We start from the raw sequence: 137,597 nt of genomic DNA on the forward strand, positions 1-137,597 counted from the left end.
AATAAAGGAGGCGTTACGTACTCCAAGTCGCTAACTCGAGTGGCTAGCCGAATTTTGGTTTGGTGCAAAAAGCTGCTCATTTCGGTTCAGGCAGTGTACTTACCCGGGCATCTTGGATTGCAGGATTGCAGGATTGCAGGATTGGAACAAGATTGCAGACGTGGAGTCACGATCATAACCGGATTGCAGTGATTGGTTATTGAATCGATCAATTTTCTTGAAACTTAGCGCAAGCTGGACTTGCGGCGTGGACCTTTTGGCGGCAGCCTGGAACTACAATCTGTGGAAGTTTTTTTCCTGGTGGCCACAACCAGAGGTATTGGGAGTTGACGCTTTAACCTTGAGCTGGAAGGGATTAGACGCCTACGCCTTCCATTCCTTCGGCCTGATTCCCAGGAGCCTCATAAACATCAGGAGAGAACAGGCATCCTTAGTGTTGGTGACTCCGTATTGGCCCAGTGTGGCGTGGTTCCCGCTTGTCTTGTAACTGGTGGTGGACGTGGCGCTAGTCATGAAGCCGGATGTCAATTTTTTGCGTCGCCTGCCGGGAGCCCTCATCTCCTGTCGCTATGGTAAGTCGCGTGGACACTTTCCGGAGACGCTTCACAGTTCAAAGTCTTTCGGATTCAGTGGTAGACTTATTGTTGGAGGGATCGAGACAGTCCACAAGATCTGCTTACCAGTCGGCCTGGAGCCATTGGCAACGTTTGTGCCTTGAACGGACTAGACATTCCTTGTCAGCTGATTAAAACCTGGTGCTAGAAAACCTGACGAATCTGCATACAGCTGGCTACTCCTACAGTCAGTTGAATTTACATCGCTCGATGTTAACCTGAACTCTTGAGCAGGTGGGTGCCATTCCGGTAGCCCAGTTACCATCGGTCAAGCAGTTACTAAAGGGTGATTTCAATCGCAACCCTCCCAGACCTATATATGACCAGACATGGGATGTTGGCAAGGTGATCGATCTGATCGCATCATGGGGCCCTAACAATGGTTTAGGTCTGGCGTGTTGGTCACGAAAATTTGCAGTTTTTTTTGTGCATTCGACGCTACTAAGAACAGCCAAGCTGAGCTCGATCCTGTTTAGTTCCGTCTGTTTACGGATGATGGGGCCCGCATTCACGCTAAGACTTCCCAGAAAGACACTGTGGAGTATTGCAAACTATTTCGGATAAGAAGCTTGACGATCAACTCGTGTGCCAAATCGATTTCCTGGGAATTCACAAGGCGCTGACGGATCCCAGCCGCAACGAGAAAAATAGCGAGCGTCTTCTCATAGGCCTGATAGCTCCGTTTAAGAACATATCCGCCAGCACGGTATGTAGATGGATGAAGTAGGTGCTGGAAAAGGCGGGAGTTGGAGCTTTTTTCTCCGCTCATTCGACCAGAGGATCGGCGATGTCGCGAGTGGTGGCTCAGTGTATGACGATAAACCTGGTTTGAAGATCGGGAAATTGGTTTGCCGAATCAACCTTAACGCGTTTTCACAGGCGCTCAATTCCTCAAACTACCGCACTATCAGATGCTGTTTTGCCGCAAACTTCATCGCTTAAAATCACTGTTAAAGTCGAGCTGTTGAGTTTTTTTGCTTTATAATTTCCATCCTTACCACCCAGATGTTAAAGTTTTGTTTGCTTGGTGTACCTAAAACAGGAGCAGAAGAGGAAAAAGAGGAGGTTATGGGTCATTAGGGGCCGGAAAGGCTGCAATACAAAAATAAGAAGGTGGAGGCACGGTTGGGAGTCGGAGTTCACTCTGTTTTACCCTGGTCTATGAAAAAAAAAATCTGTACTTACCTTTCTTACTTAATCCTTCTTGTTGGTTCAAAAGATCCGGTCAGATCTACCCATATCCCCCTCTAGTTCCCTCTTTTGGCCCGCACTCAGCAGCTGTTTAAAAAGTCTGAGGACAAGGGAAGCGACAATGTCGCAAATTAACTTAGAAATGCTGTTAAATAAAAGTTTCAACACTGTTCAAGTCTCTCTACGTTTTTTGTATCATAATTCAAATTGCTGTACGTGATCGCCAAGGTCATCCCCCCAGCATTTGTGGAAATTAAAAGTAGAAATTTCTAGCATCGAACAGGTCTGGCTAAACAAATGTGCCGCAAGAGGTTTCCCTGGTGACCATTAAGACGTCGACGGATTTCTCCAAGCATAACTCTCACTTCGTTCCTAAGTAAAACAATGGAGACAATCATCAGCAAGAGACTTATGTGGCACACAGAATCTTATAGACCTTTATCTGACGATCAAACCTGATTCTACAACGGGAGATGAACACTAGACCATATTCTGCACCTAGAGGCAACAATTAAACAAGGATAACTTCCACATGCCATGCGCCAAACAACTTTTCCGCCCGAGTACTTCTCAAACCACACCTGAACGCGATTACCAAATGGCCAATTAAATGGTGGCTTAAGTTCTCAACTACTAAATCCCCACTAATGGTCTTCCCTAGACCAATAAACCTACCTAAGAACCCCAATCTAAAGCTCCACACCCAACCACTCAAACAGGTCATAGCCTTCAAATACTTAGGCAACAACTGCAACCACAAACTCACATGGGATCTACAGGTTAAACATATGTGCACGAACGAGAAAAGAAAATGAATGAGTACTACGGCTCCTAAGTAAACGTAAAAGTAGCCGTCTCCTCCAAACGCTCGTACTCATCCATAAAGCCTTCGTCAGGAGTGTCCTCGATCACGCGGCTCCTGTCCTCCTCTCAGCAACTAAACCCCGGCTTAAAAACTCGACTCAACTCAGAATAAGTGGTTCTTAAGATGCATATTACAGGTGTTCCAATCTACCCCAATCAACCAATTACACCTGAAACTCGGGATCAAATCACTGAACTACAGAAGATACTACTTAGCAGCGGGGTATATGCCCCGAATACTAAATTGCAATGACCTCAACGAAATGAAAAAATTAATTATGTCACTGGAGAATAAACTTACACCATGTAAAATCAGAACAACTTCTAGTGTTCTATTAGCCAAGGACCAGTATAAACCCTACTTGGGAACCCTCCCCGACCCCGAAGAAAACGAAGCTCTCACGATACTCCCCTGGAAACGTACATCCTATCCGTTCGACAAATTCCCCATCTCTAAAAAAATTGCCACCAAAAGCACTGATCAGGCCAAATTCCTCTTCCTTGAAAAATTAGCAGCTTTATCAACAGACACCATCCCTTTCTACACTGAAGGGTAGTGTCACCCTCAGAAAAAAACTTCACGCTTCAGCATCTAGTGCCCTCGAAAACATATCGTAGAAGCGTGGAAACTTACAAAATTTTGTTGCCCTTCCTCAGCAGAGCTATATGCCATAGGAAGGACTCTTAGACATCATCAAGGATTTCCTGGATAACAACGTAATAATCATCAGCGGTTCATTATCAGTCTTACAGATGTCCTCCTGTTTCAACTCAACTTCCACTCTTCTAGCCACCAGAATCCCCCTAAAGCAGATGGAAATTCAAATACAAGTGAAAAATATAACTAAATTATGGATACCAAGCAACATCGATATTGAAGATAATGAAAGGGCAGACTCGTTGGCCTCTAAAGCAAATACGTTCTCTCTAACCACCGGCAAATCTTTCTATATAAAAACGGACATTAATAACATTCTTAAAATAAAAATAAAACCATATATCCCGTGGTTCCGGAATAGATTTCGTTCCGAAACATTGTTACAGTAAGAAAGTGGTAAAAGGCCGGACATGTTGGTTGATATTTTAATGTAAATAGATTTTTAAAGGTTAATCACTATGAATCCAATGCCAATGAATCACTTTTACTTAATACAAGTTAGGTATGGTATCCCTTAACTTGAAATAAATGTTCAATTACTATTCTAATACAGTATTTAAGACCAGACCGTTGTTTTGTACCAAACTGTAATGCTTGATTCCCTGGCTTCAAGTCAGATATCAAGATAACATTCTTTAAACCACCGAAGGATTATGAACTGCTCACCAAATGGAAGCAGTCCATTCCTCGTGAAGACACTGATTTTAAAATGTCTTGATGGATAAATAAAGAGGGGTGCGCTTGTCATTTTGAAGAAGATGACATATTGAAAGGACGTTGGTTAGAGAGACAAGATGGAAATAAAATTCTATGCATGGCATTATTGGATTCTGAAGGACGGTGCTATTCCCAGAACATATAAAGAGATTTCAATAGACAATAGAGCAAGAGTGAAGCGCGTACCCCCTACTGTTTTACGAACGCACCTTACTATTTTAAGACAGAAATTGCGGCTGGCGGCCATGTTTGTATCTCGATACAAACATGGCTTCTAGCCGTAAAAGCTATCTTAAAACCATATGGTGCGTTCGTAAAACAACGCGCCATTACGTACGCGCTTCGCTCTTGCTCTATTGTTTAACTTATTAGACAACAACTACTTATTAATTGATTTCATTTCGCATATTTTTATATAGAACGTCAAAGCTATCTGAATAAGCGAAAGCCAACAAAATAAAAGCAGCCATCAGTCAGAATGACGGTTTCCGCTAACAAGAGGAAAAGACAATCTACTGATTATAAATACGAAGTGAGAGAGCACGCTGATGATCTTCCTGATGAATGGAGAGCTGTTCTTGTCAAGGATTTGCCAATCGCAAACAGCTCATGGATAAATTTGGAACCAAAGAGATCAGCTGTCCTCTCTTCTGGGTACTGGATTGGAATTCAACAATGACGAAAAGGAACTGTCAAATTAATGATGCTATATCTAATTTGTTGTTTGGTTAAAAAAGCACTTATTGACCCCTTTCCGTGTGTCGTTCCACCTAATTGTCGGGAAAAACATTCAGTGAAAGTCAGTGCACTTGCACGAAGAATCAGTTTTTCTCTGTATTGATGGGAAAATTTGTTGTCAGACTCAGCTGAATCCAATAGATCCCAAAGAAAAGCTAGGGAATAAATTTGTCAGAATTCTGAGGGATTTTGACAATGATGAATACAAAATAGTATGGTCAATAAAAGTGCGAAACTAGATTTTTTAAATTCAATAATTTATCTTACTTACTTAATTATTCAAAAAAGAATGAATTTCTTTCTATTGCTAGGGCTTTCCCATAGAAAACTTTGCTGGGACCGGCTAGTCGGTGCCCCTAGCTATTCCCTAAGATTTGTCCGCGGAAATGGCATACGAAAAGACTAGAAGATGACAGTTTTTAGACAATGCTTAAACTAATAATATTTTAGCCTTGAAATATTTTTTTTATCGTAGTAAACGAAAGATGGCAAAAAAGTAGATGTGTTTTAAATTTAGCTCAAAAAATAACAAAAGGTAAAAAAAAAGTAGTTCAGGACAATTGGTCTACGGAAAAAACTACGATTTCAATTTTGCGGTATATCTTAAATTAATTGACAAAATTGAACGAAATTTTGAGAAACAGTGTTTCATGATTATGTGAATTCACTGTAAGATTTTCGTCCAATTTAGACACATCGAGTTGCGATAACGACTCTTGGAGTTGGGCTGGATCAATCCACCTCAATGCTTTGTGCGTCATGACACTTTTGCGAGTGCCGTCTAACGTCTAATGCCCACTCTAAAATATTAAAAAAACGAATTTTTGTTATATAAGACTTTTGCGGGGTGGGTTTTTTTTAATTTTTAGTAGAGAATTCTCAGAGATGCCTCAAGGCTACGGGTCGGGGGTAGTTTAGCACTGGCAATAACAACTCCAAGTTTGCTGAACTGATTTGGTATTGCCGTCCTCCTAATAATAATGACCTACTGGAATTTGACAAAAAATCAACTGCTGTAGTCGCCACCGAGAACATTATTCGTGATGGTCCCGGATCTGTCTTCATCGTTAGATCCACTTTTGACCGGGGAAATTCATTTTTCGGGGCGACTTGTTCTTCTAACTATATTTTATCTATCAAATTTGTGAATTTTTTCTGTTTCACGTTAGAGCTATACCTAGTAGAATACCTTATGTGTAAAGTATTTCTTATACTAAAAGTCTTTAATTGTGAAAGGGATAAAGAAGAAAGAGGCGAGAGAGCCACCCACTTTTTATGGAAAATAAAATTATGTGAATTTCAATTATAGCAGAAAAAGTCGTTATTTATTCGTCATTTGGGAGATTAGTTTTATTAAGGGTAATAAAATTGATAATAATTAATTTTTTTTTTATTTTTGTAGTTTTTGCGTGATTTCCTTGGAAAACGACCATATTTGCCATTCTTTCTCAAATTAAAATGGTTTAGTGGCGCTCAACTCAATTCTTCGTTTATTTCATACTGCCACCTAGCAGTCATTTTAGATCATGGATGCTAGAACGGCCCGTCAAACTATATAGATGTTGAGTATACTTAACAATTGGGGCCCATTTGATAAGTATAGTTGTGACCAATAACTGCTTCATGCGTCAATGAAACCAACATAGTTGGTGTGGTAACCAATGCGCAACCGGTTTGGTTCCATCCCATTTTACCCCATTTTTGAGGGGAAAACGTCTATTGTCAGACTACATTGTCCAGTGACTATCACATGTCAGGCTTTGCGTTTAAGAGAGCGATTTTATATATATTTTTTAGCTGTCTAAAATCTTCGGGAAATGCCTACTGTTGATCAAGAACAATTTACATGCGGAACAGTATTTTTTTTTAATATTGTAACGAGGGGGTGAGAGTAAACTGTGTATTTGTATACGACTTGCAGTAAAGGATTACAGAGACTGCCCCGAGTGGTTTGACTTGGATTCTCTTTATACCCTCTATGGCGGAACTAAATGATACTTTAATGTTTTGCCCTTTTTTCGAGCCCTAGTCTACAGGACGCTGTTGCTTCCGTTACATGTTATTCTACCCGGCTAAAGGCTATTGATCTAGCCGTTACATCCCCTTTTTTACTTCCTGATCGTCCCGATCAGCTAAACTAAGGTCTGATTAGTGGTTACGTGGTACTACTTTTAAGGAGGATTTAACCCTTCATTCAGTTTCATCTGGGAATGGCGACTCCGGTTCCCAACATGCATAATATCAGGATGCCTATCCCCTCGGGTTGTCTATGTTGAGTCTGGCGTGTTCTAGGTCGGACAGCTCGTTCATTTGGTGTTGACAACCATGCCGGTTGTCAAATCTTGCAGATGGTTGTTGGTGGAGCCCGTGTGGAATCCGGTCTGCTGTGTCAATATATCGTCTTTTGTGGTGATCAGTGGTCGTTGTGGCGGTCGTCCGGGTGCGTTTAGGACGGTGAGGTGTTGGGAGGTCCTTGTAATCCATTGTTGGTGGTTATCCTTTCTAAAACTGGCCTGGAAGATCCAGTTGTCTGATTGCGCTGTACAGGACATGGGTATCTCGAAGATGTACAGTACCCACGCCAGGTATTGGATCACCTCGGTCCAAAAAAGGCGTTTTAACCCGCGCGAGATAGGCCTAACGGTGTCTCGCGCGTGAATTTTTTTTACATACTAAGATTGCTCGTACGAGGTTAATTTTTTTAAATCAGAAAGATAAAGAACTAGTCTTCATCTTTCTGATTTTTAATTTGTAAAAAGTATAGTTGTTGTCTGGGAAAAAGGATCATTTTGAAATATTGGATCACCCCCGACATGTGCTGCATTCGTTGTCCCTACCCGCGGCTATGCCGTCGGGAAACTTGATTGTAATTTGGGTCCCTTTTTCACCATTCGACCCTCTCCCATACCCGACGGCATAAAAGATGAAAATTTGTTTTAAATATGAACGAGAATTCCTCGTAAGGTAACCACAATAATTCATCACTTCATCTGGAATCGAACATCGATCTCCAGCACCCCATTCAGAAAGGCTACACCTACGCCATTGACAACGACGTAAACATTCACAGGCAGCTGGAACATAAGTTAAATTGTTTCGGTAAGCAACATTACCAAGCCCAAGCCCTAAATTTCCAATAGTCCTTTAAAAAAACACACCACCCTGGGGGTTGCAAAAATGTCCTGACCTGTAACTTGCCTTAAAGCGTAAAAACTTAAGGCATTTTTTAAAATGTCTAGACTTACCCAACCCTGCACTGTCGTGTCCATCACCCCGTCTACCCTCCCCCTTTAAAAAAAACAAAAAACCCTTTACCCCGCCAATAGGTGGCTTTAAAAAATTAAATCGGTGTTCGGATTTTTGTGAAGGATACTGTAAAAGTGTTTTAACTGCATGCACATACGAATAACAATTCTGCCAACAGACCCGAACAGGCCCGGTTCTGGGACAGGTCTCTCCTCGTCCCAACTCTTGGTTCCTGTATAACAGCCGACCTGGTTTCTTGCTCTAAAATAGCGTCTTGCTGCCCCTAGTACTCTACCCTTTCGCTCATACCAGAGTGGGGCTCGTAGACTTTAGAACCCTTCGACAAGAGACCCCGAACAAGGTCGACCGTAAACCTCCACCTTATGACGCAAGACCCCTAACATTAAAAAAAAATTTAATTTTGAATAAGTCTCTCTTCCCCCTACTTTTTATGAAAAATAATCCCGACTTAAGAACCCGGGATTAAACACAAGTTAGTAATTTACTGACTTTAAGTCCTTGTCCGCCGAAGCAATACTTGCGACGACAACGACAGCTCCACATCGACAGCTCTACTGGCGCGATACAAAATTTGGTTTCGCTCAAGTATCTCCTGATAGTTACAAAATTTGGTATCGCGCCAGTATCTCCTGACAGTTACTCGGGTTGCAGGTAATCAGGGTAGAGCCCAAGTTGCAACCGATTTATATTCAAAATTACCAGGAATTTCACCAGCTGTTGTGATTTGCTAGTTTCTAACAACAGTAAAGAGACGCTGTTCTTCCTTTGCCGTGGTTTTTTCTTGGTCTTTCTTATCCTTCCTTATGCTTAATGTCTTGGGTTTCAGAATAACCATTTTCCTGTAGCCATGCTGCAACCTAATTGACGGAAAATTTGATTTTTTGAGTTCCAGGCTAGGCCTAACTAATTACAGTACCTCGTTCCGCAACAATTTGTTTGCGTCATTTTCGCAAAACATTTTAATGACCGGAATCAAGTGTTGGGTCGTTAACGATAACGAATAACGAAATTTTTCGTTAAAACGTCCAATTTTGGCCTAAATTAATATAACGAATAACGACAACGAAAGCAAATTTTTGTGGGCAAGTTTATCATTTTTTTCTCTCGTTATTTTGTTGAGATTCGACAGACACAGCCTTCACCGAGTAACCGCTAGATGGGTCTAGTTGCACTCGTTCTGTTCTTAATAGAGGCAAGTCCCCGGCCTTCGGGTTGTACCCTCTCTCCCCCTTCTCTTCTCCATTTTTCCTTCTTCTGCTTCTGACCACGTTACACGAAGTTTTCACTCTCTGCAGAATTATCTAATTTTTCCTCTTTATTTTGTGTGCTCCATTCAATCTTCAACACTGGTAATTAATGTAACTGCTATTTTGATAATTTGTCATGTCACATTATATATATGTGTATGTTTATTGTATGATGGGAAACGTTATCGTTTCATAATTCTCTTTACCTCTCTTGGTCATCACGCGTGGACGTTATCGTCACACCTTTCATTATTTTTCATTATCGTATGTATATATGTAAATGTGCCATGCTCTGTTCCAGATTCTTCTGTTCCCTTTCCTCAACTCGTTGGAGTGTTCATTTACCTGGTTATACCAGAAGCTCCACATGCTGGAATGTTTGATTTTTCTCATTTCCTGGTTTGACCAGAAGCTCCACGTGCTGGAATGTTTGATATTTCCGGTTTTCAAATACAGAAGCCTCTCATATTCATATTCCGCGTCACTGACGGAAACGTATCCAATAAGCCACTAACAATTTAGTAACAGATAGCTAGCTTACTGATAAGAATAATACGGGGTTTCCATATGCTACCCGATTACCCGACCCGATAATGACAATAACGAGTAATGGAAAGACTCTATTTTGTATTGCAAAAATAGTTCTACTTAGCCGGGGGGTAGGGGAGTCTACCGATGATACAGTCTACACTTTTCCAGACATTTAATACCTAGGGCAAAAAAAAAGGTGTCTGGACTGACATTACCCAACCCCCCTTATAATGATTTTGCGCCAAAACCGCCCTACCTCTCTTAAAAAAGGTAAACTGTTAATATTTTCTACCCACAGATGGCTTTTTCAAAACAAATCGGTGTTCACCTTTTTGTGCAGGATACTGTACATGAAATCATGAAATAACATAAGTTGGGGGATTTTTCCACTTTCAGTAAGTCAACCGCTCCCGCCATCGAAGAATTTCCATGAGTGTCTCTCGTCTCCACTAATTGGGTCTCCAGCTTGGCCAAGTCCTCCTCTCTGCTTCTCCTTCTTGGTCTCCAGCTGCTTTCACGCCGCTCTTTTTCTTCTCTACATTAATTCCTTCAACATTCTCTCGATTTTTCCCAACCTCGTTTCTACCGTTGCATCTTGCTGCGATGGGTCATACGTGGGTTTTTCCTCCCTTCCCTTAACTCCCAGCATTCTCTCGATTTTTCCCAACCTTGTTTCAACCGTTGCATCTTGCTGCGATGGGTCTTACGTGAGTCTTTGCTCCCTTCCCATAACCCCCAGAGCCCACTCGTCTTGCTTCCCTCGATCGGTCATCTCCTGGAAGCGCTTTACTTCCTGGAGGAACTCATCGCAGTTAGTGGGTTTTAAGCTCCATAATTGTTTTAGTACACTAGGTCTCAACCCCTGCCAGATATACGCTAGCTTCGTGGCTTCAGCCATACATGCGTTTACCCTCCTGCACAGATCAAGCACGTCGTAGTAGTACTCCAGGGTCGATTCTTCGATTCCCGGCTTCCTCTCACGCAATTTGGCCTCGTTATGCTGTACATAGTTTACGGGCGTAAACTGTGTCAACAGTGTCGATTTAACTCCCCTGACCACCGGGGGCCCTTGTACGTCCGACCACGCATTGGGAAGATTGTCCGTTGCCTCCATGCACGCATACCATTTGCCCGCAGCCCTCTCTAATGACAGCTCAATGTGATCCCGTAACTCGTTTTCGCCCCATCGGTTGTATCTACCCACCTTTTCGTAGCGATGGATCCAACTCACTACGTCATCCCCATCCCAACCGATGAATGTGGTTGGGGTCTGGAATTTTATTTGGGCTGCCATCCCTACGGGATTGAGGGGGGCGACTACCGCGACCACAACAGAATTTCTTGCTAACCTGCCGCGTAACAATCGAGCGCTTGCAACCGAAGATCTCCGTCGAAAAGCCTAAAAATCCCCCTCTAATCCGTCTTCACTGTCCTCAGAATCAGAGCTGTCCTCGCCGTCCGCCCACGCTAGAGTTTCCTCCTCGCTAATACTAGCTTGATGTTGCCCCAAATTACTTTCCCTCGTTATTACCCGTGTACGGTCTTCCCAACCGGATAATCCTCCTGGCTCACCTACACAGTCGTCCACTCGACTCCCGTTCCTTGTCATAAGGTTACTCGGGTTGATGGTTTCGACGATACCACCTACAATTGCTTGATCAACCCTTGGCGCAAATCGCCTAAACTCGTCGCGAGGGCGTTGTTTTTCCCTGGCTCTACCAGCACCCCCACTCATCTACCGCCTTCTGACTATTTATCTAAAACCCGATCCTCAGATCGCTTAAAACGGCCACTTACTGCCTCCCGACGAACGAATCTTCGTCTAAATCCGATCTTCCGATCACCCACAACGGTAACCCACCGCCTCCCGACGAACGACTCTTCGTCTAAATCCGATCTCCCGATCGCATACAACGGTAACCTACCGTATCCTAAGCCTCATTAGTCACTACTATGTCTCATGTTTCTCCCTAGAATCTCTTATGGTGTCCCTATGTAGTCACACACTAATCGCCCGTCACACGGCTGGTGTTTTGGCTTCGTACCCCAACAGTTTAGGGCGCGTAGGCCAGTTGGGTCGACGACTCTCGGAAGCCCCTAACTGCCCCCGCCTCCGCACAACCTGAGCAAAAAATTGACAACGCAAGGACTTACCACAAGTTCTGCATCTCCACCATGTAACGCGGGGCGTTACTTGAAGACCCGGGTAGTGACTAAGACACGTTTATTCATTGAAAACGTACACAGCACTACAACAGATATAAGTAGACTGGCCCTCCAGCAAGGGAAACGTACGAGTATTTATGCTTTTGGAAAACAGAAGCTATCGTGGGAAATCTCTACGAACAAGACTGCCGGACATCTCGAATAGGATTGCGGGAAATATCCGATAAAAGATCGTCGGACATGACGATCGAGTCCATAGTCTCAATAACCGCGACAATATATCGCTATTTTATAACAACAAATTACATATGATTTATAGTTTTAGGATGGCTTTCAAATAAGCAGAAGTGGCGTGTATCTCCACCTTCAACCGAGGAGCAGTGCAATTCACGAGGGAAAGCGCCACGCAATCACCATCCGGTGAAGCTGATTGGTGCCAAAAACGATGCCCATTCAAGGCACATTGATGGTCGATTCTGTGCTTAAAATATGAAGCGCCTGGAAGAGCGCAAGCGAAGTCATCCATTCTTGGGCCACAAGAGGTTTTTTATGTAAGCCAGGACGACAAATATAGAGTACGTATAAAAATATTAATAATTTAGTCGGGTATATTCATTAATTTATTCATTATTTTGAACTATTCCATCTAGGTGCCTATTGGTACTAACGCAGCCAACAAGCAGTCCCCATTATTAATGCACATGGAATACCGAGGTGTGTTACCGGATGATGACTTGGTGGTTGCTGCTGCCCATAAGCTCATTCCATCCAACTATGGAGCAGTCGAGATTCAAAAAGATGGCCTCGGAAAGCCAGAATCCGTCGGGTTTTCCGGTCCCACCTACATAGGCATTCGATCCGGCAAACATTCTTCCTCTACGGCCCTTTCTCGTGCTGTGGATTTTGAGAGTCTCATCAACCTCCCAGAATTTAGATCGTTTGCTAAGGTGGAAGTCGACAAACTACTCAAGCCCGTTCTCGTCTTCAGCGTAAAAAACCCTGGTTACCAAAAGGTTTCATATTTATAGAGCTCAATGTTCTATCTTTAATAACACAATGCATATTCTAATTTACCATATTTTTATATTAATTTAAAACAGGTAATTGATGTTTCCATTCACCACTTTCTCCGGCACAATCTGGATGCAATTTTTATTTCTTGCAATGCTCCTGGCAGGAGTGCGTTCAATCGAGTAGAGAGTAGAATGGCTCCTCTTAGCCGTGACCTATCTGGTTTGATCCTTCCTTACTAGCATGTCGGATCGCAGCTCAATAATCCCGGTCTCACGGTTGACGCCGAATTAGAGAAGCAGAATTTTCAGTATGCTGGAGAGACCTTGGCAGAGATTTGGTCGGGAAGCATCATCGACTCATTTTCGGTCATTGCTCACTACATCGTGCCTGAAAACTCTGAGATGAGAGTGGACCAACTGGAGACCAGAAGCATCGAATGGTTTTCTACTCATGTGCGGACAAGGCAATACTTTACTCAGATTGTAAAGTGTGAGGATAATGGATGCTGCTCGACGCCAAGAGGATCCCATTTCACTGTCATGCCTAGTCGTTTTTTCCCTCCTTTGATCCCTCTCTCTCAGTCACGCGACTTCGGCCTGATCGTTCCAGAAAGGGAAAACTTTGAGAGTCACAAGTTTCCTTCCCTTTTTCCTGGTCAGTTTTTCAAAATGGACATAATTTTACCACGCTCTACACATTCCTTCAAGGTCCTCCCTTACGACCTTTACTGTCCATCTATTCAATTCTTGCTTGTCGTCCGGTGTTGTAAAACTTGTCACCTGTATTTTGCATCAGTGGCCATCCTGAAGAAACATATGGCAATTCATCGTGAGCAAGTGGTTAGTTTGAACGCCCCCAAAACACGGCCGATGCGCGTAGCAGCTCGGCACCAAAGAGAGCTGATGGCCGTTATTGCGGTAGAGGAAAACGGGGAACATGTGGATTCGATGGAGGAGGAGGAACTCGACCTAGTCGGAATTCCGGTACCAAATGATGAAGCTATTCCACCTCGCCCTATTCCCGTCTAGTTGATCGATCAGCACCTATCCTGTCCGTGGATAAACACGGACCATTGAATGTCAGTGTCGATTTTGCATTTTTAAAATTCGGAATAAACAATACAATACAGATTTTCTTTATTATTACACCGCGCATGTATTTATATAGAGGTGGGGTTTGAGCATTTGTTACGTATTTTTAAGAGGGGGGTAGTAAACTTTGTTACGGACCGTTACAAGGGAGGAGGGGGGGGGTCAAAAATCGACCAAAAACGCGTTACGTATTTTGTGGACGGCCCCTTTGGGACGTTAATCTTACACGATGTGAGCGATGAACGGGCGTCCATCCAATGGCGGAACCCGTTGATCTAACTACCCAAACACCAGCCAAACGGTGTCTTGAAGGCGATAAGCCCAGTCGTACCAGCCGGCGGCTTGATTGAAGCTACGTGATCATTGGCCTCTGCGACGTCAATTACTATAAGTACGGTCACGTACTCTGGTTGAACGTTTCGGACATTGAAACAACGTATTTCTGTCCAGGACTCAAACTAAAGGGGTCAATGCGAAAATTCGGCGTCACCTTCAAATTATCCACTGCGTAAGCGTGCTTGATTTTAAACTTTCTTGTTCCGTCAAGGGACGAGAGGGAGGAGTTTACTACTGAAACTTGAATTAAGACGTAGCTTCATCGTACGAGACAACGTTGATGCATTTTGACTGTCCAACGAGTCCCAACTTCTTTACGACATCGCTCCTGATCAGCGGGGTATCGCTTCCGGTATCGAGGAATCCGAAAGTTTCGACTTATTTTTCACCAACTTTAATGCAAACCAGTAATATCTTTAGACGTGCACGTCGCTTTACCGTTTTAAGATGGGTTACTGTCCCAAGGAATGCTGTCGATGGTGGAGCTGATAGAGCTTGTGGATTCGCTAGCTTCCTCAGTGGGATGAATTTGGATCCGTGAAGCAAGGTGTGGTGTCTGGATCCAGTGCATCCACCAACACTAAATGTGTCTGTGACATTCCCAGCGTACGTGCTTGCCGGTGAGGCATAATTAACACCACCCGGATTTGAATACTTCCTTGCCCTTTTCGCGGGTGTGAGAGAGGTAAAGACGGTGCAACTTGTTAGCATGTGGACCCTGCCGTTGGATGCAAGACATCTCAAAATTTCTATAATTTCAGCTTCCTTCTTCTTCGATTTCGGTCGGCTTTCATGATGCGCGGTTGCCGGAGACGATGGCGCCGTTAACTCCAAACCTTCCATTGTCGAAACGTATCCGATGGTCGATGTAGGGATAACAATAGGTCGCTTGAAGGGCTTCCCTTCATCATAAATTAGATCTTTGGGCGTCGATGTTGGTAAGGACTCGAATACATATTTCCATGCTGTGTGCTAGAGGATTCTAACGTTACTGAAATGAAGTGAACGAGCTGAAGTCACGAGTGCAATTACACCATGCATTCTCCAGGCAACGTACTAGGTCCAACTGGCCCCAACCAGGACATCGAGGGGGTGGGGCGACGTTGTCAGGTTACAACAGTTACCTAGTCGTCTAAATCAAATATGTTTAGTTCTGCACCTGCTTTCTTCTTTTTTTTATTCCTGTTCTTGAGGTGCGATGTTAACTTCGCTTCAAGGCCATCAGAGTGGCACGGCTGTGCAGTTAGTGGACATACTTCAATTTTAAAAGGGTCACCACTGCACTATGGAGACGCTTGGCAAAGGTCTTGAGACTGGCAGCATCTTGGCTCCTCCGAGTTCGAATTTGTACTAAGTCCTTGAGATACCTTTGATCCATGATCTCGATGTGACCGTAAACCACGTCATGACGCACCCACACCACGGAGTACATGGTACCATATACATTCACAGATCTCGTTGCGTACTTCCTCCGATAAAACTTCTTCCAACATGAATAGAAGAACCGGAGAGTCCGAGGACTCTCCGGCTCGTTTTCATACAAGGCCCAAAATTTGGCCTAGAATCGAGCAAAATTTTTCGGATTACCGTCGAACGGCTAGATTGTAAAGTTTTGTGTACTTAAACGATTACAACCACTACCATGAGGATGATGGTGAGCAATCTTCTACGATATTTTGCGGAGTTTTCGATCGTCTTCAAAGAGGACAGCGTTGACACGTCGTGACGAGTAGGCAAGGTCTGCGATCGACCTGGAATGCGTTGGTCTTTCTCGACTACTAGATTCTGTGTCGTTCTCATGTGGAGCTTTTTTACTTCTTTCTCCGTTTCACGGCCCTCGATCTTAGCGTTTAAATCTAACTTCACCATGTGGATTTTCTATCCAAATCGTCCAACGTTCGATGTGAATCTTTACCTAAGTAGGTGTTGTAAGCGATTTCATTGGGCGTGATTCTGGAGTTGTCTATGAGTTTGCTTAGCTGCTCACCCATACTTTTCAAGGCCTTGTTTAGTGATTCCGTGACAGACATTGTTGTGGCTTCCAACTTCACTTCCCGCTGCAATATCTGAATTGTTTTCTGTAAATCACATTTCCTCATTTCCTCTGAGAAGCCGGTTGAAGTGGGATGGTTGGACTTTTTTTCTGATAATGTTGTACTAATCATGCTGGTTGAGGCTGACGTTCCGATTGAACTGACGGAAGGGTTTGCTGGGTCGACATACAAAATTGCAAACTTGATAATTTCAACATTTCGCATTCGTTCTCTAATTCTTCGAGAAACTTTCTCGAATAATCTTCAGCAGATATTTTTCGCACTTAACAATTTGCAGTGAAGGCACAACTAAGAAGTTCCAATTGAGTGATTGAAGCTGCTCAAATAGATACTTTTTCTAGAGTCCTGGTCGCTGATTCGGTAAAAGCATCTGTTTGAGCACTGATACCTGGCTGCAACCAAGGATGGTGCGATGATTTGATTTACTTTGGTACACAGAAGGGTTCCTCGCTTTATGGCCGTAACTGTAGAAGGCTATGCTTTCCACGACCTCCAAAACGGTCTATTGCTACGACATATTTTTTGTCAACAAAACAAAAATATTTGTCTATTACCACGATTACCAATTCTCTCTCATCGTAGCGGGAAGTTCAAATATGCCAAGACAGATTTCGTCGTTAATACCCAAGATTTTCCTATTGCCACGAAAGGTTTTCATTCACATGTGTCACGGCAACAATGGATTCGTGTTTTAATTTTCTTTAACACATAAAAAATTGCATTTGAAAATGCGTGTATTTCAAAACAGTTCCTGTATCTCTACAACGTACAGTTATAACTGTTTGTATCTTTTATTCCTGATGTGTCATTCAGCAGTAAATGCATCAAATGCAACTTCAGAAATGTTAAAAGGAAATAAATCCAATTAAAAAACGCTATAACGTAGAATTAGAACAAATTGCAAACAATTCTCTTCGCGACAATGATCAATAAGTCATATCTGAATCATTTGTGGCCACGACATAAGTGAATAAAACACCTTTCAATATTTAATGCAATTTAACAATATTTTATTTATTTAACAAATATTGATTGCAAATAGACAGTTGTTGGCTGTCATGAAACAAAATCTTTCGTGGCGTTAGATTTCATCGTTAACTTTTATTGTATTACCTACATTTATATATATTTATTATTTTTGTCCTATTTCTAGTTCCTGTGAATTATTATAATTTTATTATTTATCCTTAACCTCCATAATAAAATATTTTATTTTCCCTTTTTTTGCTGATTTCCGAGAATTAATAAAATAAATTGTGAAGAACAGCATAGTCTATGCTTTACATCTTAGTTGTTAAGTCTGGTAAACAAGGACAGACGTAGACTAATATACATACCGTACCCGTCATTCAGTTTGAACGCTTATGCGTTTTACCATACGTACCCGTGTTAAACGCACACGACTCAGACCCGCTTATTGGGGTCTAACATATAAGCTATTTCTTATACGTTTATATCCATTAATAGCTAAGAAAATTTTCTACTTAGCGGTGAGATTGAAAAAATTTTCTGATTGCTGGTTGTTCCGTCAAAATAAAACCCAGCTATCTTTGAACATGGTTTTTCTTATATACTAGCTTATGGGGAAAGGGTGTTTTTCTTTCTTTAATTGTATACAAAGAGCTTGAACCATTTGCATGCCGTTTGTTGGCATTGATGCAGATTTCATTCCTGTTTAGATGCTAGAAATCCCCTGGTACTAACTTATGATATGAATCCCCTGAATTAATTTTTTGTCGACGCATGTGTAATTTTAAGCGAATCGGTGCGGTGAACCCCCTCTGGCATACTCCCAGTACCATCCTCTGAACCTTTGTTCAGCGCGCGCTTGTAAGTACAAAGTAGACTTAGTTTTACTTCAAGCTTTTCCCTCGTGCATGAAGTTTGAAATTTCTTCATGACAGGGCAAATGAGATGTTGGAGCCGGAATCAGACTATCACCTTCTTTTCTCCTTGAAACTCTTTTCGACTTTGCTTCTTAGATAGATAGCTGGGGAAGCCCGGTGTTAATAGACAACCACGGAAGAATCAGTTATAACAGCTCAATATAATATATGAAAAAAAATTAATCATTTTACTACCGGGGTTAAAGTCTATTTTAGCAAAGCGTTTTTTACGTCATTTTGAAATTGTGTTATTTTTTACGGCAGTTAATAAGGTAATAGTGCAATATTGTCGCGGGTGAAAAGGGAGATTGGTTATCTCTTCGCAGAGATGAGTCACCCGCTTCTTGGACAACGCTGCGATCGTGGTGAAAAAGTTATTAGGAGAAGTCCACTCTAAAGTAGATACGGAGATACGCAGTTCGGAAGGTAAGTAATTTGCGCGGCGGTATAAAACGCTGCCCCGAATATGCGTTAGATGTGTCTCCATCGGGTGGGCTCCAGTAGAGGATTTCTCTGGTTCCCCTAGAGGTCTTCAGATGCTTCTCTGACTTTGGGTAAATGGTTATCCCCTTTGTTTAAATAAAAAAATTTGTTTAGATTTAAGTCATGACTTGTTTTATTCATTTGTGTTTGATCAAATACAAACTCGTGTTAGCTTAGGTTAGGTTAGGTAGGTTAAATTTGCCCAAATTGGCAAAATTAGGTTCAGTTAGATGTGTTAAATTTGGTTACGTTAGGATAATGTTAGACATGTTAAATTCAATCACACTACATCCTTTACAATACAATAAAACTTAACTACCTTATATCATATCCCAACCATAATTGATGAAATGAATTAAGTAATATTGTATTTTGGTGATGTAGTAAAGAAAAATAATAGTGTGACATTTAGATTAAATTTCGTAAAAAACGCTCTGCTGAAGTAGACTTTTACAACTACTGGAAGGCTCTAGTGCTTTGCCGTGTTCTTGCCTTACTTTGTTTAAATAGATTAGAAACTAATTTCGGAAATTCCCTTCAACTTAATGCATCCATTGGTTGACTTAGTTCTTAGACTTTCTAAAAGATATAGCAAGTGGAGGGAACAATCCTCGACACACCAGCTAGGAATAGAAACTTTTACAGTTCCTCAAAAGCCGCCCAAAACGGCCTAAACCTGCCGTCGTTAATATTGAATCATTATTAATGACTTTACTTTTATTTGAAACTTTACCCTTTTGTAGTTGAAGATATTATCTGCTTATGGTGTAAGTTTCAATGAAAAAAATGTTTTCTAGAATTTTTGTGATTTTTATAGTCGCCCTAATTTTACCCGTAGTCTTATGAGGGAAACTGAAGTGTTTCCATTCTTTTACCAGGGTTGTTACGGTTGCTCAACTCCATAAGAGGTAGTCCCATAAGAGGCTGTCCTGAAAATTAAAAACGTTCTCAGAGCCGCTAAGCGGAAATTTTTGAACTTTTTTCGCATGACAGATAAGTGTCAAATTTTTTCTCCAATTTTTTTATAATGGAAGAAGTTGTTCAATGTGTGTAATTTTTGTATACCGAAATTGGGAGCTTGAGATTTCCAATTCCAACACGTAGAAATTACAGTATTAATAAAAGAGACTTAACATTTTATTTTAAGGAGGCTGTATTTACAAATGTTGATTTCTTTATGATAGTATGTACATTAGACTTTGATAATTGAGGTTTCTTCTGCGGGTTTCTTGCTTGTTTTCTGCTTTGGTCTGGTTGTTAGTCTGGGAGACGGATTTGGAATCACCTTTGCATCTCCTGTAGAAAAACACATTATATATAACAGTTGAATAGGTTTTCTGAGGAATAGTTGTTACTTACTGTGCTTTGTTTTACACCAGACAAATTTTCAGTTTTGTCGACTAGTGCTTATGCTTCATTGGTTTCTGTGATGCTGAAAACAAATTAGATCATTAATACATCGTAATTAAAATAAAAAACACGCTGTACACTTACTGAGGAAGTATTGTGGGATTCCAAGATTCCAAATTAGTTTGATTTACACCAAATGTGGAAACTTTCTGGTTTTCCTTGTCGTAAATAGCTTTGCAAATGAAACAAAATCCAACAAGTTTACCGACGCCGCCATGTTTTCTCAACTAGATTGATACTAACCGTCACTGAGCTAAACTTTGTTTTATTTCCGTTACCTAGATGGCGAAAAGAACGAGTTTAAGATCTATTCCCATTGGCTGCTGGCAATTGACGTCACATGAAGAAAGGCTCCTCCCCTTTGAAAAACTAGGACGTCTTCCAATGTAAAGAGCTCTTATGGCGTTGAGCAACCGTAACAACCCTGATTTTACACAAGCCTTTTCCGAAAAGACTAGAACAACCTGGGATTGAAAAAATTTGTGGGAATAGATTGTTCTTTTGCCACAAAAAATGTTTTTTAAAAAATTCGATGCGATTACTACTACATAAGTAATTGCGAAAAAACCGGGAGTACATTTTCCCGTAAGGAGCCATGGCAAACACGCGGAAAACCATCACGCGTTTCCGAAGTTTGTGCCGGTACTGTAAATACTTGTAGAAAACAAAAAAAATACGTGTTGCCAGTAATACTTATCATCTTATTGTTTTAATAAATAAGAAGAAAAACAAAATTTACTTATTTCAATATTTATTTCATTCTTTTTTTACTTGGGATCAACCTTTCTTGCACCGATAATTATTTATATTTTTTATGTATACCATATTTACTTGTGAAATTAATTACTTATTATAAGGGCAATGAACATTTTTTATTAAGAATATACATACGCAAGAACAACTTATTTTTTAACCATAATAACTTGGTAACATATATACTAGTGTGTAGCTGCCGAATACTTATGGCGCTAATTACTTGTTGCCAAAATTATAAAGGTGCAGCCAGCTGCAGGTCCCACTTGGTGTGGTGAGCTGGAATCAAAATATTGTTTCAAAATGGGAAGAGATCGATTTCTAAAGCTTCGATCTCAAAACTAATAATGAACACAACCATTTATTAACCATTAAAAATATTTTTTAAACTATAATTTATTATAGTTTTAAAATATTTTTTAAAAACCCAATAAAAATAGACTCAAAACTTTCTCCACAAATTAAGTCTAAAACTTACCACTCAAAAATTAAATCCCAAAGTTTTAAATTCAAAAAAGATCGATTGAAAACCCTTTATAAACAAATCGATCTTTTGCGTTCAGCGATAATTGGAAAATTTCATTGCGGCAGATGTTAAAATTCGTATTGATCAAGACGATTGACGCTTTCCACTCACCGCCCATAAAATACGCCTCTTTTTCGCCTTATTTTCAAAACGCGCATTCTTTCCAGGACAAAAAAAAAACATTTTAATAAATTATTTAGATAGAGATTTGACAGGCGGTCATCACCTGGGGGGCACGGTCACGGTTTTTTTTTTTAGCTTTTTGGACGGTATCGTACCGAATACCCAAAAACGACTCGTCAAGCTCCGCCCCTTTATCACATAAACTACTCCCGTGAACGATATTTAGGGATTTAAATAATGGTAAAAAATATTAACCTTTTAGGAATTTGAACGCCCACTTTTCCTTGTTTACGGCTTGAATTTAAGTTAAGTATTTTAGACGTAAATTGCAATTTAAAAAACAGGAAAAACGAAAAAGGAGGTTGGGAAATAAAGGGTGTCTAGACCCTTTTGGTAAACCAAGTGGGAATAAATAAACAACCTCCGGTTCAGCCATCGGACAGTACAGTATCCTGCACAAAAAGCTAAACACCGATTAATTTTGAAAAAGCCATTTGTGGGTAGAAAATATTAATAGTATACCTTTTTAAGGAGAGGTATGGTGGTTTTGGCGCAAAATCATCATAAGGAGGGTTGGGTAATGTCAGTCACGACACCTTTTTTTTGCCCTAGGTATATTTAATAAAGTGGCTCGCCCTTTTTAGCCGAAGAATTTCGTTTGCTGCCAGAAATTTGTCTGCTACAAGGGGATGAGCAACAAACCATGCACAAACAATAGTTAAATAAAAATAAACCAGATAGAACTGGGGCTAGAAAAAAAAATTTGGGAAATGAAAAAAGGAATAGGGTACCTACTGCTAGGAAGAAAAGTGGGAAAATCTTAATTATAGTTATGAACACTTATTTTTTTATGTGAAAAAGTTGGTTTCTCCATAAGACGCTGCAGCCGCAGCAGACCAACTTCAACACAAATGAGATTTTCGCACCTAAACAACGTGCAACGTAAAATGTTTAACTGCTCTGTTGAGATGGTGGATAAGGACTCCGTCTATAGATTTATGTATATGAGTATGTTAGTTCAAGTCTATATTATGTCATGTTATTACCGTGAGCAAAAATTTTAGAAATTTTTAATTTTATCTCTAAGTGAAAATGTTTAATCCGTTTATAGATTTTTTTCCTAAGTGATTAATTCAATTAACTACAAGAACAAGAAGAAAATTTTCATTAACATGATAATAAAACTTTATATTTTTAACCGACTACTTTTTTCTTTGTAACAACTCATTTGCCATATTGCTGTCGAACTAGCACACTTTTCATTTAAAAAATTTTATTTCCTTTTTGTTTTATCTTTATTCATGTGTTTATGTAACTATATCAAAAGTTAAAATTTTTGGGGGGTATTTTTCAAGGAGGCTATAATTGCGAGCGCCAAATGGTGTCGTCGTAACCCTTGTTTTTTTTTCTGATTGGCTCTTACTAGGGAACGCCTACCCGCCATAGGAGGTATTTGAGTTTACAGGCCTTAAGCATTAAGTAGGCCTTGTACAGAGTTCCCGTACCATCAGTCCTTATTTTGTTATACTAGTAACTTTGGGCCCGTCCAGGGCCGGGGTTTTACGTTAATTTTAATAACGTTAAATTTTTGCCCGTCTACTCTTAAACTTTCTGCGTTCCCATTTTTTGCCCGCCGACCCGTTCACTGTCTCTACCCGCCAAGATGTCCGCCTAGTTGCCCGTACTCTCCCTCATAGTCTGCACGTCAACCTATTTTGTCTGCCAAAACGACCACTGTAGGTGCCCGTCGTCCCAATCGGTGGCCCTGCCTGTTTAAACCCTCACAGTCTCAGCCCGTCAAATCGCTACCTGTATCTGCCCGTCTAATCCCTCACAGTCTCTGCCCATCGGCCCAATCTCTGTCCACTAAAACGCCCGCTGTAGTGGACCGTCTGCCCTGTCCTTGCCCCTGCCCACCCTCTCGATCACAGTTTCTGCTAGTCAACCCACTCGCTGCCCATAAAAAACCAGCTGTAGTTGCCCGTCAGCTCCCTAACAGTGTCTGGCCGTCAAGCTCCTTTCTGCCCGTTAATCAACAATGGATCCGCAAAAACGCCCAGTATAGTGTCCCGTCAATCCTTTTGTTGCCTCTGTTCATTTCTCCCTTCTGAGTATCTGCCCGTCGATCCACTTACTGCCCGCCAAATTGCCCGCTGTAGTTGTCCGTCAACCCTCTCTTTGCCTCTGCCCGTCGATCCACTTGCTGCCTTTGCCCGTCACATCACTCACAGCCTCTGTCTGTCAACACCCTCTCTGCCCGTCAACACACTCTCTGTCCACCAAAACGCCCGCTGTAGTTGCCCGTCGACCCTATCGTTGCCTTTGCCCGTCCGCCCCCTCATAGTCTGTGCCCGTCAACCCAATCCCTGTATCTGCCCGTCGACTCACTCACAGTCTCTGCCCGTTGACCCAATCACTGCCGGCCAAAATTTCCGCTGTATTTGCCCGTCGAATCACTCACAATCTCTGCCCGTCCTCCCACTCGCTGCCCACAAAAATGCCCAATGAAGTTGCCCGTCAACTGATATATTGCCTCTGGCTATCTAATCTCTAACAGTCTTTGCCCGTCGACCCCCTCCTCTGCCCGTCAACCCCCTCTTTGCCCGTCGATCAACAATCGATCAGCATAATAACCACTGTAGGGGGCCCGTCGACCATATCGTTGCCTCTGTTTACCATCCTCCTCACAGTCTCTGCCCGTCAACCCACTTACTGCCCACCAAAATGTCCGTTTTAGTTGGCCGTCAACCTATTTATGGCCCCTGTCCGTCGGCTCACAGGCTGTCTCGCCCACCCGTCCTCTCGTCCGATTTCGTCCACCTTTTACGCATCTAGTCTTCCAAAAGCCTCATCCCGCCATTTACCCTAGCCAGTAGCCGGCGGCAACTTACAGCCAATCACAGGATGCGCGCATTGCAAAAGACCCAAAACTCCTCCCACATTTTTCCTTAGATTTTTATAGAGTGGCTCGAAATTTTTGACTGATTTTTCGTGGACTTTGGGACAAAATGCGGATCGTTTCGTACACGGAGCGATTGAAAGTGCGGACCGGGCATGATAAATTGCGGACTAGTATCTGCGGACTCCATGCCCTTATCAAATTTTAAATTTCAAACTAAAAATAGTATTTAAAAGTCAACATATGTATTATTCAAACAGTTTATATCACATGGGCAAAATAAACATGTAATAAACTTAAAGGTATTTGGGGCATTTCCAAGGAGTTTTTAAAGACTCCTGAAAGGCATAATGCTGTTTTTTGGAAGACATTCCTTGTGGTACCGTTCTTTGCAAAGTTTGGTACCACACTGCTGCCTTCTGAAGGACGACTTACATTCGCTACGGTTGTCTAATTCAAATTCTTAGTTTTACTTTGTGCATCAAAGATTCAAAGAAAATAGAATATAATGGATTTGGCCTATAGGAAAAAATAAATAAAATTGTCAACTGCTAAGACCTGTGCGCATTTTTATTTTTTTTCATTGGAATTGTTGCATGCATACATATTTTTTAAAAGCAACAGTTATCGAACAAAAGCCAATGCATGACAAAAATGAGGTTGATCTGTCTTGTATGACTAGAGTAAATTCAATGCCTGTAAAAAACTAATGTCAAATTTTGATGCAATATATATTATGAAATTTTAGTGTTCAATACTATTATGAAATGAAGACTTTACTTACCGATTTTCGGCCTTACACACATGTCTGTATGGAATGCTGTATCCCCGTATAAAACGCGGACTGCGGACAGCTGCCCTGAGAAATTGCGGACTGCTGTAAAAAATTTCGGGCCAGTCCGCAGGTGAAAGTCCGCAGTTTCTCCTGTCCGCAGTCCGCGTCCGCATTTTATCCTGGCCCCCATGATGGGAACATTAGGAAAGTCGTCTTAACTAGTGTAGTACCACCTGTTGTTATGCTTAATTTTTAAAAAAAGATAAGCTTAAAATTAAAAGATTTTCAGTGTTATTGGGTTTTTCCAGTGTCAAAAAATTTTACAATGGCAAAGAAATCGCTTCCGGCCAGCCGATTGGACTACGATTATTTGTTAAAGTTTTTAGCTTTAGGTATGAAAGCTACAGATATGATGAAATTATAATTATAAAGAACCGTAACGAAGAAATTCAAACTTTGCCATTTAGGAAATGCTGGAGTTGGGAAGACAAGTACATACTTTTCTATTATTCATGCTACAGAAATCCTAACTTGGTCAGAACTTGATCTTTGAACAGGTTTCCTTTATCAGTATACAGATGGTATATTCCATTCAAAGTTTACAACAACTGTTGGAATAGATTTTAGAGAAAAGCGTGTAGTATACCGATCTAAAACTGTAGAAGGCATGCAAGGCAAAAGTCAGAGAATTCATTTGCAGTTATGGGTAATGAATAGTCTTTCCCTTTTAAGTGCTACAAAATAATTTTTTGTTTCTTCTAAAGGATACTGCTGGCCAAGAAAGGTACATAGATCTATATTTTCATTTCCCTTGTGGTTCTAACCTTTTTTTCTTTGGGGGTTGTGTTTGCATTCTGCAGGTTTAGAAGTCTTACAACAGCATTTTTTAGAGATTCCATGGGATTTTTATTGCTCTTTGATTTAACAAATGAACAATCATTTTTATCAATCCGTGGCTGGCTAGAACAGTTAAAGGTAATCATACTAAAAAATAGTTATAGTTTGAAGAAAATTTTGTCAGCAAAACTTATAAGTTATCAAATGGTAATTTTGTGTGGTGAGCATTTGTGTTGTTTAATATAATGGCAATTCTGTTACTTTCAAGACTCATGCTTATACAGACAATCCAGATATTGTACTTTGTGGGAACAAAGCAGATCTTGATGATCAACGAGAAGTATCTGAAGAAGAAGTAAAAGAAACGGCATCTCGATATGGGTTAGTAAATCGCCCGTGACAAATTTTATATGGAAAAAAAATCTAGTTTAGAAAAAGAAATAGTTCTTAGTTCACTTTCAAAGTTATACTAAATAAAAAAATCGGGTTAAGTTCGCAATATTCGTAACAACTTTAGCATTTACTTCTTACGTGCCTTTGTCTATTTTCCTGGAGATCAAACGATATATCAACTAGGCTGTCGAGCTGATCTACGTTAGTTGAAAACAAAATGGGTTAGACGGAGATCGCCCACACGGAGTCAGAATAAGTTTCTCCCATTTCATACATTAACTCCAGAAAAGCCCCGACACTTCGACCTTAGTATTCCGTAAAATAGGAAATAAGTCGAATTACGACATCAATTAACTAGTTAGCCTTTTTATTGTTAGTAAGTATATTTTACGTATTGATGTCGCCATATTATAACAAGTAGTTTCATCTCTGGTAATATTAAGCAAAGCCAAAACGAAATTGTTGTGTAACTTGCTGTTCAATTATATAGGTTGTCTTACCTGGAAACGTCTGCGGCAACTGGCCAAAATGTTAATGCTGCCGTAGAGCTTCTGTTAGACAAAGTTATGCTTAGAATGGATCAAGCTGTTGAAGATGCGTTTGGTACTAGTAAGAGAGGGCAAACCATACAATTGAAAGTAAGTGTCTTGTCTACTACAAAAGTAAATTTTAACTAATAACATTTTAATTGAACAGAGCTATCCTGGTGATAGCCAAGGATGTGCGTGCTAAGTCAGTTTTCGTAATTCATGTTGAATCGGTGTTCCTTGTGCTACGTGTCGAGTTAAGTGATTGATTGGGTTAAACTTTTATCTTGAACTTGTGTAACCGTTGTCAGATTCGCATCTCAGTTTAATATTACACGTGGGTTTTTTTTTCTTCAGTTACAATAAAATTTCTCGAAAAGATATTGATGGTGTTCATCTGTTCAAGGCGGAAATATCGTATATTTCATAATGGGCAGCTGTATACGTTGATGGATCTGTCATCAGAAACTGATGCGATGTGTTCCCCATCTCCATTGAAACAAACACTCCATACCTTAAGAAAAAAAATGTAAAGATTTTGCAATTTTACTAACAAAAGTAACACATAGAAACCTGATCAGTATGGTCAGTAAATGTATGAAGGCATTGCTTCGCCTTCATATCCCAAATTTTTACTGTTCGATCGGAACTTCCGGAGACAAAGCGTGTATTATCAGGAGAAACTGAAACACTGAGTACCCATGACCCATGACCAGAAACTGTTCCAGCTAGTTGTGCGTGTTGCCTGAAAAAATATACAGCTTAGAAAGTAAAAAAAAAATAAAAAGAGCCTAGATTTTTCACACATCCATTCTCACTAACACTTCGTACTTACACGTCATAAATCTTGATCTGTCCATCGTCTGAAGCTGTTAATAACAACTGAGAATTCTGGGAGAAGCACAAGGATCTCACTGGAAGTGCATGTCCTTTAAATAAGAAAGTTGCTAATTCATGATCGCGATCGATTCTACGTTCAGCAGAACTAAACATACCTTCCAGCGTGTGCACTAATTTCCCAGTAGCGATGTCAAACACATTTATTATGCCATCCATTGCTCCACTTGCAACAAACTTCATATCAGGACTCTGCATAGGTAGACAATTGGTAATTTAAGAAAAGGATTTTGTGTAACTGGAAGATTTTCACTTACACACGCTATACTTAAAGTAAATTTTCCACGTGTATCATATGACTGATGAAGTTTGCCAGTTTCTACATTAAACCAATTGATTTTGCCAGCATGACTACCAGAGATAATGTACTTTGAGTCAGGTGTGAACATTACACTCCAAACATCCACTGGACCAGCCTCTATAGTTTGCCTTTTTTCTCCACTTTGCAGTTCCCAAATACGAACAAAGGAATCCAAGGAACTTGTGGCTATTACTGTGAGTGGGGAAAAATTGCATATTTAGTACAATATTATGGTTGTAATTCTACAAGAATGGACAGTAGACTGATGGTGGTAAAAACTAGATAGACCACCAATTTCAGTTAGAAATGTTAAAAACTAATATTAAGAATGTTCAAACTCACATTTCCCATCAAAGCTTGTGTCAACAGAAACTACCCCTAATGCATGGCCCTCCAGTCTATGCCGGAGTTCTAGCTGATCATTTCTCCAAGCCCAAACTTTTACAGCATCATCAATTCCACCTGTAACTACATAATCAGATTCTTCTGGACCTCTAAAGATTTTAAAAAACTTTGAAAAAAGGAACAAAGATTTTATGATACTGATATTTTCAAAATGATTCATATTTACACTTCGGCTTTATTGGTCCAGGAACAACTCCAAATTCCTTCGTCATGTGCAGCCTCTTTCTTATGCACCAAAGCATACTAAGTAATAAAAAAAAACTTTGTTTGGAAATGAATTGCTATAACAGTGGTAAAACCTTCTAACCATTTCATTAGCGGTATCAATGTGACAACGATAGATGAAAATACGAAAACCCAACTCAAATTTCGAGATCACGCTCAATTCCACAATTGAGGCCGGGAAAGCTAAAATCAAAGTCATAGAGGGGATGGGTTCGTTCACTGCGTCGACTTTGGCCATAAGACTTGGTCGTCAAAATTCTCCTTAACGATGGTGATGGCACCTAGTGTGTTTTAAGTAAACTACATGTCAATCCTAGGCTAGGTTATATCAAGATATTTAAAAAGGAGTGAAAACATAAGATATTCTTTAAATGTTGCAACGGTTTTGTTTCATACATTTTCAATTCCAAGCTAAAGTTACGTTCATAAGCTAAATTCTAGCTATCTAAGCCTTTCTTTTAGCGTTTTTCCTTAACTACTGTGCTGTCCTCTGTTATATCAGTTAAAAACTGAAAAAAAAATCCTTAAAAAACCCTCGAAAACTGACGACCAGTGTTCTATCGAATAAGAAAAAACTTGATTCGTTTTGTAAACAAATACAAATAAGTAGTACAAACGAATACGAATAACGAATAACGAATAAAAATGATGTTTTATTCGCAAATACGAATAATATTCGAATAACGAATAAATTTTCAATTAAAATATCCAGAGTCATAGACGCCTGGTTGCTCCACCATGGCTATGTTCCCCAACTTAGTCTCCGCGAGACGGTCTCGAAGGGTCGAGACCGTCACCCGTACATCCCAGTGGGACTATCCCGGCCCTCTGATTGGCTCTCTTCACCCTTACATCCTTCTATGTCTTTCTGCTTTCCGCTCCCACATTTTCCTGATGTACACAGTGTGGTTTTCCGTGGGGCTGCCGCTTTGATTTGTTTGTTTCTTTCGTGTATTTTTGTTATTTACATTTATTGTTTGTTCTTTATTAAGTTTTACAAATACAATATTTTTACTTACATTAATTGTTTTTTTCATTTTATATAATAGATTGAATTAATTACCGGTGTGTTTTCTTAAATTAGTGTAAATTGTCATCCCATGGGCCTTGGGTTGGCGGTTCCAAAACCCGATCTTGTAATGATCGGGGAAACTATAAGTCCAAAACTTAAAAAACTTATAGGAGTGGATATATCTGGATAAGATCTGTCCATTTCTGCAAAAATATTGCTTAAAAACTACTTATTGGAAGAGTAACCCGATTTGCCATTTTTCCGGTAGGTCGGTGCGGTTTAGCGAATATCTTGTAATCCCCACCCCCGAATAATACTTAATATTTAAATAATTTTTTGCGGGAAAATTATAAGACGAAAATTAATAAATTTTACAGAAATGGATAGCTCTTATCAAGAGCTATCCATTTACAAACAACGTCTTGTCCAAAATTTGTTTGTTTATGAAAATTATGTTAATTATTTTACAGAAATGGATAGCGCTTACTAAGAGCTATCCATTTCTGAAAAATGTATTAATTTTTTCCTTATAGTTTTCCCGCAATAAATTATTGAAATAGAGCAAGTGATTGACGCGTACCCCCTCCCTATTTGTGAACGCACTCTTGCGGATTTCGCCATGTTTGTTACGAGTCCGTTTTTCCTCTGAGCAATCCTTATAGGGAAAAAAGGGGATCGCAAAAAAAAATTTGTGAAACCTTCCCAATTTACCAAAGTATACTAGCAATAATTTTGTGTTAAAGGTAAATGAACTAGCTACATTTTAATATTAAATTAACGGTATTTAATTCTAGAAAACAGCTAAATTTTAATGTTTAACGGTATTGTTTACATTATGTGTAAGAAAAATGAGCTGCGTTGTAAAAGGGTGTCATCATACCCAGGGCCTAAGACAATGAAAATTGTAAACAATACCGTTAAACATTAAAATTTAGCTGTTTTCTAGAATTAAATACCCTTAATTTAATATTAAAATGTAGCTAGTTCATTTACCTTTAACACAAAATTATTGCTAATATCCAGTGTATTGGATTTGGAAAATTTGGTCGGATTTGACAAATCCAAATCATTTCAACAATTTCCAAATCCAAATCAAATCATTTTGTAAAAAATCTGAAAATTTCAAATCAAATCAAATGAAAAAAGAGTCAAATCCAAATCAATTCGGAATTGATTTGATTTTTGTCAAATCCAAATCAAATCCAAATCAAATCCTCTTCAAAATAATGAAACCAATAGACCAGTTTCGGATGCTGCGTTGCAAAATTAAAAAAAATCCAGGGGGGTTTCGATTGTAGGGGGAGATAGGAAAAAAGGGGGTTCTTGATTTATTTACCCTAGTAATACTTTTCCAATTCAGGAAATGTTCTAGAATACTACATTTTAAGACATTCTGCGTTTTCTCCAGTCTTTTTAAATAATTAATCATCCCTAGTTTATCCATTATCCCCATATCCACATTTGAATCACCCATGTTTACATATTTTCTTGACACTAGAAACGCAAAAAATACTAAACAGCATCCCTAGCCTTTTACTTGAATTAATTTTCATGGATAAACTAGGGATGATTAATTATTTATAAAGACTGGAGAAGACGCAGAATGTCTTACAGTGTAGTATTCTAGAACATTTCCTGAATTGGAAAAGTATTACTACCTAGCCTTTTAATTGAATTAATTTTCATGGATAAACTAGGGTTGATTAATTATTTATAAAGACTGGAGAAGACGCAGAATGTCTTAAAGTGTAGTTTTCTAGAACATTTCCTGAATTGGAAAAGTATTACTAGGGTAAATAAATCAAAAACCCCCTTTTTTCCTATCCCCCCCTGCAATCGAAACCCCCCTGGATTTTTTTAAATTTTGCAACGCAGCATCCGAAACTGGTCTATTAAGAAAAAAACTTGTTTATTCTGGGTTCTTCACTCAACTTGTCAGCTGTCACTGTACATAACTTATTGACTAAAAACTTAAGAAGAAAACATAAAAAAACTAAATTAAAATAACTAGATAAGCGACAGGTTGACAGCTATTAACTTATTAAGTGATGATGATGATTAAGTGAGGAAATGATTAAGAAAGGAAATGGCAGTTTTTTTAAATAAACAAAAGCATTTGAAAAAGGCTAGCTTTAATTCTATTTTTTTTTTTTGCTGATTTAATATCAACAACCGTGCTAAGGCCACGCTCAATATTACTTGATGACGCTGGAACGCCCATCACGTCTCTAGCAATGGCGTATAACATGGCGTATAAACAGGTCTTATACACTGATACCTTTATTAATTGTATTTGAATCTTTGATGTAATTGATAGATGTAGATTGCAAAGTTGGCACAATCACGAGGTCCTACAGTCACGTTAACTTAGTGGAATAGTGGTCTACTGAAAAGACCAAACCAAAAAGGAAAATGCCAAAATGGGAACATGTATAAAACCGAACAGAAAGTAAAAATATTAATTAAACATTTATACCTGCAGAAAATTCACTCAGAGTTACATTAAAATAAAAACACAGAATTCAAATACTAAACATGTGAAGGAATATGAGCTCAAATTAGGCCAGGAGTACGGGGAAACAACTGCCGAACGAAAAGCGTCAGCGAAGTCAGACCTCTGGTGGGCCATTGGTTAAGTTACTCTTAATGATTTGGATTTGGATTTGAAATTGATTTGATTTTTATGACATTTTGCGTCAAATCCAAATCAAATCACTGCCTTTTCCCACATTGGGAAATCGAATCCAAATCCTCAAATTTTTCGGATTTGATTTGGATTTGAGTGATTTGATGGCCCCAAATCCAACACACTGCTAGTATCCTTTGGTAAATTGGAAAGGTTTCACAAATTTTTTTTTGCGATCCGCTTTTTTCCCTATAAGGATTCCTCAGAGGAAAAATGGACTCGTAACAAACATGGCGAAATCCGCAAGAGTGCGTTCACAAATAGGGAGGGGGTACGCGTCAATCACTTGCTCTATATGACGTATTTTTATGAGGGCGGTTCCTTTGACCCGCTAAACCGCACCGACCTACCCGTAAAATGGCGAAGCGGTTTACTTTCCTAATTAGTACACACTAAGCAAAATTTTTGCAGAATTGGATAGACCTTATCAAGGTTTATCCATTCCTATAAGTATTAAAACTTTTGGACATATAGTTTTCCCGATTCTCCCAAAATCGGGTTTTGAACCTTTTTTCTCCCACCCGCACCAACCCAATTGCCCGTGGATGACAATTCACAATAGTTATAATGAAAACACACCAATATTTAATTTATTCCTGTGCTATAAAATTTAAAACGATATAATGAAGATACAAATAGTTTATTAACAAAATAGTAAGTTAGAAACAATAAACATAAATAATCATAAATAAATAAACATGAAAAACAAACAAATGAAGGCGGCAGCCCGACCACTCCACACACGCCACAGCCCCACAGGCCACACACCACAAGCAGAAGGGGTGGAGGGGCTATAGGGTGAGGAGAGGGAGAGAGCCAATCAGAGGGCCGGGATAGTCCCACTGGGATGTACGGGTGACGGTCTCGACCCTTTGAGACCGTCTCGCGGAGACCAAGTTGATGTTCCCTCTCAGAAAAGGGGTACCTTCTCGTGGGAACACTATACGAAAAAACGAGGATTTTAGGGCGGAGCGTAAGAGTAATTTTCCGCCTGGTGCGAGCGCCACCTGGCTATAAATGAGCCTGTGCGTGGAGTGAACACCAACACACCCGCAAGAGGCGCCCTCGTCTGGTGGAAAACGTCTAGTGTTTCCCGCAAAAGGGTACCCCTTTTCAGAGAGGGAAAATAGCCATAGTGGAGCAACCAGGGGTCTATGGCTCTGGAATATCGAATAAAAATGGAATTTAGGCCTTTAAAAATCGAAAATATATGTATTAAACAGCAATAAAAATGAAATTTTTTGCCGAAAAAAAAATAAAAATACTTATTCGAAATTGTATTCGAAATGATACAATTTGGAGTTACAACAAATAAAAATAAAGAATACGAATAAGTAACATTTTTATTCGACGAATAACGAATAAATATTCGAATTTTTGCATTATTCTATTCGAAATTTTATTCGAAAGTTTTATTTGACAGAACACTGCTGATGACCAAGCCTTATGGCCAAAGTCGACGCAATGAACGAACCATTCCTCTATGACTCTGGTAAAATCTATTGCCCCCCTTTAATTCTTGGGGCCTCTAGCGCCCAAGAATGCTATTGCCCCCCAGAATCCAGGGGGCACTAGTGTTTGCTGTTAATTTTCTTGTTTTTTGTTGTTGCTTTTTTTTTACATTTTCTTTCGTTCAGCTTCCTGATGCCTAAGTGTAGTTTTTAAAATAAAATTTTTTCGAGAAGGTTGAGACAACAAGGCAGATTGCAAAGATAGGAAAGATTGGGTAAATTGAAAACATTGCATTGTCCTGTAACAAATCGGTGTTCACCTTTTTGTGCAGGATACTGTACCTGCCAATCTTTTGCGAGTCAACATTCCGTACTTTGCTAATTGAACTGCTGAAATGCTTCTCACAATCATGCAGGTAAAAAAATGTTTAGCTATTTACCTGTAAATGTTTAAAATTAAATGTTAGCTTTCACAATGAACGTGCTATTTTGGCCGCTCAGTACACACGAAGCGTGCTGTCAGGATTGTTTATTTTTGTTTTAATTTACTTAATTTGTTTCTGTTTTTATTTAGGTATTTAAAATTGCGAAAACTAAGATTAACTATATACATAGGTTACGGCTGCGTTGAATTCTAGGGGGCAATAGCCAGAGTTTTCGCGATCGATTGAAATGATCGAGATCGATGATGGATCCATCACTTTTTTGCGATCGAGATCGAGATCATTGATCTCAACCCGAAATTTGGATCGAGATTGAGATCAAAATGGTCGTGATCGATGATCTTTGCGATCGTGGCACCATCTATGAGTTGTTTACGAAGCTCCAACACAAAGTTCTTTTCCTCCACACGATTTGGTTTTTCAGACGACATTATGCATTATTCACGTGTTTCATGTGGCCTAATGTCGTTATCCTTGTGTGTGAATATTTCTTATTCTGGTATTTCTATCATAATTTATTGTTATGTTAATATGGGTAGAAGAAGACTCGGTCAACGAATACATCAGCTTACTCAAAGGAGTAGTACGAAAAGTGAGGTCAAATTTGCCGCTCACTATCGTCTGTGTGATGCAGCACACTGGAAATACAATTTTAAAAAATGATCGAAAAGATCGATTTCGCCGATCGATTGATCAAATAAAAAAACTCGATCGATTTGGATTATTCGATCCCAAATTAGGGTAGGATCGAGATCGAGATCATCTATCGCAATTTCGTTATCGAACGGCAGCTCTGGCAATAGCATTAGCAAACACTGGAGACTCCCAGAATTCTGAGGGGTAATAGCATTTTAGGTCGCTAGAGGCCCCCAGAATTCTAGTGGGTAATAGGTGTGACCATGGAAAAAAAGTCTATTGCCTCTCAAAATTGAGGGGCAATAGGAGCGACCAAAACAAGCAAGGATGTATACAGCAACTTGGTCACCGCTACATCCCAGTGGGACTATCCCGGCCCTCTGATTGGCTCTCTCCCTCTCCTCACCCTATAGCCCCTCCACCCCTTCTGCTTGTGGTGTTTGGCCTGTGGCGTGTGTGGTGTAGTCAGGCTGCCACCTTCATTTGTTTGTTTCTCATGTGTATATATTATTATTTATGTTTACATTTATTGTGAGAAAAATTTAAGGCAAAAATTAATAAATTTTGCAGAAATGGATAGCTCTTAAGGGCTATCCATTTCTGTAAAATAAAAACATAATTTTCATAAACAAAAAATTTTGGCCAAGAAGTTGTTTAAAGTTTTTGCGCTCTAGATGTATACTAGATCCAATAGACTTAAGTAACAATATTCATTTTTTTTAAATTTATGTGTATGAATATTTTTTCATAAGTTATACAGAAATGGATAGCCCTTACGAAGAGCTATTCGTTTCTTTAAAGTTTATTCATTTTGGTCTTATAGTTTATCCGCAATAAATTATTGAAATTTTACTTATTATTGGGGGGTAAAAGGGATACCCGCTAAACCGCACCGACCTACCTGAAAAACAGAAAATCGGGTAACTCTTCCAATAAGTATTTTTAAAGCAATATTTTTGTAAAAATGGACAGATCTTATCAAGATATATCCGTTCCTATCATTTTTTTAATTTTTAGAATAGAGCAATTTACTGACGCTACCCCCTACTGTTTTACGAACGCACCTTACTATTTTAAGAGAGAAATTGCGGCTGGCGGCCATGTTTATCTCGATACAAACATGGCTTCTAGCCGCAAAAGCTAATCTTAAAGCACCAAGGTGTGTTCATAAAACAATGGGGGGTACGCGTCAGTCCCTTGCTCTATTATAGTTTTCCCGATCATTACCTGATCGGATTTTGGAACCGCCAACCCAAGTGCCTATGGCCCAATTTACACTAATTTAAGAAAACACACCGGTACTTAATTCAATCTATTATATAAAATGAAAAAAAAAGTAAATATAAGTAAAAATATTGTATTTGTAAAACTTAGCAAACAGCAAACAATAAATGTAAATAATATAAATACACAAAGAAACAAACAAATCAAAGCGCGAACTCCACTCCCACGAAAAACAACGCTGTTTGTTTCAGGAAAATGTGGGAGCGGAAAGCAGAAATACATGGAAGGGTGCAAGGGTTGAGAGAGCCAATCAGAGGGCCGGGATAGTCCCACTGGGATGTAGCGGTGACGGTCTCAACCCTTCGAGACCGTCTCTCGGAGACCAAGTTGGTATACAGTGTATACAGTATCCTGCAGAAAAATAACATCGATTCATTTTGAAAAAGCCATCTGTGGGTAAAAAATATTAACAGGGCAGTAAAACATCCAAGGTTGCGCGTTGTCCACAACTGCGAAAAATCTCATTTGTGTCCAATATGGTCTGCTGTGGCTGCAGCGTTTTATGGAGAACCAACCCTTCCACGTTAAAAAAAAAGTTTTAGTAACTAAAATTTTTATTATATGTAGTTAAAAAACCCGGATTTCAGAAACTGATGTCAAGTCTTGCCCCTAATTTGAAGCTAAGAAGCAGGACATTCTTCACTAAATTGCTTGAAGAGAAGTTCAGTGAAAGGCAACTACAGCCAAAGGAGGCATTTTTTGATTGCAGTGATGCAGCAACTACTATCGATGCCTGGACAGCCAGGCGACGATCGTACTTGGGCCAAACAATTCACAGGTATGACAAAAATATTCTAAAACGGAAAAGTGCGTGTCTTGCTGCACGTCGGATCATCGGACATCACACTTATAATGTTTCAGCAAAGCTCATAGAATCGATTCATGGTGAATATCATGTGAAGGACATGAAGATCTACAACTCATCGAAGACGAAGAGGAAGAGGACATGTTGTACATCGATATCGGGAAATATTAAATGAAATAACAACACATGTTCTTAGTAAAGATAATGCCACCATCCCTCTTCAAAGAAGGCGTGCTTGCCATATTCTGAATCTTATTGAATCTTATGGAACAAACAAAGTTCCAGTTCTTGGAGCTCAAACTTAATACTGCGTCACCTGGGATGGCTTTTTGTTCTTGAAATCGATACTCGCTGGAACTATTTTGCTATTTTCTGCTTTTATCGCTTGCCAAAGAAAAAAACTCGATAATTAAGAATTGGTTTGAAGAGTGAACATTGATTTTATTACCCCTTACCAAGAACAATTTTTAAAGGAATACCTCACTGTAATGAAGCCTATTTGTGAGGCACTGGATGTTCTTCAGGCCGACATCAATGTTGGTATGGGATTTTTACTGCCATCTTTAACTGTTTTGAAAAAAATAAATTAGATTCCTCACAAGACGATGCTGACAATCTGCCATCGTTCATTGCCAGCCTTTAATAACCAGGCTTCTGGATGCTCTGCATTTTAGGTATTACTTAATCAATAATCGTGACTAATTGTATGATTCATGTAATTAAATTTCTGATTTCCTCAGATTCGAAAAACTGTTTTCCGATAACGAATTAAGGTAAGCAACAATTTCTAACCCTATGTTCATATTTTCATGGCTGGACCACGAAGAACAAACCCATAGAACCAAGTTTTTATTTACTTGTTAATATAATCGTCTTCATGGAGTGCGACATAGCTCAGATTCGAAAGTCTGAATCAAAACAAATTATTGAGAAATCAGATGTTAGTTATCTCATTTCTCAGATCCAATGAATCAGCAAGGGGGCCGTCCATAAATGACGTCACGCGCCAGAGAGGGGGAGGGGGTTCATGATTCTGTGATGGTCTGTGACGGCAGGGGAGGGAGGAGATTCTTAAAATGTGATGTCACAAACAAAAACAAATTTTTAATTGAAATCGAAAAAAATCGCAGATTTTTTTTTTCCCAAGTGGTCTTCATTTCCGTTCCCACTACCAGAGCGAAGAACATCAAAATCCCTAAGGACTTAAATGATGCGAAGGGGTGTCGTAGTCGTGGTAATGTGACTAAATTTGGCCGACGGGCAATTCAGTTGAACGCAAATAAAAACCAAGAAGATTCAAAATATAATGCTTTTTTCTTTAATTAATTATAGCCTATAAATTTTTAGGGGGTAAAGTGATTTGTGACGTCATTTTGAGGGGGGGAGACACATTTTTGTGACAGTCCGTGACAGAAGGGGAGGGAGGGAGTCTAAAAAACTGGAAAAACGCGTGACGTCGTTTATGGACGGCCCCAAGAGATGGTACGTCATAATTGCGTTCGGATCCAAGTCCAGAAAAAAGAAAAAAAGGGACTTTTTCTTTTCAATAACGAAGAAAATAAGTAAACAGAACACCAACGATGAAATTGATAAATTCATCAAGTTCTGTCAGAGTTTAGATCAACTCAACGATTTTCCAACAATCACATTGCTTTACAAGTAAGCGATATTTTAATATATTATTAAATATTACAAATAACAAGTATTTTGGTATATTTTCGGCGCTACAACGTAACCCTTCCTTCTTCAGCGTCAGTTGAAAGATTATTCAGCCAAGGAGGCCTTATATTTTCATCAAGAAGACTTAAGCTCACTGAAACATTTCAAGATGCTTCTCTTTTTTAAGTAAACCACTCTGTCTTTAAATACTGGTGAACCATAACCTCTTCGCCTTACTTGTTTTCAACGTTTTAAGTCAATGTGAAAAGTTCTTTTTCTGGCCTAACCCTTCCTTCTTAGGCCTAACCCTAAGGAGAAATAGGACTGGCAAAAGGAGAAATAGAACTTCTTTAAAGAGTTTAAAAAATCAGTCCTATTTCTCCCAGTCCTATTTCTCCAGTCCTATTTCGTTTCGGTCCTATTTCACCGGCTACCGCTTAAGCGACAAAAGCAAAAAAATGTGTTTACTAATTAAAGAATGGACCATAGTCCGTTCTCGGATTGAGTTTGTGTTGAGCAGAAAGGTTGCGTGTGCAATTGAATTCACATCGGTTAAGGGAAACGTATTCTTTGGTAATGTAACGAAGGCCTACAAATGCATTTATTTATGATGCCCACATTTTTATAATATTATGTTTACTCAGCCTTGGCATATAATTATGTCTACATTTTACTCTCTCGCATTTACTCTTCTCTTGCATATTATTGGAGTATTGCAATCCGCATAGCAACCATTAGTTATCGACATCTTAACATTGTCCCAATTGAACACCTGCTGTCTGACTCACACGTGCGACGCGCATCACGCCTTTAAACAAACATCCGTGATTGGTCACACGTTCGACCCATATCACGTTATTAAATAAATATCCGTTTGATTGGTTGCACGCGCGACGCCAATCAAACAATTAAACAAACACCTTCTGATTGGCTGCACGCGCGACATGGCGACGCGTCAACAGCACCACGCCACTTTTTACTAGATGCGAGGTTTCATGGTGAACCTACAAATCTGGGAAAGATCAGACAACTAGCAGCTCGCTAAGCGTTGAGTTGCCTTCAGCGGAACTAGTTGACTTCTAGCCTGCCTTAGTGTTTTTCTCTTACAAGTTTTTCACCGCCTTCCTGCTTTCCGTAAGTGCTTACCCGAGTTGCATTTCCAATCGTGTCTTTTCGTCTATAATTTCGCCCGTATCACTCGCGCTACTACAGTAAGTAATTCCTCATATTCTTGTGCGCATAGTCTCCCTATAATTTATGGCCTTGTCTAGAAATACACTGTCGTCATTGTGGGCAAACGCCTCCGAGTTCCGTGTTAATATGCATTTGTCTTAATCCGTAAAGTCATTCACCCGAGAAGGAGGATGCTTTACAGTAACGACTCAAATTATCGGTTTTGAGCGACCAACGTAAACGGATCTGTTTCCAATCCCGGGTGAAGACTGTGTTGTGGTAACTAAGGGATAATTTTTGTAACTAAATCTAATAGTCACGTGATTTCAGCTTTGGTCAAGTAGCAAAGGGTATGATAGGGCAAAAAATGGCAAATAATAGGAATCTGCAAGCTCTTTCGCCATTAAATACATATAGAATTAGAACGTTTTAAAATGTCTACAGCAGCACAAGTAATGCACTAGATAATAGTTAATAATAATATACAAATATATATATATTCTACACAGTTAAATTATATTTAAACGATTCCGTATAAAAATAGGCCCTATTAGAAAGTTTAATATTAAAATTAACGTATGTTACTTACGCCTAACTTACACAAATAATTTTTACACCCCAAAATTCTGAATAAAATTCTGATTCGGAAACATTTAACTTAAACACAAATTCTTTAAAAAATCACGAAATTTCTTTTCAAAAAAGCACCTCAATTTTGTTCAAAACAAAATCACGCCAGCTCTGATGTAGAAAGTGACACATTTTTTAAATGAACGCTATGAAATCAATAAACAAAAAAAAAAAATCTTTTATTTCTGAATTCTTTGCGTTTTGATTGAATCATTGCTTGATAATTTGAATTTACATGTAGGGTCATTCCACGCCAAAACATCCAGAGCTCGTTGCGACCATCTCACGGATTTTGATAATTTTTGGTGGGTGGGCTCTTTATAGTTAGAAAATAAGGTATGCCAAAGGATTTTACCCAAATATTATTCGTTCGGATGATATTTGGGTTCAAAGTTTCGATTTTTTCAAAAAAGTCGAAAATTGGGTATTGAGCGCAATAATTTTTAAAACCGATTTAAACAAAAGAATAAATTTTTTTTAATGATTAGAATATAAAAAGGGTATAGAAAACTTAATTTTAATACCATTGCGACCTTTATCAGAAGTTATTATCCCCCCAACGTCATCAGTTAAAAAAAATGAGTTTTTGACAACTTTCATAAGCTTTTTGAGGGTCTTAAAATCGTTTTAGGTGTATGATTTTTCTACCAAGTATAGTTCATGGTGAAGACATTTGACTGTCAAAAAAAAAATAGTTAACCTTCAATACAAAAAAAGATATTAATCTTTAAAGTTAGGAAAAACCCCAATTTTGACGAAAATTGGTCTTTTTCAAAAAATTATATCTCAAAACTGTAATTTTTGTTTTATATGAAACTTATAGATACTATTGCTCATTATGTTTTCTAAAACATATAAAAAAATTATAAAGGTATTATTTTTGGTTCTCAAGATATTAATTGCGCTTATATAAAAAACCCACCCACCAAAAATTATCAAAATCCGTGAGATGTCACAACGAGCTCTGGATGTTTTTGCGTGGAATGACCCTGTAATAAAGTATTGGAATTTAAAATATATTACATGAAACGGGACATAAAACAAAAAAAAGGTAATATAATCGGGTTTTGAAACCGGTTACACTGGCCGAATGCCCATGGCTGAAAATTCCCAATTAACACAAATTTTTTATCAAAGCGTGCCAATGCTTAGGTAATCAACATTTTACAAATTAAAAATAAAATTATATAAAGTTTTAATGCATTGTATTACATAAATAAATATAAACAAAAATTCTACAATTATTATAAGTTAATAACACACAATAAAAACAAACGAAGGCGGCAGCCCAATTCATGCGCACAAGACACAAGAAAAAAATGGAAGCGGGAAGGAAAAAGGGATGGAAGGGTTGGACCAGGGGCAATTACAATGGCTGATAGGTTTTTCCGCGAAGAACCTGAACGGTCAAGTTGACTCACGGAGACCACGTTGGGATCTTTCGTACAAGTCTAAAGATCACCGTTCGATCATCATCCGCCTCCCTTTTTCCACGTCCCATGAGCGAATTATCCCAACTTTCCCCGTGGGTTGCCTCTCGGGAAAATTATTTTTGTGAGCAAGCCAGCCAAGGAAAAATTATTTTAAAAACTATGCTCTTTCAGAGAAGGAATCGGATGTATGTACGTATACGCATGTATCTTCAACATTATACAGTGAAAAGCGTGGCTTCAGTTGAAAGAACCCAGAACAAAATATGATTTTTGGGACCATTCCCCTACTCTTTCATGAGAACACAACGGTGGAAAGGTGTGCTAGAACTAAAACGATCACTAAATGCGGATATAGTTGAAACACATGGGCAAAAATCCCAGGAGTTTGTGATGAAACGTGCGTTTAAACACATATGATTCGTTTAGCAGTCTTTCCCTACATGAAATATTCTCACACGGGTTGTATTTAAACAAGAACAAATGAATAAAACAAGTGATGACTTAAATCTAAACAATGGTTTTACTCGAACAAAAAGGGATAACCATTACCAATAGTCGGAGAAGCGTCTGAAGACCTCTAGGGAAACCAGGGAACTCCTATAACGGAGCCCAGCTCCAAGAGCTCACCCGATGAAGACTCATCTAACGCAGATTCTGGGCAGCGTTTTATACCCTAGCACGAATTACTCCCCTTCCAGACTAGGGATGATTAATTATTTATAAAGACTGGAGAAGACGCAGAATGTCTTAAAGTGTAATATTCTAGAACATTTCCTGAATTGGAAAAGTATTACTAGGGTAAATAAATCAAAAACCCCCTTTTTTCCTATCTCCCCCTGCAATCGAAACCCCCCTAGATTTTTTTAAATTTTGCAACGCAGCATCCGAAACTGGTCTATACAAAGAGGAATTCATCCAGGTTTCCTTTATTTGTATAGTAAATTTTTTAAATTTTTAATACAGAAGGAAACAGCGTGAAAAACAGTCACAAGCGACTACTTTCCCCATTGTTGACAACGTTATGGAGGGAATCTTATGACTGATCCGAATAGTCAGCGCCTCTAGCGAGGTCTCCAAAATTTGCCCGTGGAAATAGCAGACGAACAGCCCAAAACAGGCCTAGGACCTCTAATGTTAGATCATGGTTATATAGTTGGAATACACACCCCTAACATGTTCAACGTTGCTTACGATTATCTACTAAAAAAATCGACTTTGAATGTAAATGTTTTATTAGTTGACCTCTTCCTATTTTGTCTATTAATATTTTCTAGTCTGAGAAGCTTTTCTACAGTATATGTGAATGTTTTGTTAATTGACTCTTCCTTTTTTAAGAAAAACTTCCTACCTTATATGTAAATGCTAGATTTAAACGACTCCTCCTTATATAGAGTTTCAGTCTCGTACACGATTTCTCTCTTCCGCAAAGTGGTTTATGGAAATTTATTTCTCCCCCCCCCCCTTTTTTTTTTTTTTTTTTTTTTAAGATTGTGGCTGCTATGGAAAATTTTGCTGAAATTAACATGGCTTTTTCACTGTTCCATCCGGTGATGTTTCCCAATTCTTGTTGTGAATATCGTCGTTTCACTACTGCCGACGTCCAGTTGTTTGATGAATTATTCAACACTGTGCGAAGTGGTGTTTTCTGTTCCGTTGCTCCCTTGGACGTCGTACAACCGGTGTGGTGTAACGACTTTTATTACAAGTAATTCTCTCTTCTTGGTTATATGTGTTATTATTATCTTGTTATTGAATTTCATTTTATTATATATATATATTTTTTAAAGTACTGATTGGAAATAAAATCCCTTGCTATATCTACAATTCTTTTTTTTTTCATTATTTGTTAATTTTGCGTTTTAAATGGTCTTCTGGAGTACAGCTGCATAGATCCTCCCACACCATTCGGTAGCCAACGACGTAGCTGCGTGTCGTGTGACTTCCCGTACATTCCTTGTTTTGCTCGTTCTCCAATTTTAATTCTTCGATAGGATACAATTTTCCTTTCTTTGGTGCACCCGGTGTGTTTATCGATGTAAGGTTTTCTTTTGGTTTTTCTGGCGCTGACGTCATTAGAGGTGTGAATTCCCTAATGGTTTTTCATTTGCTCCTCCAGCGCTGTAGATGGGTTCTGGTATCATGAAATCCATTTTTTGAATATCACTTTCGCTCACTTTACGTGATTGTTTGCGTCGTCTGAAGCTTTCCTTAATCCGTGGAATAGGATTACAGGCAATAAAAATTCTTAGGAAGATGAGAAATAGGATGAATCCTATCGCGGATGAGCCATGATTTTTAATGTGTCAAACCAGGAAAACATGTTTCCGATTTGATTGTCCTGTTCTTCTGTTACTAGGATGTTAGATAAATCTTTGCCTTCTCCTTCATTAATTCTTCCCACCAGGTCATTTAGGATGTTCAGCTGTTCCATTTCCATTGTTTCATGAGCTGGGTGGTTCCTTAATCCATAGTCGAAAGTGTTTAAGTGTAGTTCTTCGAATTCTGCAATTAAATACAGATTTGAGGTGTGTATGGTCGCTTCTTGTTTAATCCAGCCTCCCGCTGTTTCGTTATGCTGCCAAATATGAGTGTGACGTAAAGTTTAGAAGAAAACAATTGAAGGGAGAAGGGCGAGAGCGACAGACAAGATGGCAAGAAGAGGCTGCCAGGAGAAAAGGGAACCTAAGGCAGAAGGCAGTAGTTTTTTCCTTTTGTGGGGAAAATCGTAAAACCAGACCTTTTTTTTGTCTGCAAAAGGATAGTCGCGTGGTTAAGAAGGCATTGCACTTATGTAAGTAAGAACAAACTACATCTTAATTATTTGTTGGAATGTTAATGCTCTGTGGACAACAGAATCATCTTAACCTGTTGAATGGCGGCTCATGTTAAAGAATAAAAGCTGAATGACCCCACATAAATTCTTGATTCACTGGTAAAGGCATGAGTACGTCACAATTTTTGGTGCCGAAACCCGGGAATTATTCAGTTGTCCACCGATTAATCCTGTTCTTTTTATCACTGCACAACTAACCTTGCTTTGTCGTTATTACCAGTTGGGCTTAGGCCAAAGAGTTTCGTGTTGGCTCAGGCCATAAAGATCACGTGCGGGCTAAGGTCCCAGGGCTCAAGCCCCAATACATATCGGAATTACGATTCCTGGAAGGTATAGAAATTTATATTACTAAGAAGTGGTATATCGCTGACGAGTTTTTTACGTTCACAGAAATCGTTACTACCAGTTGGGCTTAGGCCAAAGAGTTTCGTGTGGGCTCAGGCCAAATGATCACGCGCAGGCTAAGGTCCCCAGTGCTCAATATACATCTCAGAATTACAAATTCTGAAGGTATATAAATTTATATTACTAAGAGGTGGGTCAAATCACTCACGAGTTTTTACGTTCGCAGAAATAGATCACCAACACAGATTTGACAGAGGTTTAAAACACCCCACGTTTAATAAAAGGGCTTTGCTCGACCACGATCAGTGAGAGCTTAAGCTCAGTTGACGGTATGCAAATTCTGATATCCCGGTCCACTCCCATTACTCACAAATACGTACACTTAGCTAGGTGAGAACATGGAAGGCATTAACGTAGAAGAAGCTATCGCCAAGCAGCTTCTTAAGAACGCCGAAACTCGTCAACAAAACTTGCTGGATCGCATCATCAGCGGCCTACAACGGCAACCTCCACTCGAACAGAGAGAGTTAGCCATCTATAGGGAGAGCTTGGAGGCGGTGACGCAAGAGTGTCTAGAACATCATAAGAAGTACGTTGCAGCGGGCGAAGGAGACGCAAGCGAGCACAGCACTTACGAAGAAACTACAAAACAGAAAATCAACGAAGTGAATCGTACAATACAAGAGTCGCTTATAGCTAGCAAAAGAGCCTCCCCGACCCAAACATCTGACGAACACGCCAAACGTCGACGCATGGAACTAGAAAGGAAGCTTCAAGAGGTTAAAGAGAAGGCACTTCAAGCTCAAAGGGAACAGCGGGATATCGAAGCCGCCTTAAAAGAGCAAGAGGTTCCCAGGACCTCCACCCCTATCCGGCCAGAGTCACCTCGGTGGTCCAGAGCACAGGATATTTCAGGGATTCACAACATGACAGCAACAACAACGTCAACTCAATGGTTAGACAACTTCGTTTCACGAATGAGAGCCAATCCCTTTAACGGTGACCCCAAGGAGTGGCCGAGTTTTATCGCAGCTTTCGAGAGCTTTGTCCACGATACCACTTTGACCAACCAACAGAAATTGTTAATCCTTGGAGATGTTCTGTCTCCAGATGTAAAGAAAAGAATGGCCCATCTACTTCAAACACCAGGAACCTACGAGAGGGCCGTAGAAGAGCTTCGCCAAAAGTATGGGGGTGTGCAGCAATTGGTTAGACATCATATACAGCGCTTGATTCTCCTTCCAAGCTGCAGACAGGGCGACCATTCAGCTTTATACGAATTCTCATCAGAACTCCATGACACCGTGGCCACGCTACAGGCCCTAGAACAAGCCGATAAGTTGAGTTACGGGACTACCCTCGAACAAGTGTCATGCAAGTTACCTCCCGACGTAAGAAGCAATTGGGCCAGGTTTGCGTTCCAATTACGACCAAAATACGCTGACCTCAATGATTTGGACCAATGGTTAATCACATATACCGCTGCTGAAGAAGAGAATAGAAGAACCCAGCTACTTCTGGTACCAGCCCAGGCGGTAACAACGGCGAGAACAAGGCAAGAGTGCAGACAACTAGAACCAAGGCCACGTGGATCCACCCATCGGGTCTCTACCCTAGCAACTCATGAGACGCAAGATCAACCCTGTGGACTATGCCGGGCTCAACCAGGACATGGCTTGCCGAAATGTGCCGAGTTCGTTAAAATGGCTCCGACTCAGCGAGCAGAAGCCGTGAACCGATTAAAAAATTGCTTTCGATGCCTTGGCCGCAACCACTTCAGCGCAGAATGCAAGAAGGAGACCGCGTGCAATTTAGATGGCTGCAGAGCACGACACCATCACCTACTCCATGGCGCTTCACGGATCAGCGGACGCGGTACAGGAAGCACAGTAAGCCATCACTGCATCTCGAATAGCGGAAATCTTCGCCCCACCATCTTACTTGCGGTCTTACCGGTTCCTGTGTTCGACGGATTAAGATGGGTAAAAACATACGCCTTATTGGACAGCGCAAGTGAGTCATCTTTAATTCAGACGGAGATGGCCAGAAAATTGGGACTCGAGGAACGTACCAACAACATCAAACTTAAATCAATCCATGGAACCGAATCGGACATCTTGACAACCACTACCAGCTTCACAATCGCTTCAAGTGATCATTCGGTGGCCTACACAATTAAGAACGCACTTACAATACCCGAGTTTCACCTCACAAAACGAAAAATCAATTGGCCGTTGGAAATCCCTCGTTGGAGCCATTTGTCCACATTGCCACTAGAAGAAATTGACACGTCGCTGGTCACCATCCTGCTCGGATATGATATCCTCGATGTACACCTAACGCTAGAAGTCAGGCGGCCGTCTAAGAGTGCACCAGGTCCCACAGCCATACGAACCTCCTTAGGCTGGACGGTAGTTAGTCGGTTCCAGTTAAATCAACCAACATTTCAAGAGAATGCAGCTTCAAGTCATTGCACGTTAACCCGATTGCATGAAGACCCATTGACAGCACTGGTAGAGAATTTCTCGTCAACCGAGTCGTTCGGCACAACCCCAGATGTAAGGAAATTAGTTTCTCCAGACGACCATGCTGCATTAGCATGCTATGCTCGGACGATTCGCCTGCTGGATACCGGACGATATGAGATAGGCCTTCCGTGGCGAATACCCCGCCAAACCCTTCCTGACAATTCCCATCAGATATTGAAAAATTTCTTCGCTTTGGAAAGACGACTACTACAACAACCGGAATTGGCAAAGCGTTATTCAAAGGCCATTAATGAATACGCTGAATTAGGATACGCCAGACAAGTTTCATCGGATGAATTAAAAATTGAAGATTTGGGAAGTAGGTGGTATGTTCCGCATCATGCAGTGACTCACCCTCACAAACCCAATAAATTGAGAGTAGTGTTCAACCTATTGGCAAAACATCGTGGTATCTCATTGAATGCAGTATTGTTGAAGGGTCCCGACTTCTATCCCAATCTGGTAGGAGTGCTACTCCGCTTCAGAAGTAAGAAAATCGCTGTTTCAGCCGACATCGCCAAAATGTTCCTGCAAGTCCGTTTGAGGGAAGAAGATCAGCCGTACCTTAGCTACTGGTGGAGACCACCTGGCGATGTTCGCCCACCACAAACCTTTCAAATGATGGTGCAAACGTTCGGTGGCGTCTCCTCGCCAAGTTCATGTCTTTACGCTGTGCGTAAGACGCTTGAGGACAACCCAGAATTTGAGGATCTCCGTAACAAGATATTACGCCACATGTTTGTCGACAACTACCTTGATTCATTTGACAGTGAAGACACCGCCATTCAGGACTGCCTACGATTAAAGGAACTGCTGAGTAGGGGAGGATTTCAGTTGAACCAATGGACTTCATCCTCTAAAAGAGTCTTAGCCGCTATCCCACCCGAAGAAAGAGACAAGCCAGAACTAGATCTGGATTTAGACGAACTGCCCGTAGAGCGGATGTTGGGAAATTGGTATGACAGTCAAACAGATGCCTTTACTTTCAAGTTCAAACCTCAACCAGAAGTCCGGTCCATGCGTCAGTTGTTATCGGCAGTCGCCAGTGTGTTCGACCCCATCGGTTTTATAACTCCGGTGGTATTAGTTGGCAAGCTTCTGTTCCAGCGAGCCTGGAAGAGCAAAAAAGGTTGGGACGAGGAACTGCCAAACGACATTTTAGAAGATTGGAACCGTTGGAGCAGCTCTCTTGTATACCTCAATCAACTTGCCGTTCCACGTCAAATAGGGGGAGATGGCAGAGGAGTGAAAAGACAAATTCACATTTTTTGTGACGCCTCGGAAGCTGCCTTTGGAGCAGTAGCATACCTCCGCATCGATCAACAGAGCCGGGTACAGATAAATCTGGTGTTATCTAAAGCAAGAGTGGCTCCCATTAAACCTTTGACGATACCGAAGCTCGAATTGCAAGCTGCCGTGCTAGGCTATCGGTTATCCAGAACCATAGTAGAAGAGCTGGAGATAACTACCGACTCAATATTCTTCTGGAGCGACTCACAAACTGTTTTACAGTGGATAAAATCTTCCCATTTTAGATTCGAGCGGTTTGTCGCCAACAGGATTGGAGAAATCTTAGAGACCTCAAACCCCAACCAATGGAACCATATCCCAGGCGTTCTAAACCCAGCGGACGAAGTGAGCCGAGGAATAAATGGAGACGAACTTATAATCAATCATCGGGTTTTCACAGGCCCTGCATTCTTGAGAGAAAATCCAGAAACGTGGCTTATTCCGACTGAAACTTTGACACTAGCACTATCAACATCAGCAGAAGCAAAGAAGGAAAGTAACGACCAAGTCCCGGCAAGTCCAGCGGAGATTATCATTAAGAGGTATTCCGACTTAGACAAGATCAGAAGGATGATAGCAAGACTAACGCAGTTCCAGCGATTTTGGAAAGCAAAAAGGGTCCGCAAACCGAAGCCTCCACTTTGGCTACGAAACGTCGACTTGCAACAAGCACTACACGAATGCATAAGAACAGTCCAGCGAAGGGAGTTTAAAGGAGATATTCAAAGGCTGATCGCTGGTATGCAAGTACGTTCATCTTCTCACCTGAAAAAATTAACACCGTTCTTAGACAATAGCGGGATCATGCGTGTAGGAGGTAGATTGGAGCACGCCTTGCTGCCCTACGAAGCCAAACATCCAGCCATACTGCCGTTAGATCATCAACTCACAAGACTAATTGTCGAAGATCTGCATGTAAAATTTGGGCACGCGAAGACAGAAAGATTGTACTACGAGACGCGAACATGCTATTGGATTTTGAAGGGCAGAAGAGCAGCCAAACGCGCGGTAAGGAACTGCATGCACTGCAAAAGGCAATCCAGCACACCCGTCTACCCCATTATGGGACAACTGCCCCAGGAACGGTTAGCATCATGTGTACATCCATTTTCTAATGTTGGCATTGATTTTTTTGGACCTTATTTCGTGAATATCGGTCGACGCAGTGAGAAAAGATAAGGTTGCTTATTCACTTGTTTGGTAACGCGTGCAGTGCATTTGGAATTAACGCACAAGATGGACATGGGCTCATTTTTGCTGGCATTCAGGCGATTCATCGGCAGAAGAGGAACGCCGAATACTGTGTTCAGTGACAATGGAACAAACCTGACATCTGGCCAAAGGGAGCTCCAAGAAGCGAAAAAACGGATCAACAGCATGGAATTAATAGACTGGCTCGCTAGAAGAGACATCCGCTGGAGATTTTCCCCTCCTGCAGCACCACACCATGGAGGAGCGTGGGAGCGCCTAATAAAGGCATTTAAATCTTCCCTGAACGCGGTGTTAAACGAGAAAAGGGTGAGAGAAGAAATCTTAAGGACAGTTTTCGTGGAAATAGAAGCGTTATTAAACGCCAGACCGCTCACACACCTCAATGTTAACCCACAGGATCTCAGCCCCTTACGCCAAACCACTTTCTCCTTCTACGCCCACATCCCCACGTCCCACCAGATATAGTGGAAGGGAACAGTACGTTATCCAGGAGAAGTTGGATCGCGGCCCAACAAATTGTCACTCAATATTGGCGGCGTTGGCTTAAGGAATACGCACCCAACCTCATCGAGAGCAAGAAATGGATGAAGATGGAAAGAAACATACAATTGGGAGACGTCGTATTGGTCATCGATCACAGTACGCCAAGGGGAGAATGGCCAGTCGGGAGAGTAGTGAAAACTACGCCGGGCAAGGACGGATTTGTCAGGGCCGCCACCGTACGAGTGGTGATCAGGGATTCAAACCCTCAAACCAAACCAAGATATCGGGAATACACGCGGCCGGTCGTTAAATTATGCCTGTTGTTGACTGACAACGACGACAAGAGTTTTGAAGGCACAACGAATTCTTCAGTAGCAGCATCCAAATAGAAGCTCCCAGAATACTAACAATTATTATTATATTTTTTTTTCTTTCTCTTTTTTCCTTTTTTTGTTGTTTGTTTGTTTTTTGTTTTTTTGTTGTTTGTTTGTTTGCTTGTTTGGCTTTGTTGTGCTTCAAAACTGGGGAGGTGTGTGACGTAAAGTTTAGAAGAAAACAATTGAAGGGAGAAGGGCGAGAGCGACAGACAAGATGGCAAGAAGAGGCTGCCAGGAGAAAAGGGAACCTAAGGCAGAAGGCAGTAGTTTTTTCCTTTTGTGGGGAAAATCGTAAAACCAGACCTTTTTTTTGTCTGCAAAAGGATAGTCGCGTGGTTAAGAAGGCATTGCACTTATGTAAGTAAGAACAAACTACATCTTAATTATTTGTTGGAATGTTAATGCTCTGTGGACAACTGAATCATCTTAACCTGTTGAATGGCGGCTCATGTTAAAGAATAAAAGCTGAATGACCCCACATAAATTCTTGATTCACTGGTAAAGGCATGAGTACGTCACAATGAGGGTATCCATTGATGTTTATCAATTGGGATTTCCAAAAACACTCTGAATACGGGTGAATAGACCATCCGTCGAGTCCGATCGTACAGTTGTTTTTTCCGTAAACGAAAAATGGCTGGAACCCACACTCGGTCTCTTTTGCTGACAGTGAGATCCTTTTTGGGTCGCATTGTTGCAATGTCATGGCTTGACCAAAACCATATATCCTTGTACACATTGGAAGTCTGAGTGCGGCGGCTGCAAGCAATCCATTTGTTTGGGCTAAGATTATGGCTTGCGTTCGTTTTATCTTTGATAACTGGCAGTACACATCCCGAATTTCCTTTGCCAATTTATTTTCGTCTTCAGTTTCAATACTGATTTTATATTGCTCGTGCATTTTTCCAAGCTTGTAATTTATTAAGTCATTTAGCTCCTCAGTGGGTTGTGTTAGGCCGTTACTTGTATTCGCGTCATTTAGCGGTCGATAGTCATCTACTATATGTTGGTGTGCTATATTTTCTTTTTGTTGTTTTGAAACCTTAAATTGATCATTGTTTCGAATTTCTGACTCATCTCGGGTTGTATTTTTCTGTCTCTCAATTTCTTCTATATCTTTTTCTTCGTCATCTTTTGATTTTGTTATTCCAGTGGTTGTTGTTTCGCTTGGTTGTTCTCTTGTTTGGCTCGGTATAGGATAGTGTAAGCGTATAGTTGGCTTGGTGGAAGAAATAGTTTCAGCTTGGTTAGTTTTTTGTTTTATTTTGTCTGTTGTTGTGGTTTCTGTGTTAACGTTTTCTGTAGTTGTAGATGACTGTGTCGTGATAGTCGTGTTGAGTGATGTACTAATTCATGTTGTTGTTGCGTTTGTTGATGTTATTGTGGGTAACTGCTCTGCTTCTGTTGATTTCGTAGTAGGTTTTGAAGTTGTAGTTGATTTTGGTGTAGAGGCAGACATTTGGGTGGTAGTGGTTGATTTTAGTGTGGTAGTACTTGGTTTTTGTGTGGTAGTGGTCGGTTTTTTTGTGGTTGTAGTCGGCTTTTTTGTGGTTGTGGTCTGCTTTTTTGTGGTAGTAGTTGATTTTGTCGTTGTTGTTTTGAATGTTGTTGTCGGTTTTGTTGCTGTTGCGAGTGGCCTAATCGTTGTTGTGGTTTGTTTGATTGTTGTGGTTTGTGTTTTCACACTTGTTGGTACTGTGGCTGCTATGGAAGGTATGACTGATTTCTCTGTTGTAGCAGTCATGGGTGTTGCTGACTTTGTCGTTATGGTTGAATTTTTAGTTATTCCTTCCGTTGCGTTTGTTTTATAGTTAATCTCCTTTGGATCACGATGGTTTAATGGTGGCACGATTAGTAGATTTTTCCAAATAAGACGTGTTGAGTATGTAGAGATATTATTGCTGCTGCCGATAATGTTCTAGGTTGATGTGGATTTCTCTACTCGAAACTAAAATGTTGCTTCTTGCTTGTTCCATGACAGTGCCCCAACGATAATTTATCGACCCGTCTTGTTAGGCATTTCCGGTCCGAAGCGCCTGAATGAAGTTCTGTTCTATCACTTGCCATTAATTGTCCTGTGTGATCGAATGTTCCCCAGATGGAACTTTTATCTGAGCATTCGTGCAGAATGAGCATTGTTGTGTTTGCTTTAATGCAGTTGTTTGTGTTAAATGGTCGTGAAGTTGGAGGAGTATTCAAAGGCTTGGCCTTTGCTGGATGCCTCGCTACAGTTAGCCACGGTTGTTTGTGATTGCACCAAGAGGTCATTACATGTTATAAATTTTTCTAGGCTTGCTTGACATTTGATCCAATTAGGATCGCATGCTTCGAGTGTTATTGCTTTGTTAACGCCGTTGTGTGTTACACATTTTTCATCGGTTGACTTACCATGTTTCATGAGTCCCCATCCTATCATATCCCATATGATATTTCCTCTCCCATGGTTCCGTTTCAATAGTCCTCCGAAAATTAGCGAACTGACGGTTGTTGTTACTGATGTCCTTTGTTCCAACTGTATTTCTTCGAATTCGTCAATGGATGCATCTGGGAAATTATCCAACACACCCGGGCTCGTTGTTAGGATTTTGATAACCCATTGTTGGCTTTCACTAATTGTTTCCTGTCTACTGCATGTTTTTAGTGTTACCGATCTAACTCGTCCCTCTTCTTCATCATGTAAGGTGATGATCATGATGTAAGAGAAATCCATTGGTAGTTAGTTCAATCCAGTATCCACCTTGATGTCTTTTCGGTGCAATTTTCTCCCATAATTTGATTGTTTTCATTTGTCACGATGCAGATATTAGTGATTATAAGCCTTATGCTGTGATCTACAATGTATTCGAATTTTGTTCCCGTTGGCAAAGGGTCTTGGTTATCATATTGGTTGTGGATTGATACTTTCGTATTTGTCGATGAGCTATCAACCATGAGATACGCAATTGTATCTTTTTTAAGTGGTTATTCCATTTTCTCGTATTTTTGTTATTATAGGATGTCCCATTCGTATCGAACCTCATGCATACGATATGCTGTAAAGTCTTTCCCCCATAGCTTCCTTTTCAGTACGGTTGTCAAAAAATTCAATTTCGTTACTAGTCGACCGTTTTACTTTGCTTGCTACTGTGTCTGCGTATTCATTGCAAGGCCATGTATCTACATTTACTTGGTTCTCGCAGGATGGTAATGAAATTTTAAAATTTTAATATAACTTTGTGGTCGTCTCTCCTAGAAAAATAAGAAATGTCAAAGGCATTCCTACTACTTTAAATCCAGGTTGTGTAAATTCTCTGATTTGTTAAAGAAAGTTATTTCTATCTGTTTTTTACTATCTAGAATACGGCTAGTGTTTACATGAACCATTGATTTTGTTAATTCTATATACCCTTCACCTTTAAAAATAATTTGTGAATTTGAGGAATTCGTTGATCTATCTCCCCATACTATAGTGTTATGATTTTTTGTATACTCTCCTTCTTGCTGAGTGGTGTTTAAGAGTCCAAATGGACTTTCCACTAAGCTTTCTGGTGTCTCCTGTTTTAATGTTATCTCTTCCGCTAAGCAATTTAATGCAAGGTATTCTTTGATAGCGTACCACTTCCCTTCCCCTGTAGGTGTTGATGTAAAACTCAACGTTGTTGTTCCTGCCTGCATAAGATTACCCCCACATTTTTTATTATTTACCATTTCCCAGCATTCAATTGCTGAGAGTAATTTTGTTTCCTGTGAATAAACTGTGTCAAAAGATCCTTTTTTAGAAAGATCCGGTTATTTTCTTAGTCTTAATCCATTGTTTGCAAGTCAATCCTTTCCAAGTTTTTACTGGGTTTTGTTTAGTCATTAGCGTATAATTTGTTAGGAATCTTGGTTGATGGGTCATGCTGGGGTTTTTGCAATAGTATCGTGAGCTAATATCTAGAATTTCTTCGTGTTTTAACATAGTTGCAATCGCATACAGACGAGAAGATTGTGTGGGTTCTTTGCAATGTAGTTAGAATGCAAATGAGGAGTAATTTTTTCTCCATCTGTTAAAGAAAATTAATCGTATTTTTAGAAATTGGATGCCTGATTTCTCGATCTTAAATAATATCGTGAAGTTGTCCTAAAGTCAGAATTAGTCCTGTCTATTGGATTGGGGAATAGCATTCTTGGGGTCAAGGAATGATATTATGGGCTTAGCGATTGGATTATTATTAGTTCTGTAACGGGTTTCTTTATTTGTTACTTGTTCCAGTTCAAGTTGCTTTTTAGGCCTCCCTGGTCCTCGTCTAATGGCTGTCGTTTCTGCTGTTTTCTCTCTGACTATCTCTTGTTCTTGTTTGGCTGGAACATCTCGTGCCATATAAGGTTTAAGTCGGTTGCAGAGAACAATCGTTTTTTTTTCATTTGTAATGTTTTAGATTTCGTACGTAATTTCCGAGAAACCACATATGATTTTAAATGGACCATTCCATCTATTTATAAATTTTCCGGCTTGGAGTGTGCTTTTAATAGTACCAGATCACCTGTATTGTACTTGAAACTTTTTGTCCCGTCATCATAATACTTTTTCTGCTTCGTTTGAGCTTTAAACAAATGCTGGTTCGCTAATTCTTGCGCCTTTTTCCACTGGCGAGAATATTCTTCATGTTGATTTCCTTCAATTTCGTAATGACGGTTGATTTTAATGTCGTTTGGTAGAATGGGTTCTCTTCCGTAGAAAAGGTAAAATGGGCTATCTTTCAGAGTTGCTTGTTTTGACGTGTTGTATGCGAAATGTGACGAATGGCAGATAGCTGTCCCATTCCTCGGGTTCGTCTACCACATAACAAGCAAGCATGTCACAAAGCGTTCTGTGAAACCTTTCTACTAATCCATCGGTTTGTGGATGATATGCAGTTGTACGCATCTGTTTTATTCTAAATAATTTACAGCATATTTCTAGAACAATATTTGATGAAAAATTTGTTCATTGATCTGTCAAAACGATTTCTGGGGCTCCATATTTTGTTATTAACTTATTTACTAGAATATTGGCTATTGTTTGTGTGGTTGGATTTTTCATTGGAAATGTAAAGACAAATCTACTGGCATAGTCTGATAATACTAAAATATATTTGTATCCCTTAACATTTGAATTGGTCCAACTACATCCATTGCAATTCTTTCCCATACCCTATCTACTGGTGGCAAAGGTTGCATTGGTGCTTTACTCGTGCCAAATGTTTTTCGTCTTGCACACTTTAAGCAACTGTTAACGTATGCTGTGACATCAGATCGCATATTAGGCCAAGAGTACTACCTTTGTAGTCTTGCTAGAGTCTTTGTTATACGTAAATGTCCTGCTAATATGTGATCATGATTATCCTTTATGATTTCTCTTATTTTCACAATGGGAACTACTATCCTTCCATATCTATCAATTAGTTCTTGTTTCTCATTTAACTTATATCCATTTATATTTTCCTTTTTACTGCCGTTCTGTATCTTCTTAAGATTCTCTATTATTCTTCGGCAGTAGTTATATTCATGCTGTAATTCAGTCCATTCTTTCTCCAAATTATTAATCTGGGGTTCTGTTTTTGATTCTACTTTAGCAATGGGTAATATTGGAATACGACTAACGTGACGGTGTCAGCGTTCTGGTGTGACTTACCAGGTCGATATCCGATTACGAGGTCAAATTCTTGTAATTTAAATTCCTATCTTGCTAGTCGTCCGGCTGGTTCAGATTTGCTCATCAACCATTCTAAAGGTCGATGATCAGTGAATATTGTGAACTTCCGGCCGTATAAGTACGTTCTGAATACATCTACAGCATGAATGATTGCATATGCTTCTTTCTCTGTTGTTGACCATTTGGCTTCACGGTCGTTCAGATGTTTAGAAGTATACGTGATGACGACTTCTAGGTCGCCTGATTCACTGTGATCCTGTTCGTCGGTCGCAGCTGAATCCGCTGATTGGGGTGGAGGTGTGCCAAGACTGCTCCTATTCCATGTCCTGATGCATCCGTATAGATGATAAATTCGCGCGTGAAATTGGGATAGCTCAGAATAGGTCTAGATATGAGACAGTTCTTTATACAATCAAAGGCGTCCCTTTGTTCTTCCCCCCATTTCCATTCGACTGACTTCCTTGTTAGTGCATTCAATGGGCGAGCTTTATCAGTGAAAGCTCTGATTAATTTTCGATAGAAACATGCTAGACCCAAAAATGAACTCAATTCTTTTGTGTTTTTAGGTGCAGGGTAATTAATAATTGATTCAAATTTTTTAAGATTTGGCGTTATGCCTTGTTCTGATATCCCATATAGCAAATTTCTGCCGTCGGATGTCCGAATCATGGCCGAACATCCGTTAGATATCTATGTACTCAATGGGTAGTCCCAGGGATGTCCGTCGGCTAGTAACCTTGGAAGTGCAATGGATGTGCAAAAATTATATTCTACGGACCTCCTTCCAACAGCCAAGAAGATTTTCAATTGTTTCATTAAAGGATCGGCCTCGAGCCAATCGGGGCGCTTTTTTGCAAATCGGGTTTCTCATTTCGGGCCATCGAGGCGTGGCTCAGGGTGGAAAATTCTTCCTTCCGAATTCAATTGGGGTTTGCAATCAATTGGATTGCAATCAATCGATTCATCAATGCAAAAAACATAATCGATTGACTGTTTCACCCGATCTATCCGATAACAACCCCGATAATAGCTCGTTCTACCCGCTTGCCCCGATTTTTACTCTGAAACCGAAAGAACGGCATTTTTTTAAAAAATGCTTCGGGGCAACGGGTTAACCACAAATTTTTCCCCGCACCACCCCGGTTGAAAAAGTGGCACCTCAATTCAACCCCGAATGCATTTTATCGGTGCGGGGCGGTTAACTCAATAGAGCAAGTGATTGACGCGTACCCCCTCCCTATTTGTGAACGCACTCTTGCGGATTTCGCCATGTTTGTTACTAGTCCGTTTTTCCTCTGAGGAATCCTTATAGAGCAGTAAAACATCCTACGTTGCACGTTCTCCACAAATGCGAAAATCTCATTTGTGTCCAAGTTGGTCTGCTGCGGCTGCAGCGTCTTATGGAGAAACCAACTTCTTCATGTTAAAAAATAAGTTTTCATAAATAGAATTAAGATTTTCCCCCTTTTCTTCCTAGCAGAGGGTACCCTATTCATTTTTTCATTTCCCAATTTTTTTTCTAGCCCTAGTTCTATCTGGTTTATTTTTATTTAGCTATTGTTTGTGAATGGTTTGTTGTTCATCCCCTTGTAGCAGACGAATTTCTGGCAGCAAACGAAATTCTTCGGCTAAAAGAGACGAGCAACTTACAAACAAAAATAAAATAAAAATAAAGTAGATAGAACTGGAGCTAGAAAAAATATTGGGAAATGAAAAGATGAATAGGGTACCCACTGCTAGGAGAAGGGGAAAAGGGAAATCTAAAATATAGTTATAAAAACTTAATTTTTAACGTGAAGAAGATGGTTTCTCCATAAGACTCCGCCCCCGGCGGCCCAACTGGACACAAATGAGATTTTCGCATTTGTGGAAAACGCGCAACGCAGGATGTTTTACCGCTCTATAGGGAAAAAGGGGATCGGAAAAAAAAATTTGTGAAACCTTCAAAATTTCAAAACAATCAAATTCAAAACTTTCAAAACAATCAAAAAATTGTTTACATTATGTGTAAGGAAAAATGAGCTGCGTTGTAAAAGGGTGTCATCATACCCAGGGCCTAAGACAATGAAAATTGTAAACAATACCGTTAAACATTAAAATTTATCTGTTTTCTAGAATTAAACACCCTTAATTTAATATTTAAATGTAGCTAGTTCATTTACCTTTAACACAAAATTATTGCTAGTATCCTTTGGTAAATTGGGAAGGTTTCACAAATTTTTTTTTGTGATCCACTTTTTTCCCTATAAGGATTCCTCAGAGGAAAAACGGACTCGTAACAAACATGGCGAAATCCGCAAGAGTGCGTTCACAATAGGGAGGGGGTACGCGTCAATCACTTGCTCTATTAGAACTAATTGGGGCCGATCACTAAGTTTCATTATTAATTGTCAAAATTTCTTTGTTTTCAAAAGGCGAAAACTTAATCGTGTTCAAATTTTTCCCTTGAATGTATTTTTATTTTAAGTCCAGCATTTAATACGAAAAATTAAAAAAATAAAGGAGTAATTATCTATTTGCCGGATGGTTTATTTTTAAATTCATTGCAAAAAATGAATAAAAAATATGTAAGTCGTGAGTTTTTTTGCACAGGCTTTCCGTTTAGCTTACGGGAACCAAGCCATTGGAAATTAACTTACAGAAAATAAATATTATCCGGCATCTAATAATATTCAAAGCAAGTATACTTATGATAGGATTTTAATTTCAAATAATAAAAAACTACTTTAAACTTAAGAAATCATGCTGAAGTTTAAAATTCAAAAAATATTTAGCATAAATTGTTTAATTTCAATTTATACACTTCTGGTTTAACCTAAGTTCGACATCATCTTGACTTCTTAAAAATCCTGTATGTGATTTGTTATCGAAAAAGCTCAAGTGTTTTACAACAATTCTATTGTATTGTTCGAAAATTATATGTAATAAATCGATAGATTGGCACAGTGGAATAATATTCGACTGTGCGGGAGACCCGAGTTCGAATCCTTATATAGCGTAATGTTTTTTCAAGATTAGAGTTCAATATATTGTCACACGAGTTGTATTGGAACAAGAACAAACGAATACAACAAGTGATGACTTAAATTCTAGACAATTATTCACTTTTAACTAATAACAATAAGGGATGACCATACCAAACTCGGAGAGCGTCTGAAGACTCCAGGGAACTACTCTTACGGAGCCCAGCTCCGGGAGCTCACCCGATGGAGACTCATCTAACGCAGATTCGGGGCAGCGTTTTATACCGTCGCGCGAATTACTCCCCTTCCGGACTGCGTATCTGCGTATCTTTCTTAGAGCGGACTTCTCCCGATAATTTCTTCACCCCGATCGCAGCGTTGTCCAAGGAGCGGATGACTCATCTCTGCGAAGAGATAACCAATCTCCCTTTTCACCCGTGACAGGTCCCCCTTCTTCAAGACAGGCGACCCGACTGTACTAATCTTCTGCGATCCACGAAGGTTGATGAGACTAAAAATCAGCTTGCGTCCTCTTGGCAAATAAGGGACTTTTACTCCTTCGTTTTCTTCTTTCCGGTTGCGCTTACTTGTTTAAATGTTTCTTGTATTTCCCGGATAGTCTTAAGAAGTTTCCCTTTTTTTTTTTTTTTTTTCTGTTTTTTTTTTTTTTTTTTTTTTTTTGTTTAAACCGCCTGCCTTCGGCCACGGAAGAGGCGCTGCAATCGAATATCTTCCGGCCGTTTGAGATTTACCATCCACTCGTTCGGGAGCCTTGTACACTTGAACCAGCTCCTGGCGGCGTCATCAAAATACTTTTCAAAAATTTTTTTTTTTTTCCAATATCACCCCATCTGTTGTGGGTAGAATGTTATTCAAAGCGCTCCATCCATTGGTGCGCATCTTCTTCTGAATTTTTTCAGAAGATTGGCGGGCTAATATATTTTCTGACAGCTTCCATAGCTTGTCTTTGCGGCTGCTCAATATGCCTTGATGGCACTACAAATTGTTGTCCACTGACTGGAACAACTGGACTTGCAGCTCTCAAAACGACCTCGGTTTCTGAATCCGAGTCTGAATCTTTTCCAGTCTCGACTGATTCACCCTGACTGTCAGCTTCTTCGGTCAAATGGTCCTTTGGAATAGGACCTTCAAAATTTAGGGCTTCACCAACAAAGGAAGTTCCACTCTCCAACGATGAGGCTGGGGTAGGTGAAGTTTCTACCGGAACGCTTGACAGTTCTCGAAGCGGATGTAATCGTCGGCTGGGGTCTCTTGGGCAACTAGGTAGCCGTGGGTTTGTCCTCTTCGGCATCGGCTAACAATGACTGCAGCACGACTTCGTTTACTCTCAGGCAACGAGCTGCGTCTTCAATAATTGCCACACCGCAGCAAAAAATTCGTTACTTACTGGTAACGAGCTGCGTCTCAAAAATTAAAACTCTGCAGCACTAATTCGTCACTTACGGGTAACGAGCTGTGTCTCCACCAATTGTCACTTAAAGCACGATTTCGTTACTCACGGGTAACTGACTGTATCTCCACCAATTGTCACACGAGTTGTATTAGAACAAGAATAAACGAATACAACAAGTGATGACTTAAATTCTAAACAATGGTTTAACTCAAACAAAAGGGATAACCATTACCAAAAGTTGGAGAAGCGTCTGAAGACCTCTTGGGAAACCAGGGAACTCCTCCTACGGAGCCCAGCTCCGGGAGCTCACCCGATGGAGACTCCCCTTCCGAACTGCATATCTGCGTATCTTTCTTAGAGCGGACTTCTCCCGATAATTTCTTCACCCCGATCGCAGCGTTGTCCAAGGAGCGGATGACTCATCTCTGCGAAGAGATAACCAATCTCCCTTTTCACCCGCGACAATATGTCATTTTTATAGCCAAATGAAAGCCCGTTCGGATATCTCCTTAGAATGTCCGACGGCGCTGTTGAGGGCGGTCAAAACCAAAAAAAATTACATCCATAGGACATCCAAATCAGATATCGGGCTGTTTGGAGGATATCAAAAAGGTGTACTCAACATCCGACCCCGAAATCTGTCGGACATCCGACGGACTGCCTTGTGTTATGTGGGATGTAACCTAAATAGTCCAACTTCTCTTGAAAGAATTCGCATTTCTTTCGCTTTAGTTTTAAACCCGCTTTTGTCAACAGTTTAAAAACGTTCGTCAATCGAACTACTGAATACAATAATGTCATCTAGAAAAACCAATGCAAACCTAAAAAGTACATCTTTCAGGATGTTATTCATTGCTCTTTGAAAAGTGCTTGGTGCATTTGTCAATCAAAATGGCATACGATTGAATTCGTATTGTCCAAATTCACATATAAAGGCTGTTTTATATTTATCGCTTTCTTCTATTTCTATTTGCCAGTATCAACTTAATAAATCCAGTGTTGAAAAATAATTTTTAACCGCACAATGCATCTACGGTATCATCTATTCTAGGTAAGGGATATCTATCTTTTATCGTTATTTTGTTTAATTGTCTATAGTCAATGCACATTCTCATTTCATCATCCTTTTTGTTAACCATTACAATTGCCGCTTAAAATGGGCTATGACTATCTCTTATTATTTTATTTTGTAGCATACTATCAATCTTCGATTTTACCGTCTTTTTTAGTGCTTCAGGCGTTCTACGCAGACGCTGATTAATTGGTGCGCTATCGTATTAATGAAATGTTTGACATTAATAGCCAACCCAAGGCCTGATTCTTTATCTGCAAACAATCTTTCGTTTTTTCTAAGCAACCATTCAATTTTTGGTTTTATTTCATTAGAAAAATAGGGTATTTTAAAGTTTTTTTTCTAGTTTTCCATTTACATGATTTGATAAATCTAATTGACTAAAAGCTTCTGAATTAATGTAGTCTTTTGTAGTTAATGGAAGTTCCTCTTCTTCTAAATTGGATAAAGGCTTTATAGTGGGATATTTATTCCCACTCCGGAAAAAATTATGCTATACAATGGCAATATACTTTCGGAAAAACTATGTTCTACTCCAGAGTGATCATAACTGATCTGCTTATTTTTAGTATTAATTTTTAAGTTATTGCTAGCCAAAAAATCTAAATTTTCATTAAGATTTTCCATCACATAAAAGTTGTGGTTAATTAAATGATTCTTATTTATTGTTATTTTAAATTCATATTGGCCTAGTGATTTAAGCTCTTGTCCGGATACTGTCCTAAATATCAGATCATCGGTGTTTTTTATTTGTTTTAAATTTTTATCCCTTATATGCAGTGTTCTGTCAAATAAAACTTTCGAATAAAATTTCGAATAGAATAACGCAAAAATTCGAATATTTATTCGTTATTCGTTGAACAAAAATGTTACTTATTCGTATTCGTTATTTTTATTTGTTGTAACTCCAAATTGTATCATTTCGAATACAATTTCGAATAAGTATTTTTATTTTTTTTTCGGCAAAAAATTTCATTTTTACTGCTGTTTAATACATATATTTTCGATTTTTAAAGGCCTAAATTCCCTTTGCATTCGATATTCCAGAGCCATAGACCCCTGGTTGCTCCACTATGGCTATTTTCCCTCTCTGAAAAAGGGTACCCTTTTGCGGGAAACACTAGACGTTTTCCACCAGACGAGGGCGCCTCTTGCGGGTGTGTTGGTGTTCACTCCACGCACAGGCTTATTTATAGCCAGGTGGCGCTCGCACCAGGCGGAAAATTACTCTTACGCTCCGCCCTAAAATCCTCGTTTTTTCGTATAGTGTTCCCACGAGAAATTACCCCTTTTCTGAGAGGGAACATCAACTTGGTCTCCGCGAGACGGTCTCGAAGGGTCGAGACCGTACATCCCAGTGGGACTATCCCGGTCCTCTGATTGGCTTTCTCCCTCTCCTCACCCTATAGCCCCTCCACCCCTTCTGCTTGTGGTGTGTGGCCTGTGGGGCTGTGGCGTGTGTGGAGTAGTCGGGCTGCCGCCTTCATTTGTTTGTTTTTCATGTTTATTTATTTATGATTATTTATGTTTATATTTATTGTTTCTAACTTACTATTTTGTTAATAAACTATTTGTATCTTCATTATATCGTTTTAAATTTTATAGCACAGGAATAAATTAAATATTGGTGTGTTTTCATTATAACTATTGTGAATTGTCATCCACGGGCAATTGGGTTGGTGCGGGTGGGAGAAAAAAGGTTCAAAACCCGATTTTGGGAGAATCGGGAAAACTATATGTCCAAAAGTTTTAATACTTATAGGAATGGATAAATCTTGATAAGGTCTATCCAATTCTGCAAAAATTTTGCTTAGTGTCTACTAATTAGGAAAGTAAACCGCTTCGCCATTCTACGGGTAGGTCGGTGCGGTTTAGCGGGTCAAAGGAACCCCCCTCATAAAAATACGTCATATAGAGCAAGTGATTGACGCGTACCCCCTCCCTATTTGTGAACGCACTCTTGCGGATTTCGCCATGTTTGTTACGATTCCGTTTTTCCTCTGAGGAATCCTTATAGGGAAAAAGGGGATCGCAAAAAAAAATTTGTGAAACCTTTCCAATTTACCAAAGGATACTAGCAATAATTTTGTGTTAAAGGTAAATGAACTAGCTACATTTTAATATTAAATTAAGGGTATTTAATTCTAGAAAACAGCTAAATTTTAATGTTTAACGGTATTGTTTACAATTTTCATTGTCTTAGGCCCTGGGTATGATGACACCCTTTAACAACGCAGCTCATTTTTCTTACACATAATGTAAACAATACCGTTAAACATTAAAATTTAGCTGTGCCGTGCCATATCCGTCCAGCATTCTCTCGCAATGTGTCCCTTTTGTTACACTTGTAGCACGTAATGTCACTGTTTTTCGCTGGTTGTGTGTTGTGAAAAGGTTGTACTCGTGGCTGATACTGATCACCAGTCGATTCACCCCATGGCTGATATTGGGGGTTCCCAAAATTTAAAAATGAGTTGATTTGGTGTATATTTCTTTGCGGTTGATACGAATTATTCGGTGGCCGTCGAAATTGTCTTTGGTTTAGCTGCCGTTGGCCATTTCGATGTGGCTCGTATGAATAAGGTGTTTGGCGTTGCGTTGTCGATTCTTGTTAACTTTCCCTTGCCCTCTGGGCGTTATAGTTTTCTCTATATGGGTTGGCCTCTGCTTCTGGAAAAACTTAGTTCTCGGCTGCGTGAGTAGCTTGATTCGCGGCTGCTTTGCTGGTTATTGTTAAATCGTACTCTCGGATACTGTGTTCTTGAATTGTGTTCCCGTGATTTTGATCTGCGAGGCTCTTATTGGTCAGTGGCTGCTATGACTGCAGTTTTTTCCTGTGATATTTCATTTTTATTAGCATATTCCATCTCTAAAAATTTCTGTCTTAGTTTCTCTATTTCAAAATCTTGTTGTTTTCCATGGTGTGCAATGCAAGCAATGACTGCTGTCAGTTCTTTGTCGTCGTTGTTTTCCTTTTGCAAGATTTATTCTGAAATAAACAGTTGTTTGCATAGTGCATCGAAGTCGTTGGCATCTTCTGGCATTCGTAGGTAAAGTTCTGCTTTTATTTTTGGTAAGATCCCTTGGATTTAAATTTTAATTTTGGTGGTATCCCGCATCTTTTTTACTTTACTCAAGAGCTGGTCTTCCACAACTGTCTTGTTGTGATCAAGTTTTTCTTCTTTTCCTTCGATTCCATCGTATAGGTTGTTTCCCATATAGCACATTTCTGCTGTCGGATGTCCGAATCATGGCCGAACATCCGTTAGATATCTATGTACTCAATGGGTAGTTCCAGGGATGTCCGTCGGCTAGTCACCTTGGAAGTGCAATGGATGTGCGAAAATTATATTCTACGGACCTCCTTCCAACAGCCGAAAAGATTTTCAATTGTTTCATTTAAGGATCGGCCTCGAGCCAATCGGGGCGCTTTTTTGCAAATCGGGTTTCTCATTTCGGGCCAAGGAGGCGTGGCTTAGGGTGGAAAATTCTTCTCCCCGAATTCAATTGGGGTTTGCAATCAATTGGATTGCAATCAATCGATTCATCAATGCAAAAAACATTATCGATTGACCCGATCTATCCGATAACAACCCCGATAATAGCTCGTTCTACCCGCTTGCCCCGATTTTTACTCTGAAACCGAAAGAACGGCATTTTTTTTTTATTGCTTAGGGGCAACGGGTTAACCTCAAATTTTTCCCCGCACCACCCCGGTTGAAAAAGTGGCACCTCATTTCAACCTCGAATGCACTTTATCGGTGTGGGGCGGTTAACTCGATTAGAACTAATTGGGGCCGATCACTAAGTTTCATTATTAATTGTCAAAATTTCTTGAGAGGGGGAAAACTTAACCGTGTTCAAATTTTTCCCTTGAACGTATTTTTATTTGAAGTCCAGCATTTAAAATGAAAAATTTAAAAAATAAAGGAGTAATGATCTATTTGCCGGATGGTTTATTTTAAAATTATATACAAAAAATGAATAAAATATATGAAAGTCGTGAGTTTGTTTGCACAAGCTTTCCGTTTAGCTTACGGGAACCAAGCCATTGAAAATTAACTCACAGAAAATAAATATTATTCGGCATCTAATAATATTAAAAGCAAGTATACTTATGATGAAGTTTAAAATTCAAAAAATATTTAGCATAAATTGTTTAATTTCAATTTATACACCTCTGGTTTAACCTAAGTTCGACATCATCTTGACTTCTTAAAAATCCTGTATGTGATTTGTTATCGAAAAAGCTCAAGTGTTTTACAACATTTCGATTGTATTGTTCGAAAATGATACATAATATATCTGTATATTGGCACAGTGGAATAAGATTCGACTGTGAAGCGGGAGACCCGAGTTCGAATCCTGGTATAGCCTAATGTTTTTTCATGAATAGATGTCCAATACATGTCATATTTATAGCCAAATGAAAGCCCGTTCGGATATCCTTAGAATGTCTGACGGCGCTGTTGAGGGCGGTCAAAACCAAAAAAAAATACATCCGAAGGACATCCAAATCGGATATCGGTCTGTCCGGAGGATATCAAAAAGATGTACTCAAAATCCGACCCCGACATCTGTCGGACATCCGACGGACTGCCTTGTGTTATGTGGGTTAGTCTTGACACGAAAGCTCTGCAGTTTTCTTCCGGTTTCTATTTTAGTTGCAATAATTTTTTCTTTAGCGTGGCTAGATCATAGGCGTCTTGGAATCTTGCTATGATTGCTGATCTCCAGTCATCGTATTCAAGTTCATCTCCTTGTTCCGATACGTATTCTTCGTACCAATCCAGAGCTTCACCTTTAAGTCTGTCTGAAAAGAATCGTAACTGTTGGGTGTCGTCCCAGTTGTTGTTTCTTGCTACGTGCTCAGCTGTTTTAAGCCACTCCGTTATCAGTTTATCTGTGCTTTTTCCTTTGTATTGAAGGATGGATTTTTTATCTTCTCGTGAAAACAGTTCCCCCAAAACTTTTAATATTGGTTGAGTAAAGGTTTTGATCATGTCGATTTCTTCTGCAGTATGGATTTTTTCTGTTGATTTTTCCTTTGGGTTGTATCTCGAAGTCTCAGCTTCCTCGGAAGTATCGTGGTAAACTCCCATGATTTTAAAATTTGGTTTCTCTTTGTTACGAAGTTTGTTCTGTTTCTGCAATAGGTCTATTGTTTTATTCTGGGAATCCATCTGTATTTTTAGAGTTTCAATAGTTTGCTGTTGCTTTAAAACTTGTTTTGTATCTAATTCGAAATGTAATGATTGGTCGTTTATTTCACTTCTTTACGTTAGATCGTTGATTTTTTCTATTAGTTTTGAAACATCTTCTGTACGTTCTTCGATTCTAGAATTGTCTGAGCTCTCTGCTTCGATGTAAAAAGCTTCTTTTTGCTTATATTCCACTAGACGTTCCTCAAATCGTTGTATCTTGCTCTCCTGTGCTGAAATGAGTGTCTCTTTATCTCTTATTTGTCTTTCGATGTTTCTATTCCTTGCGGCTAATTCTAGTTGCCCTTTGTGTAGACAGCTTCTTTCTCCTTTTGTTGTTTCGAGAGAGTTTTTCAATTCTATTACCTCCTTTTCTAATTCATCTCCTCTTTCTTTCTGTGCCTTTTCGTGTTTCTTAACGGTATTATAACTTTCTAGGAGTAACTTGTTTTCGTTTTGGAGTTTGTTTATATTTTCTTGGCCTTCGTTTGCTACGTGTGCTGTAGTTTCTTCCTTCTTCTTCAGTAGTTTTTTAATATGTTTTTCGTTTTCTGTGTTTTTTCGAAGTACTTGTTCTAATTCATTTATTCGCTGATAAGTTTTTTCCAGTGAATTCTTTAAGATTTCGTTACTTTCTACCATTTTTTCGGTCGACTGATTTGGGTTCTTTTCTTTTTTTGCAATTTGTTTTTGTAAGTTAAAGTTTTCTATGCTGATTTCGTCTGTTTGTTTTTTCTCTGCGACTTGTTGCGCAAGTGCTTCTTCTTGTAGTACAGTGTTTACTTTGATCAAAAATTCTTTCTCTTTACAGTTAACAGTTTTTAACTGTTGCAAAAGAGTGTCTACCTTACTAAATTTTCCTCCAAGTGACTGAATCTGATCTCTTATAGCTTTTGTTGTTTTACTTATCGTCTCGTGAGTGATTTCATCTGGCGTATTCAAAGTTTCTTTTAATATTGAATAATCAAATTGGTATAGGGCTGTTCGACATCTTTTTCACATTTGTATCCATCGTGGCAACGCAGCAATCGTTGGTAGATTTCATCTGCTACGACAGAATTGTGATCGGTAGTTAATTGTGCTCTTTTCAGTAGAAAAGTAAAAGTTTAATTTAGTTTTAACTGTATAGTAGTGTTCAGATTTTAAAAAAAGAAAATAACGACACTAAACACTAATTGTTCGACTGTAACATTCAAATTTATTCTCATTTCACACAATACAAAAATACAGTCATAGCAGATGAAATCTACCAACGACTGCTGCGTTGCCGCGATGGTAACAAATGTCAAAAAAGATGTCGAACAGCCCTATAAGGCGTTATGCGCAACTGTATTTGCCTCTTTTTTTCTATCTTCCAATTGTTTTATCGTGGCTGTTGTTGAAGTTGTTTGATAACTTTTTGATTTTTCCTAAGTATACTTGTATTCTAATTCAACTAATTCTTTCCAGCTGAGAATAAACGCGGCTCTTGGCGTTTTAATTTCAGAGTCAGGATTTTTTATATCATGATTTTTCAAATTTGGGTTTACTGGTGGTGAAGTTTCGTTAGTTAAGTCAGGGTAAACGGAGCTGGTCCTGAGAGTAGTCTCTGGTAAAAAAGATTTATGCATTCGCTTACCTTGATGGATTTTGTCGACCGACGCAAGTAGAAGAGAAAAAAATTTATTAGCACTTTATCTCCTGATTAAATTTTATTGCTTATTGTTTTGAAGTCTATTTATACCGGTGACAAATGTTTTATTTCAATTTCAAGTCTCATGGGGACCTCCAACTGTAAGATTTGCCAGGCGTGTATTTATTGCCTTCTACAATAGCAATACAATCAAACCAAGAAGCATGACACCACTCTCTCTATTGTTGCAAATAACATTGCTTTTTATACAGAATCGCAAGTGGCACATTGGGTGTGGCTTAGATGGCGGTTGCGTGTGGTCACTTGGCCATGTGGGCGTTTCCTTGGTGTACATCTTGCGTACACTCAATGTCCGTGCAGATTTGGCATCTTCTGTGAAGCGTAAATAATGCAGTTGGCTAGTTACATAAGCTAGGATGCCGGAAGCGTAAAACCAAGGAAGTGTTTCTTTAATGGTACCAACGTTTTGATTGTTGGCACTGTGAGGACAGTAGCCGCTGATACAAGTATGGCTACGGTAGCAACTGTTGGAAGTTAACTCGGTCTCATTTTGTTGTTCCTCCGGGGGGTTACCGACTCGTTATTTGGGTGTATGAATTAAAAAATAAAAAATATATTTTTAAATAAATTTTTTATTTTGTCATATTTTTTCTATTTTTTCATATTTTTTTTAATTTTTTCATATTTCTTTTCTATTTTTCCATATTTGTTTTTTCCATATTTTTTCATATAGACCATTTTCACGTTGCGAAAAGCAGTATTCATGTAGTCCGGCAACCCTGCAAGCCGCCATTTGTAGTCTTACTTAGCCTTGTTTAGGTGGATTTAACATAGGCTAACGACTTTGAGGACTGATTTCTCCCATTAATTTTGCTACCAGGAGCAAAATTATTGTGGCACGTTGTACGTCAGGATATTGCCAACATTTCAAGTGCCAAATTTTCAAGAATTCGCTACAACTAGTACTTCAAATCGTCGTTACAGTGAAGGGCTATCAACATTTGAAACAATAACAAACAGTCAGCAGCAAATGGTAACTTTAAAAAATGTGTAATTTTCTTATAAAACTTAAATTTCTTGATATAATTAGGAATGTAAATGTCTTCTGAGGATGCAGAAGATCTTTTACATGATTCAGTTATTGAATTATTTGATTTATCTGATTATTCTTCAACTTTGCCAAACGATGCTAAAGAAAGATATGTTGCTAAGCTTAATGAAGTACAGTGTAACTGTCCTTACGTCATAGAAAATGAGTATTGGACTTCCAGTACACAAGAGCTAGAAACAATATTACCATCAGTTGAATTTGGAGATGTTTGGAACTATCTAGTCTACAGAAAACAGTTTTATACAGCTAACGATATGAATAATTATAAGAGCTGCAAGTCTTATGAGATAATTTTTGGAGATGGGCTGTTTTTTTAGTTCAAGGCATTAAAACTTACAAATAATAATGTCCTTGCTAAGGCAAAGGTTCATCATTCCATGGCATTTAAGCTTAGCAACATATCTTTCTTTAGCATTGTTTGGCAAAGTTGAAGAATAATCAGATAAGTCAAATAATTCAATAACTGAATCCTGTAAAAGATCTTCTGCATCCTCCGAAGACATTTACATTCCTGATTATACCAAGAAATTTAAGTTTTATAAGAAAATTACACATTTTTTAAAGTGACCATTTGCTGTTGACTGTTTGTTATTGTTTCAAATGTTGATAGTCCTTCACTGTAACGACAATTTGAAGTACTAGTTGTAGCGAATTCTTGAAAATTTGGCACTTGAAATGTTGGCAATATCCTGACGTACAACGTGCCACAATAATTTTGCTTCTGGTAGCAAAATTAATGGGAGAAATCAGTCCTCAAAGTCGTTAGCCTATGTTAAATCCACCTAAACAAGGCTAAGTAAGACTACAAATGGCGGCTTGCAGGGTTGCCGGACTACATGAATACTGCTTTTCGCAACGTAAAAATGGTCTATTTTGCGTATTTTTTTCATATTTTTTCATGTTTTTTCATATTCTCCAGATTTGTTAAAATTTGCAAAACTCTTTTAATCTTTTTTTACATGTTTTTCGTGATTTTTTACAAAAAAAACTATAAACCCTTAAATAATTAAAAATGTACATTTCTTCAGCAAATGAAGCCAAATATTTTAACTCACTGTAAATTAAAAGCAAATCAGCGCAGAGGCTTGAACTTCAGAACCCTAGAATCTCTATTCATTGTCCTATTTGCCTTAGCACTATAGCTACCACTTTCGATAAAATTTAATATTGGGATAACAGAAACTGTTAGTCGTTTCGCAAATAAAAAAATAAACAAAAAGAACAAAAAAAAAGTATAATAAATAAAAATTTGGAATATTAAAATGTTGGACTCCTAAACCATCATCGACGGTTCCTCAATAAAAAATTATTACCGGGCGCCCTGGTTTACTCTAAACCAACCCACCCGACCCCCCCCCAAAAAAATATTCGAAATTCGATTCCCGAATACGAATTGTCTAATTGTAAAATTGCTCGGGGTCGCGTAAGCGATTGAAGAGCAGTCAAAATTGTATGTTTAATAGAGGAGACGTCAACCTTGTGTTGACCATTTCATTACCCAGCCTTTTAACGCACACAAACCAAGGAAAAACGAGTCTACCCGCTAAGGTGCCGCAAATCAGATCTCAGACCTTTTCAGGTGACGAATCCAAAAACTTTCTCAATTATTGTTTCACTTTCTGGATTTGAAGCCGTTTCCATTGCTGAAGCAGTCCTTGCCACCAGCAGAATAATTTTGGGTTAATGATCCACCCGCGTCTGAAAGAAAGAGAGGAGATATTAGTCAAGTGGACCGGGCAGGGCGGGGAAGATCGACAAGGTTGAGGTCTTTTCTATTAAACATACAATCTTAACTGCTTTTCAGTCTCTTACGCGACCTCGAGCAATTGTACAATTGTACGCTAATTGCTCGACCTCAACCTTGTTATTTCGAAGCGTTTAGTTGATCGTACCCAGTCTATCAAGTTCCGGTTCGTTAACCGGGCGTTGATAGTGCTTTGAATTAACGGACTGTGCAGCCCAACCTCCTGCTTTTAGAATGCGCTCTAGAGGGCTTCCTGTTGCAAAGGCTGTAGATGCTGCGGTCCTTCTAGTAAAATGTGCCGAAAAGATATTGACATCGATCCCGGTACTGGCCAAGACTTCCTTGATCCAGCGGTTCACAGTGGATGCTCCAACAGCTTTGTGGGGTCAAAGCTTTCCCGTTCATTTTCGTTACGCTTACACTACAAGAGTAAATTCTCTTTGGCTGCAACGTCAAGCTTAGCATTCGTTTGCAAATTGCTGTGATTCTTCTGTGATTCTGCAATGAAGAATCATTGTAGAGACCTATAATGGGCCTGAGCGAAGGGGATGGCTTGGATTACCCAGACAAAGTTGCCCAATAGCTTTGCAATATCACGATGGGTGACATGGGACGACATAAGAGTATTCTCGAAAAGTTTAGCGATACTTGAAACTTTTTCCTATATGAGAGATATCATCAAGGTAGATAATTAGACGTATCCTACGTTTTCTCAAAAAAGCTACCACTGGTTTCAAAAGCATAGTGAACGCCCATGGCACCGAAGCGAGTCCAAAACAAAGACAGGTAAACTGGTATAGAACCCCTCCCCACCTGATTTGCAAAATGTTTCTTGTTCCTTAATGGGAACGGTAAGATACGCATCTTTTAAATGTATTTTAGCAAAAAAATCTAGTGGGCGTATGGTGTCCTTCAGAACACAAATCCTTTCCATCTTAAAGTGTTGGTATTCGACACATTTGTTGAGACTTTTCATATTCACAATAGGGCGGTCCGGTAATCACCATTCTTATAGGTATTACAATAAGGCCACTGACAAAACAGAGATCCGAATCGGGAACCACCTTAATTGCCTTTTTACGAAGGAGAGATTGAACTTCTTCCTCACAGATTGCCTACTATAGCCCACCGCTCATGCACATATTTGATTTTTCAAAGGGGAACTGCAGGGGGAGAGAAAAATAGAATACGGACCTCTTCCGATACAGAACGAATAACCCATTGGTCGTTTGTAAGGGTGGACCAGAAATCGGCACTGAATCAGACCCGACCACCAATATGGTTTGAATCGACAATAACAAGAACCAATGATTCGACATACCTTTTTCCGTAAAAGTTGGTATTAGACCCTCCTCTGTTGGGACCTTACGAGAAGCTAGACTTCGATTGGCGTCCACTCCAAAGGCCAGAATGATGGCTGCTATTAGAAGAACCGCGTTTACCGAGCTGCTGGAATGGTTCACGTTTCTCAGTTTGGCGTCGTTGTCGGCGTCCCTTATCATACTGCGAAGAAAAGAACGCCCAAATAGCTCATTGCACTCATCGAAGTCGAAGCAGGATCTTTTAGGAGTGACTGGAATCTTGGGTCGGTGAACTTTAGAATGTTCTCTCGTCGTTTGGCCGTAAGGCTAGCGAACGCGTGACCTAGCAGGCGTAGCGTAGCGTGTCGCTGCATGCGTCCAAGATTTCCGAGCTTACACTGGCCTGGTCCACTGACATGGACTCTGAGATGGAGAGTAGTGGGCGAGTGATGTCCAATAACTTGTATTGAATGGAGGTCAAAGACTTCTCCTTTTGATCCACCTTGTTGAGTTCAGTTCGTTACCTCTCTTTCATTCTTCAAGCCATGGAATGGTCAATCTTAGGACACTAAAGACTGACTTTTTCAAAAAATCGGGCTCATAACGTTTGCGAATCAACCTTGCATCTGACGGCTGGAGACATGTAGGCATATACTTGCAAAATGTCTTGCTATGTGATCTCACTGTAAATATTTTCAAAGCCGGCTCGTTCGCCGAAGTCGACTCATCTCTAGGACGCTTCGTAGCAAGGTGGCGAGGTGCCACTTCTTCAGGGTCGATGAATTCAAAAATCCTATCTTCCGTTGAGGAGAAGCTAGCGCTACGGTTGCGTTCGTCGTCTCTCTCCTGACTCAAAACCACCACAAAGCTTCGTCTGTGATTGCAGCCCGAACTCGTTAAGCCGGCTGATGACGAGCTAAACAAGCTAGTCGATATTGACGATCTATAGATATTGCTAGACACTTAGATTTTAAGACCTTAGAAAATGAAACCTGCGTTCGCAAAAGCTGAAAATGGTCTGAGATCTGAAGGGGCGGCACCTAAGCGTGTAGACTCGTTTTTCCTTTGTTTGTGTGCGTTAAAAGGCTGGGTAATAAGATGGTCTTCGCGATCTTCAATATATATTCTAGGCAGCGATATCTGTATTCAGTCAAATGATACGCTAAACAAGTTGACAATGGATGGTTTAAATGTTATGTAGATTGTACCACTCAGTCAGAAGTACAGCTTTCACGCACAACGTTTCGAACTTAAGACTTCATTACATTTAAGCATATGACCTAAAAGTACATTGGAAAGTACTATAGAGCATTAGAGGGCATATAAAAGCGCAGCAAACGCCAGGTGTATGGGGAAAAAAAAAGGTGAAACTATATAAATGGAAAACAAAAGCAAACGACTCCAGTAAACCAAACCTCTGATGTCACATTAAATTGCTGTTGCTGCTGCTCATTGCCGAAAATGCATTTCAAAGGGTCTTAGAGAGATGGAATGTGTCATGTGATACAACAAAATGGTACATATTTAGAAAACATGGAGGTTGTTACGAGGACGGCATCACGAGCTCCAATCTTATTTGAATGGCAACCTTTCACCTATATACATGTCATCTGACAACAAGTTTCTCAATCATTTTCTGTCTCTCTTTGGAAGGTTCGTAGAAAATACAAAGCCATTTACAATGAATTATCATCTATAGTAGCCTGCCACTTAAAACGACTCTTCATGACCCATTGCTGTCCTGAGGATCCATCACATCTTCGTAACACAGGCAATGTTACATCTCGTGACTCTGGTTTCGATAAGCAACGACCGGAATTCACATGACGTATCAGACCGTCCTACAAGGTAAAGAAACATTCCCCGAAATGTGATAGGTTTGCTTAGTGACCAACTTTGTTGATACATTTATCACCTAAAACACAATACCTGAGCTTCAAAGAGCCACGCTTGGTTGCCACCCATTCCATGACAACGAATTAGCTTAACAATTCCGTCGGTTCCAGTAGCATCCAGACAGTTATCGTCGGACATTATTTGCTGGCGTTTGGTATATGCAAATACTTGATTACCGCCAAGTCCATGGCAGTAGGAAATCCCAACATTCTCACCACCTTAAGAATAAATTTTTTAATCGGAAAAATAACACTGGGAAATTTCGTCATATTCACCTTTACGGCCCATTGTATCTAAGCACGTTTGTGTTTCTGCATTGCGAATCTAAATATTGAAAAAGGATTGGTCACTTTTTGTTGTACAGACACAAGAACAAATTTGCTAAAAAGGTAGAGAAAGAGAATGCAAGAGCATGAGAATTCGAAAGACAATGAGAAAGAGGGAGAGAGGGAGAGAAAAATAGAGGAGGAGAAAAAGAGAGGGAGAGAGAGAGAGAGGGGGAGAGAGAGAGAGGGAGAGAGAGAGAGGAGAGAGAGAGAGAGAGAGAGAGAGAGAGAGAGAGAGAGAGAGAGAGAGAGATAGAGAGATAAATTAATAATAATAAAAACATATATAAAACAACAATGATAACAATGATGATAATGAGTTCTAATACCTCTCCGAGGAAAAAATAGTCCAAAGGCATTTGAGATTCGGGATATACATTCTCCAGATACCACCGAAAACTTTTACAATTTAGCTTCTTTCTCAAAGCGCGTCTGGAAGATACATCTCCCACTTCCACACTTCTTGCACCTAAAAAATCGATTCAATGCCAAAGTCAAAACATGTTTCCTAATCATAAAATTGATTAAATAAGCAAAGTAAGGAAACTACAGGTTATGGGAAGGCAAGTTACTTTTCATTTGTTGGAATGCGTTTCTAAAAGCAACAAAACAGCCATTAATGCAAGAAGGAAGCGGAGAGGAAGTGAAACACTACTTTAGTATGCGTGAAGCAATACCAAGAACCAATGGAAATTTCGGAACAGATACAATGTTAATAAATGACGAAAAAGTAAAAACAGAAGGAAGAAAGAGGGAGAGGAGAAAAAAAAAACCAAAAAAAAAAAAAAAAAACAAAAAAAAAAACAAAAACAAAAACAAAAAAAAAAACGCTTGACCTGCCATACTTTACATCCCAAGAGAGCGGTTGCATGCCAAATAGAGCTGCTGAGGTGACTAAATAGAACACATCAGCAATGGATTCCCTACCGGGATTAAGTTCATAATAAAATTCCTTCCATTGGTCGAGCCAAACTTCAGCAAGTCGTGCATTGTTGTGGTTAACAATGCGCGCTGTTCCGCCAGGAAATGAGTAGGGAGTAGTTTTGCGAAACACATGACCCACGTGACTACAGGTGGCTATTTCTACAGACCCACCACACATCCAAACCTGGACACCCAATTAATCATAAAGAATCACTAAAGATTGGTTAGTAAAATCCTTTAGTTAACGTGTACGAAACCATTGTTGTATCTAAATGTATCAAATGCAATCCGTATCCCAACAATCAGATCTTCGTAAACGATTCGAAGGCAAAAGCTTAATCCTAACAAAGCTACGTTATCTCGGGAATGGTTCCTGTTAAGACATAAACCAGCAATTGCTTTAGATAACCAATAGGCTATCTGTCCGTATATGCGGACCGTTAGTGTGTAAATCCTGTCCGAAAGCCCCAACCCAAGCGTGTCTACCACAGATATGGACATGAAGCCCGGATCAGTATTAGTATAAAGGAGGGAGCTGTTTCTACATAGCAAACAGAAACGGGCTGACGTGAGATGATTAGACCTGGATTCATCTCGTAGAAGAAATCCTTCCAGCGATCCATCCAGACCTCAGCTACTCTTGCGGCATTTTTGTTGACAATTTTGGCCACACCCCCGGGAAACGAATATGGCGACTTGTCCCGAAACACGTGGCCAACATGTGAACATGGAATTATTTCTAACTCACCGCCACATTGCCACACCTAAATGAAGGGCATAACTCGCCATCGTCATGTCATGCGGTAATTTTTTAACCATTATCTACAAATTTAGCGGCATTTTGATAGTTACGTAAAAAGAATGATCACCCAACATCCACTTTACGTATCCTTTCAAACCGTTCCATATAGTCCGAATACATACCCTGAATGACATTTCGAGATTTTCCCCACCCCAAATATCCATGCCTTCATCGTATGTGCCAATTTCTTCAAAATAATCCTTATCAATGGAAAAAAGTCCTCCAGCCATTGTTGGCGTCCGCAATGGCTGGGTACGATCTCCGTTCCGTCGGTCCATTTCCCTTTGTGGAACTCGGTACCTAATAATGTTCACCAAAAACTGTTATCTTATCGTTTTTTGGATAAGCATGCCATTGTAATGATGAGTACCATCTGAAGTTGAGTTTCCAATTGAAACCTCCCCAAGTCATGTCGGACGCAGTCACATATTCAAACGACTCATCCGAAATTACATCGATTATTGGACACACAACGATTTTCCTAAATTAAACATACGGCGAGGAATAATTAGTAAGTAATGTGTTGAATAATGAATAATGAAATAGCAATCAAATGTCACCTGTTTTCTGCTACGCGAGCAAGCAGAGGCTCAAGCCAACCTTCGGTGCATTCACAGTGGGCATCAAGGAAAGTAATGACTTGTCCTTTAACCTGTTTTGCGCCAATAAGGCGAGCTCGGATGAGTCCGGAACGTTTGTGAGTACGTAGAACGTGAACAGGAACGGGGAAATTAGCTACGTGCTCTTCAAGTTCCTTTCCGAGATAATCTTTGCCCGACATGCCAAGTCCAAATAATAAATAATAAAATATAAAAATATATCCAGTTAAGAGATTAAAAAAAATTTCAAAATCCATAAAACACGTACCTCTTTCACTAGCATCATCAACCAATATAATTTCAGCAAGCAATTCCCGAGGGGAACGTGTGATGATCGACCATACAGTGCGAAGTAATGTTGACCAAGCCTCGTTATGAAAAACAATAACAATACTGGTAGTTGGGAGCATGGCGGGATAAGATTTGTCACGGCAACTAGTATGGTCAGAAATAAATTATTTGGCGTCCATGATCTACCATGCACATGTTAAGATGGATTTCACGTACCCTTCTAAACGAACATCTGGAAGCGAGCGGTTCAGAGATATGGAGTCTGAAGCTAACAGATTGAACTGATTGAGACGGAACTTTTCTCTCATTAAAGATTCCTGATCTGCAGGCAAATGAACAGGTTTGCCCATTTCTCCGGGACTTCCAGCTTGTTCTGGGACGACTGCAGCTGGCACCCATTTTTTTAGCTCATGTTTGGCATATTTTAAAGAAAATCCACGTTCATCCATCTCTATCACCTATATAAAGGGAAACTGAACGGTTAGTATTCTTTTTTTATGCTGCGCAGTAATGTCTCTTTCTCAGTATTTTTAAAGAGGATGTGGCTGTAGCTGAATGAATGCACACCTCATCTTTATGGTTGGATGGTAACGATGCTGGACCAAAATGATTGACGGCGTTACCAGAGGAATCATCAAGGATCTCTCTTTTCGCTGGATGGGCCCCAGCAGCTTGGGCGCCAAGAATGCCAAGTGAATTTTGGGGCACAGCACCGTGGTTTCCACCTGCAATCCCGTTACCTCGGGAAGGAGTAGGGGAATCCGAATAGTAAAAAAGGACTGCGACATCAAGTAGAAACCACACCAATGAAGTGAACAGGATAATGCGACATGTATGCATTCTTATCCTTCCTCGAAACATTCTAGTTTGTAAAGCCTGCTTTACTACAAAAGAAAAATGTGGCATGAACAGTGAGTTAATGTGGTAACATTTCCTGTTGATTTACATAAAGTCCCAATTATAAATTACTAACACATGACATACTTTTCACCTGGAAAATTCTTTAACAACGTAACTAAGATATACCTAACAAAATTACTTGGTGTACAACCATATTTACATTAACAGAAGACAACATGGAATAGCCATCTGATGAAGTAATATTTTGGTGGATTGAAAAAAGTCAGAGATATTATGATCAATTTTAAAGCAACCTAGGAAAAGAATTAACCAGGTTTACATTCCAAACCAGGGATTTTCCTTTCACTTCCCCCACAAACATATTTTCCTCCATCATCCACTCATCCCACACTATTTTAAATTTCTTTCCAATGCACAAACTGGTGGCAGTTATCAATAAAAGTGTAGAAAAAAGGGACTTAGGTCTTTTTTCTATAATGACAAATGATTTTGACACTTCATTCTACAGGCAAGGAAGATCTATTTACCTCATTGCAGGTAAGTAGAGTAAGTAGGGTAAGTTAAATAAAATTTCAAAAGTTTGAAAAAGGAAAAATACTAAACATGTCTTCTTACCGATACTTAATTCCGTTTCTAAATAAATTGCTAAACAAAATAATGGTTTAACAATATACGAACGAAAAGGAACTTTTCTGTCATACCTCGCTCACTTGCACTTCAAAGCTCAGGTAAAGTAAAATTAATACTAAGAACATGAAAGTTACATCTAATTCAGATTACCTAGCCTGATCCGAAAGTAAGTCCACTACGTACAGTTCTAGGAGAAAGTGCTATCGAAATGAAGATGTGTTTACTGCTCTTAACGTTCCGCATGAAGGAACGAAAGCTTCATGACGTGGCCATTGCATAAAAATCTCGAAGGCGGACAAATGTTAAGGTAAGAAATTTTGGGGTAGTGCCTAAAGCGCGGGATTCATGGGTGGGAGGAATTTTAAATGTCAGTTATGTATAACGGGAGATGCGGAAATTGTGGAAAATGATGCAGAAGCGAGAAGGTGTTCTTGCAAGGCCTACTTGATGCGTTAAGGCCTGTAAAATGTAAACTTGAATACCTCCTAAGTCCTAACTCCAGAGTCATATCAATCTTCATCATCCAGATCTTATCAAGATGTATCCATTCCTATAATTGTTAAAGCTTTTGGACTTATAGTTTTCCCGATTCTCCCAAAATCGGGTTTTGAAACCGTTTTTCTCCGGCCCGCACCAACCCAGTTGCCCATGGGTGATAATTCACAATAATTCTAATTAAAACATACATATGTTTAATTCATTCTTGTTTTATAAATTGAAAAACGATTTAATAAAGGTATGATTAGTGTATTAGAATAAATTACAAACAGTAAAAGTAAACATAAATGGTATAAATAAACACACGAAAAATAAAAAAATGAAGGCGACAGCCCGACGAAAAACTCCACACACGCACCACACACCACAAGCAGAAGGGGTGGAGGGGCTTTAGGGTGAGGAGAAGGAGAGAGCCAATCAGAGGGCCGGAATAGTCCCTCTGGGATATAGCGGTGACGATCTCGACCCTTCGAGACCGTCTCGTGGAGACCAAGTTGCCCGCAAGAGTTGTTTGGACACATAGTTTTTCCTGTAACTATTTTGGTTTCAGATAGATTTGGGAGGAGGGGAAACAACGAAAATTTGAAAACTTTGGGCCCTTCGTTCATGCATTATTTTTACTTTTAAAACGTTCAAAAGATAATTTTTAGATTCTACATAAAACCAAGGATGTCTTAGTGCATAAATAAAAGCAGAATTTTGCATATTAGTGGAACAATTTACCTTTAATCGAAGAGCCAATCACATTCAAGAATACGAATGCCATTATTTTAAGGCGGTATTTTTGAATTTCCTTTACATTGCTTCGGTACTAAACTTAATAGCTATATTGATTTGGTTACTATATTGATTTTATTTCGTTTTATTAAAACTTCATACATTTACTGTAAATGTAAAAAATATTTTTACTGTTTATTTTATTTTTCCCGTCACAATAATTCCTCTACCAGTTGATCATCTCTGTCCATCTCACAATCACTCTCATTTTCAGAACTACTGTAAATTTCATAAAATGGCATGTAGATACTAGACCGTTTTACAATTAGAACTTTTCGTACTCGACACTAGAACGTTTGGCCCCGACACTAGAACGGCGGTGAAGGGGAGGCACTAAATTTTAGCCAACCAATAGGGAAAGACTCGAAATTGGAAGAAAAGTTCCGACACTAGACCTTTTTTCTACGACTGTAGAACTTTACATGGCGACACTAGACCTTTTTGCTCCGACACTGGACCGTTCTAGAAATAGAACTTTCCGATGCCGACACTAATACTTTTCGATCCCTACACTAGTACTTTACATGCCGACACTAGAACTTTACATACCGACACTAAAACTTTACGTGGCGACACTAGAACTTTTCGATACCGACACTAGAACGTTTGGATCCTGACACGAGAACTTTTCGATCCCAACACTAGAACTTTTCGATCCCTACACTAGAACTTTACATGCCGACACTAGAACTTTACATGCCTACACTAGAACTTTACATGCCGACAATACAACTTTACATGCCGACACTAGAACTTTACATGCCGACACTAGAACTTTGTGTGCCGACCCCAGAACTTCACGTACCGACACTAGATCTTTACGTTCCGACACCAGAAGTTTTCAATCCCGACGTTAGAACTTTTCTATCCCGACACTAGCACTTCATATACCGATACTCAATCCACACTATAGTTGTGTAACTTTCACAACCCAACCCATGCTTTCCCACATAACACAAGGCAGTCCGTCGGATGTCCGACAGATGTCGGGGTCGGATGTTGAGTACATCTTTTTTATATCCTCCGGACAGCCCGATATCCGATTTGGATGTCCTACGGATGTATTTTTTTTTTGTTTTGACCGCCCTAAACAGCGCCGTCAGACATTCTAAGGATATCCGAACGGGCTTTCATTTGGCTATAAACATGACATGTATTGGACATCTATTCATGAAAAAACATTAGGCTATACCAGGATTCGAACTCGGGTCTCCCGCATCACAGTCGAATTTTATTCCACTGTGCCAATCTACAGATAAATTATGTATCATTTTCGAACAATACAATCGAATTGTTGTAAAACACTTGAGCTTTTTCGATAACAAATCACATACAGGATTTTTAAGAAGTCAAGATGATGTCGAACTTAGGTTAAACCAGAGGTATATAAATTGAAATTAAACAATTTATGCTAAATATTTTTTGAATTTTAAACTTCAGCATGATTTATTAAGTTTAAAGTAGTTTTTTATTATTTGAAATTATAATCCTATCATAAGTATACTTGCTTTTAATATTATTAGATGCCGAATAATATTTATTTTCTGTGAGTTAATTTTCAATGGCTTGGTTCCCGTAAGCTAAACGGAAAGCTTGTGCAAACAAACTCACGACTTTCATATATTTTATTCATTTTTTGTAATAAATTTTAAAATAAACCATCCGGCAAATAGATCATTACTCCTTTATTTTTTAAATTTTTCATTTTAAATGCTGGACTTCAAATAAAAATACGTTCAAGGGAAAAATTTGAACACGGTTAAGTTTTCCCCCTCTCAAGAAATTTTGACAATTAATAATGAAACTTAGTGATCGGCCCCAATTAGTTCTAATCGAGTTAACCGCCCCGCACCGATAAAGTGCATTCGGGGTTGAAATGAGGTGCCACTTTTTCAACCTGGGCGGTGCGGGGAAAAATTTGAGGTTAACCCGTTGCCCCGAAGCAATAAAAAAAAATGCCGTTCTTTCGGTTTCAGAGTAAAAATCGGGGCAAGCGGGTAGAACGAGCTATTATCGGGGTTGTTATCGGATAGATCGGGTCAATCGATTATGTTTTTTGCATTGATGAATCGATTGATTGCAATCCAATTGATTGCAAACCCCAATTGAATTCGGGGAGAAGAATTTTCCACCCTGAGCCACGCCTCCTTGGCCCGAAATGAGAAACCCGATTTGCAAAAAAGCACCCCGATTGGCTCGAGGCCGATCCTTAAATGAAACAATTGAAAATCTTTTTGCCTGTTGGAAGGAGGTCCGTAGAATATAATTTTCGCACATCCATTGCACTTCCAAGGTGACTAGCCGACGGACATCCCTGGAACTACCCATTGAGTACATAGATATCTAACGGATGTTCGGCCATGATTCGGACATCCGACGGGAGAAATGTGCTATATGGGTTAACATGGAATCCACTTTAGAATGGGGTTTCATTAAAGAGCACAAGTAGTATGCTATTTCAGACCAATGACGTCGATATAAGGTAAAAGCAAACGGTTTGCTTGTAGAATGTTTAAATATCATAACGCTCTTTGCAAAACAGCGAAGCTCAAGGAAACGCTATAGTCTGGAAGCTCAGCGACCAAAAGATGCCTTTTGATTAGCAAAAGGTTTAGGGGTAAAATAGGGTTAGGGGGGGTCAGACGCAAGAAAAGCCACGTCTGTCGACTGGCGGTCGGGGCGTTCAAACGTGACGCGATCACGAAGTCGGCGTGAAGGGTAGAAAATTAAACTTTGTTTATAAAATACGAATTTTGTCTAAAAAGTAGGCCACTGTCATGCTGATCAATATCCCCGCATGACAGAAGTCAAATTTAGGGACTTAAATATAAACAGATCATATTAAAAATTAATAAAAAGGGTAAATTTTTCAAAGATGTTTAGAAAATCTAATCTATACATAAAATAGAAGGACATCTACTTTATTTAAATTTCCGATAGAAAGACGTCATATTCTGAGGCCTTAGGCCATCAGACATCGGTGTGTAACGGAATTTCATGAACTTTCAGTCATTATTTGACACCGGCAACGCTGCATCCAAGGCACGTAATTTAAAATAGCGAGTGAAAGCTGTTAGATGAACATAAACTTCTTAAAGAAAATAAGCTGAATAAAAAAAGGCAAACTGGAACAAAGCGGACTTGTGGGAAAAGGTGGGTTAGGATTCAAACTGTGAAAAAAAATTGGAAAAACTGCATGGGGAGAATGAAGTACAATATGCGATTGGTGGTGAAATAGGACCGAAACGAAATAGGACTCGAGAAATAGGACTGGAAATTTTCAGTCCTATTTCTCCTGTAGAATAGGACTGGGAGAAATAGGACTGCTTTTTAAACACATTTTGAACAGTCCTATTTCTCCTTTGACCAGTCCTATTTCTCCTTGGATATAAGGCTATTTCACTTGCCTTTATCTTACATCTTTAAGGACAATGAGTCTCCAAACCGGTAGGCGAAATGGGGGGAAACTGCAGTAGAAGAGCGTTGGCTTTATATGCCTACGCCCTTGAAAATGACCGTTGGCAAAATGGCAACGCTTACTTCGCTTGCATGCTAAGAATTCCTTATCCTATTTAACTTTTTATTGCAGAATATTAACCGTCATTTTTGACTGAATACAGTTCATTTAACAAATAATGAAATTTAATAAATCTAAATGTTGTTTAAGTTTTTCTATTGTAAATTTTTCGTACATCTTGCAACACAGAGGGGGTTGCGGGGGATGATTCGTATCTTGGAATCTCAGCCCCTTTGGTGAATCATCCCCCTCCCTAGAAGGGTGAGGACCACACCCATCGTAGCCCCTCTATGATGCAAGTCGTAAGAAGAATAAATAATAACCAAAGTAAAATCGCACTCACATTTATGAAATGATTAATTTTTTGATAAATGAACTATATATTGTAAAAAAAATTTCGGTTAAAGTACTAAAAAAAAAATTTGTTATCATAACGAGTTCTTAAGCTGCAAGTGAATTAAGCGCTGAAATTTTGTCAGCGGTAATTTTCAAGGACTGAAGGATATAAGCCAACCCGCTTGTCTTGAACATTTCCCTTCCCATCTTGCCTACCGGTTTGGAGGCTCATTTTCCAAACATATGAAAGAGTAGGAATAAGAAAATAGGCCTAACCCTAAGGAGATATAGGACTGGTCAAAGGAGAAATAAGACTGTTCAAAATGTGTTTAAAAAGCAGTCCTATTTCTACAGGAGAAATAGGACTGGAAATTTTCAGTCCTATTTCTCCAGTCCTATTTCGTTTCGGTCCTATTTTACCGGCTACCCAATATGCTGTTTTTCTGACCTATCCAAACCCTAAGTGGGGATCTCTCACATTACCTGTATATGGAAGGGGAAGAAATTCAAAAGCTTGTGCAAGATAAGATAGCATTTACCAAAGCGTTTTCGTTCGCTAGTTGTGCACCGTCCTCTACCTAATGCCCGTACGAAACGTCAAGCTTGGGGTTTTGGCGTACCCAAACTGTTAGCTTCACCAAAGCTTCCCCCGCGCTAGCCTACCGATATCAAGCTTGCCGTATGTAACGGTATGCTTGAGTTAGGAAACCTAACAAAGCTCTTGCCTCTTCAAGCTGCACCCGCACTTGCTTGCAGTTGTCAAGCTTATCGTTTACAGGGTAACTTGAGTTTGGTTAGCTAACAAAAGTCTTACTTTATTCAAGCTTCCCTCGCGCTATAATATAGCTTACAGCTAGGTGTCAAGCTTGGCGCATGAAAGGGTTAGCTTGGATTTTGTGGGCTTCTAGTATAGTATAATAATATTATTAAATAATCGGCGAATTTCCGTTAGAATTATTTATCATGAAAAGTTAGGTTATATTTCTTAAGCTAGTTTTTTAGGAAATCAATCATCTGATATTACTTGTCTTAACGACCCGTAATAAGAAAAAAAATAATTTATTTAAATAAAACAAGTTATAACAATAAAAAATAAAAAGTAAGATATTTATGCGGAATGTTTTATTGTGAAGATGAAATAAGTTTTGTATAGGATAGACTACTGCTGATTAGTTGTTTAAAATTCTTATATTTTGTATAAGGCAAATAGATGATTGAAAGAAGCCGCGAATGTGACGCGGGAGACTCGGGTTCGAATCCAGTTCCAGGAATTTCTTTTTTCAAGTTGACTAGTTCAAGCTCGCGCGTCGCTGGCTCACTTAGCTTGAATAACCCAAACCCAACCCAAGCTGAAAAATCTTACATTGGATCGGAGCAAATCTAGCTTGTCTCGTGGAAGCTTACACTACTATGGGAGCCTGCCGTACGAAGCTTGAGTCCAGCTTCTATCTAGCTAACCTTCGCGTACGGGGAAGAGGGATAAAATTATTATAGTAAACTGAACCAGCAAATAAAAGTAAAAATAAAAAAAATAACTTACTAGTGTAACATTTTCCATACGACCACCACGTCCAGTATCAGCAAGTCGACGGACAACAGCAGCTCGACGGACACCACCAGCCCGACGGACACCAGCAGCTCTTCGATTGACGCCAGGTCCAACAACAGCGCCTTGTTGGTCTTCTTCCTGATAAAGAAAAGTATTATTATTATATCGAAAAAAAATTATTGTCTGTTAGTGCTAACCAAAAACTCATCGGAAACAGAGTGTTCATAGTCCGAGTCTAAGGGATCAGCTAATAGGCCGCCTAATGGTGCAGGATTATGCAAAGGTTCAAAAAATCCGGAACACATTTCAAGAAACTAGTAAACCGTAATTTCACGGTTGTCCAAAGATTAGCAAAAAGTCCTCATACGTGCATCCTTTTCTGTTTGTTTCCTGGAATGTTCTCTTCGAATTTGCCGTCCTGATCCGGCGAGGTTGTAGTCCTTTACGGCACCTGCTTCTACTTTTTGCAAGTACTCTTGGAAAGAAATATAACAGTTTTACCACAGTAGGAAAAAAGATATTATGCATTAAAAGTAGGACGTTGATGAAAATTGTTGAATAAAATATTAAGAAATCAGGAAAAGAAAACAAAAAAAAGTATTAACGTGCAATTACAAAGCCCTAATAAATTATCTTATAATAAAAAATTACCGATAAAGGTCCAGAAACTCTGGTGATATATTCCACATCGCCTGTTGAACCATCTGTGGAAAGATTCTACCTCATTCGTCGTACGCCTGGGCTGCCCATTGACGCTAAAACGATCTGGAGTGACTATCTGGAACCAATGACTTCCCATGTATTCATAAATGATTTGCATTTTAACCCTGACATCAGGGGTTTCATCTTGCAGTAACACAACTGATGATTGGCAGATATCCTAGTAAAATGTACATATAATTAAAAGAATCAAAAGCTATAAGAAAAAATTGCAGAACCATAAAACCTTGGTGAGCTTATGCGGCAGATAACAAAGCGAGTGCAATAAGCATTTTTACAATTTTCTTGACATTTGGCCGGTGCATATACAGTACATACCAAAAGTCTTTGGAAGCCTGAGAGAACCTTATGCAAAAACGTCGTTTTTGCGATTCTCTCAGTGCTACAATTTTCACCCAAATGGTACAATATTTGTGTGTACGTCTCATAAATAGTGAGAACGTCCCTATTTTTTTCCAGAATTTTTTTTTATGGGAAGGGCGGGTAAAAATTCAACGAAAAAGTCTTAAGGAAGCCGAAAGGACCTTATGCAACCCATATAGCACATTTCTGCCGTCGGATGTCCGAATCCTGGCCGAACATCCGTTAGATATCCATGTACTCAATGGGTAGTTCTAGGGATGTCCGTCGGCTAGTCACCTTGGAAGTGCAATGGATGTGCGAAAATTATATTCTACGGACCTCCTTCCAACAGCCAAGAAGATTTTCAATTGTTTCATTTAAGGATCGGCCTCGAGCCAATCGGGGCGCTTATTTGCCAATCGAGTTTCTCATTTCGGGCCAACGAGGCGTGGCTCAGGGTGGAAAATTCTTCTCTTCGAATTCAATTGGGGTTTAATCGAGGTACTTAATCAGGGAAGCTACCCCGATTGCAATCAATCGATTCATCGATGCAAAAAACATAATCGATTGACTGTTTCACCCGATCGATCCGATAACAACCCCGATAATAGCTCGTTCTACCCGCCTGCCCTGATTTTTACTCTGAAACCGAAAGAACGGCATTTAAAAAAAATTGCGTCGGGGCAACGGGTTGACCTCAAATTTTTCCCCGCACCGCCCCGGTTGAAAAAGTCGCACCTCAATTCAGCCTCGAATGCACTTTGTCGGTGCGGGGCGGTTAACTCGATTAGAGCTAATTGATGCCGATCGCTAAGTTTCATTATTAATTGTCAAAATTTATTTGTTTCCAAAAGGGGAGAACTTAACCGTGTTCAAATTTTTCCCTTGAACGTATTTTTATTTTAAGTCCAGCATTCAATACGAAAAATAAAAAAAAATAAAGGAGTAGTTATCTATTTGCCGGGTGGTTTATTTTTAAATTTATTACAAAAAAAATGAATAAAATATATGTAAGTCGTGAGTTTGTTTGCACAGGCTTGCCGTTTAGCTTACGGGAACCAAGCCATTGGAAATTAACTTACAGAAAATATATATTATTTGGCATTTAATAATATTCGAAGCAAGTATACTTATGATAGGATTTTAATTTCAAATAATAAAAAACTACTTTAAACTGAATAAATCATGCTGAAGTTTAAAATTTAAAAAATATTCATCATATATTGTTTAATTGCAATTTATACACTTCTGGTTTAACCTAAGTTCGACATCATCTTGACATCTTCAAAATCCTGTTGGTGATTTGTTATCGAAAAAAACTCAAGTGTTTTACAACAATTCGATCGGTTTGTTCTAAAATGACAGTTAATAAATGAGTCGATTGGCACAGTGGTTAGTTTATGGAGGGTTTTCTGGAAGGGGAATAAACATGTATGGGGTGGTTGCATTAAAAAATATTACTAAAATTACATAAATAAAATAAATAGGGAAGAGTCTACTAATCTACTGGGTATGGAGTTACTACGGGAAGAGGGGGGTTATCCTCAGCTTCGGGGTTTGGTGCACCATGATGGAAATGGGCACACACCATATCCATTGATCCCTGGATCGCTGCCAATTGGGCCTTGAATCGGAAGGCATCCCAGGATCTTCCGTTGATTCCGAGAATCGTACGGATTTCGTCGTTCCTGGGGTACCATGATCCAAGATACCCGACAACCAGGGGAAGAATCCTCCCATGCAAAGAATATTTATCATATTTCCGCTGGTAGGCATTCTCCATACTCCCTGGTTGATCATAGCAGACCACGACGTCGACCATCACCCGGGAACCGGATAGTTGAAATTCAACATCCGGTCTTAATCTTTGCCCGGGGATGGCATTGTTGATCGTGACGTCGTGTCCTTGCTTGACTAGCAGCGACTCCAAGAGATCTTGGATGGTGTTGTGCCTCTTGGTGGCGAGCTGGAGACCTTCTTCACAGTGGTTAAGCACATGAAACCCGGTCTCGTTTTCCTTTCCGCATCGGCGGCAACTCGTATCTTGCTCCTGTGAGCAAAACCACGAGTGCCCCCGAAGAGGAAGGATGTCGAGCCAGGCCCTGTGAAGATATCTCCAGTCGCGGAAGGAGAGGGGCGTACGGCAGGATACCAGGCGAGCCATGTCTTTCGACTTGTCTTCCAGGGAGAGGCCAGTGGCAACTACTCCCTGGTGGCTCTTGTCGGAAATTAGGTCGCTGGTATAGCGCTGCCGAGCTACTTTCCGAAGTCCGCGGACTGCCTTGACTGGGCTTACGGAGACGTCATCGGCGACAATTCTTAGATTTTCGTCGCCGGATACATCAATCCGCACTCCCAGTCGTTTGGCAGCTTGGCGGGCAAGACTCCAAAGATTGGACCCTGCCTCCGCGTACCTCAGTCTGTAGAGCCCCCCATCCACGGATCCCGAAAGATATCCCCCAACTGGCAACACTCCTGGATGCTCGTTTCTGAACCCTCGCCGGATGGTGTCATGGAGCTGCTCTCGGCATATGTTCCTCACTGTAGGGTCTCTACAAGTGAGGAGCTGAGCAGCCCTGGCGATGGTCCAGATATCGGCATCATCAGTGAGACGGCATGTTCCTAGGCCCCCAACCCGCCGGTCCGCGTAGAAAAACGGGACCGTTGCGTGATTGGGAAGGTTGGAAATAAGGCCTAGAAACTTCCTACGCACAGTGTCCAGTTGGGTAAGGCAGTCTTTCAGCACCCGACCCGAAGCGAGGTGATGGGAAAGGGAGGGAAGAAGGTGGCTACGGAAGATTTCAAGTTTTTGCCATGGTGCGAGGTGGGAGCCGGCAATCTTGTCGAGGTTAGGGATAAGGTCAGTTGGTGGTCGGAACCGCAATTTTCCTCCGATCGGTGTACCAAGATATATTTCTTGGTCGTCTGGACCCAAGAACCGAATTAATTGATCACCAATTCGGCACTGGGCGTCAGACGGCTTGCCTTTGTCGAAGACCAGGCAAGCACACTTCCCGGCATTAAATTGCAGCCCCAAGGTGTTTGCGGTGAGGGTAAAAACGTTTAAAATGTTTTGGAGCTCGGAGGGAGAATTTGTAACCACGGCAATGTCGTCAGCATATGCCGTGGTTTTCACGAGCGAGCCAAACATTAAAAAAACGGGGTTAATATTGGACTTTCCGGCCCTGACGAGGGGTTCGGAAGCCAGGTTAAAAATAGGGGAACTAAAAGCGTCACCCTGGCGAACACCTGGTGTCGGGAAAATGCGGATGGATTCTTTCCCAACGGCAAAATCCATCCGATTTTCCGAATATATGTCCACCAGGATGCGCCGGAGGTCCTCTGGTATTCGAAGTGATGTGAACAGCTCATTCAGAACGACGTGAGGCACAGATCCAAACGCGTTGCACATGTCCAGCCATGCAATAGACATGTGCTTTCGTTTGGTCTTTGTCTCCTCGACAACCGCCTGTAAGAGCTGTGTATGTTCCTGAATACCATGGACCCCCGGGAGGAAACCCTTTTGCTCGGGAGATAACCAGCCAAGGTCTGAAGCGACTTGCGTTATTCTCTGGCTGATCACTCCCGAGAACAGTTTGTAAATGGTAGGAAGAAGGAATATTGGTCTAAAGTTGGAATTATCGCTAGTGTTCCCTTTCTTGAAAATGGGGACAGTTCGCGATGTCTTTCAACAATTAGGAACCCCTAGCTTCCAAACCATTTTACAAACTGTTTCCAGCAGAATGCAGTTGGGGTCGATGGATCTAAGATGACGGTATTCTAGGCCATCAACCCCTGGTGATGTGTTGGTAGCCCGGCGAAGCTCAGCTTCAAGCTCTTGTTGGGTTGGCACACGATTAAGGAAGTTCATCTGGTCCTCTGAAGGTTGGAACCAGTCGCAGGTGTCGTAGAGTTCCCTCGCACTTTGGCACTGCTGCGGAGATGGTCTCAATCGGTTGTAAGTCCTCTTGAGATATTTCTCCGCAGCTTGTACAGTACCATCGTAGGAGGGTGAACGGTATTCGAGCACCTCTCGAACGGCTCTTCTTGGGTAAATGTTGAAGAGCCGCTGAATCTTCCTCGCCTCGTACGCCTTTTGCTTGATATGTCGCTGGGCCTTCTGCATCTGCCGGTTTTGGTTTCTTTTTCTTTTGTCAGGGTTTCCTCGGGGTTGTTCAGGGCTAGGGTCTTGTAAAATTTGTGCTTTAGGGAGCCAGTCAGCTGTGCAACGTTCGAGGATATCGTCTAGGTCATGTAGAGTCTCACAGCTCAAGAAGGCGGGAACCCAGAGACTGACAAAATCGTCGTCTCTTTGGCTCTGCTCTTCTGAGCTGTTGTGACTACGTCCTCGATTGCTTTGCTGACTGGGGACAAAGGTTAAGGTCTCGGGGTTAGGTGAAGGGTCTAAAATCTCTTGTGATAAAATAGTGGGGCTATTATTTTCTTGTGGGGGGAGTTCATAAAGCCAACTAAAATTTTGTGTATTAAAGAGGAGGCAAACTCCCTCCCAAGATCTAAAATAGGGCTAGCAGTAAAATTTGCTGGAGATAGGACATTACCAGGGGATTCCTCGATCGCTGGGATTTCCACCACGGATAGCTCATCACACTCGTCTTTTGTTGCAGTAACATCCTCTAGAGAGATCACTGCAGCAAAAGAGTCACGGTTGGAGCCATCCATGCTGGATATCCCAGCAAATCGGATGGAGGGTAACCGATTGGAATTTAACCTTTGGTAATGTCCTTTTAGTGTAGGCCATCTCCAGCAAATCCACACACTCCGCATTCCCAATATTTAACTAGTCGGAGTGTGTGGACTGTCTCTAGGTGTCTGTGGATACTACCCATGGCTCTGGTGTTAGTTGCCAAGGTAGTCCACTAACACCTAGGACACTTCGTGGGTTTCCCAGGGTATTTTAAAATTATTTTGTCCCCTTCAATTCTGGAAGGGGAAAACGTGGGGAGAGAAGAGTGAGCGGGATTAGGAGACCCCTGCGAACCATCCATTGCAGATGCAATGGTTAGTTCGAGGGATTGGCGGAGAATACTGGAGGAAAGGGACTCAGTACAAGGTCTTGCATGTCTGCCGGCTGAAATAAACGAATTAAATTTCTTTTTACAGCCAAGGCAGACATACTGGGTGGTGTACTGAACCCCTCTCCTAGAATGTCTTTCTTTTATGTGTGTCTCCGCCAATTGTCTCTTGCGATCCCCAGACCAGGGACCGCTACCTCGCTCACCTTGACAGGATTTCTCCCCACATTTTAAAATGTTTGGCAGAGTAACTGGGATTTTAATGATTGTCCCATGGAGGGATAAAATAATTTCCCCCTTTTCCCAGTTTCGCGCCGCCATTACTTTTGTTAGTGTACCCCCCCAAAATGTCCCTTGTTTCTTTAAATACAGCTATAGTCGTTCTACTATAATAAGTTTTCTATGGAATGGAAAAACCAAATTTGGGTTGCAGTCTCGCAGAAAATAACAAAATTTAGGGAATAAAAGAAGGGTAAAAAACAATTTGATTACACAAAAATGAACTTGAGCTTATTCTTTTAACGGGGGAAAAAATTACAAGTTCGTGCCACATTTTGTTGCAAAGAAATGCCCGAAAGAAAAAAGGGATATTTTTGGGGGGTACACTAACAAAAGTAATGGCGGCGCGAAACTGGGAAAAGGGGGAAATTTTGTACACCTGAACGCACATATACCGTTCAGGATATAACACGCTCATAGATGCGCAACACATCAAATAATAGCAAACTCATCGATGAGTATGCTGATTTTTTTTTCTTTTCTTATCTTTTACGCTTGAGCCGTCAAGTTAAAAAAAAGGGGGGGACGTAGTGCCATAAAAAGCCATGTAAAAAGGGACAAAAAACGACAAAGTGCACAATAATTTGGGTGGGTACTGTACGTTAGCTCTACCTGTAGTCTAATTTTCAGATTGTTTTTCTTTTTATTCAACGATTTTAGAGTAGGTTAAAAAACGAAATTATGGAAATTCTTTTTTTGCGGCATGAACCAGAGTTAACGAATTCTTAGAAACCCTTTGTTTTTTTTCCTACAGTTTTACCAGAGTAAAGGAATACTATATATATAATAGAATACTATATATATATATACCATAGTAATAGAATATATATATATTATACCAAGTATTCTATTACTCTGGTAAAACTGTAGAAAAAAACAATCAAAGGGTTTCTAAGAATTCGGCAACTGCGGTTGATGCCGCAAAAAAGGGATTTCCCTAATTTCGTTTATTAACCACCTTTAAAATCGTTGGATAAAAAGAAAAAATTTTTAAATTAGACTACAGGTAGAGCTAACGTTGTTCTTTTTTTAAGCCCTTTTGCGTCTTCGTAGCCCTAGCTGTTTGCAAAAAAAAGCCAAAGTGAAGTCATTTGCATAAGGTCCTCTTGGCTTTCTAAAGACTTTTTCATCTAACTTTTACCTACCCTTCCCATTTAAAAAAAAATTCTGGAAAAAATTAGGGACGTTCTCACTATTTATGAGAACGTACACACAAAAAATTGTACCATTTGGGTGAAAATTGTAGCACTGAGAGAACCGCAAAAACGGCCTTTTTGCATAAGGTTCTCTCAGGCTTCCAAAGACTTCTGGTAGGTACTGTAAGACTGCCGTAATCCTTCTGTGCAAACTTTTCGGAAAATTGCCTGAAACAAATATTTATTACGAAAATATAAAACTCTATAAATTTTTCGAAATACAACAATCACAACTTACCTGTACAAAATGAAACCAGCACCCGCGAGAATGGCCACCTGGAAATGCATGCTCCATTGCATTAAGAATAGCAAATTCTTAGTCGGATACCATTCCGATAATTCCGACACCTTCTCCGGGCACAGTTCTTAGGACATGGAGAATACGATCCAGAATCAACTGGTATAGTGATTTGGTCTTTTCAGACATGACAGCATAAGCCAGTAGAAATATATGTAAAAAAAAAAGTAAATAATCCTAGTATTTCGATAATTTCAAACATATACATACATATCTATATGCCGAAACGTGCAACGTGAATAACTGCGAAAACAGCAACGGCAAAGTGGCAAATGTTCCGTCGCATGCTATTTCTTCTGACGTTCGAAGCAGTGGTAGCATGACGACACTTATAAACCCGAGAGCAGTGCCGGCTGGAGTTGAAACTCGTCCATGATAGAAGTTTGAAGTTCCATCTGCGGTTTTACTAAAATACAAGCAAGTTTAATAATAGACCCTACATTATATTTTAGCTGATGGAAGCAACGAAAATTTTGATTAAAAATAATAAAAATTCATGAATATGGTGATTGAAACTCCCAAATGAGTAAGACGCGGCAAACGTTAGCTGAGCTAAATTTAAGTTTGGCTTAATATCGTGTTGAAAAATCTAGAGAACTACGTACTTGTATAGCTCGCTAGCTATTAAGGAAGCATCTGCTTCATCTATCGTTTGTGGCACTGGAGGTTGCGCTGATCGTCTTGCACGCTGCATTGCACGTTCAAGGTTGGCATCATACGCTATTGGAACTTCAGGATTCCTTGAGCATTAATAAGAAACCATAAGTTTGAAATTAAATTGCTATACATATTACGGTATGCCACACATGTCGCGAATTTTTCAAAAATCATACGACTTCTTTGTCGTGTGTCACGTGCCCTCTCCAACATTCGTTGTTTCACGGTACAATACTTCAAATGATCTTCTTTGTTATCGTGCCCATCATGGCCAGTTGTCATAAAATATGTCCCATCTTCTAAAGCCAAAAGCCTTGCCGGGGAACCGTTCTTTGATTTGCTACAGCGAAAACCCCTTTAAAAAAGGAATATTATTTTAGTAAATAAAAATTATATAATTGAATTATAATTTCATACCCAGCATCAAGGTTATTTTTTTGGTATGTATGTTGATTTTCACGCACTAAAACATTTGAATTAAAACGGCTACCAGGTGCTAGATGGCATATCACTAGAACACCGTTTTGCAAATCCGCCATCCTCGTTGTGGCACTTGCAATTACACTACTACACTGCACTAAGATTTAGTTAAAACTAACCTCGTTAAATCGCTTGCCATGCGGTTTTACAAAAACTTATAATACCTCCACAAAGGAGCACACAATAAACTTATAATACTAGAGAAAAATTTCTTCTGTTACATATTGTTTCTTTTGTTTTATTGCTTTGTGGCCTAATGGCGTTAAAATATCTCTCTCAAACCAGGTTACACAAACAATAAGCGTACAGTATGCGGAGTAAATAAATACAACACGTCTGTTGTGCGGTTGAAATTCTGAATGCAGTCCAACTGAAAATGATCTGTCCTAATGATGGACAATAAGATGAGGATGAAGAAGATAGTATTTAGCATCCAGAAAAAATGACTCAAGCTGTATATTACAATTTTCTCGTCCACTACCTTAAAACTCCACACTTGCAGGCTAAAGTAAAATCAAATATAAATTTGAATGATAGGCTATGGTTTCAAGCAAGGGGTGGGGTGCAGAAAGTTCTAGCCGACAAAACTATTTACCGATCGTCAGTAAACTTAAATGAATTTGAATTACCCGACAACTAACACTACCTGACAGATGTGTATCACAGCTATGCCAGAATTCCAGATGAGGTTAAGAGGACACTGGTCATTTGACTTTGTGGGAACTTGCGTCTGCTCCAGTTGTTGTCCAGCACCAAGTACAAAGTCATGCATTAACTGCTACTCTGGTTGTTGTCAGTATCGATAGCCAAGCAAGACCGCTACATGGCGTTGGCTAGTGGCTGATTATTTCCAGGCAAACGAAAATAAATAGCACTCCACCAAAGCTTTAAAAGAGTGGGTCATATGGCGTTCCGTATTTTGGCCTTTTGGGTGCTGATTTGATAACTGCCTTCTTCCTAGCAAGCAATGATTCAAATCAGCAATCCATCTAGCGGTCAAATCAAGAACATCTTCAAGTTCTATTGTCGGGATCGGAACGTTCTAGTGTCGGCATGTAAAGTTCTAGTGTAGGGATCGAAAATTTCTAGTGGCGGGATCGAAAACTTCTAGTGTCGGGATCCAAACGTTCTAGTGTCGGTATCGAAAAGTTCTAGTGTCGCCACGTAAAGTTCTAGTGTCGCCACGTAAAGTTCTAGTGTCGGCATGTAAATTTCTAGTGTCGGCATGTAAAGTTCTAGTGTAGGGATCGAAAAGTTCTAGTGTCGAGATCAAAAAGTTGAAGTGTCGTTAGCAAAAAGGTCTAGTGTCGCCATGTTAAGTTCTACAGTCGGAGAAAAAAGGTCTACTGTCGGAACTTTTCTTCCAACTTCGATTCTTTCATTATTGGTTGGCTAAAATTTAGTGCCTCCCCTTCACCGCCGTTCTAGTGTCGGCGCAAGAAGTTCTAGTGTCGGGGCCAAACGTTCTAGTGTCAAGTAAGAAAAGTTCTACTTGTAAAACGGTCTTGTGTCGGGTGGCCAAACATTTCACCCTGCTTTACATAGTAAGCCATTATCTTCTTCTCTTTCAGGTCTGGAACAAGAATCTGTTACATTTTCCGAACAATTACAACAGTTCTCATTAAACTTTTCAGCATAATCATCCAAGATCAAAAAATGTTTTAACGCAACATCACCATATACATTGCAGTAAGCTGCTGTTTCTTTACCATTTGGAAAATGAATTAAGACTATAATTTCAGCATTATGGTTTTCCTTCAAGGTTTCACAACGACGAAAAATATCGTCTTTTAGATGATTCTTAACCTTCTGTGATTTTGGTTTCCGTTTGCCTTCCACAGAAACAGTAACATTTGTTTTTTTTTAACCCTTTGGCAATAAAAAATAGTTTAACTGCTCGAAGAAATTTGAATGGAAAAACTTACAATTAGGCCAAACTTTTTATGTTTCACCAGTCGAAAAATTTTCTACGTTGATTACTCCAACATTTCTACTATAAACAACAGCACACTTGTTTTACTACATAAGTTTGTTTTTTTGTTTTGTTTTAACAACGCGGAATCACGTTTTCCAGTTTCAAAGCAAATGCATACGAAAGTTTCACAGCCGTTAGCAATATAGCATTGGGATTTGCGTCTGTGGTGGTGGCGCCCAGAAGCTCCCTGCGGGAGCCAGCCATCAGAATGGCTGATAGGCTGGTCTGCGAACAACCCAAACGGTCGATGAGTTGACTCGTGGAGACCATGTTGACCTTTTCCCTTGCTTAATTGCATAGTAAATCACCATCTATCAGCCACACTACGAACTATTCTCAACATTCCGCATCAGTTTCCAGTTCAAGGTCATCCGAGGGCTCCGAGACCTATCCAGCAGGGTAATTCCTTGCTAAAGAAGAACGGTTGCAGTCAAGAGAAGCTCAACTGTGTATCCGGGTTTGAATGCAGAAATGTCTAATTAAAAGTATATTGCACGTTAAACCTCAACATGAATATAACCTTAACTTCATGCATAATGCAAATCGGATTATTTTATTTGTCACAGACCTTTTTGACAGGTCAAGTGTAGTTTTTCATGTTTGTATGTGTTGTGAATTGAAGTGTGTGTATTGAAATCCACAAAATGGGGGTGAATGAAATTATTCTACCTGCGTCTACCGTTCAACCACATTTTGGCTGAGATAATCCTAGTTGTTCATGTTCATGTTGGCATGGGAAAGTAGGACAAATGATAAATACAGGAAAAGTGATTTAAGGTGGAGAATTGCCTAGCTTGACTTGAATAGCAGCAGTTGAGTGACCACCGTAACATGTGCGTAATAATCCTCACAGGAGCAACCGAGTTTACCGCAGCATTTATCTGACCCAGACGAATCTTAACCTCCGGGTATTTCTTTCAATGGAAACGTTTCACATAGTCACGTGATTTTACCATCGTATCCATGCGTAATACTCCGCAGGGGAGGTTCACATTCACGAATATCACGGTAATGTATGGGGTGGGCATCCTCACGGAAAAGATTCTCAACAATTCGGAATCCATCTCCTGACCAACATGGTCGCGCACATCTAGATGATGCTGATGGCAAAGCTGCATCAACTAGATAATGATTATTGGCCATACGGATGGCCACCCCTTGATGAAGTAGCCGACGGCTACTTGACAATGAAACTGAAGAATGGCTGACTTGATGGATGCCGGCACGCCAGGGCCATTTTTGTTTATTGAAGATTGAAGATCTAATTGTACCAAATAAATTACGACCGATAGGCCAAAACCTGGCTTCATGGTTTAGCTTAAACGTACCGTAAAATGAATGATTTCCTACATACCTAACCGAACATAAGGCCCAAAGCGTATTTACGCGAATTCACCCACCATTATGCCAGCTTTTAAATTAATAGACAAGTTTAAAAAAACTCAAAAATAATTCCAATTATAAACAAAGCTAGCCAAGAAATTCCTCTGTGAAATACCATAAAATGAACAGCATTTATGTTAATCTAGGATAAAAATTTGAGAAAAAGACACAAATTTTTCCATAACGGGACACGCAAAATACAATTTTTTTTTCATTTAAAAACTTAACAAAAACCAATGAGTTTTAGTGTAAAAGAACCACGTGGACCAAAACTTTAGAAATATATGATATAAATTAAAGTTATACGTGAAAACAAAACATCTCTCTGACCGATCTTGTTTTCAAAGCAAATCGCCTATGTCAAGGGGCCGAATTCTAGCCTTGGCTTATTTTCTAGTCTTGAACTTACGAAAATATCTGATAAAAGTTTCGAACCCAAGTTAGAAAATATTGTATGTTCAATATTTCCGAATAACCGAACTCCAGCATTTTTTTTCTTGTTTTATTTTTTTAACTTAAGCAAAGTTAAAATTATAAGATCAAAATTTTTAAGCATACAATTTTTTGTCCTTCTCTCTTAAGCATAAAAACACAACTTTGAAAGATTCCTTAAGTAGGAAATCTAAGCGAAAAAAGGCTAGAATACGGTTTCTAGTAAATTCAAGCATAAATTTGTTTTTTAAGAAAACCCACTGTAAGTTAAGAAACAAAAACCAATGCTAGAATACGGCCCCAGCATAGAGTTAACGGACAATTTCGTTGTAGAAAAACAACTATTAATTTTTCATATTTTTCTGAATATTTCTTTTTCATGTTAATTTTTATATATTTCGAAAGCTCTTGTCAACGCAGACATTTTACACAAAATTTTATTTGTTTGTGTTAAGTTGTTGAATGTAACAATAATTTTCAAAAAAGTGTTTTAAAAAAGTTTTTTAGGTGTCCTCCGGACAAAATAGTTTTTTTCATATTTTTAGCTAAGATTAGAATAAACGGCGCGACGTCGTCTTGATGGGTTGCTAAGGACATGCCTCCTTCAAACTCTATTCCGCCCCCTTGAATTAGAGACCAGTCGAAGCGCCACTAGCGGCGATAGTCTCAACTTATTACAAAAAATAGCTAAAGCTAGGCCATTGTACCGAAATAGTATAGTTCCGAATTGCAATATTAATAGTAATAGATATTCAGAAAACGACGAGTTAAGCGTTAGAGAGAGTTAAGCGTTATTTGTAGTGCCAAGCAATAGTTTGAATGCATGGCAAGAGCTAATACCAAACGTGAAATTGCATAAAACATCGAGGCTGTGCAATCGCCATTTTGACGATTCTGACATCCTCAAAGGGTACCATACTCTAGGTGTGCTTAATCCTTTTAAATACTGGAGGTTAAGTGCAGGTTGAAATCCTAAGCATCATCTTGGTAATTTAAATATAATGTTAACATATATTTATTATAAAATAATTTGGTAATTTTCTTTACAGAAGTTGGCGTTGAACAACCCAAAGCAAAGAAAAGAGCTTTACAAAATGTTACTTACAGCAATCTACCTTCTTCCACATTAAAGATATTGGATAATGTTCCTCTAACTGTCAACCAGCCTCCTATTAAAAGGTCTCGTGTGAGAAAATTACATACAAATGAGAGGTATGTGTTGATTAGTCTTCTCATCTAAACGACCAGTTTCATTTAACTTGTTCTTGTCCATACATTCAATGCAAACTCATGCGTAAAGTGCAACAGCGTGTCGATCATGTTGCACAGGAACTGATCCAGCATACGGTGGAATCTCAAGTTGATGAGCAAGCGTCACAACAGCCCCAAAACGATGAAGCTTCTGGTCAGATGCCATACGTCCAGCAAACGATGGCTCAGGTTGCACAGAAACTGATCCAGCATACGGTGATACCTCTTGTTGATCAGCAAGCTGACGAACAGCCCCGAAATGAAGATGCTGGTCATATGCAGAATGTCCCTAAAAGTAAAATCGGACTATCTTGACGATGTTGCTATGTATGAATTGTGTGGATATTTGGTCCATGCTCGTCCTAGTCTTACAAAGTGCCAAGATTGTAGAAAGTCGATTGTTGCAGATGAATTAATTTTGCCAGATGATTTTTTAGGGGCGGACCTCACAAAAATGAGATCGAAAGGCTTTTTGACGTTTGTTACTATCCCTATGTTTAAATCCATTCGGGAAATTAAGGGGGTTATCAAATGGCATTTTAATAACCCGGAAAATTTCTACGTTCTCCATACATTCCAACATTGCATTACAAAAATTTGTAATTTGGATTTAATGCCAATATTCTGTGACCAACATCGAGAAGCTTTGATTCCTTACATGGTAATGGAATATACGGAGATCCGTCATCACTTTGAAGCAAAAAGACTGAACAATATCTTTTTGTCCAAGCAAAAAGCTAAAGTAAAAGTTAAATTCAAGGAAGGAAAGCTCGTTTAATGTATTACATGTCTAAATGTTTTGTGATCGATGTTGACACCATAATAAAATCAGTTGCTTGCTTTCAATTCAATTATTGTTATAAAATATTTATTTGTATATCCTTAACGTACAGTATCCTGCACAAAAAGGTGAACACCGATTTGTTTTGAAAAAGCCATCTGTGGGTAGGAAATATTAATAGTTTACCTTTTTAAGGAGAGGTAGGGCGGTTTTGGCGCAAAATCATTATAAAGGGGTTGGGTAATGTCAGTCCAGACACCTTTTTTTTTGCCCAATTTATAATTAATAAGTTTAGTAAAGTATTACTTAACTACGCGTTTCTCAGAATAGATATTAAAATAGTATACTTAACTAAACTTTACTTTCTAAAATAAATATTTTTTAACAGTAAGGTAAAAAGTAAAGTATAACATAGTACAGTATCCTGCACAAAAATCCGAACACCGATTTAATTTTTTAAAGCCACCTATTGGCGGGGTAAAGGGTTTTTGTTTGTTTTTCTTTAAGAGGGACGGGACGGGGTGATGGACACATAGGGTAGGGTTGGGTAAGTCTAGAAATTTTTTTTTATGCCTTAAGGTATTACGCTTTAAGGCAAGTAACAGGTCGGGATATTTTTGCAACCCCCAGGGTAATGTGTTTTTTTAAAACGACAGTTGGAAATGTTCGTTTAGGCTGTGTAATATCCCTTACCCAAAATAAATTAGAAAGCTGCCTGTGCACTGCCTGAGCCTCTGATTGCGACGCCGTAGATCAGTGTTGGATTCTCGATAAGGAATTGGGAAATATTTCGTAACTTTAGACTATTCTTCATTCCAATATGCTGGAAATGTTAATTTTTTTGGAACGAAGTGTATAATTATTTTTAAAGTTATTTAATAAACAAAAAAGCACATATTGTTCGATGAAAACTTGTATTATTTATGACGAAAATTTCTCGTAAGGTAACCACAATAATTTATCACCTCATCTGGAATCGAACACCGATATCCAGCATCACATTCAGAAAGGCTACACCTACGCCATTGACAATGACATAAACATTCACAGGCAGCTGGAACATAAGCTAAATTGTTTCGGTAAGCAACATCACCAAGCCCAAGCCCTAAATTTCCAACTGTCGTTTAAAAAAACACACCACCCTGGGGGTTGCAAAAATGTCCTGATGTGTAACTTGCCTTAAAGCGAATTACCTTAAGGCATTTTGTTTTATGTCTAGACTTACCCAACCCTGCCTTGTCGTGTCTATCAACCCGTCTACCCTCCCTCTTAGAGAAAAACAAACAAAAACCCTTTACCCCGCCAAAAGGTGGCTTTAAAAAATTAAATCGGTGTTCGGATTTTTGTGCAGGATACTGTACAACAAAGCATACCATACTATAGTCTAGAAGTAAACAATCATATAGTAAAGTATAATATAGTAAAGTATACAAAATATAAACATACCTAAATGCCCAAATTTTAACTTAAGAAGTTTAGTAAAGTATTACTAAGCTAACTATTCCTCGGACAACAATAGAAATACCATACTTAACTAAACTTTACTTTTTAAAATATTTATTGCTATTCAGCTAAACTACTACTATTTAACTTACTATTCAGTAAGGTAAATAGTAAATTTACTTTATTCAACTTAATTATTAACTTGTTGTTGTTGTTAATCATGTTTGTCATACTAGAAATAGAAATACTACAGTTTATTAAACTTTAGTCTTTAAAGTATAATAATTGTTGAATAGTAAAGTAAAAAGTAACTTTACTTTACATAAACGTAATTTATTAATATAATCTAAAAAAATATTACTTTCACTAGATTTGAACCATAGATCACAATCACTCCAATCCAGTGCTATAACAATAAGCTACCCAACATTGCATTCATATCAAATATTGCAGATTTTATAAACCATTCAATACATAATACCATTTAATGACGGCAACATGGCTTACTACGTTTGGCAACATTGTGATTCTAAAATAACTATTATTCTGTCAATCAGTAGAATACAGAACAGTTAAGTATATTTGTGTCGTTAAGTGGTTGAGTTAAGTAATAACAAAGTTACTTTGGTCGGGTAAAATAGACTTTATCCTCACCACGATTGTTCATGTGCGACGGCAAATGATGCAGGAAAAAACTGAATAATCATTTTTTTGTCCTATACAAGAAATTCCATAAACAATCTAAAATTGTTAGTAACATAAAAATTATACAATAAAGCATTTAGATTCTTACGTCTTGACATTTGAATGTATGGTTGTAAGAAGCATTGAAAAAAATTTAATTTACAAATAGAAATAAAGAACCAGTCTCTTCCAGCCCGTTATTTTTCCCTTGGATGTCGCAACCCAGCTATAAAAGGGAAATCCAATTGGGGGTGGTTGCCCGCAGCCGCACTGCAGCCAAGTGGACGAAAAAGAGGGTTTTATGAATCGACGGTTGAGTAAAAATCCCATTCGCCCTCTAGTCTGTCATATACTGTTGAATACATATATAGATGATGACAAATGGTTTACAACACGGATGAAGAAGAAAACGTCAAACGATGTAACATACATCACGACATCAAGTAGAAAAATAAATAGTACAATATGGGACCCCACCCTTGGCCAACTCGATTATTCTCTTACTATTCGTTACGTAAAAAAAAGAGCAGAGATAGCTGCCATTATAAAGTTTGTGCCTGCCACACACTGTGTCTACATTCTAGCATTTCTTTTCACTTTTCTTTTTTGACTTGTTCTCCTAGGTTCTTTCGATATTCAATGTGAAAAAGAAAAATTTGTACCCCGCCCTTTTCCTATAGGGAAGCGTACATCTATACCCTATCGATGTTATATTGCACTTCTCTTTTCTCTGCCTCCCTCCTACTCCCCTTGAATAAAGATCGCGATTGCTGGATCATCGTTTTTTACAGACGAGAAACGGAGAGTAGTCTCTCCATATTTCGCCCGTCATTTACAATAACCCTATCTTGCTAACTAAGATAATTAAACATAAATAGAAACTAAACAATATTACCTGAACTAGTATATGATATCCGTAATAGGTAATGGATGTACACACACCACACTTGCACAACCGAAAGAATTACAATGATAAACATTTTTCGTCTGCAACTTGAAATTCCCCAGAGTTGCATGTATTATTTTTGAAGAATAATTAAAATCTTTACATGCAATAAGTTCATACTATTAAATTATAATTAAAAGTGTTTAAATATAAAACATAGAGATAATGACAGTTAATAATGATATCAATAACATTACTTTTTTTAAATACAGTATTGTTGTAAATTAATGTAATAATAACTGTAATATATTTAGATATAATTTATCTGCATAGACAAGTACATTCTTACCACTGCTAGATTCGAACAATCAGCATTATATTTAGCAGTCCAGCGACTATACCACTGAGCTACCCAATACTCCATATTCATTGGAGGATTCATGGAATTAATACTGATATTAATATTACGAAAAAACACAACCCGATTTATAATTAGTAAGTTTAGTAAAGTATTACTTAAGTACGCGTTTCTCAGACTAGATATTAAAATAGTATACTTAACTAAACTACACTTTCTAAAATAAATATTGTTGAACAGTAAGGTAAAAAGTAATATTACTTTGCATAGCATGCATAGCAACCCAGTACTGTGCCACTGAGCTATCCCATGCTACACTTCAATGAAATTTAGTAAAGTATAGTATAGTATAGAATAGTTCAGTACAGTGAAGTATAGCATAGTAAAGTATAACATAGTACAACAAAGCATAACATACTATAGTCTAGAAGTAAACAATAATATAGTAAAGTATAATATAGTTATCTCTTACAGTGCTGCCCTCACGGGCAGGATTGTAGGTGGCAAGGGCCTTCTTATTTGTGTTTACGTGTGAAGTGGCCCTTGCCCCTTTTGTTCAGTGTAATTTGTAAAAGTCGTAGACGAGGACATCTCGTCTACCTTCCCCGTAATTAGTATCAGTAAAGTAACGAGGTCAGACAGTACCCAGCTCTCCTCTCTCTCTCTCATTGTTCCCCCCTCTTTTTCAATCAAGAAATAAAGCCATTCCGTTTTCACTTAGTCATTTTTCATCTTCATTTATTCACCCTCCATCCCTCATCTCTGTTGTCACGTTCCCATTGCACGTGAACGTGCGCAACAAATGGTGCCGAAACCCGGGATTTAACGAACACGTGCATTTCTCTTGCCATCCCTAGTAAAAACGTGTTAAGATTCAGTAAAATTGTCGGGTATTACCTGTTGCAAGACTTTTGCATACGTCCACGCCAGCCTGAAGGCAGAGCCTGGTCTACCACGCGTTGCGTATCTGACTGTATCGTCACTGTATCTACGTGAATCATCGACATCCACTTCCGTGTGACTACTTCCTTGTCTTTGAAAGTTTCTACGTCATGAGTGAAGCCGTAGCAAAAGCCGAGAGTATTGAGTCGCGCGGCAATATCTCTATAGAAGACGAAATGAAGCCAGAAGCAGTGAAGAATGAAAGCCCCCTCTTCCCAGACAACGATCTCAAGCAGAAACTTGGGAGAAGAAAGGCGGCCCACACGAAGTTAACGAATCAGCTCTGAAAAGCAGTGGCAGATCACAAGATGGGAGCAATCATACTCAAGAAGTTGCAAGTTGCAGCATGGCGAGACGAATTAATTCATATCTACGAAGACGTCAAAGATCTTTATCACAAGTATATGGACAGCCTGCCGATATTACGAATCCACAACTTCAAGCATGTGAAAAATGGGAGGTTAAATTTGACACCACCCACGTGAAAATCCTCAACTTCGCCATTAGGTTTGCCACGTCGTCTCGTCACTCAGTCAGTTCTATTGGGACGTCGGCTTCAGACGTCACGATTAGCACAACGTTTTCGCAGAAGAGGTCTACTCGGTCGGCGCCAACCGATCCTCCTAGACAAATCAGCCAGTTAGACCTGCACATCCAGAAGCAAATGCTGGAGCTGGAAGTAAAGTGGGAACAATGAAAGATCCAGATGGAAGCCAACGCAACTTCAGTCACGGAAACGTTGAGTAAGGTTATAAAGGGTATGGGTGAGCAATTAGGCAAACTCATAGACAGCTCCCATGTCACGTCCACTGAAATCGCCGCCAACACTCAGTTGGTTAAAGAGTCACATAAGACGTTACATGACATGGATCAGAAGATTGAAGCGGTTAAGTTAGACTTAAACGCACAAATCGAAGGCCTTCGAACCAAGATTGGCGTCAGCAAGGTGCACCTGAGGAGGAAGTAATCGACCAAAGAGCACGCATACCTAGCCGACCACAGACTCTATCAACTAGAAAACACGTTTCCGCCCGGTCTACCTTGAAGTCACTCGAAGCCACGGTACTGCATCGCAGAACTCTGCTTGACGCCGACACCTCTTCACGAGAGCAGCCTTCAAGACAACTGCCTATCATGCATCCAGCCTGCGGCCCTTCCATTTGGGACGACACGTCTTCGGACACGTCCCCTGAGCACCAGCCTCCTAATGGCAGCTCCAACCCTTCTCATGGTGGTTGCTGTAGTCGTCCACGTACCCCGAGCTTCACGATCCAGCCGTTCGATGGAAATCCGAAGAATTACGCTCGGTTTAAGGCCAAATTTCGATCCTTATACGAAAACGAATACAACGGTTCTCCTGACCTCCTGTTCTTGTTGGAAGAACTGCTGTCGAAAGAAGTACGGAAGGAGATTGGCGAGTGCCTTGCTGATGGAACCATGTACTCCGTGGTGTGGGATTGTCTCGACGCAGTCTACGGCTGCACCGAAGTCATGGACCAGACCTATCTCGACGACCCGCTGCAGATTCCACCTTTGAAGAGCCAAGATGCTGCGAGCCTCAAGACCTTCACCAACCGGTTGCACGGAGCAGTGGTGACCCTTTCATAATCGAGATTCGTACATGAACTTCACAGCCATACTACCCTGATGTGCAGAATTGAACGTTCTAGACTAGGACGACTGAGTAACAGTAAAATACATGTGTAAACAACATGGTAAAATCGTATTTGAGTCTCTGAACCCGTCGACGTCCAAATCAGTACGGGTTGATGAGAAGAAGCCAGTCAAGAGACCGAACGCTTCTCACACGTCCACCATTGGACACGTTTCGACAGAGGAAGGCTCTAAAGTAACGGCATCATGACCTTCGTTAGCCGCTCCCATGGGAAGACGACAGAGGACGGAGGAGAAAACAGTTGAAAAGACTGACCAGTGCAGGTGTCTCGCTTGTAACTTCAGGGCTTACAACTTGGCCAGCTGTAACGTGTTTATGTCTTTTACGCCCACGAAACGGCCTGAAGTCATATTTAAGTCCGGAAGGTGTCTACTATGCTTCACCGGCAAGCACGAACGCAGGGAGTGTTCCAGAGACATCAAATGTACCATAGATAGATGTGCTGGATCAAGACACCATCCCCTGCTTCACGGATCCGAATTCATTCCACTGAGGAAATTATCGGATCCAACGACTACGACTGCGTCTACATCGACTGCATTCCTTGGGACAATGGCCCAGAAGGAAACGTTAAAGCGACGTGTAAGTTTCAAGATCGTGCCCGTTCGTATTAGCGTCGGTGTAAGATGGGTTCACACTTTTGGATTTCTGGATACCGGAAGCTACACCACACCAGGAGCGAAATAGTAAAGAATTTGGGACTCGTTGGCCAGCCTAAACGCATCAACGTTGCCTCCTTTGAAGTAGCCACATCTAACGTCCAAGCTACCGTTGTGGATTTCTCCCTCTCGTCCGTCGACGGAAGAAGCCGGTTGGAAGTTAAACACGCCTACGCCGTCGACAATTTGAAGGTGACGCCGAACCCCCCAATCAACCCTCGTCAAATGGAGTCCGGGACGCACCTACGTGGTATTGATGTGCAGAACGTACAACCTGAAGACATTGGTGTATTGATTGGAGTCGACGTAGCAGAGGCCCACGACCACATGGATTCCATCAAGCCGCCGGCTGGAACAATTGGGCCTATCGCTTTAAAAACACCGTTTGGTTGTTGCTTGGGTGGTCAAACAGGCCCGCCACAAGATGGACGTCCGTTCATCGCCCATATAGTAGCAGAGGAACGTCCTGAAGACCTCAACGAGTTAGTCAAGAAATTCTAGCAGCTGGAGGCGAAAGACGTAGACATGGAGCAGCCTGTTCTCTCCGAAGACGATCTACGTGGAAAACGTATCTTCGAGTCAACAGTAAAGAATGTTGAAAATTGGTATCAAGTCGGCCTAATGTGGAAGACCGACAACGTAAACCTTCCGGACAATCGGGAAACTGCATTGAAGAAACTTTATTCTCTGGAGAGGCGATTTCAACGAGATCGACCCTTCGCCCAGAAGTATGATGCAGTTGTTAAGGAGTACATCGGCCTGGATCATGCCAGACTCCTCCGGATTACAATCGAAGTCAATGGCGTCACGTTTCCGGAATTACCAATCCGGCAGACCTGTGTAGTCGTGGCATCGACCCGAAGAACGTCGACGAGTTGGTGAAATTCCACGAAGGTCCATCGTTCCTGAAACTCGATCCGTCGGAGTGGGATATTTGGGAAGAGATCGCAGAACCAGAGGAAAGTGACGTAAACGTAATTCGTGTCTTCGCCGTCAAAACGAAGGACGAAAACCACCCGATTGATGACTGTGTAAGAAGATATTCCAGCTTACTGAAGATCCAAAGAATTATCACTTGGTGCAGGAGGTTCGTGACCAACGCCAGAGCAAAGATGGGAATTTGCAAGCCAGCCGTGGGAGAGTTGACGGCCGAATAAATGTTGACGGCCCTTACACTCTGCATTAAACGTACTCAAGAACTGGCATTTGCGGAAGAAATCTACGCTTTAAGAAAGAGCTTGGTGTTGCCTCTGAAGTCAAAACTACGCACGTTCAGCCCTTTCCTGGATAAAACAGGACCGTTACGTTAGGCGAACGAATACTACAGGCTCCAGTAGATTATTCCACAAAGCATCCCATCCTGCTTCCAGCCGATCAACTTGTGACGCAGCGGATTGCATGGGATCACCATACGCGGAATCTCCACATCAAGTCCGAAAGATTGCTGACGGAGTTACGTACACGTTACTGGATAATCTCTGGACGTTAAGTCATCAACTCAGTTGTCAACACCTGCTGGCCTTGCAAAAGTAGATCATTGAAGCCTGTTCCACAACTCATGGCATCGTTGCCAATCCATCGGCTCACTCCCTATCTTCCACCTTTCGCATATACGGGAGTCGATTACTTCGGCCCTCTAACAGTACGAGTCGGTGGAAGAGGATGTAGACACGAAAAATGCTGGGTGTGCTTGTTTACGTGCCTAACAACGAGAGCCGTTCACCTGGAAGTCTCCGATGGCCTCAGTCTTAAAGAATTTCTTCTATGCTTTACCCGGTTCGTGAGTCTACGTGGAAAGCCGAACGTCGTCTACAGCGATAATGGAACCAATCTCGTCGCTGGAGAACAAGAATTCGTCCAGGCTCTAATAGAATTGGTAAAACAACACCAACAGCTGCAGTCAAAGATGGCGTGTCAAAAAATCGAGTGGCATTTCTCTCCCCCTCACGGACCAAATTTTTGGTGGTGTTTGGGAGAGAATCCTGTAATCGTGCAAACGGGCCATGAAAGTCAGCGTGGGAAATCGCTTAGTTACCGATCGGGTCCTACGAACGGTAATCGCAGAAGTAGCAGCCCTCTTAAACGCTCGGCCACTAACCAAAACAAATCTTTTAAACGCTCGGCACGCCATTTAACTTCCCCCGTAACATTTTCATATGAGATGAGATAATATGATGCCTAATTTGAATTTCCTTTGTATTGCTTTTGCTTTTGCTTTTCTTCCTAGTCAAATTGAAAATAATCAAAGGGAGATTGTGTAAATACCCAATTGTGTTAAATACGTGAATCTGCTTATTTTATATGGGCGTCCACGCGCATTTTCCCATCGGCATTCCCCAGGGCTTTGTATTGTTGGAAATATAGTATTCAATGAGAACGATATTGATGCAAGCATATACGTTTTGGATGAGCAGCGGATACCTACGAGTGTGACCCGTTGAATTTACCGAATGACGTATGTTTTTGTTTGTAACCAGTGAATCTAGATCTTACCATTTAAAAAAATCCCATTCACGATTGTGCAGTTACGACTCGATCCCGCTAGGATACCATGGTAAATGTGCAAACGTCGAAGAAGAAAATTTACACTTTAATGAACCATACTCGATACCCATAACTAATGACAGATTAGACACCTGACGTGAGCAGGATCTGTACACGGGACAGTTTCTCTTTAAAAAAGCCGCCATGAAGAATGTGTCGATATTTCAACCGATTCATTTTCGTAGTTTTTATTTATATAACATTTTACTTAAAAGAAACTTATTTAAGAAAATAATTATGTCAGGGAACCGGTTAAATTTTTTTAACAAGTTAAATAGCACATAAAAAGACACCTTATTTAGCTTATATTCGTAGACTTAGACTAAGAAGCCAATTCATTTGCATTGTGGATCAGCCGCCTTTGTTATTTATTTAAAACCGCTTTTAATTAATTAACTTGTTACGGGAAGAATGAATAAACCCATTATTCCTTTGCCTTATATAGACAAATCAGTGAAGAGATATATCTCAACTAACCTAAAGGATTCATCATCCCTGGAAGGGAAGGTGAATTATGCAAGTTAAATAAACGCATTTCTGGTTTAAAAGAAGCCTCTAAGTGCCTTTGTCATGACAGTCTACGTCATACATTTGATTCGGTCTACCTTTCTCTGTCTGCATTGTGACAGGCACAGAGACGTATATTTGACCCTGTTTCAATTAAAAGTATAGATACTGCTTGTAGACCTAGTATATTAGATGTAGCGCATTTCGAACGTGAAAATCAAGATATATTCACATTGAAAACAAGTATATGTGATCCTGTTTTAATGAAAAAGTATAAATACTACTTTCAGACCTGGTATATTAGATGTAGCGCATGGTGCAGAAGAACTTCATGATATATTGACATTGAAAACACGTATATATGATCCTGTTTTAAAAGTAAAGGTACTGCTTGTAGACTTGGTATATTAGATGTAGTAGAATACGCACATGAAGATTATAATATATAGGTATATTCACATTGAAAACACCTATTTTTTATCCTGTACTAATGTAAAAGTATAGATAATTCTTGTAGACCTGGTATATTAGATTTAGCGCATTCCGCACATGAAAATCATGATATATTCAGAGTAAAAACACGTATATTTTATCCGGTTTCCATCCAAAAGTATAGATACTGCTTACAGACCTGGTATATTAGATGTAGCACATTATGCACTTTAAAATCATGAGATATTCAGATTGAAAATACGTATATTTCCTTCTATTTCAATGCAAAATCAAACAAAGTGGTAGATATGAGATATATTAAACTGTACCAAAAGAAGTAGTAATCTTGTATCACAAGAAAACATTTATGCGTTACAATTCGAAACCAGGATATTAGAACTTATAAAATGCAGCAGAACAGAAAAAATCGTCGAAAATCAACAATGGGATTTTGGAAAAGTCTACACGAACCAGACAACCTCGAAAATTTTCAAGAAACATCGATCCAACTAGAGCAACCAAGGGCAATGACCACCATCATTAATTCACCAATATTCGGACGTTTGATAAAATTCACTACCTAAAAATGGAAAGCCAACAAACAAGAAATGCGTAGCCTACAAATCTACAATGGCGTAGGAAATGTGCTAACTCTGGAAACCTGTGACCCGGATTGAACATAGTGTCAGAATACAGTGTCAGGACTACCTAAAAAAGCTCATCACAATCAACGACACTCTGGCACAAACAAAAATATCATTCAACAACTGTAGTAAGAGCAGTGACAAAGGCCAAGCCTTTGAATATTCTGCAGACTTTACAATAAGTTATTTCAACACCACAATTTTCAAGAGGCTAAAACATCAATGCTAGTTGATTTTCTTCAATCTGGGCAACTTTCAAGCATATAGGACAACTATTAGCTAACGACCAAACTGGAATACATTCTCCAGCAGCAGATAGAAAATATTTCTCCTTAAAAACAGGAAGATGAACGCTAGTACATTGTCAGGGAGGAAGCAAGAAACAACTTTTATCAAATCAAAACTTAAGATTAACTATTGTTACACTGGGCAGTCTGCAGCTCCATTGAGCAATAAGGCAATTGCTATTACTGATTGTGACCCAAGATGGTAAGTCGATGTCAACTCAGATTCGAGACTCCTGCCGAGATTCGAAACAGCTCTAATAGCTGTCGTTCACTATGGAAACCCATACATCGTAAACGTGCTACTGAAAACTCATGCAAATGACGACGAACCGGATGAGGAAGTGAATTACGCACAAGACTACATTAAGGTGCTGTGGGACACACACGGTCAAGAGATCGCAAATTGTTTCGTACAATATCGGGTTCTCAAGGTTTTTTTTTCAAGATTGAACGGCAGTGCCTTGCGCATCAACGTGTTGGCATGGCTAGGATTTTCGCGTGGCCTTGGTTTTCACAGAGCGTATCGAGGGGGGAGGAATTACACTGAGATGAGTTGCTCACACAATAACTGCTTCGTATTGATCGTGCGGGGGAGTGGTGATAAATTTCCAAATTAAATGAACCAAAACGGTTGACATGAAGGGTGTAAGGAGAGCTCATTACGGTAGGATATATAGATCAAGGAGATTAATTAAGTTGACTAAAAGCAAGTAAATCTTATGGTAACATTGCATTGAATTTTTTTTCTGTGTCTTTCTTTTCACCTGTTTTCAGTAATGACTGCAAATTTCAATTTATTGTGTAATCAGCAAGCTTACTGATATTAAGTTTGTTTAGTTCTGTTAAGGTTGTTGAATCTTAAAAAAAGAGAATTCACAAAAGTATTGTTGGACAAAATGTTTATATTAAATTCTTATATTAATATTCTTGGTTCAACGACATCTTTCGTTCTACGAATATTAGTTCACTTGTGACTTGTAATTTTATTTTGATTTGTTCTGATTATTCTTTTTTTAGATAAATGTAAACAAATTGTTGCTTCAAACTATCGATAAACTTTAAATAAAATTTTTAAAACATAAAAAAAAAAACGAAAACTACGAAGTACAAAGTACCCTTTGGGTACTTTGTTAACGCAGGTACCTGACAATGGAGAAGTCGGTACTCTGGTACGACCCCTAGCTAAATTTCGGTTACCAAGATGTGGTCTGCTGTAGGATTAGTAACTTTTTCTCCTGATAGATTCGGAAAAGTAGCCAAACAAGTGGGACTGAGACATTATACAACCTGACACTAGCCCCTACTGGTGTCCCGACAACGGCCTGGTCCGACATCGGCCCCACATGACACCAACCAAATCCGACACCAACCCCTCCCCCTTGACACCACTCCCTCCCACAAACATTGGTCCCCTACCCCGTTTTTTTATCGTTGGGCCAAGTCTGCGTAGGACCCGACACTAGCACCCCTACCAATATAGAGTAAAAAAGTCATTAAAGCAAAGAACACCAGCCTCTCCTCTCAAAATCTTTCAAGTAAAGGGGGCGCCTGTGTCGTAGTACCAGAAAAAAACAATCCACTAAATGTAATGACTTTAAGGGACATTGCAACACGTCATTACCCGTCGGCTACTTGACAGCCTCCTAACCTCCCTGAGTTCATTCTGGTCTCACTTATCTAATGGATCGGAGCGTCTCAACTGACGCTCATACTTTACCGTTGCCTATTTAATACAGGTTGTTATCTCACTACGGCGTCCTTGTTCCTCGTTTACTTGACGTCATCCCATGGCGCAGTAAGTAGTGTTAATGTTAACGACTCTTAGCGTTAGTTTTTCAGGGTCAATAGTTATTTGACCCAAGTGACTAGTAAAACAGTCTTGTCAAGCCATTTTTCTTTTTGCGCGTGCGCGGCACTACTGTGTCGGCTTTCATGGCGGTCTCGATTTTTTTTGCGTAGGCGTGCATGTCTAGGGGCTCTTGAGACATCAAGATACAGAGCCACATCCACGGCCACATTTAATTTCGTCAACGACGTTTTGAAAGTCCAATAATAGTTTATTCATCATAAAACACACTGAAGAAATGAAATCAACAACCACTTTTGGCTTGTCTCGACTGTTCAAACCGTTGGAAGAAGCTGAGTCAGAAGAAACGAACGTGCTAGCCATATCACCGAAGGCATTCAAACCAAACGGGTCACCCCCCAACATGCGACCTTGACGACTACAAAGACTCATTCGAGCTCTGGCACCAGCAGTGGAAAATTTTTCTCTCACTCTCTACCATCCCCACGGCACTCGATGCAGATGAACGTCTAGCCTACAAAACGAAAATCTTATTGTCATGCCTTTCTAAAGACACTCTTCAAGCCGTGATGTCTATGGGACTAACCGAAACAGAATTGGAAAATTACGAAGTCATAATCCAAAAAATGCGTGAACGTTACAACGTGGAATGGAATCGACACGTCAGTCGTCAACAATTTTCCTTGAGCAAACAACGGGCGAATGAGGCAGCCGACAATTGGATATGTGATTTTTGTGAGTTGCCCAGAAGTGTGAATTAACCACCAACTGTTGTGAAAATTGTCAACTAACCCGCATCCTAGGTCAATTACTTTATAGACTCTACGACGACGAAATTCGTCGTTAACTCGTAGAAAAAGGTGCAAACCTTACTCTCGACCAAACAGTAGATATCCTACGCGTTGCAGAAGCTGCTTTTCAACAGACTACAAACCTAAAAACTGGATACCCTACTGTAATTCATGGAGTGGGTGCCTCCACATACAAGAAGGCCAAGGCACAGAAGCAACCCAACAAGAAACCAAACCATCGCCAATCTGGAAAAGACAAACTGATCAAAACGCAATCAGAAGGAGAAAATAAAGTAGCAGGTTGCTGGAATTGTGGCTTTGAATCCCGCCACTCACGACTAGAAGGCCCAGCCAAGGAACAAAAAAGATGCAACAAATGCTCGAAGCATGGTCATTGCGCCAGAGTTTGCAACTATAAAAGCAGCGCTAAGAAACCGCAAACCGGATGCATTACACTTGAAACCAGCCCTTCATCTCGCGTTGCCGGAATTGAGGAATCTGATTTCATCGAAGCAACCATTCAACCCGGTAAGAGCAAGAAAGACACAGTCATTTCTATTCTGCAAGACACTGGTGGCAAGATGGACGCCATTCTAGTCTACCTGTACCGGAGCGACTTTTCAGACACGTTTTTAATAACCGGGGGCAGCAATGCTATTACAGCAACAGGAAGCCACCTGCCTTGTACCCTTCGATGCAAGGTCCTTTGGCTAAAGAGTAACGCCAACCAATCAATCAAAACCACGTTCCACATATTACAGGATCTCAAGCAGCCAGTCCATTCAAAAGCTACTCAGAAAGCATTACGGATGCTCCCGGCTGGTTATCCTCACGAAAGTATTAGCAAGCTCGAAAAGAATGAGCCACAGGACGATCTGGTCCCAACACTATTTCAGCAACTCATGGCTACAGTTGGTATAAACCCAACAGATAAGAAGAAAAAGGAGGATCTCAGAAAGCTAATTGCCGAGTTTATGCGGATATTTGATGGTATTTGTTGACCTTACGTGGGTCCAGCATGCCATTTCGAACTAAAGGAGGATACAATTCCAGCCGCCATCCGTGGATCCTGACCCGTCTCAATCCCACTCATGCCACGTCTGAAACAAGAGCTCGACCTCCTCGAGCATCAGGAAATAATCCGTAAATTAACAGAGCAGACAACCTGGGCACACCCCATCGTTCTAGCACCAAAGCAAGATGGCGGCCTCTAATTCTGTGTATATTTCAAGATCCTAAACCAGAACATCAACCGGCCTAGATTTGACACGGCCACACCCTTTCAGGCGGAGCGAACGATTTCACACGGCATGAAATTCTTCACGGTGATCCATGCCTCAAAAGGTTACCACCAAGTGCAACTGAACGAGGAATCGGCAGCCCTAACTACGTTCTCAATACCTTTTGGACGTATTGGCTCCTACCGTGTGGTATAATGCACGCAGGAGACGACTACAGCCGTTGTATCTTCAGTGTTTTTTACAGTATCACAAACAATTGCAGAATCGTCGAGGACGTGATCGTCTTTTCCAGCATATATGAAGAACATATTCAGCTGCTTCCTCTGTCTTTTTCAACGAGTGGCTGACCATAACATCGCAACCAATGTTGGCAAAATCATGTTCTGTTCGACAAACAGCTCCAGTGGTTGTTTTCAGCTAAATCCAGATCTAACTAAAGCATTCCACGAGTTACCGAGGTCGAAAAACATCACAGACGTAAGATCATTTCATGGTTTATGCAAACAGGTCGGTAACTTTTCTACCAAAGTTGCTGAGTCGTTGAAGCCACTTTCACCTCTCCTGAAGAAAGATCTGGTATGGGAGTGGAGGACACCGCACGAAGACGCGTTCTTCAAAGCAAGAAAAGCTCTATCTCTAATGCACGACCTATCCTTTTACGACCAGAAACGCCCAACATTTCTTCACGTCGACGCATCACGCCTTTTAGGCTTGAGATTTTTTCTCCAACAATAGGATGCCAATGGGAGTTGGTTGATGGTCCAAGAAGGCTCCAGATACCTTGCAGAAGCTGAATCACGTTACGCGATGATCGAATTTTAATTTTTAGGAGCATCATGAACAATGCAAAAATGTCGTCAGTTTATCGAGGGTCCAACTAAATTCGAGCTAATTACGGACCAAAAACCACTTGTTCCGATTCTGAATTACCACAGCCTCGACAATCGACGAATGATACGCAAACGAATCCCTGCCATGCAAAGCAAAACATCTCCCGGGACACTCATACAACCAGACCCATTTCTAACTCCACCGGAAGAATATCCAGCAGGGACAACAACAACAACCCGCTGAAGAAATAAACACTAAACATCATGTGTAATAGTTTCTATCATCAAGGATTCATCATTAGATAACTGTTGTGTGGGTGTGATTGTCTAATAGTGAGTGCCACTTACAACATTTTACGACCAAAAGAAGTTTAATTATTTTGCGTGAGTTAGCGGTTGAGATTCAGCCCGTGATTGATTTAAGGATCAATTGTGAAATTATAAGTACAATCTGCGCTCATCACTACTTCATCTAATTTCGGTACTATGATACGCCTCGGATCCATTTTTCTAAAAACTGCTGCGATTCATTCAAGAAACATAAAGGGTTGTTCGTGGTAATGTCAAAATAGATCTCAAATTGAGTGATAGCGTGTTCGAGTTAAAAAATGATTTGAGATTAATTCCCGGAAAAGTTCTTTGTCCGCGTTGCTATATTCAAGTGACGAACATTCAGAATCTCGAACCGCAATCGCCGAGCAATTAAGAAAATGTCCAGCCTGACTGCGTTAACGACGGTGATATAACTCCATTTTCTGTTGAACGAGTTATTACCCCTCGTCGCATTATAACTCTTCTTTCAAGTGCCTCAATTATTTCTCCCGTTTCTCATCTTAATAAGAGTAATACAGAACAACGCTCTAAAAGTTCAAACAATTTGAAACAAAATATTCTTTACGTCGATCATGATTCGTCAATGAGCGATTATTTGGAGTTGATGGAAGCTGTTAAGGAGAAAATAAATTCAACTGAAGACCGAAGAAAGAAGCTGTCTCTCTTAAACTTGGCCCCAAGTAGTTGGACAAATATACAAACTAGTGAATATTTCGGTTTGTCGGAATACGTTTGGTCACAAGCGCGTTCGAATAAGGAGAAATATGGAATTTTATCCGATCCACCATCGGAAAAAATTCGTAAAGGGCAATTGACCGATGCAGACAAGCAGTGTAAAACCGAATTTTTTACATCTGATGAATACAGCAAGCAGCTGCCTAGAATGAAGAATGTGATCAGTGTGAAACAATCAAACGGGAAGAGACTAAAAATTCAAAAGAGATTGCTGCTTGTCAATACCAACGAGCTTCATGCAGACTATACAAAAAAATTCAAAGATGCTGTTGTTGGGAAAACTTTTGGCCTTTCCGTAGTCGTGGAACAGCGGCCGAAACGTGTGATAACCGTCGAAGCAAGTGGTACACATTCAGTGTGCGTATACATCTACTATCAAAGCGTAAAATTAATGTTATCGGGAATCGGACTTTACGACGACCGTCATTTATTAATGGACAAAGTGGTGTGTTCCGTGTACAATAGAGATTGCATGATGAGCCATTGCTCAAATTGCCCAGGAACAGAGAACTTGACACTTTATTTAGAAGACTTAATTTCAGAAGAAAGGGAAAGTGTAACCTACATCAATAGTACCATACGGAAGGAAACAAGTTAGAAACAATATTGGCGGAAAGAGATGATTATATTGAAAAACTCATCGCTCTAGTCAACAAGTTACCAACGCACTACTTTGTAGCTCGCAACCAAAGTGCCTATTTTGTCCAAAGTAAAGAAAATGTTAATCATGAAACGTGCGTGTTAGTGAGCGATTTTTCATTTATGGCCAATATGAGAAAAATTGATGGAAGTGCGTGGAATGTTTCGATGGCAATCATCAGTGATCATTTAACTCACGACACTGTATCCGTTCACGCATACCTCAAGCCTGTGTTAACCTATCTTAAGTCATTGGACCCTACACTAAAAAGGGTTAAGTACTTCTCGGATGGTTCCGGAGCTCAATATAAGAATAAGAAAAATGTTGTGAATTTATCTGTTTATGTTCAGGGCTTTCAACTAGAGGCAGAATGGCATTTTTTTGCCTCTTGCCACTGCAAAAATGCGCGTGACGGCATCGGCGGAACTATTAAGCGTTTGGCGAGACTAGCAAGTCTTCAGCGGGGAATTCATGATCAGATTACGACTCCCGCGCAACTTTATGACTGGGGTACTGATCGTGTTGACGTTAAATGTTTTTACGTGACGTCAGACGCAGCGAGATCAAATGAAACAATGATTGAAAATCGGATGCTGAGTGCTATACCAATTCAAGGCACAAGAAAATTTCACGCATTTGGGCCAAATAACTTATTTCAAGTTAAAGGGTCGTGTCTATCTGGAGATCAAGCCGAGTTCGTTACATTTGATGTTTTACCGCAACCCCGTGAAATTTTTGATTCTAGTTCCTGCAGTCTAAATTATTATATCGCATGTATACATCCCCAGAATACGAAAGGGTATATTTCAAAATTAGTTGGCATCGATGAAATCGACGCAGAAGAAAAAGAATTTATTGTTATGTTGATGTCACCTGATGGGGAATCTGGTTTGCTTTAAGGCTATAAGCACACCAAAACCAAACTAACTGTTTTTTCTTCTCATATATTTTTTAAAGTTCAGTCATTAAAGTTAACGTCTGTTAGAAGTCACATGTATAAAATAAACCAAGATGAGTTTTCAAAGTTTTTAAATAAATTGGCTGATTTTCATTAATGAAACTTTATCAACTTATTATTTACTTTGAAGATTTTTAAAAGCCATTTTGATCCAGTCGACAGATGCTTTTGCCCTGTTCTCATACGGCCGGCAATTACGAATATAAAATATATTGATTTCTTGTTGATTGATTGGCATTTTTCTATTAAAAACCCGTCATTGATTTCAGTGCGTTTTTTTCACCTTACAGCACACTAGCGCCCTTAGTGACTGAAGGCAAAGTTTAGATTTTCTCTCTCGAAGTGTATAGGGAGTAAACTTCAAGGGATAGGAAAGGGTTCCAAATAAAAACATTTTTAACAAAATAAATAAATAATGCTTTTAAATAAAGAACGCCGAATTTTTTGGTGCTTAAAAAATAATTTCGCTTAGTTCAAAATATTTTATTTTCATTGTTGAAAAACGTGGTTTTATGCTAATGGCGGGGAAAAGACATTATTGGAGTTGATGGGGGAAAAAGCTTGTGTTCTTAATCGATAAACGAGTGTGCAGTGGCGTGGGGGTTGCTCCTAAAAAAGAGTCAAGTGTGAATGATTTGAAGATCTATTCTTTTTCTGATCAGCATAAAATAGAAAAAAAAATCTATCTCTTGCCATTAAATAGTAATCTTTGTTTTAGTGACACACATAGCACCATAAGAATACATGAAAATAGAGGGGGGTGTTCTTAATCATTTGGTGGGTATTGTTTGGCTACGTGAGTGCGTTTTCCACCTGACGGAAAGAAGAAAATGGACTGAAAATCGGACGAAGGTTCCCGTGGGAGACTTGGTTCTTGTTTTCGAACCCAGACGTTACGTGGACATTGGCCATTAGGCAAAGTATTGAAATTATGCCTAGGGCATCAGAAATTGTGCGAGTAGTGAAAGTAAAAATTTTTAACTACAGATATCCATGTATTCGTCCGGCGACTAAGCTCTGTGTTCTGGCTACGGCCAAAGAACAGGACGTTTACGTAAAACAGGGGGGAAATGTGTCTCCAGTGGCGTAAAATCGATGTTCAAAATGTAAAATATTGCGTAAATTATGTATATGTAAAATATATAAAAATGTTTGGTCATAAAACTGGTAAAAGTATGTGGATTTATGCAAAACATGTAAAAATTTATTGTACAGCATCCTTCAAAAAAAGATAACACCAAATTTTTCAAGCAATTAAGCAAAATTTTTTGCTTTTTAAAATAAAGTTAGGGGTTGGGCAGTCTTAATCTAGACACCTTTATGGTTTTACCCCATGTAATTTGCTAAATGTCTGGAAAGAAAGTGTAAACTATATTTTCGGTAGACTCTCCTACCCCCAGATAGGGTTGTGACGTTTTTATTTTTATATCGTTGTCGTTATTCGTTAAATTTTGTTCCATGTATCCGTTAACTAATACCTAATATTGTAACGAACGGTTTCTTGCTAAACCCAAGAAATACGAGGGAAGCGTGAGAGAGAGAATCAACGTCCGTTCTCACCCTTCGTTATAGATATAACGGAGAGACTCGCCATCCATCGGAAATGGTCATCTTGCATCTTCCAGTCGCTTAAGCTTTGGATGGATGGAAGATGCGAACCATTGAAAACCCGAGCAGAGACTAGAGTGGAGTCGGTCAATCAGTCAGTAGTCTTGTCACTTGTGTGTTAGTCGTGTTCTGTTTAACTTGTTCGTTTCCTTTCTTAGTGTCAGCAGTTTTCCTCTTTTGGTGTTATCCTTTGAGTGCTGTGCCTTGTGTAGTTTCCCGTGTGGATTAAAATCTAAAATAAACAGTTACTCCTGGATCGCTCGTTATATGGTGGAGATGCAGGGTACACCTGCCTGCTAGAGCAAGGTAAGACAAACTGGTTGTTCCCGTGGGTATGGTGACAGTAGAACTCCAGGGTCAATCCACGCGAAATCGACCAATGCCGTGCGCGACCAAATCACAGATTTGCATGAAAATTTAACCACCTACTGGTAAAGACGTCATATCTTTGTGGTGTAATTTTTTTTTCAAACAATACAAACAAAGATATCGAGTTTTAAACTTTTCGTCTTTTTTTTTGCGCGTTTTGCGCGTTTTCCTTTTTTTAAATTAAGTCTTTTTAAATAGTAATGAAAACATTTAAAAACTTAGCAAATAAACGTTATTTATTGATATTAACAAAGTTCATTTTTTAAATATAAAAAAAAATTTAATTAACCTACTTTTTTAACCATTTATCAGTGCCCAATGTGTCCTCCATGAAAATTGATATAGCTTAAAACGGCTTATGAATTTTTATAATTAGATTTTACGAACAGCAAATTAACACGTTCGTTTATATCCCTTTAAAAATTCGCCGAGGTTTTTCTTAAATTAAAGTATTGGTAGCCCTCCAAAGATGGAAAACATTTTGAGTTTTTCAGTCTTTCCCACGCCACTTTTCACACCCCCTTCGTCACTTTCCCCCCTTTTTTGCCCTCGAGGGTGTTTCGTGAGACGCGCTCTAGGGAGCAAATATTGAGAGACTTTTAAACAGTTTTTACGCAAAACTTCAAAATAGTCTTAGTAGTATAATTTACTTTATACATTACGAAACGTTTTAAATAAAAACAGGTTACATTTATATTAGAAACATTTTATTTTTGTAGCTGAGTTAATTCACAAACACAATATTTATTCATCGCCATTTTGCATCATAGACAAGAATTTGATTCTATCAGTTTTAATTCTTCCTGATCAACATTGAAATTTGTTGCACGTCTAGATGTCTTTTTGAACGAGGAAACAACTTTGAGTACATGGGATAAATGCACAAGTGCAATGTCATCCTTGTGTGATAATTTAAAACCTCTTATTGTTAGCTCTTCTCCCGGTGGTTTAAAGAAATGTACATTTACTTCAACTTGTTCTTCATCTCGGCTCAAAATTTTTCCTACATAACACTTTCCGTAATAGACACAAGCTATTATCGTCTCAACTTTCAGATCATTAAAATCCGTTTCAAGAAAGGAAGAATTTAATTCCTGGCACCTAATAACGCAATTTTTATATTGTTCACTAGACGAAAAAATTCTCGTTGTTACGGAAAATAAGTCCAGTGGAATAAATGAATGACATTTCTGTATTCCTGGTAGAGTTTTTGCGTTCTTAAACCGACTACTTAGCGCTTCTTCATTTGTTGAAATATCATCAGATGAAACAAAATAACACTTTATGTTTTCAATGTTGGCGTTACACCAAGAAAATAAAGCAAGGGGTGTTTGAATCGTTATTTCGTTTTGAAGACTTGCTCTTCTTGCCAATCTCTTAACTGCCCCCCCAATACCATCACAAGGCCCTTTTCCGTGACTCGTAGCAAAAAAATGCCACTCTCCTTCAACGCCAAAATCATCTTTATGAAACAATAAATTTGTGAAGTTTTTGCAATTCTTATACTGACTAGCAGCACCATCTGTAAAATGAACTACTTTTTTCACATGAGGATGCATATTAATTAAATATGGAATTACGACTTTTAAAAATGAAAACACGGCAACAGTATTATGATTACTACTATTTGAAAAAACACAAATGCTGTGTTTTTTTAACTGTCCTTCAGATTTCACGTAGGCAAGGAATGTATGCAGTGTAGCTTGAGGTGGAGGATTAAAAAATGATCCTTGTGTGGAATTTTGCGAAATCCTGGAATAATTTTGCGAAAAATCACCTTGTAGAAGTATAATGTCATCAGGCAAATTTGTTTTTAGTTCACGACAAAATTTTGATTGCTGTTTTGCAATAAAATGGTGAGTAGTTAATGCCTCAATTTTCTGAACTAACTGATTCATAAAACACTCGGCGGATAATTCGTTAGGAACCAACATATTTTGGTCGGTTGACTCCCACTGTTCAAATTTTAATGTATTCACAAGACCAAGAAAACTGTTGATATGTTCTGTTAGATTTTGGCTTCTAGGACAGTTCGCACAACGATTTAACATGCACACATCGTTTTTTACATCGCATACCAGTTTATCCATCATAAGATATTTTTCTTCACTGTTTCCAATAATGGAATCAATCATCAATTTCACATTTTCATGTTTTTCACATACACATACGTTATGTGTTCCGGAAGCACCAACTTCTATTACGTTAACTGGGCGAAGTGCAAAAAATTTCGATCGTCCACACGATTTCATACATAGTTTCGTCACACAGTGTTCTTTATACTTGTAATAGAGTTCATCTATGTTCATAAGAAGAAGTTGTTTTTGGAGTTTCACTTTTTTTTCACCGGGTTTTATTCTCACTGATACGTAATCATTCATTCCTGGCTGCATACGGGAGTTTTCGTCAGCCAAATAGAAATCTTTTATGATTTCTGTTTCCTCTTAAGTAAGCTTACGTCCTTTTTTTTGTCAGGAGTCGCTAATATTCCTTTTTCATTTTTAAGAATCCGAGATCGTTTTACTTGTGAAATAGACACATTAAATAATTCTGTGGTACGTTGAAAGCCCTCCACCCCTTTTGCTTGTGGTGTGTGGCCTGTGGCGTGTGTGGAGTAGTCGGGCTGCCGACTACGGCTACCCTACTTTTTGTGGGGTTCCTTCAAACCGGTTGTCCTTTAACCCGGTTGTAAGCGCAGGTGCAAATACCCAGTTGGTGTGTAACTACCATCGGCGACGAGCTCAGCAGAAACCACGGGATAGTGGGATCGAAGAGCAATCGGTAGTGGAGTCGGGGAGCACCTGTGAGGAAGTAGCTGGGAGAGAACGAGCGTCGACGTACCCACTTTTTCTAGACAGTAAGTCTGCCAGTAGAGGCGAATTAGTTGAGAGTGCAATAGAAAGAACAGTCGCCGAATCCCTGTAGTGAGACTCGGACGATTTGCGCGACATTTTGGCGGAATCGAGACCCTCAGAAGTAGAGACCAGCGAAGATTTAGGTTCAAACTTCCAGGGTTGGAGAGGTCCGTGTGACTCATTGGAAGATTCGCCCGTAGAGACTTCTAGTGACGACGAGGAGTCAAGCAGTGAATTTTCTAGTAGCAGTGTCCCTTCCCCCTTGCCACCGTTAGCAATGGCCCAGCGGGCTCCAGCACCTCAGTTAAAGTATTAATCTTCTCCAATTTTCTACGGGAAAAAGGAGGAGGATGCGGCCGATTGGTTGGAGCGTTACGAGAGTACCGCTCAGTACAACCGATGGGATGCCAACGAAAAAGTGGAAAATTTTGGGATGCATTTGGATGGTGTGGCACGAAAATGGTTTCTCTGCTTGGGAGCAGTCGCCGAATGGGAGGACACGCCAGCCGTAACACCGGCCCCGGGAGTAGCAGCTGTCCAGGTGGTGCCAGGGTTGCGAACAAGATTCCTCACGGAATTTCAGGCGCAACATTATAGTCGCTATCAAGAGGCTAGGCTGCGACAGAGAAAGCAGGGGATAGAGGAGTTGGGGATTGAATACTTTTACGACGTCATAGACTTATGTCGCAAGGTAGATCTTGGTACGGCCGAGGAGGCGAAGTTGGATTATCTTTTTAGGGGATTAAAACCCACCTTATTGCAGAAAATTTGGATTGTTAGTCCAAAAACGTCCGCCGAGTTTCTAGCAGCCCTAAAGCTACATATTGAGGCTGCGGAATTAGCTATTCGACCAGACTGGGCCATCAGCGTCTTGGGCACCGCGAAGGGTGGTACACCGCCTAGGCAAGACACGAAAGACGAACTACGAGAATTAGTTCTCGAATTAAAGGCTGAACTATCTGAGCTTAAGCGAGCGTCCAAATTTTCCGGGTTGTCCGGTAAACGAGATGGAGCGAGGTCGCCGCAAAACTCAGTCTCGTTTGCATCGAGTAACGAAACGTATTTGCGGAAGGGAACGGTGTTAGGCCAGATAGAAGTCATTGATTCCTCGGTGGTACCCATCGAGCAGGCGGACCAGCCAAGGGGGGCAAGTGGGGAAAGTTCAACAGTCTTGTTAACGTCCGAAAGGGTGGCATCCCGTACTGATCCCTCGAGAACAGATGCTGTCACCCGCAAAGTGTTTAGATCACAAGTGTCCGTAGACCTCCCTGCCGTCGACGCTGAGAGCCTGATAGACGTACTATAAGAATTTAGCCCCTGTCTTACATTGAGGGATGCTGAACTAGAGATGTGCCAAAAGGCTGAGCACCGCATTAACACGGGAACCACCGCACCAGTCCACCAACCGCCCTACAAAAGCGCGTGGAAAGAAAGAGCGGTAGTCCAGGAACAAGACGATGAAATGTAAAAAAAAGGTGTGATCGAGTGCTCAAACAGCCCCTGGGCCTCGCCGGTAGTGCTGGTAAAGAAAAATGATGGAAGCTGGCGTTTTAGCGTTCATTATCGTCGGCTGAACGCCATCTCAGTGAAGGACGTTTATTCTTTGCCGAGAATAGAAGAGACGCTTTCGTGTATGGGAAATGCATGTATTTTGATTACAATCGACCCCAGGTACCCCTTTACGAGGCCGACAAAGAAAAGACCGCGTTTGTTGCTCCCGACGGTCTTTACCAGTTCCTGATGATGCCGTTTGGGTTGGCCTCAGCCCCCGGAACCTTCCAACGGATGATGGATTTAGTCCTGGCCGGACTTACGTGGTCGATCTGCCTCGTCTACCTAGATGACATAGTTATCTACGCTTTGGGAGTTAAAGAGCATCTAAGCTGAGTTCGTCAAGTTTTGACTGCCTTACAAAGTTCGGGCTTAAAGATCAAGCTAGTCAAATGTAAGTTTGGGGCCAGTGAGATCAAAGCTCTTGATCACGTAATCAGTGGATTAGGTATCCGACTGATACGGATGAAATTAACGCCGTTGTCAATTTTACCATTCCATCCTCTTTCAATAAACCAGACGAAAAGTTGAAATGCGTACGTAGCTTCTTGGGGTTATGTTCTTATTACCGTAGGTTTATCCCTCAGTTCCCCCAGTCGACGAAGCCACTTACGGACTTTTTTAAAAAAGGAGGTTGTTTTGCGTGGGAAGCTCCCCAGGAAGCAAGTTTTTTTGCATTGAAACAGGCTTTGGTCCAAGCAGTAATTTTAGCCTACCACGATTTTAGTAGGCCTTTTGAAATTCACCCTGACGCTTGTGACTACAACCTAGGGGCATTACTACTACAACGCGTTGACAATGTGAAGAGGCCATTGGCTTATGCTAGTCGATTGCTGTCCAAAAGTGAAAGTGTCTATTCAATTACCGAAAAGGAGTGTTTGGCCTTGTTATGGGCAGTGAAAAAGTTTCGCAGTTACATCTGGGGCATGGAAACTCTAGTGGTAACCGACCACCACGCCCTTTGTTGGTTGTTAACAAAAAAGGACTGAAGGGCGCCTAGCTGATTGGAGTCTCCAGCTCCAAGAATTCTTGCTACGTATCACGCACTGGAACGGGAAATTACATGCAGACGCAGACGCTCTCTCTCGTTACCCAACCAACGCACCGCAGGAACTATGTGAGGAGTTGCAGTGTATGTTTGCTGCCCTGAGCGTCGACCTGGAAAGAAAAAGTGCTTTACAGTGTGCCCAGAGGACCGATTGGAAGATGGTATTTGCTGAATGGGAAAAGGGAAAACCCTACCCCGAATATCGTCTTAGGGATGGACTTCTATGTCGTGCAAAAGTAATGGAGGATGGCCTCTTCTTACGACTGTGTGTCCCTCAGTCCTTCAGGGATGAGGTGATGTGCGCTTGTCATCACGACATTACTGCTGGACACTTGGGATTCACGCGGACCCTACACAAGATACAGGCCCGATATTATGGACCAGGCATGGGAGAAGTTATCCGTGATTTTTTGCGGTAGTGTCGCGAGTGTCAATCGCGCAAGCCAGTGTACCATCGTCCAGCTGGGTTTATGGAAATTCAGCGGAATGAGCGTCCCTTCGAGAGATTGGAAATGGACATTTCAGGTCCATTCCCTTTGTCAAAAGGTGGTAATACTAACATTGTTGTTGCCATTGATTATTTTACGAAGTGGGCAGAGACTAAAGCTCTGCCTAGAGCGGGGGCCACCGAGGTAGCTGACTTTTTAGTGAAGTGTGTGCTGTTGCGCCACGATGCCCCTCGCCAATTGAAAACCAACCAAGGGCGCTGTTTCATGGCGGAAGTGACGCAAAAGGTATTGCAGGCGATGGAAACCAACTTTAAACCGACCACTGCATACCGTCCGCAGGCCAATGGTTTGGTCGAACGGTTGAACCATACTCTGGCCAACATGATATCCATGTACGTTAGTGCGGACCATCGAAACTGAGATGAATCCTTTCCTTTCGTGACATTCGCATACAATACCAGTCGGCAGGAGAGTACGGGGAGAACTCCTTTCTATCTCGTGTATGGGAGAGAGGCCATTCTCCCCGTCGACGGAGCTTTAAATTAAGATCCGAATCTTGTTCCCCCTCATGAACAAGACCCTACTGAGTGGGCCTTGGAAAGGCTACAATGAGCATGCCACGAGATGCAGAGGCTCAGCGTCGCTGTGCACGCAAGGCAAAAGATTCGGTAAGACTAAGGGTGCCGTGAGGCCCCGACTTACCTGCCGGGCAAAGATGTGTTAATTTACAAACCCGTTCGGAAGGTAGGGAAATCAGAAAACTCCTACATCGCTGGTTTGGGCCTTACGCCGTTGTACGCCAAACCACCCCAAGCAATTATGAGCTTCGACGATGGCGGTCTCCAAAATCTGAAATCCTACATGTGGAGCGGATTTAGCCGTTCGTTGATTGTGTGAGCTCAAGGCCCCCAGCACCAGTCTTTACGACTACAGGCGGCCAGCCAGAAGAGTCATCTGGAGATCACTCACCGCAGGCTCACGCTGATAACCGGGAACAGGAGCCACCGCCGGAAGCCGAGATGACTATCCCGCGCCCGGCTGTGCCACTCGTTGAAGAGGAGGGTGGAGGACCTTGGCGTTTAGCTAGGATCCGAGCGGCAAAATAAATATTCTCGCTGACCTTCGCTCTATTCACGTTCTTAACACTTATTGGTGAATTGGACCTCACGTCAGCCAAGCAAGTGGTGGTTTATTAAGGGGCGATTTTTTAATTATAGGGTGAAGTGATTTTCTCTGATTCCGAATGGGTGGTGGCCGACCTTACGTTTGACCAACTGAAAACCATGATGAAGACCTTACGCGAGTGGCTTGAAGTGAAAGTTGATACTATGGCTAATCATTATGCCGGCCCTAGAGACAAATTCAAGCTACCGCTACAACAACATGTGAAGGGGAGAGCCCTAATCGAGTTAGGGAAGCTGTGGCGTTGTAACCAACGTTCCAGTGACCTGAAAGCAGCCGTCAACCTGCAATCAGCAAGACGGAAGTGAGGATTAATCGACGGAGGCGGCAAAGTCCTCAATTGGCTTTTCAGAGTGTCCACGCAGGAGGACCTCAAACATGTACTTGGTCACCTTGACAAATTGTCCACGGAAACTACCTCCATAGTGCACGCCTTGGAGGTCCACGCATCTCTTATCAACGAGACATTGTGGGAAACAAAAGCAGTGGTTGATGCTGTGGGTGAGCTACAGACTGCTTTCGCGCAAATCGAAAGAGAAACCTGAAACCTAGACCAAAAAATTTAAGGAGTCGCACGAGAAATGGAGACACATTGGATAGCAATTACGAGAACGGAAGATCAAGCCTGGCTTGATCAAGCCCTGAACAATTTTTTGGTTGGCATCGCTACTATGTCCATGTAGCAGCTTCCTGTTACTCTTTTTCCTCCATTGCAAGTGCAAGCAGTGCTGAAGGCGGTTCCACCTGCAGGCTGGTCGCTTAGCCCATCCATCCAGAACGGAGATATTTGGAAGGTTTACACGGAAGCGAAGGTGGTAGTAGCGACCGTAAGTGATTCCCTACGCATTTTTATACACTTACCCTTGTTCGAGTTTCCATTTAGATTTACACTGTACGAGGTTATTAGCTTGCCGCATCCCATCGAAAACGCCACGCTAGGTGCTCAGTTCTAGTCCCTTCCTCCGTTTCTCGCCGGAGGAAGGGGCGGTGTCAGATTCTTTCCGCTGTGTGACTTCCACTACATCTCTCTGCCCAAGCAGCCGAGCAGTTAATAGAAAACACCGAGAGCCAAATTATTCCATGGCCCTGTTTCTCAAAGACGAGGTGCGGAGCCACGCTCAATACAAAACTAGGCTTTCACCATGGAGAGGCCAACAAACTGTGTATCTAGGTCATCGAAGGTAAGGGTGTTCCACAACGCAAGAGACTACGATCACGTTCACCTGTCTACACGAGCGCGGGAGAACGAATGCTGTTGTTAAAATGGAGGCGTTTGATGTTTTTGAAGTGCCTATGTCGTGTTCGGCGCACACGGACGATTGGATTTTCTAAGCTAGCTTTAGGAAAGGCATCAAGCATCCGCTCCGCAACAGCACTCTACCCTCTTTGACTCAGTTGGAAAATCTGGTTCAACTTCTGCCCGAGTCGGCTGAAGAAGAAACTCCATCTTTTTTAGAAAAAAGGGTGCGACTGCCAACAAGCCCTTACTGTCGCATAGCGCTAAATTTCAGGGCCGCATGCCACTCATGGGTGAACATTTACTTGTCATTGAAGAAGAGGAAAAAGCAAGAGTGACTATGGAGGTTGACGGCACCGTCAAACTCCGGTACCCCTATGAACTAGTTATCGCGATAGTCGGCTAATTTCTTGGCTTTGCAGCATCTTTTGTTTTCAGCTGGCATCGATATCACTTGTCCTTTGTCAGCGTTACCCAACGCATAGTCGAACTGGAAGGTCGACTAGCGGTCCACGAAGCTGATGTCGAGGGGCGAATGTAATTTGACCCTCCCCCCCCCCGAACCTACTTGCCTATCCTTCCTTCATTTTGTTTTTCCCCTTATAGGTAGCTGTGTGTGTGTGTGTTTTCAATAATTTGTGGATTTTGTTTCCCTCTTTTTGTAGTTTCTCTTTGCGGAAGCTAGTGTATAAAAACTATTTTTCATATTGTGTTGGTTTCGTCTAGTTTCTGCTCACAAAAAAAAAATGCGATCGGGGTGAGTCGCAGGCTGAGGGGGGGGGGATGTAACGAACGGTTTCTTGCTGAGTCCAAGAAACACGAGGGAAGCGTGAGAGAGAGCTTCACCTTCCGTTCTCACCCTCCGTTATAGATGTAACGGAGAGACTCGCCATCCGTCGGAAATGGTCATCTTGCATCTTCCAATCGCTTTAGCCTTGGATAGATGGAAGATGCGAGCTACAGTACCCACCAAACGATTAGGTAAACCCCCCTTTTCTTAGTGCATTCTTATGGAGCTACGGGTCTCAGGAAAACTTAAATATCTTTTTACTGGTTAGGACTAAATTTTTTTTCTTTTTTCTTCTATCAGAAGATAAAGTGCTCTAAAAGTTATCTTTACATGAAAAAATTGTAGGAGTTACTGTTAGATTTTGAAACAAAAACAATGGAATCAGTTTGTGTGAGGCTTCTGTATATTAATAAACAGGATAAATCATTCCATCTTGTGGAGCTTCTGAATCAACAGGGTGTCATGAATCATGAGCATAGCATTGGGGATAAAGTGGCACATTATGCAATATGTTACGTGGCAGATTGGGTGAGGCGTGTTACGATAACGTACACACACAGAATGATATATTTGCCAAGTTACACATTGATCAAATCAGAATAATTACCAGTTAAAGACGAAGCAAAAGTGAGAATTGAAATTACAGGTTGCTGAGAGAACCTTCTCACAACGTGGTCGTCGCGAGACTGAGAGCAGAAAAGGGGGAGAAAGAGATTAGGCTAAAACAGTAACTTTAAGAGTAGAGAATAGAGGCCGACTATTAAGGATAGTTAGCCTGCGCCATCTATCAGTCGTTTCTCCCACTACTGGATAATGTATGCTCCAACACTCCCTCTCATACATTAGGAAGGGAGCCTGCGCCATCTATCGATCGTTCTTCTGACTGAGAGACAATGCATGCTCCAACACTCCCTCTCATACATTAGGAAGAGATGAAGATTGAGAGAAAAATTTTGTTGTTGTAATTAGTTTTGCATTAAAGTATAGAGATTGCAATGCTGATTATTCTCCCTCTCAAACAAGATGAGAGAATGAATTGAATCAAGAAGAGAAAGAGAAAGAGAAGAAGAGAAAAAAAAATTAAAAAAAAAATACAATGGTTGTTCTTGCTGTTTGGATTCCTGGATAGAGAGAAAAATTATTGAGAAGGTGTGACTACAATACCAATCAGATTGCGAAGATTTGAAAAGCGAGGGTTTGGTATTGGTTTGGTGAAAGGATCAGCCAATTGGTTGTCAGTGGAGATGTAGGTAACTTCAATTTCTTTTGCTTCTTGATGTTCACGAATGAAATGAAAACGGATGTCTACGTGTTTGATCCGTTGGTGAGATCTGGGATTTTTGATTAGCTCGATTGCCAACTGATTGTCGCACTTGATTGGTATTGGTTTGTTCCATTCGGGAAATAGTTCGAGAATGAGACGACGAATCCAGATACCTTCTTTCGTTGCCTCACAGGCAGCAATAAATTCCGCTTCTGTGGTGGAAAGGTCGACGCATGGTTGACGACGGCTGCACCAGGCTACAGGGCCTCCGTTCAGAAGAAAGATAAAACCGGATGTGGATTGACGAGTCTGAAAGTTTCCAGCGTAATCCGCGTCGGTATAGCCAATGAGGGTATCACCTGTACCAAAACGAAGACCATGATTTGGAGTGCCTTGGAGGTAGGCAAAAACTCTTTTGATGGCTGCCCAGTGTTCCTTTTTGGGTTTTTTGCTGAATTGAGACACTTGGTTCAGGGAGAATGCTATGTCTGGTCTTGACGATAACATCAGGTACATGAGGCTCCCAATTGCTTCTTTGAATGGTACACGTATACTTTCAGTTGCGTTGTCTTGATTCTTGCATAAACGTAGTCCAGGATCAGCAGGCAGTGATTTGGGATGGTATTGATCCATGTGGAAGCGTCTCAGGATTTTTTGAGTGTATTCCGGTTGGGAAACGCAGAGTGTTCGGTTGATGCGATCACGGGAGATTGACAAGCCTACAAAAATGTTTGCCAGTGATGAACGCATGTCAAAATGTTTGCTGAGGTAGTTGATGATTCGGTTACTGTGTCGCCATTGCTGCTGCAAATCAATCCATCATCTACCCAGATTGTGACAATGGTGAGTTCTTCTTGTGTTCTACGGAAGTAGAGACACGGATCTGCTTCACTTGAGGTTAATCCAAAGTTTTTAAGAAAATGGTCAAAATGTCGGTTCCATACGCGGGCAGCCTGCTTCAGGCCGTAAAGACATTTGTGAAGGCGGCAGACGAGATTTTCTTGTCCCGGAACTATAAATCCTTCTGGCTGTTGTAGGTATATTTCCTCTGCCAGGTCTCCATACAGGAACGCAGTTTTGATGTCGACTTGCTTCGTCTCTAAATTGTGGGAAGCAACTAAGGATAAAATTATTCTTAGTGTTTCATGTTTGGCAACTGGTGCGTATGTTTCGGTGTAGTCGATGCCCCAGCGTTGGGAGAATCCCTTTGCCACAAGTCTGGCCTTGAATCTGGGATCTTCTCCACGAACGGTGAATTTGACTTTAAAGATCCATTTGGATTTGATGAATGACCTGCCGGGGGGAAGTTGAACTAGCGTCCAAGTTTTGTTTTTTAGTAGAGATTCATACTCATCTTCAGCTGCTATCTTCCACAGGTGAGCATTGCTGGATTTCATCGCATTGGAAAAGCTTGTTGGCTCATCTGGTTCACCATCATGTTGCTGAAGGATTGACTGCAGTGATGATTCCTCCCATTGTCGCTTGGGCTCTCGCGCTCGAAGTGGGTATGGAGAGTGGCGAGTTCGTTCAGCTAGCTGAGGGGGATTCCGTGGCTCCTTTTCGGGTTGATTCGCATCTGATTGGTCTAGAGCTCCAGGTTCTGGAACTTCAAGCACTGGATTTTCCTCGTCTGAGTGCTCCGATTCATCGGATGAGATAACATCCCGATTGTTCAGATCAGCGTCCGGGGCATCCACTAGAGAAGGAGAAGATTGATTGGGAAATTTTCGGTCCACTGTAGAAGTTGAAACTGGAAAATTAGTTTGAGTTGTGAGGAGATCCGAGATATTACGTTGAGACACGGGGTTTTCTGTGTGAGCCAAATCTTCGTTAAAAATGACGTCGCGACTGATTTTGATTCTTCTGGTGGTAGGTATCCAGAATCTATAGGCTTTTTGGGTCAAGCAACAGCCGACGAAGTGACATTTGATGCTCTCGGGTTCAAGCTTTCTTCGTTCGCATTTTGGTACGTGTATAAAAGCTGTGGAGCCAAAAATTCTTAAATTTGAGATGTTAGGTTTAGTTCCATACCATCTTTGACCAAAACTGAGTACGATTTTTATAATTCATACACTGCTATATGGCTGTATGTCTACGTCAAACGCCCAACGCCCCATTTTGAAAAACGACGGCACATAGTAGGAATAGGGATTCCGAAATGTAGTTTCAGTCAGGCTGTAATTAGATGGCTTCAGGCGGGTTTCTACTGGTTGCAAGTCTGATTAGAAGGCTATTGGTGGATTATTTTAGTACCTTCAAGCATAATATTAAAAAAAAAATCGTGTTAAAGGATTGGGGTTACTGCAGATGTGACTACTTCGTTGTTGGAATGATAATTAGTATATATGGTCACTTCAGTGCGACTAGGATAGTTTTTTTATGAATGGTCGCTATTTACTTGATTTTCAGTATATGGGTTGCAAAATAATTGTTGACGTGGATCCAGCTGAAAGAGTTCGTTTTAGTAAGATTTGAGCGAAGAATGTATCAAGGTAATTAGATTGAAAGTAATTTATTCAATAATGAATTTTAAAAATTTAATTTTAATTTCATTTAAGTAAGTTGTAATTCTTTGGGCTACTTGTAACTTTACTTAAATTCCGGTTAATTTGTTGTATTAGATTTAAGCAATCTTAAACGGGAAGGAATTCTCAAAAGTATGGGGTTTCATACTTTTGTAACGAGCCAACTGCATTATTTACGCTTTACAGAAGATGGCAAATCTGCACGGACATTGAGTGTACGCAAGATGTACACCAAGGCAACGCCCACATGACCAAGTGACCACACGCCACCGCCATCTAAGCCACACCCAATGTGCCACTTGCAATTCTGTATAAAAGCAATGTTATTCGCAACAATATGCAGAGTAGTGTCATGCTTCTTGGTTTGGTTGTATTGCTATTGTAGAAGTCAAATAAATACACGACTGGCAAATCTTACAATTGGAGGTCCCAACGAGACTTGAAATTGAAATAAAAGATTTTGTCACCGGTATAAGAGACTTCGAAACAGTAGACAATAAAATTGAATCAGGAGGATAAAGTACTAATAATCTTTTTTTTTCTCTCTCTTTCTACTTGCGTCGGTCAACAAAATCCATCACGGTAAGCGAATGCAGAAATCTTTTTTACCACAGACTACTCTCAGGACCGACTCCGTTTACCCTGACTTAACTAACGAAACTTCACCACCAGTAAACACAAATTTGAAAACCCATGATATAACAAATCCTGACTCTGAAATCAAAACGCCAAGAGCCGCATTTATTCTCAGCTGGAAAGAATTAGTTGAATTAGAATACAAGTATACTAAGGAAAAATCAAAAAGTTATCAAACAACTTCAACAACAACCACGATAAAAAAATTGGAAGATAGAAAAAAAGAGGCAAATACAGCGGCGCATAACGCCTTATACCAATTTACGTACTCAATATTAAAAGAAACTTTAAATACGCCAGACGAAATCACTCACGAGACAATAAGTAAAACAACAAAAACTATAAGATATCAGATTCAGTCACTCGGAGGAGAATTTAGTAACGTAGACACTCTTTTACAACAGTTAAAAACTGTTAACAGTAAAGAGAAAGAATTCTTGATCAAAGTAAACACCGTTCTACAAGAAGAAGCACTTGCGCAACAAGTCGCAGAGAAAAAACGAACAGAAGAAATCAGTTTAGAAAACTTTAACTTACAAAAATAAATTGCAAAAAAAGAAAGGAACCCAAATCAATCGACCGAAAAAATAATAGAAAGTAACGAATTCTTTAAAGAATTCACTAGAAAAAACTTATCAGAGAATCAGTGAATTAGAACAAATACTTCGAAAAAACACAGAAAACGAAGAATATCTTAAAAAACTATTGAAAAAGAAGGAAGAAACTACAGCACACGTGGAAACAGAAGGTCAAGAAAATATAAACAAACTCCAAAACGAAAACAAGTTACTCCTAGAAAGTTATAATACCGTTAAGAAACACGAAAAGGCACAGAAAGAAAGAAGCGACGAATTAGAAAAGGAAGTAATAGAATTGAAAAACTCTCTCGAAACAACAAAGGGAGAAAGAAGCTGTCTACACAAAGGGCAACTAGAATTAGCCGCAAGGAATAGAAACCTCGAAAGACAAATAAGAGATAAAGAAACACTCATTTCAACTCAGGAGAGCAAGATACAACGCCTTGAGGAACGTCTAGTGGAGTATAAGCAAAAAGAAGCTTTTTACATCGAAGCAGAGAGCGCAGACAATTCTAGAACAGAAGAACATACAGGAGAAGTTTCAAAACTAATAGAACAAATCAACGATCTAACATCACTAAGTGAAATAAACGACAAATCATTACATTTCGAATTAGATGCAGAACACGTTTTAAAGCAACAGCAAAATATTGAAACTCTAAAAAAACAAATAGAGTCCCAGAATAAAACAATAGAACTATTGCAGAAACAGAAAGAACTTCGTAATACAGAGACACCAAATTTTAAAATCATGGAAGTTGACCACGATACTTCCGAGGAAGCTGAGACTTCGAGACACAACCCAATAGGAAAATCAACAGAAAAAAACCCCTACCGCAGAAGAAATAGACATGATCAAAACCTTTACTCAACCAATAGTAAAAGTATTGGGGGAACTGTTCTCTCGAGAAGATAAAAAATCCATCCCTCCATACAAAGGAAAAAGCACAGACAAAATGATAACGGAGTGGCTTAAAACAGCTGAGCACGTAGCAAGAAACAACAACTGGGACGACACCCAAAAATTACGATTCTTTTCAGACAGACTTAAAGGTGAAGCTCTGGATTGGCACGAAGTATACGTATCAGAGCAAGGAGATGAACTTGAATACGATGACTGGCGATCAGCAATCATAGCAAGATTCCAAGACGCTTATGATCTAGCCGCCTTAAAGAAAAAATTATTGCAGCTAAAACAGAAACCGGAAGAAAATTGCAGAGCTTTCGTGTCAAGACTAAACAACCTATACGACGGAATCGAAGGAAAAGAAGAAAAACTTGACCACAACAAGACAGTTGTGGAAGACCAGCTCTTGAGTAAAGTAAAAAAGATGCGGGATACCACCAAAATTAAAATTTTAATCCAAGGGATCTTACCAAAAATAAAAACGGAACTTTACCTACGAATGCCAGAAGATGCCAACGACTTCGATGCACTATGCAAACAACTGTTTATTTCGGAACAGATCTTGCAAAACAAAGAAAACAATGACGACAAAGAACTAACAGCAGTCATTGCCGGCATTGCACACCATGGAAAACAACAGGATTTCGAAATAGAGAAATTAAGACAGAAAATTTTAGAGATGGAATGTGCTAATAAAAATGAAATATCACAGGAAAAAACTGCAGTCATTGCAGCCACTGACCAATACGAGCCCCGCAGATCACAATCACGGGAACACAATTCTAGACCACAGTATCCGAGAGTACGATTTAACAATAATCAGCAAAACAGCCGCGAATCAAGCTACTCACGCAGCCGAGAACCAAGTTTTTCCAGAAGCAGAGAAGCCAGCCCATATAGAGAAAACTATAACGCCCAGAGGGGAAGGGAAAGTTTTCAAGAATCAACAACGCAACGCTAAACACCTTATTCATACGGGCCACATCAAAATGGCCAACGGCAACTAAACCAAAGACAATTTCAACGGCCACAGAATAATTTGTATCAACCGCGAAGGAATATATAC

The 137,597-nt window shown here is 40.1% G+C and overlaps 5 protein-coding genes, 1 long non-coding RNA gene and 1 pseudogene across 11 annotated transcripts; 2 read left to right on the top strand and 5 right to left on the bottom strand.

The window, feature by feature from the left end:
• Nucleotides 1-19,992: 19,992 nt before the first annotated feature.
• On the bottom strand, nucleotides 19,993-20,539 carry LOC116929772. Its single transcript, XR_004398046.2, has 3 exons — nucleotides 20,352-20,539; nucleotides 20,217-20,289; nucleotides 19,993-20,153 (listed from the first exon to the last, which is right to left on the bottom strand). It is a non-coding gene; the product is annotated as an uncharacterized LOC116929772 (long non-coding RNA).
• A 4,982-nt stretch (nucleotides 20,540-25,521) lies between these two features.
• On the top strand, nucleotides 25,522-27,483 carry LOC116929742 (ras-related protein Rab-27A). 2 transcript variants are annotated; one of them, XM_032937082.2, is made up of 8 exons: nucleotides 25,522-25,735; nucleotides 25,811-25,834; nucleotides 25,901-26,049; nucleotides 26,108-26,127; nucleotides 26,204-26,387; nucleotides 26,449-26,561; nucleotides 27,064-27,211; nucleotides 27,270-27,483. In XM_032937082.2, exons 1-8 carry the CDS (start codon nucleotides 25,669-25,671, stop codon nucleotides 27,303-27,305), a joined length of 741 nt encoding a protein of 246 aa, XP_032792973.1. In that variant the 5' UTR covers nucleotides 25,522-25,668; the 3' UTR covers nucleotides 27,306-27,483. The 2 variants fall into 2 exon arrangements, with proteins under 2 accessions (XP_032792973.1, XP_032792974.1); XM_032937083.2 differs by having other exon boundaries at nucleotides 25,524-25,735; nucleotides 26,204-26,318.
• Nucleotides 27,381-29,181, bottom strand: LOC116929725 (WD repeat-containing protein 61). Of its 2 annotated transcripts, none has more exons than XM_032937064.2 (8): nucleotides 29,011-29,181; nucleotides 28,870-28,946; nucleotides 28,641-28,792; nucleotides 28,255-28,490; nucleotides 28,096-28,189; nucleotides 27,936-28,029; nucleotides 27,674-27,845; nucleotides 27,381-27,614 (listed from the first exon to the last, which is right to left on the bottom strand). In XM_032937064.2, exons 1-8 carry the CDS (start codon nucleotides 29,164-29,166, stop codon nucleotides 27,525-27,527), a joined length of 1,071 nt encoding a protein of 356 aa, XP_032792955.1. In that variant the 5' UTR covers nucleotides 29,167-29,181; the 3' UTR covers nucleotides 27,381-27,524. The 2 variants fall into 2 exon arrangements, with proteins under 2 accessions (XP_032792955.1, XP_032792956.1); XM_032937065.2 differs by having other exon boundaries at nucleotides 28,641-28,766; nucleotides 29,011-29,152.
• A 16,535-nt stretch (nucleotides 29,182-45,716) lies between these two features.
• Nucleotides 45,717-50,315, top strand: LOC123475369. Its single transcript, XM_045177975.1, has one exon. It carries the CDS (start codon nucleotides 45,717-45,719, stop codon nucleotides 50,313-50,315), a length of 4,599 nt encoding a protein of 1,532 aa, XP_045033910.1.
• Nucleotides 50,316-66,964: 16,649 nt separating this feature from the next.
• On the bottom strand, nucleotides 66,965-67,869 carry LOC116928703. The gene has a single exon (XM_032935798.2). The coding sequence runs from the start codon at nucleotides 67,494-67,496 to the stop codon at nucleotides 66,969-66,971; it is 528 nt and encodes a 175-aa protein (XP_032791689.1). The 5' UTR covers nucleotides 67,497-67,869; the 3' UTR covers nucleotides 66,965-66,968.
• A 6,556-nt stretch (nucleotides 67,870-74,425) lies between these two features.
• On the bottom strand, nucleotides 74,426-79,937 carry LOC116929406 (polypeptide N-acetylgalactosaminyltransferase 5). Of its 4 annotated transcripts, none has more exons than XM_032936622.2 (12): nucleotides 79,783-79,937; nucleotides 78,709-79,025; nucleotides 78,358-78,599; nucleotides 78,119-78,285; nucleotides 77,812-78,019; nucleotides 77,622-77,732; nucleotides 77,374-77,551; nucleotides 76,453-76,633; nucleotides 75,855-75,994; nucleotides 75,475-75,523; nucleotides 75,233-75,417; nucleotides 74,426-75,144 (listed from the first exon to the last, which is right to left on the bottom strand). In XM_032936622.2, exons 2-12 carry the CDS (start codon nucleotides 79,000-79,002, stop codon nucleotides 74,980-74,982), a joined length of 1,920 nt encoding a protein of 639 aa, XP_032792513.1. In that variant the 5' UTR covers nucleotides 79,003-79,025; nucleotides 79,783-79,937; the 3' UTR covers nucleotides 74,426-74,979. The 4 variants fall into 4 exon arrangements, with proteins under 4 accessions (XP_032792513.1, XP_032792512.1, XP_045033481.1 ...); XM_032936621.2 differs by lacking the exon at nucleotides 76,453-76,633 and adding an exon at nucleotides 77,033-77,213; XM_045177546.1 differs by lacking the exon at nucleotides 76,453-76,633 and adding an exon at nucleotides 77,033-77,213 and having other exon boundaries at nucleotides 79,704-79,841.
• Nucleotides 79,938-86,209: 6,272 nt separating this feature from the next.
• On the bottom strand, nucleotides 86,210-94,985 carry LOC116928720 (annotated as a pseudogene).
• Between the last annotated feature and the right edge of the window lie 42,612 nt (nucleotides 94,986-137,597).

Source organism: Daphnia magna, linkage group LG8 (assembly GCF_020631705.1).
Source record: "Daphnia magna isolate NIES linkage group LG8, ASM2063170v1.1, whole genome shotgun sequence".
NCBI lineage: Eukaryota > Metazoa > Arthropoda > Branchiopoda > Diplostraca > Daphniidae > Daphnia > Daphnia magna.

Bases quoted from the DNA above. Each gene is read 5' to 3' on its own strand.
- LOC123475369 (XM_045177975.1), top strand. From the start codon at position 45,717: ATGGAAGGCATTAACGTAGAAGAAGCTATCGCCAAGCAGCTTCTTAAG.
- LOC116929406 (XM_032936622.2), bottom strand. From the start codon at position 79,002: ATGTTTCGAGGAAGGATAAGAATGCATACATGTCGCATTATCCTGTTC. The intron at 78,020-78,118 runs GTACGTGTTTTA...TGTCGGGCAAAG, and splicing joins TGATGATGCTAGTGAAAGAG to ATTATCTCGGAAAGGAACTT. The intron at 75,524-75,854 runs GTATTAGAACTC...TTCAATATTTAG, and splicing joins ACTATTTTTTCCTCGGAGAG to ATTCGCAATGCAGAAACACA.
- LOC116929725 (XM_032937064.2), bottom strand. From the start codon at position 29,166: ATGGCCAAAGTCGACGCAGTGAACGAACCCATCCCCTCTATGACTTTG. The intron at 28,793-28,869 runs GTAAATATGAAT...TAAAATCTTTAG, and splicing joins TGGACCAATAAAGCCGAAGT to AGGTCCAGAAGAATCTGATT. The intron at 27,846-27,935 runs GTAAGTACGAAG...ATATTTTTTCAG, and splicing joins CAGATCAAGATTTATGACGT to GCAACACGCACAACTAGCTG.
- LOC116929742 (XM_032937082.2), top strand. From the start codon at position 25,669: ATGGCAAAGAAATCGCTTCCGGCCAGCCGATTGGACTACGATTATTTG. The intron at 25,736-25,810 runs GTATGAAAGCTA...TTTGCCATTTAG, and splicing joins GTTAAAGTTTTTAGCTTTAG to GAAATGCTGGAGTTGGGAAG. The intron at 26,128-26,203 runs GTACATAGATCT...TGCATTCTGCAG, and splicing joins GATACTGCTGGCCAAGAAAG to GTTTAGAAGTCTTACAACAG.
- LOC116928703 (XM_032935798.2), bottom strand. From the start codon at position 67,496: ATGGATTCCCAGAATAAAACAATAGACCTATTGCAGAAACAGAACAAA.